The sequence below is a fragment of the Populus alba genome, chromosome 4 (genome assembly GCF_005239225.2).
Source record: "Populus alba chromosome 4, ASM523922v2, whole genome shotgun sequence".
Classification (NCBI taxonomy): Eukaryota; Viridiplantae; Streptophyta; class Magnoliopsida; order Malpighiales; family Salicaceae; genus Populus; species Populus alba.
In genome coordinates, this window is record NC_133287.1 from 20,542,391 (window position 1) to 20,681,399 (window position 139,009).

General features: G+C 34.3%; 18 protein-coding genes, 2 long non-coding RNA genes and 1 other non-coding gene across 62 annotated transcripts in view; 7 read left to right on the top strand and 14 right to left on the bottom strand.

Moving 5' to 3' along the window:
- The first annotated feature begins 2,393 nt into the window (after positions 1 to 2,393).
- On the top strand, positions 2,394 to 3,543 carry LOC118038944 (probable CCR4-associated factor 1 homolog 11). The gene has a single exon (XM_035045496.2). It carries the CDS (start codon positions 2,614 to 2,616, stop codon positions 3,445 to 3,447), a length of 834 nt encoding a protein of 277 aa, XP_034901387.1. The 5' UTR covers positions 2,394 to 2,613; the 3' UTR covers positions 3,448 to 3,543.
- An 11,324-nt stretch (positions 3,544 to 14,867) lies between these two features.
- On the top strand, positions 14,868 to 15,400 carry LOC118038942 (uncharacterized). The gene is given in 3 exon segments (XM_073408426.1): positions 14,868 to 15,118; positions 15,225 to 15,240; positions 15,243 to 15,400. Coding segments are annotated over 3 exon segments (372 nt in total). The 5' UTR covers positions 14,868 to 14,920.
- On the bottom strand, positions 14,986 to 21,812 carry LOC118038940 (transcription factor E2FB). Of its 3 annotated transcripts, none has more exons than XR_012169522.1 (15): positions 21,398 to 21,812; positions 19,615 to 19,807; positions 19,332 to 19,388; positions 19,102 to 19,187; positions 18,935 to 19,023; positions 18,755 to 18,812; positions 17,838 to 17,890; positions 17,698 to 17,748; positions 17,546 to 17,594; positions 17,361 to 17,426; positions 17,197 to 17,276; positions 16,850 to 17,075; positions 16,477 to 16,543; positions 15,564 to 16,373; positions 14,986 to 15,415 (listed from the first exon to the last, which is right to left on the bottom strand). XR_012169522.1 is itself a non-coding variant. In XM_073408425.1 (15 exons), exons 2-15 carry the CDS (start codon positions 20,283 to 20,285, stop codon positions 16,240 to 16,242), a joined length of 1,224 nt encoding a protein of 407 aa, XP_073264526.1. In that variant the 5' UTR covers positions 20,286 to 20,353; positions 21,398 to 21,527; the 3' UTR covers positions 15,997 to 16,239. The 3 variants fall into 3 exon arrangements, 2 of the variants coding, with proteins under 2 accessions (XP_073264526.1, XP_034901384.1); XM_073408425.1 differs by lacking the exon at positions 14,986 to 15,415 and adding an exon at positions 20,271 to 20,353 and having other exon boundaries at positions 15,997 to 16,373; positions 21,398 to 21,527; XM_035045493.2 differs by lacking the exon at positions 14,986 to 15,415 and having other exon boundaries at positions 15,997 to 16,373; positions 17,197 to 17,273.
- Positions 21,813 to 25,265: 3,453 nt separating this feature from the next.
- LOC118038939 (pentatricopeptide repeat-containing protein At5g62370) lies at positions 25,266 to 28,847 on the bottom strand. The gene has a single exon (XM_035045492.2). The coding sequence runs from the start codon at positions 28,603 to 28,605 to the stop codon at positions 26,611 to 26,613; it is 1,995 nt and encodes a 664-aa protein (XP_034901383.1). The 5' UTR covers positions 28,606 to 28,847; the 3' UTR covers positions 25,266 to 26,610.
- Positions 28,848 to 29,643: 796 nt separating this feature from the next.
- LOC118038938 (uncharacterized) lies at positions 29,644 to 34,034 on the bottom strand. The gene is made up of 2 exons (XR_004685855.2): positions 33,190 to 34,034; positions 29,644 to 30,247 (listed from the first exon to the last, which is right to left on the bottom strand). It is a non-coding gene; the product is annotated as an uncharacterized lncRNA (long non-coding RNA).
- Positions 34,035 to 39,352: 5,318 nt separating this feature from the next.
- Positions 39,353 to 42,767, top strand: LOC118038936 (N-carbamoylputrescine amidase). The gene is made up of 9 exons (XM_035045490.2): positions 39,353 to 39,547; positions 39,772 to 39,820; positions 40,733 to 40,824; positions 41,131 to 41,282; positions 41,376 to 41,422; positions 41,527 to 41,560; positions 41,802 to 41,968; positions 42,205 to 42,301; positions 42,395 to 42,767. Exons 1-9 carry the CDS (start codon positions 39,456 to 39,458, stop codon positions 42,568 to 42,570), a joined length of 906 nt encoding a protein of 301 aa, XP_034901381.1. The 5' UTR covers positions 39,353 to 39,455; the 3' UTR covers positions 42,571 to 42,767.
- Positions 42,768 to 44,921: 2,154 nt separating this feature from the next.
- Positions 44,922 to 46,408, bottom strand: LOC118038937 (uncharacterized). Its single transcript, XM_035045491.2, has one exon. It carries the CDS (start codon positions 46,081 to 46,083, stop codon positions 45,214 to 45,216), a length of 870 nt encoding a protein of 289 aa, XP_034901382.1. The 5' UTR covers positions 46,084 to 46,408; the 3' UTR covers positions 44,922 to 45,213.
- An 834-nt stretch (positions 46,409 to 47,242) lies between these two features.
- Positions 47,243 to 52,007, bottom strand: LOC118038935 (rho GTPase-activating protein 1). The gene is made up of 5 exons (XM_035045489.2): positions 51,354 to 52,007; positions 49,698 to 49,818; positions 49,372 to 49,491; positions 48,474 to 48,704; positions 47,243 to 48,101 (listed from the first exon to the last, which is right to left on the bottom strand). The coding sequence occupies exons 1-5, from the start codon at positions 51,740 to 51,742 to the stop codon at positions 47,523 to 47,525; spliced, it is 1,440 nt and encodes a 479-aa protein (XP_034901380.1). The 5' UTR covers positions 51,743 to 52,007; the 3' UTR covers positions 47,243 to 47,522.
- Positions 52,008 to 70,098: 18,091 nt separating this feature from the next.
- LOC118038934 (uncharacterized protein At2g27730, mitochondrial) lies at positions 70,099 to 72,322 on the bottom strand. 2 transcript variants are annotated; one of them, XM_035045485.2, is made up of 4 exons: positions 72,177 to 72,322; positions 71,946 to 72,075; positions 71,067 to 71,105; positions 70,099 to 70,586 (listed from the first exon to the last, which is right to left on the bottom strand). In XM_035045485.2, the coding sequence occupies exons 2-4, from the start codon at positions 72,054 to 72,056 to the stop codon at positions 70,362 to 70,364; spliced, it is 375 nt and encodes a 124-aa protein (XP_034901376.1). In that variant the 5' UTR covers positions 72,057 to 72,075; positions 72,177 to 72,322; the 3' UTR covers positions 70,099 to 70,361. The 2 variants fall into 2 exon arrangements, with proteins under 2 accessions (XP_034901376.1, XP_034901379.1); XM_035045488.2 differs by having other exon boundaries at positions 71,946 to 72,088; positions 72,177 to 72,307.
- A 5,329-nt stretch (positions 72,323 to 77,651) lies between these two features.
- Positions 77,652 to 84,617, top strand: LOC118038933 (protein transport protein SEC23 D). The gene is made up of 14 exons (XM_035045484.2): positions 77,652 to 78,054; positions 78,137 to 78,202; positions 78,856 to 78,909; positions 79,022 to 79,194; positions 79,463 to 79,649; positions 79,747 to 79,892; positions 79,967 to 80,121; positions 80,411 to 80,492; positions 80,582 to 80,697; positions 81,730 to 81,828; positions 81,986 to 82,109; positions 82,549 to 82,826; positions 83,442 to 83,656; positions 83,758 to 84,617. Exons 1-14 carry the CDS (start codon positions 77,727 to 77,729, stop codon positions 83,967 to 83,969), a joined length of 2,235 nt encoding a protein of 744 aa, XP_034901375.1. The 5' UTR covers positions 77,652 to 77,726; the 3' UTR covers positions 83,970 to 84,617.
- A 970-nt stretch (positions 84,618 to 85,587) lies between these two features.
- On the bottom strand, positions 85,588 to 86,388 carry LOC140955516 (uncharacterized). Its single transcript, XR_012169731.1, has 2 exons — positions 86,064 to 86,388; positions 85,588 to 85,683 (listed from the first exon to the last, which is right to left on the bottom strand). It is a non-coding gene; the product is annotated as an uncharacterized lncRNA (long non-coding RNA).
- Positions 86,389 to 86,649: 261 nt separating this feature from the next.
- Positions 86,650 to 91,772, top strand: LOC118038930 (heterogeneous nuclear ribonucleoprotein Q). Of its 3 annotated transcripts, XM_035045481.2 has the most exons (10): positions 86,658 to 86,801; positions 87,700 to 87,715; positions 88,180 to 88,636; positions 88,720 to 88,836; positions 88,936 to 89,076; positions 89,207 to 89,377; positions 89,501 to 89,708; positions 89,801 to 89,976; positions 90,725 to 90,810; positions 91,414 to 91,772. In XM_035045481.2, the coding sequence occupies exons 3-10, from the start codon at positions 88,214 to 88,216 to the stop codon at positions 91,565 to 91,567; spliced, it is 1,476 nt and encodes a 491-aa protein (XP_034901372.1). In that variant the 5' UTR covers positions 86,658 to 86,801; positions 87,700 to 87,715; positions 88,180 to 88,213; the 3' UTR covers positions 91,568 to 91,772. The 3 variants fall into 3 exon arrangements, with proteins under 3 accessions (XP_034901373.1, XP_073264883.1, XP_034901372.1); XM_035045482.2 differs by lacking the exon at positions 87,700 to 87,715 and having other exon boundaries at positions 86,650 to 86,801; XM_073408782.1 differs by having other exon boundaries at positions 86,654 to 86,801; positions 87,700 to 88,636.
- A 1,758-nt stretch (positions 91,773 to 93,530) lies between these two features.
- On the top strand, positions 93,531 to 96,071 carry LOC118038931 (probable calcium-binding protein CML48). The gene is made up of 5 exons (XM_035045483.2): positions 93,531 to 94,119; positions 94,592 to 94,638; positions 95,371 to 95,546; positions 95,648 to 95,666; positions 95,766 to 96,071. Exons 1-5 carry the CDS (start codon positions 93,735 to 93,737, stop codon positions 95,874 to 95,876), a joined length of 738 nt encoding a protein of 245 aa, XP_034901374.1. The 5' UTR covers positions 93,531 to 93,734; the 3' UTR covers positions 95,877 to 96,071.
- Positions 96,072 to 98,706: 2,635 nt separating this feature from the next.
- Positions 98,707 to 102,821, bottom strand: LOC118038929 (glucan endo-1,3-beta-glucosidase 14). 4 transcript variants are annotated; one of them, XR_012169726.1, is made up of 5 exons: positions 102,618 to 102,821; positions 100,912 to 101,948; positions 100,685 to 100,815; positions 99,314 to 99,456; positions 98,707 to 99,140 (listed from the first exon to the last, which is right to left on the bottom strand). XR_012169726.1 is itself a non-coding variant. In XM_073408778.1 (3 exons), exons 1-3 carry the CDS (start codon positions 102,670 to 102,672, stop codon positions 100,759 to 100,761), a joined length of 1,149 nt encoding a protein of 382 aa, XP_073264879.1. In that variant the 5' UTR covers positions 102,673 to 102,821; the 3' UTR covers positions 100,312 to 100,758. The 4 variants fall into 4 exon arrangements, 1 of the variants encoding a protein (XP_073264879.1); XR_012169725.1 differs by having other exon boundaries at positions 99,259 to 99,456; XR_012169724.1 differs by lacking the exon at positions 99,314 to 99,456 and having other exon boundaries at positions 102,618 to 102,820.
- Positions 102,822 to 110,196: 7,375 nt separating this feature from the next.
- Positions 110,197 to 110,392, top strand: LOC118038988 (U2 spliceosomal RNA). Its single transcript, XR_004685863.1, has one exon. It is a non-coding gene; the product is annotated as a U2 spliceosomal RNA (small nuclear RNA).
- A 325-nt stretch (positions 110,393 to 110,717) lies between these two features.
- LOC118038928 (ferredoxin, root R-B1) lies at positions 110,718 to 113,087 on the bottom strand. Of its 7 annotated transcripts, none has more exons than XM_035045474.2 (2): positions 112,867 to 113,087; positions 110,718 to 111,339 (listed from the first exon to the last, which is right to left on the bottom strand). In XM_035045474.2, exon 2 carries the CDS (start codon positions 111,337 to 111,339, stop codon positions 110,875 to 110,877), a length of 465 nt encoding a protein of 154 aa, XP_034901365.1. In that variant the 5' UTR covers positions 112,867 to 113,087; the 3' UTR covers positions 110,718 to 110,874. The 7 variants fall into 7 exon arrangements, with proteins under 7 accessions (XP_034901365.1, XP_034901366.1, XP_034901364.1 ...); XM_035045475.2 differs by having other exon boundaries at positions 112,862 to 113,087; XM_035045473.2 differs by having other exon boundaries at positions 110,718 to 111,347; positions 112,862 to 113,087.
- A 3,012-nt stretch (positions 113,088 to 116,099) lies between these two features.
- On the bottom strand, positions 116,100 to 122,806 carry LOC118038927 (uncharacterized). Of its 20 annotated transcripts, none has more exons than XM_073408664.1 (9): positions 120,361 to 122,806; positions 120,096 to 120,147; positions 119,468 to 119,942; positions 119,057 to 119,308; positions 118,683 to 118,883; positions 118,189 to 118,398; positions 117,792 to 117,919; positions 117,590 to 117,686; positions 116,100 to 116,331 (listed from the first exon to the last, which is right to left on the bottom strand). In XM_073408664.1, the coding sequence occupies exons 1-2, from the start codon at positions 122,132 to 122,134 to the stop codon at positions 120,104 to 120,106; spliced, it is 1,818 nt and encodes a 605-aa protein (XP_073264765.1). In that variant the 5' UTR covers positions 122,135 to 122,806; the 3' UTR covers positions 116,100 to 116,331; positions 117,590 to 117,686; positions 117,792 to 117,919; positions 118,189 to 118,398; positions 118,683 to 118,883; positions 119,057 to 119,308; positions 119,468 to 119,942; positions 120,096 to 120,103. The 20 variants fall into 20 exon arrangements, with proteins under 20 accessions (XP_073264765.1, XP_073264757.1, XP_073264760.1 ...); XM_073408656.1 differs by adding an exon at positions 116,984 to 117,150 and having other exon boundaries at positions 117,590 to 117,919; XM_073408663.1 differs by lacking the exon at positions 116,100 to 116,331 and adding an exon at positions 116,508 to 117,150 and having other exon boundaries at positions 117,590 to 117,919; positions 119,468 to 119,653; positions 119,832 to 119,905.
- LOC118038742 (disease resistance protein RGA2) lies at positions 122,176 to 123,967 on the bottom strand. The gene is made up of 2 exons (XM_035045154.1): positions 122,794 to 123,967; positions 122,176 to 122,711 (listed from the first exon to the last, which is right to left on the bottom strand). Exons 1-2 carry the CDS (start codon positions 123,965 to 123,967, stop codon positions 122,176 to 122,178), a joined length of 1,710 nt encoding a protein of 569 aa, XP_034901045.1.
- A 4,645-nt stretch (positions 123,968 to 128,612) lies between these two features.
- LOC118038926 (large ribosomal subunit protein uL1y) lies at positions 128,613 to 130,609 on the bottom strand. Of its 2 annotated transcripts, none has more exons than XM_035045453.2 (6): positions 130,511 to 130,609; positions 130,351 to 130,409; positions 130,029 to 130,248; positions 129,577 to 129,742; positions 129,241 to 129,446; positions 128,613 to 128,876 (listed from the first exon to the last, which is right to left on the bottom strand). In XM_035045453.2, the coding sequence occupies exons 2-6, from the start codon at positions 130,353 to 130,355 to the stop codon at positions 128,823 to 128,825; spliced, it is 651 nt and encodes a 216-aa protein (XP_034901344.1). In that variant the 5' UTR covers positions 130,356 to 130,409; positions 130,511 to 130,609; the 3' UTR covers positions 128,613 to 128,822. The 2 variants fall into 2 exon arrangements, with proteins under 2 accessions (XP_034901344.1, XP_034901345.1); XM_035045454.2 differs by having other exon boundaries at positions 130,351 to 130,434; positions 130,511 to 130,531.
- Positions 130,610 to 131,351: 742 nt separating this feature from the next.
- On the bottom strand, positions 131,352 to 132,364 carry LOC118038925 (uncharacterized). Of its 2 annotated transcripts, XM_035045452.2 has the most exons (2): positions 131,802 to 132,364; positions 131,352 to 131,591 (listed from the first exon to the last, which is right to left on the bottom strand). In XM_035045452.2, the coding sequence occupies exons 1-2, from the start codon at positions 132,238 to 132,240 to the stop codon at positions 131,587 to 131,589; spliced, it is 444 nt and encodes a 147-aa protein (XP_034901343.1). In that variant the 5' UTR covers positions 132,241 to 132,364; the 3' UTR covers positions 131,352 to 131,586. The 2 variants fall into 2 exon arrangements, with proteins under 2 accessions (XP_034901343.1, XP_034901342.1); XM_035045451.2 differs by lacking the exon at positions 131,352 to 131,591 and having other exon boundaries at positions 131,608 to 132,360.
- Positions 132,365 to 138,762: 6,398 nt separating this feature from the next.
- LOC118038923 (cell division protein FtsZ homolog 2-1, chloroplastic) overlaps positions 138,763 to 139,009 on the bottom strand; it is a 7,195-nt gene continuing 6,948 nt past the window's right edge. For all 7 annotated transcript variants that reach the window (XM_035045443.2, XM_035045442.2, XM_035045448.2 and 4 more), the window contains exon 8: positions 138,763 to 139,009. This exon is cut by the window's right edge. The gene's annotated coding sequence lies outside the window, so the exon portion shown is untranslated.

Sequence of the window (139,009 nt, forward strand, 5' to 3'; positions counted from 1 at the left end):
TGTTTTGGCAACTTGCTTAGCAGAAAATTAATTTGTTTTTTTCATCAAGATTGTTATAATTATAAAATATCCATCAACTTAATCACAAATCGCACGTGCATGATGATTCTCCATTAACTTATAGTAATTTTATTCTAAGATGCTTGCTCTTTAAGTTAAGATTGTCCAAGATTCCAAATTCACGAAACATTCTTCTTCTTCTTCTTCTTCTTCTTCTTCTTTTTCTGTGTGTGTGTGTGTGAAAATATTAGATGAAAACATTTTATTTTTGCAAATGCATTATTTAAATTAAATGGGATGAACTTTTTGGGATCTAATCAGAATTATACTTAGTTTTGAAGTGAAGCCCATCCATAAATACTCTAAAAATTAAGATAAAAAAGAAAAAGAAAAAAGAGAAGAGAATAGTGTAATTAGAGTAGATTTACAAAGAAACGGGCATTATTTTAATTATGAATAACCTAGTAAATTCGGTGCAAGTTCCATGTCAAAGCCGAGTCGAGTGTTGTTATAAAACAAAAGAGGTGATGTTGAAACCAGTAACTACTAACTAGCCACTTGCAAGAAAATGTCCGAGAAACCCGGGCAAGCAGCAAAAGCCATGGAAGAAACCACCGAGAAGAAGAGAGTGGACGCAGCTGGCTGCTTCATTGCGACCAGTATCCTCTCTGTTCCTCTCTCTCTCTCTCCTCCCGCCTGATCCTATTCGACGACAACACTGCCGACGTATTTTTCTTAATCTAAAATACCCACCTGGTACATTGAAAATGGTCCAAAATCCAAACTCTCCAGTGAAACCCACTTGGAATATTTTAAAGATGAATAAAAAACAAACAACACTTTATTCACGTTCTAAACACCATAAATACATGTTATCTCGAGGAAAGTTTCATGATGATGCTCGACTAATTAGTGATATTTTATTAATTAATTTTTAAATTTTATGACCCATGAAAAATAGTAAAAGTGTTTTCATCAGTAATCTTTCTATCCTAATTGTATCCTTTTATTTTGTTAAAGTAAATTCCAGAAAGTAACTATGATGGTTTTTTATATCCTTCCGTATTTAAATTTTGATATTAAATATATATATGTATTAGGTTATATAAATCTTGTTCGGTGTTGATTTTTCTATAATTTTTACATCACTTCAAGATTATTTAAAAAATAGATTTTATGCTTTAATTTTTCAATGAATCACTTCATGATTTTTAAATTTTTTATGTTTTATATAAAAATAAAAAAAATATATTATTTCAGTATATTTATAAATGAAAAATATCTAATAGGAAACAGGCTCTTGCTAGGCTCCGTTTGTTTGCAGGAAAGTGGTTTCCTTTTGGAAAGTGAATTCCGAGGAAAAATAAATTCCTGGAAAGTGAATTCCGGGAAAGTATTTTCCGATGTTTGGTAGTGTTATGGAAAATGAACTGGAAAACACTTTCCAGTGTTTGGTTGTGTTATGGAAAATGAACTGGAAAATAATTTATTAATGAATTAATTTTTTTTTCAAGTTTATCTAATATATATAAAATATTTAATATAAAATATTTAATCACTTACAATTGTCATAACCCAATTTTGATCTTTTTATTTTTATTATTTAAAAAAAAAGATGATGAAAAATAAAAATAAAATAAATGAAGGATGAATTAAAATTTAGGTTAAGGGCAACATGATTGGAAGTTTAAAGATTTAATTAAACTTTTGACTAGTTTAATTAATTAAATCAAGGGTTTAATTGGAGAATTAATTTAATTAAATTTTAGATTATTTTAATTAATGAAATCAAGAATTTAATTGAGTTTGAAGACTTAATTAAACTTTGATTTAATCAAAAACCCATTATTTAAATAAAATAAACAACTCTTTGCATTTTAATTCCCTGCTACAGTAGCAGCGAATTATAATTCAATGCTACAGCAGTGAATTATAAGTCGCTGCTACAGTAGCATTGCATTTTAATTCGCTGCTACTGTAGCAGTGAATTAAAATGCGATACTACTGTAGCTGTTAATTAAAATTCATTGGCAGCGTCCGCTAAGGAAAGTGTTTTCCTTTCTTTATCAGAAGGAAAACACTTTCCTACGGGGAAAGGGAAAGTTTAAGTTGACTGGAATTAGAAGGAATTGGTTTTCCTTTGACTTATTTTCCTGATAGTCATCAAACATGGAAAAGTGAGGAAAATGAATTCCGGGAATTCATTTTCCTTGAAACAAACAAAGCATAAAGCAATGTATAAAGGCAGTGGATTCACGATGGCTGGCTTTGTTTATAACTCATGGCATTTATCAAAATGAACATTCATTAATAAATAAAATAATAAAGGAAGCGGCCTCATTTGGACCAAGTCAGTCAAACTCCTGACGCGTTGAATCTTTGAACATTTATTACACTGCACACACACCGCAGCACTGAACCCTTCTCGCTTTCCAAGCAACTCCCTCCTCCTCCACCCCCCACCTTCTTCCCGTATAATATATATACCACACCCTCTCCCTCTCACTCTCTTCATACCCAGCGGAACAGCAGAGAAGAAGAAAGAAGATTTCACTTAGAGTCCCCTTCTCTCTCTTTTTCTCTCTCTTTCAAGCAATTAAAGAAAAAATAGAAATGGAAGAAAGCAAGAAGATTGTAATTCGTGAAGTGTGGTCGTGTAATTTGGAGTCGGAATTCGAGCTGATTCGTGATTTAATCGATGAGTTTCCGTTCATCTCCATGGATACGGAATTTCCTGGGGTTGTTTTCCGACCACCAGTAGACCCCACCAACAACAGGAACTATTTCCGACAGCTCAAGCCGTCGGATCATTACAGGATCCTTAAGTCCAACGTTGATGCTTTGAATCTTATCCAGGTGGGCCTCACGCTGTCCGATGCGGAGGGAAACTTGCCTGATCTGGGAACCGGAAACCGGTTCATCTGGGAGTTCAACTTCAGGGATTTTGACGTGGAGCGTGACTCGCATGCTCCTGACTCGGTTGAGCTGCTGAGGCGACAAGGGATTGACTTTGACAGGAATAGAGAGGAGGGGGTTGACTCGGCGAGGTTCGCTGAGTTGATGATGTCGTCTGGGCTTGTCTGCAACGAGTCAGTGAGTTGGGTTACTTTCCACAGCGCGTATGATTTTGGGTACTTGGTGAAGATACTCACGCGCCGGGAACTGCCGTCTGGGTTGGTGGGATTTTTGAGTTTGTTGAGGGTGTTTTTCGGAAATAATATTTACGATGTCAAACACATGATGCGGTTCTGTAAGAGTTTGTATGGTGGGTTGGACCGGGTGGCCCGGACCCTGGAAGTGAACCGGGAAGTTGGGAAATGTCACCAGGCCGGTTCGGATAGTTTGCTGACGTGGCATGCTTTTCAAAAGATGAGGGATGTGTTCTTTGTGAAAGATGGACCGGAGCAACATGCTGGTGTTTTGTATGGATTAGAGGTGTTTTGTTGACAAAAACATGCATCGATTATTTGATTTATTAAATTTGGATATTGTAAATTAAGTTGATGAAATTTGAAAAATAATTAAAGAAATTCTTTTATGGTATATTAGCATGTGTTATGGTGGTGTTTAGCTAAGACACCGTTTGGCATTGCGTTCCAAACGGTGTTTCATCAAATTTTAATTTTTTTTTTTGTTAAAATTAAGTGTGGTTTGTACTTTTTAGATCGTTTTGATGTGCTGATATCAAAAATAATTTTTAAAAAATAAAAAAATCATTGTCATGTATTTCGGCACAAAAAGCTATTTAAAAAGCAACCGCTACCACACTGTCAAACACACTAAGTCCTTGTTCTATGAATTAAAAAAAAAAACATAATTTGTAAGAAATTAAAACAACTGAAAATATTTTAAAATTGTAGTAATTTCAAGCAATTTCTAATTTGTTACATAATTTGCAGTTTTGTGACAAATTATTCCCAAAAAAGACATTTTATGAAAAAAGAGACGATAATTTATCAAATTCATTACATGACTGATCTTTTAAAATATAGTATTTCATAGTCTCATGTTGAATCTTCTTAGGACAAGAGAGTTTGTATTGCCTTTCCTACAGTGTACTATGACTGGGGAAAGTTCTTAATTAAGCCTACTGCCCATCTTTTGTTTGATTTTGCATTTTGATCCCTTAAACACTGAATTTTTCAAATGGTTGCCAAGGTCAGTTGTAGAAGTCCACACCACGCACTGTTTACATTCTCGCTCCTTTTTTTCCCCCCCTCTTATGTTTTAATTTTTCAAAATGAATACTTTAGACATGAGAGTGTGTGATTATTTTTTTAAATATTTTTTATTTATAAATATATTAAAATAATATTTTTTATTAATTTTAAAAAATTATTTTTGATATTAAGCATATCAAAATAATTTAAAAATATTAATTTAATATATATATATATATTTTTTTTTTTAAAACAAAAAAAAACCCACACAAACAAAGATGAACTTGAAAGCTACGATAATGGTTAGTGGGATTGGGATTGAGAGTGTATTTGACTAGTTAGAACAATGACCGGTGGGATTTTGATTCATCACAAGTAGTAGACTTTTACTCGAGACTTTTCTTTTCGATCCAAGTTGGGAGGATAAGGATGAAGAGAGAAAATTGAAATGATTTTACTCATTTTTATCCTCTAAAATATTATTTTCCTCTTTTTTTTTTAATCAATATTCCACACAAATAAAACTTCATCACTCACTTCTCTCGAACTAAAGGAAAAATATTTTCCTTCTTTTCCTTTCCTTTTTTTCTCATATTAGTTTCTCTTCTATTTTCAAACATTTTTTTAGTTGTCTTGCTGCCTGTTACTATCTACTAGCAGTGTTTATATATATTTACATTAAATGTGTTTTTTAAAAAATTAAAATATTTTTATCTATTTCTTTATTTTAAATTGAGCATTTTTTTTTATGTTCTGAGATAATTTTAATATGTTGATGTTAAAAAATAAATTTTAAAATGGGTGGGCTAAAGTAGTTTTCTCACCAACAATCTTTTATAGTTAATTCCAACCTATTTTTATTATAAATTATTTATGAAAAATAAATTATAAATTATAATTCAAAATTAAAATTCACTTTTTTATAAGCAATACCAAAATTTAAATATATCAACTTGTAAAAAAAGGGTTTCATTTCTGACACTCCTTGTCCATGCGGTGCTCTTTTTTGTAAAATTTAAATTTTACTATTTTAAATTAATTTTAAAAATAAAAAAATAATAATATATTTTTAAATAAAATATATTTTAATAAATAACCAATATTATAATATAAAAGATTTTTAAATCAGCTCCTTTATTATTATTCAGTCAGGTCTGTTTTGTAAATATAATGTTTGAGCATCTATGAGACCCTTAACATATTTGAGTCCATTCATTTTGAAAGCCCATATTACCTATGTATGTGCTTGTTGAGGAGAAATTATTAATTATTATTATTATTATTATTATTATGCCTACATCAATATTTAGGCATAGTTTAAATACGATCTGGTGACTAGCTCGGTTCAAGGTTCGAGTTTCAGATTTTAATCAAGTTAATTTTTTAAAATCAAAACAACGTCGTTTTAGTATTAAAAAAAAAATCAACGGGTTGCAACCGGGTTTTTAACCTGGTCGTCGGGTCACACCAGATTTTTTCTTTCCCTATTTTTACTTCAACCCGACCTGGTTCCAATCCCGGGTCGACCCGACATGTCAGACCAGGTTTTAAAACGCATTAAGGCTTACATGAAAACAAGCTTTTATTTACTTTTCAATTGGAAATGATAAATATTTTATTTAATCTCTTGGTGTTCTAAATATGATTTCAGATGTATATAACAGGATAGGTTCTCCTCATGTCTTCATATTATAAGATCCATGCACCTATAATTAATCACGTGAATGCTTGCAATAACACTGAATTAATGCAGATAATGATAAACTATCTTAAAAACGAGTGGTTGATCCACCTCCATGAATACCCTTTTTTTTTTACTTACCAAATGACATACATGATGATTATTTTAATTATTGCTATCAAACTTATTTCAGTTTCACTGATCAAACTTGAGATCTAGTTTGATTTGGATTTTATATTGAATTTAATGGGAGCTGATCTAATCACAAATAAAGAAATAATTTGATAATTAATTAAAATTTTGATTTTTTTTTAAATACTGACTTTAATAATTTGGAAGTCCAAGAAGAGAGAAAAGTGAAGATTTAGAATAAAAATTCATTTTAGTGCTTAAATGTAAATTATTATATCTTATTTGATAACATAATTAAAATGAACTTGCACACTTCACTCTACATGCATTAAATAATTAATAATAATCAAATAAAATCTAAGTTAAACATGGAACTCTACATAAATTGGTTGACTATTTGGGGTTACTAAATGAATTGATCAACAGCTATTCATCAATGATGAATACTTGAGGATTTTGTAAAAAATAATCGACTAATTGACTTAACCAATATGAAACGATTGATCATTTTAGTTGTTAAAGGAATAGTAACGACTATAAATGACTAGTGTGTGTGTGTGTAATTGCAAAATTAACAAGAAAATCCAAACATATATGATATACAAGCTATTTTAAGAGTAAAACTACTATAAAACCATCAATCCATGATCATACTTTAATTTATGCTATTAAACCTTTATATTCTAGCACAAAGAATATTCAATTATATTCTCACTAAATTTAAACACTTTCATATTCTATAAGTGATATATAGTGAAGTACAGAGATATTATAATTGTAATTATAATATTCATTCTATTGAGCTTGTTGTGAAAACGAAACATCATTGTAAGCCTTTGAGGGTTAGGAAAAAGCCCTTGGTATTGGTGAGACAATTTCATTAAGGAAAAAATCTTGAAAATAACATATATTCAAGTGGGAAAAAATCTTGAATGATGGATTTTTTTAGGTGATGTAAAATGCTTAGTGTGGATTCATCAGGTGACAATTATATTTTTAAACTTGGACTAGTGAAAGAAAACAATATTTAAGTATGATTTAGTACTTGAGATGTGGATATAAGCTTGTCAAACCATGTTAAAAATGAGTTCGCAAAGTTTCTTCCTTAACTATTTACTTTATGTACTTTAATTATATTCTTGGTCATTGTATTTACTTGAGTAATTTGTTTTAATTATAAAATTTAGTGAAAAACCTAATTCACCATCTTCTTAGGTGTTAAGTTGCACCCTTGAATAAAAACATTTAGACTGATGATTAGGTCATGTTGGGAAAAATCTTACATGGTTTAATTTTAAACCCAAACTAGTTAAAAAGTGAGGTTGAAAGGTCTTTTTATGTCACTTTCATCCTTTTCTTTTTCAATTTTCTCCTCGGACTTCTTTAACCAGTTTCCTGGTCTTTGGAATAACCAAATTGACTAGGTCATATCAAGAAAGCTCTTACATGATTTAATTTTAAATCTAAGTTAGATAAGAATTTAGGTTCAAAGGTATTTTTATATAAATTTCATCCTCATAATTTATTTACTGATCGATCGGGTTATCTTTGAATTGACTTATAAGTTGATCGGATTACCTCATACCAACTCTCACATGGTTAATTTAATTTTAAATTGGACTAGGCAATAACTTGGATCGAGAAATTTCAAAATTAACATATTAACTCGAATTTAATAAAAATATCAAATACTTCACTACAAACTCACTATTATTTGTTAAATTAAAAAAAAAAAAATTCGACTTATAACATAGTGTGATTATGAAAACTAGTTTCTCCCGGCAAAAAAAAAAAGTTAAGGTCAAATTCACCAAAAAAAAACAAAAAACAAAAAACAAAAAACAAAAAACAAAAAACAAAACCGTGTTGTTTGGGCATAAGCACATCCTTGAAAAGTAATGATTGAATAGAACCAGTGAAAAGAATGATCTTGAGTTGGTTAATAAATCAGCATCAGAAACGGACTTTTTTGGTGAATGGTTAGTGTTCAAGGACTGCCTTCAGCGTCACTCCATTGATTTATTTATTTATGGCTCTTTTCTTCAAACATTTAGAAAACATGTAATGGCGAATTCTGTCAAATAAATGAAGAAGATGCGTTGTGCAAGTGCAGTTCACATCATCTGAAGCCAAGAGAAACAATATGTATTGCAATATTCTTCATGTTTCTTAACGTTATCAATTATTTTATTAATGCCATCGTTAATTAATTTTGAGCTCAATCAATGATTAATTTAATTATATACTAATAAGTTATTTTTAATGAAATGTATATATATAATGAAGAAGGATTTATTTTCAATTTATGGTTCAAATACAAGGAACGTATACCTTCGAAAAAAGAATATTTTTTAAAAAATATAATTCGGCATTTTATCCTTGCAGAATTATATATGGAAGTCAAAATCCTTAGAATCTGTTTGACATACCTTGTAAAAAATTATTTTCAATTTTGAGCCATAGTTTAAAAACTATTTTTCATAAATAATTTGTGACAAGAAGAAGTAAAAATAACTTTAAATTATAATATATTTAGTAAAAATGACTCAAATGAGATTCTTAATATATATATATATATATATATATATATATATATATATATATATATATATATATATATATAAATCAAAGTGTAGTTTATTAGAATTCATAAGATAAAAGTTCAAATAATTTAACTTCTAATTAAATTAAAAAAATACGTTAAATTTTTTTCTAAAACAATAATTATCAAATTGAGAAATTTTGTTCCCATTATTATTTATGTAAAACTAAGGACAAACTAACGAGAAATTTTATGATATTCCGGAAATATCTAATAATTTCCTATTCGTTATTCTTTAAATTTATTTATAAAAAAATAGATACAACTATATAATAAGAAAAAAACCCTAGTAATTCATCCTAATTAATACTTAGTTATTCTTTAAGGATAATAAAGAGATTTATAGAGATTTAAGAATGATGAAGGATTTCCCACTCTATATATATATATATATATATATATATAATTAATGAAAATCTTGTGTGTGTGTGTATTTTGAGGAGGAGGTAATACGATCATATTTATAGATGTATGCTTTGACATGGGACTGATAAAAATATTAAATTGATAATTAGCTGATAACGCGCAAGTCATGCCTTTCATTTCTCTTTCAAACAAGACGTGGCACTGGGAAATTCCATTTCTATAGAATATAGAAAGGATTTAAGTTATTTTCTAAGTAAAAAAGGGATTATACACTGGTGATTCGAATTTATGAATTTCAAGAACAAAAAAAGAGAAATATAATAACCTAATTAAAGTCCATTAATATCGAGTGTGGTAACAGTTATTATGTTTGGTCATACTTAACCTTCAGATATTTAATAGCCATTGTTACAGAGCTACTGAACTGGACAATCTGACAATCACTGAGAAGAAGAAGCTTGGTTGATGTGAGGTAGCACCTTTCTGCTAAGAGTTTTTCAACGTATAAAGAACACAGCAACACAGATTGCCAACCACTGCCATTAAAACTCCACAGTTGGTTATAATTGCTAATGTATTGTTCTGTATTATAAATCAATACTGTTTTTCTATTCAGTAAGTACATTTATACACAATCACAACAGTAAAAGGAAGGAAAAATTAAGTAAAATGTTACCGTCAAGAAAATATACAACTTTTCCACAATAAAATCTCACTGCCAAAGTATTGTAAACAAATTAACATCAAAACTATCCAACATACAAGTTCCATGCACAGCTAGGATTCATGTGACACACGTCTGATCTCTTTCCAGATCTCAGTGAAAGCTTGAACGATAACATCATGTTGGCAAGGAGAATTCAGCTCCAAGAAGCAGTTAAGAAGCTCTTCAAGATGATCTTTAGAGTAGATGTTCTTCTCCAAGATCATTTGCGACATAGAATTCTTGAAATCTTGAAACGGGTCATCAGAATCCTTCACCACAGCAATGCTGTCAATGATTCTGGATGCTTTTGGATCGGTTTCGGATTCGGAGTTTTGGGTTGATGACGTGTTGTTGTCTTTTTTCAGAGTGAAAGTAGTGGAAGTGGAGCCTTCTTCTTCACTGTCCGGTAATGAGAAGCCTACACTCTTATCACATGAGGTTGTAGAGGAACAGTATTTAGGGTTCGGATTTTTTTTGGAAATTGAGGTTTTGGGTTTAGGTTTGGGTGCTGGCTCGTATACATCAGAGAGTTTTGGCCTGCCGCAGCCACTGCCTGCTTTGGGTGTGAGTATGGATTGAAGGAGATTTTTCTTCTTTGAAGACATTGAAAGAGTTTTTGTGCTTTGCAAGGTTTAATGTACCAGTTGGCCTGGATCTAGCTAGGAGGTGTTAATGGTGAGACTCCTTTTCAAGATTAAAACTCTAAAGCATTTGGGGACTAGAGAGAGGAGAGAGAAGAGAGAAGAGAGAGGGAGGGAGAGGAGTTGTTTTTGCTTTTGGATTGGAGTGTTTTTTCTATAGAGTTGTTGAGAGAGGAAGGTTTGATTAGATCATTCTTCTTGGCTAAAAGAACAAAGGGCCGAATCAATGTGAGTTTAGTAAAGGCATTTTGGCATTTTCTAAAATGCCTTCAAAGAAAATTCACAAGTAATTAATTGAATCAAATATGATATTCACTTATATTTTCTCTCTCTTTTATATATATATATATACATATATATATTCTTTGAAATAACTTAGTTAAGAAACGGAAAATCTAATTTAAACAATTCTAGATTATTATATAAGTGAATTTTATAAAGACTAAATGATCCAAAATTATCATGAATTTTTTCATATCATCACGAGGAACTCAAAATAATTTTTGATAAAAAAATTAATATATAGATCATTTCATTAATTTTAACTCTAAAACGATAGTTTAAAAACTTAGTATTTGTGTGAAAATTGTCAAAGAACCAATTCAACCTTAAAGTTTAAGCTGTTAGGTGAGGTCCCATAATATAATTTATATTATTTTTTAATACACTCCCTTAAGTGAAAGCCCTTTGGTTTTGAAACTTATACATGCCTACATTATCTTGTGCTTAATTTTTTTCAAATAAATAAGGATTGTGAAATTCGAACTCGTGACTACTAGATCATCAAAACTTTGATATCATGTCAAATAACCAATTCAATCAAAAAACTTAAGCTGTTAGGTGAGGTCATATGATATAATTTATATTATTCTCTAACAAAAACTAGATAGAAGACCATATTTTTTTTTATAAAAAGTTGCTGAAATATGAAACAAGAAAAAATTAAATTTAAAAACTAATTTCAATTTATTTCAAAATTAATTCAAGAGAATTTTGATCATACACCCTTTCATAAACATAAATAGTACTAAAAGGAAATTTGATTACTTGATTTATGTATACATAACTGTGGATATTGGGAAAGACAAAAACACTGCAGTTGGACCCTTCTTTTGGCATTCTAACAAGACATTATTGGAAGGCTAATTTCTTTTTCAATGAATAGGATCGTTAATAATTTATTGATCATGAAAATGGAAACAGATACAATTTAGAAAAAGATTAGCGAAGCCAGCAAGATGAAGCCAAGCACAAACAACATAAAGACAACTAAGACTTCAAAAAGAACTCAAAAGAAAACAGCAACTTGAACTACCCTCTCCCTGCAAGAAAACAACTGCCATGCACAACCACAGCAGCTGAGAAACTGTCCAGCAACTACCACTAAAGCAATGACAAGAAAATCAGCACATGAACTCAGTCACTAACTAGACAACATAAGTTGCTCTTCGTACCATGTCAAGGGCATCTGTAATCTTCCCAACTATGTCGCTGTTGATGAATTTGGGACAAGTATTCATTAGCTTGTTCCAAATGTGACCCCAAAAGTAAGTTCTTGGAGGCGGAGGAGGCGGAGGAGTTCTTGTTTTAGGCAAAGGTTGTAAGTATAACCATGCAGCCTTCTGGACCAGAACATTGCTTATTGCTATATCCTCAGCTGATCGAATTGTACAAAAACCACCTTGTGATAAAGGACTGTGGCTTTTGACCCAAGGAATCAAATCCTTCACAGAAGTATATGTATAGGTTAGTGAAGGAGAGCTTAAAGCATGCTTCAAACTGGCATTTGGATTTGATGTTTCTTCACAAAGGGCTGTTGGAAAGCTATTGCTCTTCGTCTTGGTTATGAAGGAAAGTTTCTTGGATTGCGTTGGAGAACATTTGGTGTTTTTGCTTGCGGCCATGGTTTGTTTTGGTTCCTGTAAGTAATTTGAAGATTTGTGAGGTTAAAAAGAGTAGCTAGGAAATGGGGCTTAAGTAAAAAGAAAATTAAGATAATTAATTTAAGTTTTTGGATAGAATATCATAAATCTATCTAAATCTGCAACCAAAAAAAAAATTAAGGTAATTCATTGCGAGCTGATAATAAATTATCCTTAAACTCAAATTTTTCATGACCCAAGATTTTCAAAATATTTAAGATTTTTCCATGCTTTAGCTTTTTGATGTACCTATTTCGAAAGGATATTTGAGAATAAGATCCAACCTGTATTTTTAAAAAAATTTAAAAAAAATTTATATTTAAAATTAATAATTTTTTAAATGTTTCCAAATTGTTTTAATATGCTAATATAAAAAATAAATTTTTTAAAAAAATAAAAAAATATTATTTTAATTTAATTTTTAATAAAAATCATTTTAAAAAATAACATTAACCCATGTTGTCAAACACACCTTAATAATAAAACAAGCATGAATGTAGTTAATAATTATAAAAAATTTTTCATGGATCTCTCTTCTTTTTTCTTTTTTTTCCTTATCATGTCAATTAATAATTGCTTTTTTTATATAATTATTTCCCCTTTTAAATATTATAAAGTGTCTCTATCAAATCCAGATTGAAAAAAAAAAACATATGCAGAGTCCGAATCATACGCAAAAAGAGAAATTCAAATTTTATAAATAAATTTAATATCAGAAAAATGAAAGAACTGAAATCTCTAAAGTTAGTTATTTTACCATTTAAATCCATACCTTTATCATATCTCTAATAATTATCTCCTTGATTTTTCATTTTCTAGATTTTTATCTTTTCCCTTTATGGCTTTAGGTGTTATAAACCATTGTTTTAAAGCTCAATCGTTTGTACCTAGTAAATCTATGATGGCTAAACTAAATTAAATTGAAAAAAAAAAAAAAAAAAAACTTGAGTTGATTCAGTTAAAATTAATCATTAATTCATTAATTTTTTTATAAAAATAATACTATTTTAATTTTTAATTTTTAATTTTTTTTAATCGAATGGGGGTTCTCCCTACCTGTGAACAGGTTCTTTTTTTTTTTTGTGAACAGGTTCTTTCTTGCTCCATATTAATTCCATGTTATGTTTTAAAACTGTATAAGGGAGACAAGAAAATTATTTTTTTTGGTTGCCCTTTAACTCGACATCATTATATATAATTAATAGAACTGGGAGCTTTACTAGAAGGTTTTTTTTTTAAAAAAACAAAGAAATGAATTTAAAAGTTGGTCCGTAAAAAAAATTATTTTTTTGAAAAATAATGTAGGATAGGAATGGAAAGGGAATTAGATAATTTCAGTTCAGGTAGAAAATGCAAAATCCTTGCCAGCCCAAAATATAGCTGTGCTTGTGCTGCTGCTACTTGGCCCTCTAAGTTTCAAAAAGCTAGAATCCACAATGACCAGATTAGCCTCCAGGTTAATGAATCAATTCTGTTGGGCGTAAAATCAGATGTTTAATTTCTTAGTATAACAAATAATTTAGCAAAATTTACTACAGCACTCTAATTTCTATACCAAGTTTTAATATAAGACCATTAAAGCTAAATAAATAGGTGTTTAATCTTAAAGTTATTAAACCTAATCTAGTATGAAAGATTAACTTGGAATCTAACATGAAACAAGCTTTTAAAAAATTATCTAGTGGGAGGTGATTTAATTATAAATTTAAATAACCTGTATTTAGTCAAAATCTAAATTAATACAAATTTTATTTTTTTTTAAATATTAAAATAAAATTTATTTTAATAAATTTAAATTCAACTCAAGGTTAATTCAATCATTTTACAACTCACTAGTATTGAGGATGATTATATATTAAACTATTTTTTGATCTTTTTAAAAATAAAAATGCTTTTTCGAGTGATTTTCATATTTGAAAAGCATAAAAATAAAAAGAAAATAAAAGATCAAAAATCTTTTTTTTTTCCAATTCCATCTCAATCTAGTCTAATTAATAACTGAAAACTGTGAGGGGGTAGTAATGTGGTAAGATTTTCACTTTCCTTTTTTTTATTTTATTTTTTCATTAATGACCTTACTTGTTTGGCACAAGACCTAGATTTTTTTTTCCTGTCAAGTTCCAAGAACTTTTCACTACTTGGAACTTTAGAGCATGCACTGTTTTTAGGATAGTTTTAATTTGCATTTGATTGGCAAATAACAGCAACTCTGCAACTGCAAACTCCCTCCTTTCTCCTTTGCTTCTTTCTTGAACAACAAAAGCTCCAAGAACTACTGCTGTTCTACTTATATTCAACCTCCCAAATTCCAGTCTTAAACGACTTAAAACTAGAGCTCAAAGAGAAAATTGAAGAAAGGAAAGCCCCATCTTCTTCCTCTGTTGAGGAAGTTACCAAGAAGTATGGTCTTGAAGCTGGTCTATGGAAGGTAGTTACTCCCTTCTCTAAGTTCTTTTCTTTGCCCTACTTTTGTCTCAGTTCTTGCCTTTCTTGATGTGAATTTTAAGTGCATAAATTGTGGTTTCTTGGTTTTCTTACCTTTTTTTTGCATAAATTGTGGATAAAGCAGGTTGGATAAGAATTATTGTTTTATAGAATCTCCACTGTTTTGTAATTTCTTTGAATTCAGTGTCTTTGCCTGAACACTGCTTGGAGAACTATGTATTTTAGTAGGTAAGAGACTAATTGGCCAAGCCTATTGTTTCCAAAAATGAAGATAATTAGCTCAAAAGAGGAGGGGGAGGAAGATGGTGAGAAAACTAAATCCAAGGGAGATCAAGCCAAGGAGCTGCTAGCAAAATATGGAGGAGCATACCTTGCTACCTCAATTACTCTGTCCTTGATTTCTTTCTCACTATGTTATGCACTCATTAGTGCTGGCATTGATGTTCAAGCCTTGCTGCAAAAGGTAAATAGCATCTATCAGTGAAAACATCAACTGGACTTCGGGTAATTTTGTTGTCCTCCACAAGGAGTAATGGATTTTGAACTCGGAACTGTGTTGGATTTTGCAGGTGGGAATTTCAACTGATGAACTGGGGAGAAAGTTGGGACATTTGCTCTGGCATCTGCTGCACACAAGGCTGCATCTCCAATAAGGTTTCCCCCCCCCACTGTGGCTCTTACTCCCATTGTTGCTGGCTGGATTGGCTCTTACTTGTTCTTGGCTCGGATTCCATGTGTCCCTTGATGTCGGTGATAATTTCTGTAATAAACCATTATAATGAAACAAACTTTTACAGTGGTTTTTTCTTTTTCAAGACTGAAGCTTTGCATGAACACAATATACAAGATGCATGCCTCTGGTATGGAACAAATGAAAACAAAATCCATGAATTCAGATCTTTACCAACCCGCTAAGCAATTTATTTTGATAGTTTTTAGGTCCTTTGGGTTGCAACTAGCGAAATCACCAGAGTTCCTTGGGTCATAAACAAGACCGAGCAATGAAAGTCCACAATCACCACTGCATTACGGGAACAACCAATCCATTCAGGAGACGGGGAAGATTCAAGGAGGTAGCCAATGCCTTGCATCCACAGGCGATAACATTGAGATGTCAATTATCAGGACATGCTTCAATCCTGCCATTTGGTGCCTTGGTTTCACAAATCAATTATAGAACAGCAAAAGAGACGCAAACACCTCAGAAAATATATCTATTTTTCAGTTTCTAAACAGGAGTGAATACTGTCATCGCATTATATATTACATAGTTTGCCACCTAAACGGATATCAAGTCAGTAAATACAACAAAGCCATGAAGCGGAGAAATATACAAGGATCGATCAAAAGTCAGTTACCTTCTTTATTTGCCACTAGAATCATACGTATCATGTATATTACTTAAGCTGTACAATGAACTAGCTACCTCCGCAATCTTTAGTTTCTTTGGAGCTATGGTAGCTTGCAGGAACCCTTGATCCAACCTCCAAAATATCACAACGGTAAAGGCAGATGGTGGTTGCCATAGGTTCTTGACCCAAAAAAAGCCATTTATCTTTGACTTGATTTGCCAACATTTCCCTTTCATCCAGCAGTCGTGTTAGTACCGGGAGGCACTTCTGTTGGATTAGATGGTGGAGTTTGGGGCTGTGGTGTGCAGACATTTGGCATGACATAATCATTATGAAGTGTGCCCAAGTCATTCCATTCAACCGCAGCTATTTTTGCAGTCAAGGAACTCAGAAGTTTTGCTGGTCTATACTTTATGAAGGATGAGAACACAAATCAGGTAAACACAATTCAATATCTTAACAAGGATACGTTCGTTATGCCACATGTCTGTAATGCTAACACCAGCATCTGATAAAAGCCAGTAATCTGCATCACTCTGTAATTAAACAACAAAATTAAATTAGAATTAGGAAACTTATTTATTTTACAAATGGTAGTTCCTTTCTTTAGTTAAAAGATAGTAAGGCACATGCCATGGAACTCAAATCCGTGTTAGGAAAAACAACAGCATGTTAAACCAATCAATTATTGACAGGTTGAATTATCTGAACATAAGGTGCTTTCCCGACCTGCTGTGCTTCATTGCTTGTGCTTGCAATTGTTGTTAACATTCCAAGCAAACATAAGCAGCTGACAGCTTGCATTTTTCTGAAAAATAGGACAGCAAACAAGGAAAACTTACATCAACATCTGAGGGAACAATCTTCATGATCCCACTCACAAAGTCATGTGCCGTGTTAAGTTCTGAGCACATTCTATGACCATCTTGTTCCTGCATTTCAACCTCCTTTCCTCTGCTCTCCTCCAAGGTCATTGTAGTAGCTGGATTTTCATTGAAGCCTGAGGTTGATGGATAGCTTGGAGGTGGCTCAACACCTTGAATATCCTCAATTTTCTCTTCAAATTGACTGAGTAAGTGAGAGGCATCAGGAAAGTCAGTTACATAAATTCTTGAGTGACCAATGAGTCTTTGCTCTGCTAGAATGAAGATTAGGCCTTGCCAGTACCATAAAATAAATGAAAAGATACCTGACAAGATAAACATCTATTGGGCCCATTGTACTCCTAAGGACTATCCTGTATCTCCTCTGAGGATAATCAACTGCCTGCTGAGGAAAGGAAAAACTATAACAACAAACAAAAATGGGCACGCACTGTAACCCTTTTCCTGAATTTACTACTTTTGGGATTACCTCATCGGGATCTGGGACTTCTAGAGTGGTACCATGTGGAGCTTTAATTGCTATCAAGGTTTCATTCTGTAACAGAAAAAAATTACGAACTCAATTGCTAGCAATATAGAAAAATTTCTTTAGGAAAGGCAGTGACACTCCAAGCACCAAGTCTATTACTTGATAATGAAACAAAGAAAACTAACCTGGAAGCCAGGTAAGCTCTTGATGTCTTCCTCAGTGACAAAAAGCCACCTAATATGGTAAATCAGCAAAATGGGCTTAGTCTCTTAATTAAAATAGGTAATTGCTGTACAAACTATCAATAATCCAAGCAAACATGAGGAGAATAATTTACTTTTGATTATTTTCATCTTCACTGAGGTCCCTCAATCTTTCTTGCATTTCTCTGCAATAATTTAGAGCCTCAGCACAATCTAAAAGTTTCAGAAAAGCAATGTGGGGATATTGCATAAGCAGAAGGAAAAAAAGCATAACCTTGTTTGTTCATCTAATCTGCGTTCCTCCATGGTCAGGTTTTCAACTTCTGCCTGCAAGAAAAAGACAATCATTGATGAAGTAAAATCCAGTACTTCCTGAGAGTTTTTGTTCATTGAAACGGTGCATGATACACTGTTTTGTATCTGAAAATGAAATCTCAACTCAACTAGCTAATTCATAGAGAATAACATTTAGTGCACCCTTAGGAATTCAAATTTAAGCATTGCATTGATGCTACAGACTTTTATAGAAGTTGTGTCCCAAAATGAAGCTCATTGGACATTTGCAAGGACAACCAACTGGTTTGCATACAAGAGACTGTTACATTTTAGCATAGCTGTTCCATTAAAGAATCAGCGTTTCTTTCCTGTGGATGGAGGACTTTCATCCAAATAGGGTCAGCAGCCAGCAATGCATCAGTCCAGGGAAAATATGAATTGGATTTACTATAATTTTATTTGTTATTTATCAATTCAGAAGTTTTAATTTGTTTAAAAAAAATTCCTATAGTAGGTTTTTCAGCATTGGTTGACATTTGATATTAATTAAGTTTTATACTATAAGGGCAAATTGAGGTTTTCGTGTGCTACTATAAGCACAATATTCTATATAATAAAGAGACCTTTTAGTGAATGAAACTTGAGCTGGTTCTTTGTTCTTGTGGATCCAAGAAGTGCCCCTTGTGCAGTTGCAGATTTGGCCAAGTGGATTCTAGATTTTTATGCTTATCAATCTATTGCTCTGTTTGTTCTAAACACGCTGCCATAGTTGGCTCTAAAACTTTCCAGGAAGGAAAACTAAAGCAACACGCTTTGCAAAGCCTAATCCAAGAAAAAAATGCCATGCCAAGAAACAAGTTGTCAGTTGACATGATCAGAAATAAAAAGAGTTGCTGGTTGTTAATAACTGCATACCTGCAAAGTAGCAACATTATTATCATCCGCCTCCCCTGGCCTTGATACATCAAGTCCCCTGATAACATTCAAACAAAAGCTACTCATCACATGCAAAAATAACTTTAATAATAATAGATAATCATGCAACAATTTTACAATTTAAAACAAGTGACATAAAAAAGGGATTTAAGTCCATACTTCCACTGAATTCTATTCTTGAGCTTCTTTTCTATAAGACCAATTCCTTCTAGAACATTTGTTATGTCATATATCCGCCTTTTTTGAACCTGAAATGAAAGAAAACCTTTAAATGACAGAATTTTACAACACAAGATAGAATAGATGGAAACTGAACTGAAGGTAACCTCTAAAGTCTCAGCAGCTTTATTGAGATCAAGGATGCCATCTTCAGCATGTTTGATCAAATTGATGAATTTTTTTGTCAAGAGACCTGAATCAGAATCACATAATATATTACCACTTTTACAGTGTAGTTTTTCTTTGTTCCATGAGTTATTTGGAACGGAGTTCATGATAATCACCAACTACTCTGTTTCAAAAGCAAATACAGAAAAGCATGAGCAGAAAAGATTACCTAGAGAGCTGTCATAGCGACATGGACCAGTTGGAGTAAGATTATTTCCAGGAGAACCTGCCAATTCAGAGAACGTTTCTCACTACATGTATTTACTTTCACTTCCTTCTTTTCACCAATGAAGTCAATTAAAATACGGTCAGAAGAGTACTTGCACAATAAAAGAAACTCACAACATATCAACTTAGTCGTTGATTTACCCTGACCTAACCAGTGACAAAAAAACACTCCAGAACCACAAATATGAGACACCGCTGTAGAAGTTTAAAACAAATACACTCACCAAGAGCAGCAGCAGCACTCTGAGATCCAGATTTACTGCTCTTTGAGAGTCTTGATGTTTTGGGTGTCTTTCCCCCTTTTCCTGATACAGGTGTCTGCAGGGGGCTGGTCACTACTTCCATATATCCATGACCAGCATTCCAGTCACTGGACTCACCTTGATGATCTGATGCATCACTCTTCCGCTTTAATGTCTGATATACAAAATTTAACTTATATTATCGCACTGTAAGTTGTTGACAATTATAAAACAAATGAGTTCATGAGATTTTGCTTTTTAAAAGGTAGTACACTGAATATATCTGGTATAACCTCTGAGCTGACACCACCAGCCAAACTTATATCAACAAATGAAAACTATAAGAAACATACATGAATTCCAAAATGTGTATCCTAAGTGTTCAGTAAAAATGAGTGTAAAGGAAAGCACAAGTGTTACAGACACTTCCCAATATACATATTTAAGGGATAATTGAATTCTGAGAATAGGAAAACATCATACGGAAAAAAATAAAGCATCAAGACTTGTGTTTATAAGTATTCTGCAAGAAGTAAACATGTCAGGATGGTTGATGCAAGCACAGGAGGATCGCGTGCTTGAAGACCACAAAGGGCAAGCTAGAAGCAACTTTATCTGAGCCATCTTCATCACTTAACTTGAAACAAGCTCATGGCATAAGCATCATGTTCCTTCCAAAATTACATCATAATGGACTCGCAGTCATGCTGCCTTCCAGAAACTTCATAGGCATCAAAAGATCCTTGGTTAGAGGGAAAATAGGCAAGGACAACTTTCAGAGCCTGGTGGGAAAAATAGTAATCAATGGCACTGCTACATTGCGAGCCATTTTTACCAGGCATATACATCACAATAAGATGTCATAGTTTCTCAGAAAGCATTTGAAGTAGAAACAACCAAAATGCAGCATTTTTTTTTTTATTTAAGCAAAGTACTCATCTCTTTTTGCAGTAGATGTTAGAGGAACCATAAATCAACTTAACTCGACAGAAGGTCTACTTCCCTCATCAAAGCCTTGGCATCATTTACCAAACAGTTAGGTGTGTAATGTCTTGACTTTAGGACCATAACTTGAAACAAGACAAATTGATAAGGAAACTTAAGTTATTGAATCCTACAATTTAAATGTTCCTCTACTAAACTCAAGCATCATTACCGTGTCCCATTTACATCTTAGACACCAATCTTTACCACATGTCCCTAATATTTCCCCGTATGCTATCACAAGCCAGACACCACACACCGAATTAGACCACTTGTACCATTCACCACCAGCTTTTTACCATCCTTTTCTACTCCCTTCCCCTCGTCTTCCTACCTCCTGAACAACGGATCCTAATACGTGGATTTTAAGATAGCAACTCACCAAGATTATGTAAGAAGCACTTAAACTCTTACAAAACCTCAAAATAGAAACCATTACTTAGGGCATCTAATCCCAATCAACACAAACAAAATAAGCTACAAAGATTAATATTTTCAAGCAGAAAGTTTAGCCCTTTACCCTAAAAAACACGTGAAATACACCAATTCAGCTCTAGAAAACCCACTGACACAACAATTTAACCAAACCCATCTCCAAAACCCACTTCAAGAACACAAAATTAGCCAAAAAAATCAAATTTCCACTAAAATTAAAATTAAAAAAAAATCCCAGAATCACAAAACCCTTGAAAAACAGTCAAACTTAAAAACAAAGCAGATCACCACAAAAGAAAAAAACCAAACCCAAACCCCAAACCCAAAAAAAAGAGTAAATACTTACAGGAGGTTTCACAACAATGCCCTCAACTTCATGATCAGAAACAGCACGTCGTTGGTCGTCACCGAACCGGTGGTAGTCACCCGGAGGCAAAAACGGTGGCTTCATTGAAGAAAACGAAAGCGGTTGCTGATGCAGGCGCTGATTCGGTGCGTGACTCTGCATACTGCTTTGCTGCGGCTGCTTCATTGATTGGTTGTTTTGTGCTTGAAAATTCGACATCGCAAGAATTTTGAAGTAAGAAAAAACTAAAAATTATATCTTTTTTGGAGGGTTTTTTGGGAATTGAAGTAAGAAAGGGATTTGAAAGGAGAGGGAAATGGAATTGAGGGAGAGATCTGGGGGTGCTTGGATGGAAAGGAAAGGAAAATAAAAAAAGCGGGAGAGAGAGAGGGGGGGGGGGGGGAGGGTGGAAAACGAGGGAAGGAAGAGGAGGAGGGAATTTGGTTCGGATATAGATGTGGAGGGAAGTGCTCCCTTTGTTTTTTATTTATTTATTTAATTCATTCATTCATAATTAAATGTAATTTGTATCTTTAAAATTAGATTTCCTTTCTTTTATTTCCCTTTTTAATTAGTATATATAAATATTAAATAAATAATAAAATATCACTAATTATTATTTATAGATACCATAAAATTCTTTTTTAATTAGGTTAATGTTTAAGGTTATTTTATATTTTTTTTTTTATAAAATCATTTTATGACTGTCATTTTTAATAAATATGGTTTTTTAAGATTGAACTTTGTATTTTTATCCTTATATTTTTTATATGCAGTATTCTAATTACTAAATCACTACTTTATTAATAAATTATTCAATGAATTAAAGTTATCTGTGTTTAAATCTAGTGTGAATGCTTTTAGTATTTTAAATAAAAATAGATAAGTGAGCATGACAATAGCATGGTATTATTTTTATTAAACTACTCCGAATATATCATATAAACACATGGTGACAGCAAAACCGGTACATCCACTGTGACTTTTAAATTATTTTATATTCTATTTCGAAGAAATGGGACTGTACAAAGTTTCAAATAAATTAATAATAGAAAAAGGAAAGTGCAATTTGTCAAAAAAAAATAAAATAAATTAATAAATAAATAAAAAGAAGAAGAGGAAGAAGGTGGAGGAGGCAAGGAAAGTTCATTTGTCATTGTCGTATTTTGATATCTCTGTATAGTAACAACACCAATGTTTTGAGAATGTGTACACTTCACAGAATCTAGAAAAGCCAGGGATTGGATCCCATCATCCAAAGGAATAAAAATAATTTGTATTTAATTTGATTTTTTATTTAGTTGACATTATAAAAAATAGTAAGAAGACATAATCATAGAATCTTATATATTTTTTTATTTATATTTTTTCCAAGCAATAATCAAAACGTTTTAAACTCATTACAACTTAGACTAATTTTATTAAAAATATTTGAAAGTATTTTTATTTTATAAAAATTATTTTAATTTTAGTATATCAAAATTATCTAAAAATATCAATAAAATATTAATTTAAAATAAAAAATATTTTTTAAAAATATTTTTAAAACGTGAAAAAAAACATGTTTTAAATAATAAAAAAATAAATGTTTTGCTTTGAAAATATTCTTATTTCTAAACTTTTTAATAAGTTTTTATTATTATTATTACTGGATTTAATATTTTTGACTGGGATGCTGACGTGCAAGATGGGATTGAGAGCATAACTTGTGTAGTGGGGCCAAGTGTCCCAGTTTGATAAATGTAAACCACAACTCAGTCCCCGTGTTTAATAGATAAACAATTTAGTCCTTTTGGTTTAAAACATAATCAATTAATCCCCATGTTTTCACATTCATTTATCATAGTTATTAAAAACCCGGGAAAATATCCAGGTTACGGGTCAGAAAAATTAACCTAAATTAACCCTAAAAACTAAAAACATAACCACAATATATATTATTAAATAACGAGCACTTGAGGTCTTGGCCCAGCGGTTGAAGGGACTTGTTCCCTTCTTCTGCATCTTGGGTTCAAACCTCATTGTGCATACCTGTCACCCCTGCGGTGCCTTACATGTTCACTGGGTTTGCAGGATGTTCAGTGAGCCATGGGATTAGTCATGGTACACGCAAGCTGGCCCGGACACCCACGTAAATAAAAAAAAAAATGACGTGTTAAAAAAATCACATAGAGTTTTATATGCTATATAATAAAAAAGCTACACAACATTATCATCTAATAATTTAAAATCCAAACACAAAATACACAAACATCCAAAAATTACCTACGAAACCATAATTAAAACAACATTACACCTAGATTTCAAATCAAAACCAAAAAACATCATAAGAAATAAATAAAAATCCAAACTTTGTAACATGCCCAGATGAAATTGTGTTCGCATTGAAGCTTAGCCCATGAACAATCCCCATTATTAGTAATCACTTCAAGACAAATCGAACATGAAGTCTACACTCCAACAGGCTTGCCATTTATGCACCACCACTTTCATCTTCATTGTCAACGATTCACATCATTTTCCTTTTCTTTCTTTACCTTTTCTTTTCAAAATTACCCCACCAAAAATCACACAAAAAAACCCAACCACAAAGCCTCTGCAACACTAATGTTTAAACCCTTAGATATGGATGATGTATTTTCATAGATATTAGTGCCATGGTTGATCTAGTAGCTTGTCCCCCTGATATGATAGAGGAAAAAGTCGAGGCAAGATTTTCCATTGCCAGTGAATTAATCGGAGGAGAAAGAGGGGTTATTTCGAGGGGTGTTGAGGAGGATGAGGCCTAAATTACGAGGAAAAAGGAAAGAGAAAGCAGAACAAGAACTGAAGCGTGGTGGCTACTGGTTTTTTAGGAAGTCAAGATTTGTACCCCAAAATCAAAATCATAAAAGGTTTATGAAAAAAGTTTTGAGAGATGTTGAGTCACCGAGTCTCGATCAACCCGTGAGACGAGACCAGGTTCTACAGCAATACCATTTATAATTTAATCACCCTGGTAATATTAATTTTGTAATATCATTAATTTTTTTTCATATTTTTTTGATCACTTACCCGAAAGTCAAATATGGTAAAAAGTTAAATTAATCATTTTTAAGACTAAAGAGATTAAATTGCCTGTTTTCTAAAAATACAAAGATTTAAATTGTCATTTCCTCTTAAGAAACCCCAAAAAACAATAAATCTGCTCAATTATCATGAAAAAAAAAAAGGGAGAGAGAGAGAAGGGGTGGTTAGGTTCGAATCGGCGATTGCTCATCTTTTCTGAAGAGAAAGTTGCGATCTTTTGGCGCGCCCTAACCCTAACCCTAAGCCTACGCCCCTCCCCACTTCGACTCCCTTTCCCACCACTTTCTTAGGGCAACTGTTTACACGGCTCTTTTCTTGTTATGTGGGTTTGGGCCTTTTTCTTGCAAATTTTATTTTGGACCCTACTTTTAACCAGTTATTGTCATTTTGGCCCAATTCTTACCAGTCTTATGAAAATTGATTTAGGACTACTTTAGACTGATTTTGTCAGCCTAATTGGTTGTCCTTAGGTGCCCAAGCTTTTGACTTTTATTAGCTTTACCAAGATAGAGGGGACCACGACAAAGAAATTAAGACGACGAACCCCAATTATTTAGTCTTAGGTTGCTCTAGTTAGTGTTCTAAGAAAGATGAACATGGTTGATTACATAGATGAAGATATATAATTGTCGTAAAAATATTTTTGAAGAGAATTTCAAAACCCTTTTTTCTTTTTATCTTAAAGATTTGTTGTAATTTTGAATTGCAAGAGATTCCGAGTGCCACACTGTATAAGATGACATAAAGCTAAAAAAGGATGAGGTGAGAGATGGAATAAATAAGGCAGGCAAAAAGGAAAGAAAGATCCAAGGAAACCATCATCATATTCAACAAAAAGGTAACTTTATAAATATTCTACCAGTCAGTGCATGACCCACAGAGAGAAGGAGGTCGAGTCTACAGGAAGAAGGAAAGATAAAAGAAAACCTGATGGTGAACTCCCGGAGAGCAGGCACTGCTGTAAGAGATTGTGATTTCATAGAAGACAGTGGGATCTCCTGCAAACAGAAACTTGAAAACTGACCAATGTGGATCAAAGCAAGCAGAGCCATAACGAGTATTTCTGCAGACTTGTGAGAGACTGGTGAAAGTCGAGTTCTACTGAGAAAGAGTGGGCTGTTCATATTTGTTCAGAACATGGTTCACAAGAAGCAGGGGGTGTTTATCAGATGTTTCAACTAGAAACCTCATTACTGACTCGTCGGGTAGAAATCCTCTCTCAAACATCACATCACTCGCCCTATAAGCTTCTTGGAGTTTCTTTTCTTCACGTAAGATATAAAGCAGCAAGTTCCATCTATACAGGCAAGGCACAAGATTGCAAGCAACCTTTTATTCAAATATCCTGAAGGCAGGAATGCTCATGTGACCAGCACAAAAATAATGGTGTGATTTTTCATAAGCCAGCCTGTTTGGAAAGAAGCCCCTCTTGCTCGTTGTATGCACAAGAGATAAAGCATCTAATTCTCTACCAGACCTGCAAAGTGATTTTAGGAAAGTGTTGTATGTACATCTGCCAGAGGTGCTGCAACCATCTGCATTCATCCTATTAAACAATCCAATAGCCCGATCAATTTCACCAGCCCTGCCATGTGCACCAATGAGAATTGTGAAAGTAACTTCATTTGGAAGTAGAGCCTCCTCTTGCATCAGTCTAAGTTGATGGTAAGCATCCTCTATCAAATTTACCCAGCAAAATCCGGAGACAGTGACATTATAGAGGTAAAGGTTGGGCATAAACCCTGTTCTTTTATTTTCTGCATGAGCTTCAATGCTAAATCTTTTATTCCCTAAAAGAACAAGCAGAAACACTAAAAACATCTTCTCCAGTCAAGGAAACTTTTTGATGGAGCAAATTAAATAGAAGTTTTCTAGCCCTTGTAGACATTCTGTTTGTCATGTACCATCTTTTCTTGGTGCCAAAGATATTTCTGCAAACGCCACTAATCCAAGCAATGTGCAAGACAAGGTCAGCTTCGATCTGACTTCTAAACATCAAATCAATTAGTCTGAAGGCATATTTAAACTCTCCCATCTTCAGAAAATGATTGATAAGAAAGGTATACAAGACAATATTTGGCACAAAACCCTCTGCCAACATTTTTTCAAGATAAACACACCCTCAATAGTCATTTTTCTCTTCACTAACCCGCTACCAGTGCAGTGTAAGAATAAGAACTTGGCTGAATGTCATTCTTTATCATCATCTCAAACAAATGGAGGGCTTTAACACCTTTTCCATTCCTAGCATAAGCATTGATCATTGTCATATAGGCAACTTCATCAGGATCCACACCATTCTCAAGCATCCTGCAGAAAAGAGTTTCGGCTTCAGAGATTCTCCTCTGTTGGCTTAGACAAGCAATAATGCAGTCATAGATAGCTACATTAGGTTTCAGACCCATTTCCTCCATCTGCTCCAAAATACCAAAAGCCAATGCCAGATCCTCTTGTTTACAGTATTCATTTACCATTATCAGATAAGTTTCCAAGTTTGGAGATATGCCCCAGTTTTGCATAATTTCAATCAGAGACTTGACATCCTCAGAAAGCCCGTCCTGGAATAGACGTTTGATCAGAGAGTTGAAAGTGAAAAGCAAAGGAACACATCCCGCATTTACCATATTTTCCAAGCAATCCAATGCAGCTTCTGTCTTTCCACCTTCACACAAGGCACTAACATAGATACCACCAGCCACATTACCTAGATTCAAGTCACTTCTTGCAATTTCTCTCAGAAGTAGCTCAATTTCTTGCTCCAAAGCCAGAGTGGAATTTATCTTATCAGAATTTGTGAGTGAAGAACAGTCCAACCCACACCCGTTCTTGGCGATTGCCTGCAACATCAACAAACAGAGTTGAAGCTGAAACCCAAGCCCCTTAGGTTTATTCTTCATGAGTACAAAAAACAAAACATGGTCCGGAACAATTCCACTTTCCAGCATTCTTTCACACCATTCATCAACTTCCAAACACCTATTCAGCTTATAAAGAGTGACCATTATAGGCGTATAACAATGCACACAAGGAGTCAAATTGCAGGGAGCCATGCTATTCAAAAGCGACATAGCGCAATCCAACTTCCCTTTCTTGCAATAATTATGAATCATTATACTATAAGTGACCTCATTAGGCTGAATCCCCAGGTCATTCATCAGGTTGTACAACACCCACGCTTTATCAAACAAACCCATCTTTGAAAATCCATAAATCAAAGTATTACAAGTACAAATATCCGGGTCATAACCATTCTTCAGCATCCTAAAATAAACCCTCAGTGCCATCTTCATCTTCTTATCCTTACCATAAGCATTCATCAGCGAAGTATACATCACCTTATCCACAAAGAAACCTTGTGCCTCCATCTCTTCAAAAATCCACTCTGCCTCGATGGACCACCCTCTCTTGCAAAGGCCATAAAACAATGTCTTGAGCATATGCAGAGTAGGCGGCAATCCAGTTATTCTGCACATTATATCTAACACTTCTATCGCTTCACCCACGTACCCTTGTTGACACAATCCATCAATCAAAACATTGTAAGTCCACATACCCAATTTCACATTAGCATCACTGATCCTAACAAAATAATCAAATGCCTCCACAAACTTATCTTGCTCGTAAAACCCTTTAAGAATCGTGCTACAAGCAGCATTACTAACCACACAATCACCACTACCAATATGTCTATCAAAAAGCTTTACGGCATCATCTAATTTCCCTAACTTGGCCAAACAAATAACGAGAGAATTAACAATATTCGAGTCCGGCTCAATACCTCTAGCAACCACAAGATCATGATAAAACTCATGCGCCGATAAAGGATGGCCCAAGTCAACCAATTTCCTAATAAGTTCACCAGAAATTCCAGGGCCAAGGTCCATGCCACTCGCGGAGGCAAACTCAACGGCGGAGATTGCATCATGGACTGTTGGAGAGCTGGCAATGAATCTCCGAACAACTTGCTGTGCAGAGGACAAAAGACCGCGGCGAAGAAGGTCATGAACTAAGGATTGGCAAAGGGACGTGTGGTCATTTGGGATTGGTTGGGGGTCTAAAGAGACAGCACAGGTTGAAGTGACTGGTCCTTTTTTGGGTTTGAAGTAGAGAGCATGACAAAAAGGTCTCCTTTTTATCATGTTCTTATCAACTAGGGGACTGAATTTTCATGTCAAGATTGAAAATTTATGGGGGGGGGGGGATTGTGGGTTTTGCACGAAATGAAGTGGGCATTGATGGTAGGGTTTTAGCCCGTTCAGATATGTATGTGCCTGCCTGGGTCTAGGGTTTTAGGAGCTGATGATGACGATGAACAACTGTTACACTTGTTTGAAGTTGAACTGGACCACATAGTAGGGAGTAAGTTATAACTTAGTCCTGTATTCTATACGTTTTTCCAAATTAGTAGTTTTAAAATCGTATGTTAATAATCCCTTCATCTGAGTTCACTGTTAATTCTTTTTTAAATGTTAAAATTACTCTTTTTAAGTACAACTTTTTTTTTTTTTATGGGCAAGATTGGAAGATTTGAGTACAGAGATAAAGGATATTTTAGAAAATGAGGGAGTTACAAACAAATATAAAAATTTAGAGATTTTATATTAAGTTTTTTAAACTAAAAACATCAACTAATTATAGAATTAATACAATTTACTATTCTCAACATCCAAGGTAATAAAGTTATTGCTCTTAACACAATTACAAGTTAAAAAGGATTAACTTAAATTAATTTAGGTTAATCCAAAACAATATAATTTTAAAATTAAAATTAAAATAAAATATTTCAAACTAGACGGACAAGATAAAATTAATTTTCATCTGATAAGAAAATATATTGGTGGGTCACTATATTGACATCTCGAGCGGGGTTTAATAATTCTAGCAAGAACAAGACTTGTTTTTAAAATTTACACTATAAGAAGATTAGGAGCCATTGGATAATGATAACAATCCAGTGGCAGCAATACCACCCATCAAGATTTTCTTCTTTTTTTTCAAAATTAATTAATCAGACATCAGAAGTATGCTAGACCTACCAATGCACAAAGCATTCCCATTTACTGTAGTAATTCTAGGGAAACATTTCCTGCTAACCTTCGTCAACTCTGGTAGAGGCAAAACATCACAAGACAGACGTTTCCTGCTAACCTTTTTCAAGTCTGTTTAGAAGCAAAATATCACAAGACACACATTTCCTGTTACTTTTGTCAACTCTGCTTTCTCACATTGGAAATGCACCAATATCTACACCAGGAAGCATAACTGATTATCTAAAGAGTTTCTTGTCCCTCTAGGGATTTCTGATATTACAAGTTATCTGAAGTTCTTGCAGCACATTTGCAGCAAAATGATGATGATGATGATTGGATAAACAGCCCACCTCTCATGTTCAACTTTCCAGCAAAGATAAGAAATTCCATTTCCCTAATTACACTTCTAGTAAGAGGATCACCACCTGCCTTGATTACATGATTATTTACTTGGAAACAAATGAGCCAGATCAGGATCATCCAAGTTCACATCCAGCCAACCATGTGATCGCATGTATTCAACATAATGATCTGGTGGTGTCACAGCACGGCAATTTCTTGGAGTAAAGCCATGAATCCTCTCAAGATCACGAGCAAGCCACCGAACATAAGCATGGTCCAATGGTGGCACGATTTTTAAGAGAAACTCTGGCCTGTTTGGTGCCGATGGAGACATAGCTTCTCTTTCTTGCTTAACAGGTTTGTTTCCCATGCTTGACCAGATTCAGAAAGGGGACAAGATAGTATGCAGCTGCAGTAAATCATAGAAGAAATGAAGAAACAGAATTGAAGGATAGATATCATGAATTTTATCTCGAGTTTGGAATGTGTAATTTTGTTGCATCCACGAAGTCTCCCATAATTTTAACAATGCAGAAAGTCGTGGTTGATCAGGATTTAGCAATTTACTTAAAATTAATTTTATGAGAAAGTTCTTGGACAACTTGTGCCTGAGAAAGTTGGAGTTAGTGTAGATATTGTGCAGAAAGATCCATCCCAATCAAAGATAAACATTGAAAGCACTGCCACTACTGCATGTCATGCTAAAATCAAAAGAAATCCTAAACCAAATACAGAGACACTCAACATCTTGATGGCTGAGCGGAAGCCACAAATTTATGTTAATATCAATCGCTATGCACTGGGAAATTTTTTGTAACCAATGATCACCAATTCAAAATTCCATGGAATAAAAGAGTTGAGGATAAGAACTAAACTTGAAATATAGTCCACAGACAGGAGGAGAAAGTAAACCGGAAGGGATTGGTGATACCCACTAGTAAAACATAACTAAGCATCTTTGGTGGTATTCAAAGCTACAAAAATGTTACTGACAATACCAGGAATAGCAAACCAGATTCGCCAACAAGCTTGAAATATGAAAAAGAGTTAATCTTATTTGACATGGTTCATGCCACAATAGTGTCCCTCAACAGTGTCACAAGGCCATGCAGCCTGCTTAAGAATGGATTTCATTTATCAGCCTGCACCGTCTAGATTCTTGGACATTTTTTATTTCTTAACAAGACATGATATCTGCCATGTCCTTGTTTACAAGCAGGAAACCATCCATTGAAAAAAGGCAATTGAGTACCTAAAGTTTCAAAATCGAGTATCAAGCCATACACAAATTGTACATGGCTCAAATTCCCCTTGCCTAAAACATGCAAAAATGAAGGGAAAAGAATTTTAAACTATAGTTAAATGGTTGTGATTTATTTGAAGCCCCCGATAGAGTTCATTAAATGACAATTTGTGAAAATGAGAACTGGGTGTTGCACAACAAAATTCCACAGCAGATACTCAGGGCTAGGAAATTTGTTAAGGCCAGTCATGTAAAAAATGACAGTTTTCTAGCAGTCAGGATCAATTTTCAATTTGGAAACATAGGAAAAGCTAATAAGAAAGAATATCTCATCTATACACCATATTCTAGTCTAATCTAAAAATTAGCTCAAATGTTGCATGGAGAAAATATTTAAGATGAAGCTCATTAAAAATGGAATTTAAATTGATGAGAGTTGATTTGAACCAAACAAAACATATTAGAGATTGACCATTGTCTTCTTGAACCAACACAATAGTCTTTGACGTTTTATAATGTGGTGAAAATTTAGGTCCTCCGTGCTCTATTCTTTTTTTCCCTCTAATTATACCTTACAGGTTCAATTCTGTTGATTTTATAAATATAGAAGCTAAAATTTATTCCCACTAAGTCTAAAACATTATGTACATACAAATATCATTAAAAAACAAACACTAGATTGGGCTCTTACCTATTTCCTTGTATATACGAAGACAACTAATAAGTTTTTAAAGCAACAATCCAACAAGATTCAAATTTATTTCAAGTTCATGCATGCAACCCAAATTTATAATTGTCCACACCTGTGCCAAATTTAAATTTCCCACATTAGGTAAGTAGATATTTTGTCTCCATTCAGGCAACCAAAAAAACTGAAAAAAATCTATATTGCTAAATTTGACACAGGTGGACAAATATAAATTGAGGTTGCATGCATGAACTTGAAATACGCTCTAGCATTGTAACATCAAATGAGTGAGAGTTTAAATAATAGAATCAAAGATGATGATGCCAATTGTGTTTCTCTAGATTTCTTGTGTTACGCTATTTAGTCTCTTCACTCCCGCTCAAGGTAGATATTTTTTCAAATCTATCAACAAAGTCTCATTTACATGTGACTAACAAAATGAAATCAAATATGATTGAGTATTGAATAATTAACATTTTACAGTTGAATTTTTATTTGCAAAAATGATGAATATGTGCCTTTCTTTCTTTCAAAATGCAGGTCAACTACGATGGTGCCCTTAGCAAGCCACATTTCCCGGAACATGTGGAAACAACGGCAGGCAGCAATGCTTAGTTGATTTTTTATCAAACTTTGGTGCAAGTAGCATGCCAAAGAATTGTGTGTGCAGAGATTCAAGATCTAGTCAACGATCATGCACATGTGATGTTGTTTGTCAGGAATGTTATGTCAAAAAACCAAACATGAATGGTGCCTAGATATGTTTTGTTTCTAAAATCTGATGGACGCTTAACATTGTATGGTCAAAGAATGTAACAGCTTTGGAAACAAGACTAATGAAACTAATAATAAGTTGGGCCCGAGTTGATTTGGCATATAATCTCTCAATACATCAACAACCAATACAGCAATGCTAAGACAACTATCAAATCCTGCTAGTACAAGGATTAGCATTTTGACATAAAATTGCAAAAGTTTTGCACACCACCATTACAAATTTTGCAAGTCCATTGACCAATAATTCTGACACAAAACACTAACTTTCCTTATTGTATTCTTCAGAAAAATTCTAAAAAATGCGACACCGAGAACTCTTAAAATTGCAAAAGGTTTCCTCATCAACACTATCAAAGACTATTTGGTGCAGACATAATTTCACCAAGTCAAGATACTAACTAAATTTTTGTTTTCATCTAACAAAACCCATGATAAATCTCACCTAAAATATGCAAGAAAGGAAACAAACACAACACAATTCCATTCAAATTGAGCTTTCCTATAAAATATAAACAAAACAGATAGAAACCAAATAATCAATTCATCACCACCGATTGAAAATCTATTACCATGGAAGATATGAGCATATAGAGAGGAAAAAAACCCAAAAATGAGAGCTTTAAAAGGCAAGGACTTGGCTTACCTTGAATTCTTGCAGTGTGTTTGGCCTTGTGGACAGGGAAATGAAGCAGGGAAAAGTGAGTTTTAACTTTCGAGTCTGTTAAGAAGGATCTGTTTGGTTTTGCTCTTCATATATATAGTCCAAAATAAACAAGCGAAGACCCAGCCCATACGGAGGGATTTTTTATTTTTATTTTTATTAAATTCCTTTTCCATTAATTCCAATGAAATCTTTTCTTTTCTTTTTTGTTTACTCATTTTTTATTTATTAAAATCATCACATGGCTGAAAAGCCTCAGAAATATAAAAAATATTTTTAGAATTTTATTTAAAAACTTGAATTTTTGAGTTAAGATAATTATTTAATATAGTATTATATATTATAGAGTGGACACCAAGAACTTGTACAGTACCTTAACGTGGTGGCCTCCGACGGTGATCCAACCGGAGACCCAAATAGTAGTAAATTGAGAAACCACTTTTATCTTCAACCTAATTTAGGGTTTTTCACAAATAGAGTGGACACCAAGGCATTGGTTTTTTCGTCAGGATCTAACTGCTCTTAATCAAGAACTAAAGAGCTGCTTTTTTTTTGTGTCATCATCGAATCTTCGAGAGAGCTAGCAGACAGTAAGAGAACTTGTGAAGACCAAGTTGGCTTTGCCAAAGATGATAGTCCACGACCAAATCCCGCGGGCTGGCGGCCGGGAAGAGAAAACGGAGCACCCGACATGGAAGTTGAGTAGTTTGGTTAGATTGTGGAGGTGGAGAGTTCCTGATAGTGCAATGCCTCCAGAAGATTATATAAGGTGGACAAGCTTAGTTGAGGTAGGGCAGGGGCGGAACAGGGGGGAAGCAGAGGCCCGGGCCCCCTGTAATTTTTATTATTTTTTATTAGATAATTAGGTAATTAAATAAGAAAGTGTTATATTTTTTATTTTATTTTAAAGAGGTGGGCTGTGACTTCACTTTTGCTATCCTTTGAATTTATTCTTGAGCTACACGGAAAAAGAAAAAAAATATAAAAACATTATTTTATGAAATAAAAAACATAACTAATCAAAAATAGAAATAAAAACAATTAATCACGAGCAAATTTTTTCTACAAAAAAAATTAAAGCAGAGCTACTAATTAATTTATCTTTCATCAAACAAAATAAGATAATTTAAATTTAAAATATATTTTTGTTTTGTTTTGAGATGTTTGTTAATAATTTGATGATGATTTTTTTTATATAATTCTACCATTTTTGCTCCTTTTTTTTCCCTTAGATTTGCTAGTTCTACCAATTGTTTTTTGAATTCTTGTTATAGTGATTGTTTTCTAAATAATTAGATATATTTTATTGGTTTGTTTTGATTATACTTGGATTTTTTGATTAGTAGAGCCACCAAAATTATCAATTTTTTCTTAAAATATATATTTTAATTTTAAGTTGAAAAATTTTTTTTTGATAACTCACAGCCTATTAAACGAGCTTTTTTCAACGATGAAGATTGTTAAAACAAAACTTCATAATAGGATGGAGGATGATTTTCTTGCAAATTATTTGATTGTCTATATAGAAAAAGAAATTATTGAAAGATTCACAACTGATATGATAATCGATGATTTCTATTCTATAAAAGAACGACAAGCATAATTAAAATAAATATGTAAGAATTATTTTTTATTATTTTTTGTTTTATTTCAAAGTTTATCAAACATAAATAATGCTTCGTTTTAGTTAATGTTTCTTATATACTTTGTATGTTTTATATTTGATAGGTATAAAAACCAACAACATTAAAGTGATGGATACATTATGAAAATAAAATTAACTTTATTGCTTTGACCTAATTTAGTATTGCTCCAAACATTTTACATTATACAAAGGTTATTATATATTCATAATAAATTATTTAAATAAAACTAAATTATATAGGTTTTGTTTTACAACTAATGTATAATAAATTAAAATAAATATTATATTTTATTATATTAATTTTAATCCTTTCTAATAAATAATCCTAGCTCCGCACTTAGAGGCAGGAGTTCGTGTTAGTTCTAACAGGACTATAGTCTTGATCATAGCGTATGTTTGTGTGGTGGATCCAAAAGCATTTAGGGTTTTTGCACCCAGGAAGCTTGGAAGATGAGGATTGTTTAGAGATAAAATTAAGGTCGAATTCTTGAGGAGGGGGAGGAGAAAGAGCAGTTCTTGCACAGGCAGTGAGAGGTGAAAGGGAACCAGACAATGTCACTGCCAGTATCCATGATGAAAGAGAGGGTTTGAGGTGGTAGGCCAAAGCTAAGAGAAATCGAGAAGCCACCACCATAGCTATGAGGTGTTTGTTGTCGGGGTAGTTTGGGGATTATCTAGGTGGAGGGCTCTTGCTGGGGAGGTTGTGACAAGGTGGCGCTTAGCTTTTGGTTTGTTTGGGAATGTCGTAATGGGATTGTTATGAAAGAAGAAGAAGAAAAGAAGTGAGGGGAAATTTTAAAGAGAGAAGAGATAGACAATAGAGCGAAGAAGAAGACACAGAAACCATGGCTGTTTAACGTGGTTGATAAGGAGACGTTACGGGACAGTGACAGGAAGGTTTGGGGGTGATAAATTCTGGGACTCTGCCTGCTTCAATGGTTCATCACATCACAGCTGTCAATGTGCATTGAGATTTACAAACAAGAATATTGTTTGAAAAGTGATTTCATCTCTAATCGTTAGAGAACTCCGGTGGGAGCAGCCAACGAAGAAGTCAACTCCGGTGGGATTTTTAGGTCCCAGCAGCAGGAATTGGATGGGTCCTTCGCCTTCTTCCGTGCCAAAAACCGTTCTTTAGCTGCAGCTAGCTAGTGCATCTTGATTTCTTTTATGATGATCGTGATTTGGTTGATCATCATCCAGGTTCTCCAGCTTCCTAAACTCAGCCTGCTTCTCTTGTTTCCCTTGCTTCTTGGCCACTAGCTATGTCTTTTGCACCAAGTTCAACATTTTTTCCAATGTTGAAATAAAAATCACTCAAGTCACTCTTCTAAATACAATCTTAGCTGGTAACTCACCAAATGGCTGAAGCATGTTTCCTATCAACAGAAACATATAAGCTTAATAATTAAAGTAATATGATCAGCGCAAAACTATATTAACATGTGTACCTAGCAATTTACAGTATGCTAACGCCTTGAAACACACCAGTACAGTAAGCTAAGGCTTAAAGAATGAAGCTGGGCATGAAGCAATGAAGATGAAACAGAAGAGCCAAGGGGGTGACTGGTACCATATTACCAGTTTTGAGGAAACCAAAAACTATCAAGTAGATATTCCAGATGCAATGCTCCCTTGTAAGAGATACCTACCATGATAACCACACCTACAGGGAGCAAGACGCCAGAAGTGCCTAACAAACTCTTTGTTAATACCAGCAAAATACCTCTCTCGTTTCGCGATCTAGGGCTTTTGGCTGAGCAATTTTCTGCTTCGTTCATCATGAACTCCATCATAATAAAACACTGATGGGTCCTCTTCCAACGCTTTCTTCTGCTGCTCTTCAATCTTGAAAACCAAAAAATTAAAAAAAAAAAAAAAAAAAAAAAACAGTGATTGAAAAGGGTTAGTGATTACATCTTTGAGATATTTGTTATTAGCAGCCTGAAGTGTAATATCCCTCTCCACGTCATCGTCTTCGTTTCCTCCAAATCCAAGCGCCGTGGGAAGTGGAGGCCTTGGTGGCCTTTTCTGCTGTGGTTGTCTTAGCTGCAACTCATACTTCTTCATTTTTGTCCTACCTAGGCATAGGTCTGGGGCCTATTTTTTTGATCGGAAATTTTTAGTCTCCGACGAATGCACCGGAAAACAGTATCGGAGAATTGGAAATCCAGTGATCTGGTAACTTTTGGAGGGAAAAAATGGAATCTTTCTTTCTGGGTTGGTTGAATTTTGTTCCCTTACTGAAGAAGGAGAATCTGACAGTTACATTTAAAAGTACGAGTTTACCCTTACAAGCGTAACAGTCTTAAGTTGGTGCGTATTTTTTCAAAGAGTGGGACCGGAGAGACCTAATCTCTGTCCGAGGAAGGAGATTATTAAACTTAATTAAATTCTTTATTTAGTAAGTGTAGTTTTTTTATTTATTCAATTCAGTCCTCTTTATTTTGAGAATTATATAATGGTACTTTGATCCTAATTGCCTGTTAACTTTTTTTCTAATGTCTTGTCTAATAATTAAAAAGGAGTTTTTTTTAACTAAATGAGAAATTATTAGGTAACTAAAACGTTAATAAAATCATTAATTTTATGAGATAAAGGGAGGGAAGTATAAATTTTCATGTATTGAATAACTTTTTATTATTTTATTATGTAAGAAATAGAACTCTTTATTTCTTCTGTTATGTAATGCTTAAAATGTCAAATAATTTTGTAAATAACCAGCTAAATCTTGACTAATATAGCTTTATTGTATTTTTTTTTTCAATCTTAAAAGTGATCTTAAATTCCAATTTTCAAAAGGAAAAATTGATGGATTAATGTATTTGATATTGAAAACTCTCGGGTTTTTTTTTTTTTAATAAATGACATAACTATAAAAACACCAAAACAAAGAAGATTAGTTATAAAAGCTCAGGAGAGATTAAGATTCATTGTATGGGAATCTAGCAAAATATTAAACTCAATTCTTTTTGGGCTCGGCTACATGTCAGGCTCAAGCTCTAATATGTTTAATAAGATATTCAACAAAAATCATGATCCATTGCAAAGGAGTTTGGCAAAATGTCAAACTCAATTCTCCTTGAGCTCAGCTATACATCGGGCTCAAGTTCTAATAGGTTTAACAAGATACTAGACCTAACCTCCTTGAGCTTGGCTAATGCTAAGACCAAGTACTTGTGGGTGTGGTGAGATGCCACACTCATCTTTCCTGGGCTCAGTTAGATGTCAGAGCCAAGCACCTATAGGTTTGACAAGATGCCAGACTCCATCCCCTTAGGATCAGTTGCACACCAAGCCTAAACTCTTGTAAGTCTGATGATATGTCACACCCAAGCCTTTCAGGCTCGCCTAGATGCCATGCCCAAACACTCATGAATCTAGTAAAATACTAGACTCGACTATGTGCCAAACCCAAATGCTTATAATTTTGGCAAGATGCTCGATCCAACTCTCTTATACTCGGCCACGTACTAGGATCAACATTCTTTTGATCAAAGGATTCCTCCGAACACAAGCACCTAGGGTGAGAATTTAGGGTTATCATCTCCCTACATCCTAATTGTGCAAAAACGTCTTCTAAAGACCATCCATTCTTCAATCAATATTAATGTCGTTCAGAGAATCTATGGTCATATCATGTGTAGATTGATGTAAAATCATTTTTTAATAGGCATGTGATACTCCCATTAACAATTAATGCCATGTAATGAGACACCTATAATCAATATTAATGTTGACTGTAAAGGTCTTCCTTCCATTTGAATGTGAAGAGGGAAAATACCAACAATTATAGCCCCTCGAGTAGGAAAAAGAAAAATTCAAGGTTATAAATATTCTTTGAATGATCCAGAAAATAAGTTTACTATTTTCACTTTCTTATAACTCATTCTCAGTATTTATTATACATAAACTAAGGACATATTTTCTTATTCTTAGAATTTAATTCTCATCTACTGCAATTCCTTATAATAAAGTCATTGACTTAATCATTTAATAGTCCTTAAAATCTCAAAAAAAAAAAAAACTGTTTTGTAAGAAATACACTCCCCATCACCAACCTCTAGAATTCTTAGTTATGAAAAATAAAAGGACATGAACACATTACCATCTATCATCCAAACATTGTAAGAAGTAATTTCTCTAATATTCTGGATTCTAAAGCATCATCTCAAATGAATGCTACTACTTTTTAAATATTTATTCTTGAATATATATTTCTTGAAAATTATTAAGAAATAATTATTTAGTTTAAATACATGTTTTCATAATTCTCTTAAAAAATCTTCTTGTATTTATCTAGAAGATGAAATATGTTATCAATGAAAGAAATGTGTAATTATTAGGATAAGTTTTTTACTTGGAAGATGGAGTACCTCATTGGACAATGGCTCTTTCTAAATAATTTACAAGGTTCAATTTGACCAAATAAGAATAGTTTAGGGACCGCAATGATTTTTATCCACTGATCTTTACTGAAGTTTTGGCGGCCGCAGACCCTTCCACCTTCGGCGTTTTCTTGACTCTGAAGTGAAAGGAAGGAAGGAAGGAAAAAACAAAAAGAAAAAACAAAGAGCAATCCATAGAAGAATAAAGAAAGGAAATGGAGAAGGGGAAAGGAAGAGAGGTGGTGGTCTCCGCTCTCCAATTTGCTTGTACCGATGATGTCGCAGCTAATCTCGCCACCGCTGAAAGGTCTTCCCACTCCTGCTTCTTTCTTCCTTACCTTTTCATTTCTTTTATGTATGATTTCAAAGTAGGTCAAGTTCTGATTTGTTTTTTAGCTTGCAAGGAATTTTTTCACCCATCAAATGGGTTTTGTTAATTCCCATCTGCAAAAATCTTCTCTGCTTTATTTTTCTAAACTTAATAACCCCATCTTGGTTTTTACTGAATCTGATTAATCCTCTTCTGTTCAGGTTGGTTAGAGCTGCTCACAAGAAGGGATCAAACATCATTCTCATTCAGGTATGGAGGTTATTGTCACAATCTGTTTGCTAAATTTGAAGCTACAACTTAGAAGAGTAAATGAAATGAAATATTCCCATCACTGCTTAAATGAAATATCAAGTATTTTAGCAGTTTTCTTGTCACTGCCGAGAGATTAGTCTCTTGTTGCGGTATGCTATAAGAAATGCAATGAAGTTGTTGCCAAGTTGTGAAATTTGGAAGTTATCAGTTGTTTTGATGAGGGAAGGAGTTTAGGTCTAAGGTTTTTGTGGTTATGAAGATAGTTTACCGTTAAACTATAAGCTGAAGTGGAACCAGCATTTGGAATTGGTTGTGCTCGTCTGCTCAGGTGATGACTTACTGTGGCTATGATCGAAAATGGGTGGAAGGGGATGGTTAGCCACACTAGGACAAAAAGACAGTCTAAGGTACCTAGTGCTTGTAATGGTGGTGTTATGGAGTTTTTTAATTGCTGCATGTCTATGTCTTTTAAGTGGTAAACTAGACTCACGAACTGCTGATGAAATTACTAAAGCTTGGTCTTTCTGGAAAAAGAAAGTGACTATGAATAGGTTGGTCCAACGTACTAAAAAAATTGAGAGAAGGGCTCATGCTAAACATATAAACATTGTCTATGTTGTTAATGTAGGATCATGATAGTTAAGTCAATATGGACTGGTCTTTGCTGGTGGTAAAAATGCGTATCATGCTATTGCATGAGCAGCGGTTACAGATTTATTGGGCAGTCTATTTTGAGGTGGGGTGATGATTAAAAGCGATGTGAATAAAGATAGGTTTCTTTACATCCTCTGGCATGTGTATATTATTAATTGAAGAGATTCCATAATTGTAGGATTTTTCAAAATCTGAGTTAAAAAATATGCATTTCCATGCTGTTTAAGCTCTGAACTTTATGACTCTCACTTCCAGGAACTATTTGAGGGATATTACTTCTGTCAAGCTCAAAGTGAAGACTTTTTCCAGCGAGCAAAGCCTTACAAGGGCCATCCTACAATTCTGAGGTAGATGGAGCAGAAAACATTTTTTCCCCTGTTTTATTTATTTGGTGGTCAACTGAGCTTTGTGCTACACAACCCTGCAAGCATTCCTCCACCCCATAACATCTTCCATTCCCATCTTGAACCTAGGACTATGAAGTGGGGTGTGTCCTTCTGGATCAAAACCAATTAGCTTCTTAAATTACTTTGCAAGCTGTATTTATTGTTGCCATCTGTTGTCCTAACTCCTACTAAAGGAACAGGAGTTAAGCTTTTACTTCCAGATGCATTTCAGTATGAATTAATTTACTTTGTGTGTGCATTCTACAGTATGCAAAAACTGGCAAAAGAGCTGGGTGTAGTCATACCAGTTAGCTTCTTTGAAGAGGCAAATAATGCCCATTACAATTCCATAGCCATGATTGATGCTGATGGGGCTGACCTTGGACTCTATAGAAAATCTCATATTCCAGATGGACCAGGTATATGAAAAGCTGAATATTTTTAATTGCTTGAATCTGTATGCTTCATATATGGTTTCTTATACAACCGTTTCTGTTTGCTTTTGACTTCAGGCTACCAGGAAAAATTCTACTTTAATCCAGGCGACACTGGCTTCAGGGTTGGTTGTTGGATGTTCTCTTTCTAAGTTTAGTATTTTTCTGGGACCTATTAAATCTGCATTCATTTTGTATTAAATAGGTTACTTATTTCACTATTAAACAGGTTTTCCAAACTAAATTTGCAAAGATTGGAATAGGTACGAGACATTCCCCTTTTTTGCACCCTTTCTTCTGGTCATATTTACTAGATATTGTGGTTTCTTTTGATTCAAATTTTTGGCCATGCTGGTGATGTTATTCAGTCAAAATGTCCAGTTAGCTGGTTATCCAAAATGTGTTGCAGAGCCATTTCTATTTGTCATTTTTCCTATAGAGGAATTACAGAACGGAAAAATTGAAGCAGCTGGTGGTGTTTTATTTTTATTTTTATAATGCCAGCAATATGCTGGGATCAGTGGTTTCCAGAGGCAGCCCGGGCTATGGTTCTGCAAGGTGCTGAGATATTATTGTACCCCACTGCCATTGGTTCTGAACCTCAAGATCAAGGACTTGATTCTCGAGATCACTGGAAACGAGTTATGCAGGGCCATGCTGGGGCAAATTTGGTGAGTTGCTGTGTTTGTAGTTTGGCAATTGTATTTCATGTTTGGTTTGTCATGTTGATTTTAACTTGGTCCTGATCCTCGTTTTGTGCATGCCTTCTCCAAGGATTTTACCTTCGAAGTTGTGTGGTCCACTTCATTTAGATACCATCTCTTTGAGAGTCCCGCAACATCTCTGTATTTCTGTTATAGAATGCTGCCATAGAAAAGATGTTTGACATATGTTCTGACAAATTCAGGTACCTCTAGTAGCTTCAAACCGCATTGGAAAGGAAATAATCCAGACAGAGCATGGAAACAGTGAGATCACATTTTACGGAAACTCTTTTATAGCAGGTATAAAAAAAATTATTTGTGGACAGTCATCCAGTCAGTATGAACATTTAACCATGGTGAAAGTAAATTTACTATAAATGACTTCACTGACAGGACCAACAGGGGAAATAGTTGCTGCAGCTGATGACAAAGAGGAAGCTGTTCTTGTTGCAAAGTTTGATCTAGAGAAAATCAAGTCCAAGAGGCATGGTTGGGGAGTATTCCGCGATCGACGTCCAGATTTATACAAGGTTCTTTTGACATTAGATGGCAGTAATCCCTCATTGTGATTTAACGCCCCTTGTTCTAGGTTCTTGTAAACTCTTTCCAAAAATTTCCCCTTCCATGAATTATATCTCTAGAATGAGCAAGAGTAAGGTGTGGGTGATGATAGATAAAACTCGCAACTCGAATAAAATATCAAAAAGCAAGTGCTTGGGCACATTGACTTGAACCCCTTTCCTGCTCTGTGGTTCACAAAACATCATTCTGTTGTTTCCTGTTCTTCTTGCTTTTATTTTCCTTTGTTGTAGAGGTTTTTTTACATGGTTCAGTCGTAATCCACTACTATCCATTACTGGATAAAAGCTAAGTCAATGCATGCCATAATTTTTATATAAAAATGCAGAATGATACGTAGTGGTCCCAAGTCCAAGTTGAATTTATTCAATAGGTGTTTAAATATTTTTATTTTCGAGACTTGAATTGACAGGGTGTTTGTATTTATGTGCTTTGTGAAACTTCATTGTTTTTGTGGGTGCTTTCTTAATTTATTTTTATTGATAAATAATCCAAAGGTTCATGTTCACTTACACGAGTGATGTTACTATTCTTGAAGCTTTTCTGATGGGACGGTTCAGCATAGCCTGAAATCATGTCCACGAGGAAGAAATCTTGCAAATGATTTTAGTTATTTAGATTTTTGTCATGTATTCCTCTAGGGAGCTAAACCACGCCAGCTGCTTGGCAATCATGCTCAAATAAACGGTAGAACTTTTCTAAAGTATCATAGCCACAGATTTGGACTTGCAGCTACTTGTACGTTTCAAATATGCTCCACGTAGCTTTATGGAAAAGAAACAAATGTCTTGTCCCTTTTGGATTTGGGGTACAAGTCTTGCCGTGTGCCTGCCAGTCAAGAAAGGATCATCTGTATCCATCCCTAGAATATTTCCATTTCAACATGTTTCTGTAAGTCTCTCTCTTTCAACATCATTCATTAGGAAAAAGCTTGCACCAAGAATCTATTCTGGATCACAATGAACGGGTCTGGGGCCAAAACTTGTATTATTTTGGATTTTAAGTTTGTTTTTTATGATATGCTTTCTCCTTTTATTTGTCTAGCCGAGCACTGAGCAATCTTTTTCAATTGGCACAGATCATTTTACACTCCAGCTGAGTGTAAGCTAAAGGACAATTGTTTACTGTCTTATGAATTAAGAATAGGTGCATTCAGCACTACAGTGAGTCAGTGACTGCCTTTCACGTAGTTACACGGGGCGGAAAAATTGGAAACTAAATAGGTGTTTATTATCACAGTTTTCTAATTAAAGGTGTAGTTTGGGTTACACGAGTCATCACATTCTTGAACCTTCATTTCTATCTAACCCATTGCCTCCATCAATGAAAAGAGATGACTTTTATATATCTGTCATTCCAACTACTGAAGAAGGTGACCAGAGTTCTTGAGGTGAAAGTCAGTTTTGATTACTTCTTCATACTGGCCCTGCCATATTCTTATGTGACCATCTGAGCATGCTGAACCAGTGTAACCAGTTCATAATTCACCCTAGAGTGCAAGCTATCTTTAAGTGGACCGTAGTACAAGCATATAACAACTACTTCGGAGTTCCCAACTCACTCTTTATCTGCTTTAACTTTGTTTTTTGTTTCCTCCATGAATCATCAGCTTTTAACACTTGTGTCTTGTTCAACTCTGCACTTGATTTTGTTGTCTTGACAGTCTGACCCTGGAATCCAGGATGGCTCATTGAGTTGTTATTAGCCAGGTGTTATTTGATTTTGGAGCCATTATATATGTAAGCAGGTTTCTGTTAGCAGACAAAGACGTACCCAAGAATATGCTGCAAGTGGGGTTTGGTTTATTTTTAGTTCGCGTTTGACAATGCTGTTCTTGTTCTCTACAAAAGGGCCCTTGGGCTGAAAAGGCATCAATTTGGTGTTTCGCTATTTTTTTGACATATTCATGATAAATTTGATGTTTTTCCAGTAAAAATGCATCTTCAGACGCACCCAAAGCAAAGGCATTAATTAGGCTAGGAGCACATAGTGTTTTCTTGCCTTCTAAAGGTGTGACCTTTTACTCAAAACCTTCTTTTCTAGATGATTCTTAGGCATTTCATATGCCTTTTCTTTTTATTTCCACTCATTTTACTCAAAACCTTCTTTTCTAGATGATTCTTAGGCATTTCATATGCCTTTTCTTTTTATTTCCACTCATTTTAAGTGATAGTGATATTCCTGGAATCCAAATGACATGTTCATAGAGCACTTCCTTATTTGGTGGAGGCAGTAGAGACTATTAGTATGATGGTGTTAAAAATATCATTTTGATATGATGGTGTTAAAAATATTTTTTTTTTTTTTAAAAAAATATTTTTTTTAATATATTTTTAAATAAAAAATATTTTAAAAATTAATATTTATTATAATATCAAAAGGGTTCCAGACAACCAAATACACAGAACAGTGAAAAGGAGGGAGATTTCCATCCTTGAAATGATCTGAAAAGGAGCAGAAAAGGGAATTTTAGTATAGATTCTCAAGTTATTGTCTCCTCTTTTCTCTACGGGTTTGTAGCTGGACCACAAAAGCAGAAGCTGAAATTTTTTTTTTTACTGGCAAGCAAAAGTGTTACTACCTTAACTGTCCTTGGCTTCATGTCTGCTTCTTTCAGCTTCTTTTTTATTTTTTCATCCATCATCATCATCGTTGCCCTTTTCCTCATCAGATTCTTCTCGCGCATCATGTTCATAGTCCTCTTCAACTTCCACCTCATCTTCTGCTTCATCAATGGTTTCATCGTTCGGATGAACAAACTGCAGCGTCAATCTCCCGTCCTCTCTACATGCATGCAAACACTTGAAGGTGGGCATCCTCACTTCTTTAAGGACAAACCTACCGTCATGCCTATAAGACTTAAAGATAGCCCGAGGCTTTCCACTCCTTCCAATACAGGAAATCGGCGGAGGAAATGTCAGTCTACCTGATCTTGGTCTGCTGTGATCATCTGATGCTGCATGCCTTGTGATTCTTACTTTCTCCTCCCGGTATCGCCAGTCTTCATTTATATCATTCTTCAAGTATTCAACATCATCAGAACTTTCAAAACCAAGCCCCTCGGTGCATAGTTGCAAGCTCTCATAATTCATTCTAGAAAAGTTATGACCATTCTGGTGACAACCTGTGTACTGATGATTCTTCGGGGTGGTTCTTGAGACACAGTCCAATATTGATTCGCTCCTTTTGCCCTCCAAGCTGTCATTCTTGTTGAGTCTACTTGCTCCGGCTTCCGGGTTCAAATCTAGGAAGGATGAAGGAGAGGAGAAGGGTGATAGAGTAAAGGAAGATGAAGAAGTTGACAATAAGGAAGAAGAAGCAGAAGATGACGACGACTGCGAATTCTCTTTGAAATGAAGCTCACCGAATATTTCAGTGAAGGAGGATTGCTCTATCGGTTTTACAGGCTTGATTTGGTTCCGTGATGAGAGGGATTCAAGCAGTGTAGGGTTTTCTGGTAATGGTTTTTCAAAGATGTGTTGGAGACTTCCACAGGCAGCCATAGCTAGGTTTTGGCTCACTCTATCTACTCTAGTATAAAGGAATATAAGCCTTTTCTTTTCTTGTTTTTAGGGTTCTCGGTGGGAGGTAGAGAGAAACAGGGAGATAAAGAAGCACGAGATAGCGTGGAGGTTGAAAAAAAATACAAGAAATGATGCTTCTTGTTGCTTTGGCTAGGGCCTAGGACGTCTCTTCCATTGAAGAGGAGCAAGGACGGGTGGTTTTGAAGCTAGGTCGAAATTTGACATCTCTAGTACAAAGGAATATAAGCCTTTTTATAAATTCTCAACGAGCTGGGTATCAATCGACTCGATGACATCTCAAGTAAAACACGGTTTGAATTTTCTTAAAACATTATCTTACGTCATTCTAGATTTTAAATTAGCCTGAATTGCCATGTTTAATTTATGATATGGGATCTGAGTCAAAAAAAGACCACAAGCTTTGAAATTAAACCCCAACAGGAACCACAACATTCTAGTGTTGGTTTTAAAAGGCCATTTTAATGCAAATTTCAATTATAATTTAGTATTTGATAGTGATATGCTGCTGTATTACTGGAGAGACTATCCTGATGATGATTTGATAGATCAGTTTATATCTTCAATCACCGCCCATCTTAACAAGTCCATTATCTCAGCATAATGTATCTTTTTCTCATCATCTATCTTGCTATTGTGATTTTCATCATAAAGGGCACAAAAAGTATAGGCAGCTCTTGGAATATTCTCCCCTGTTCTCTGAACATGTTCAATCCTGTTCCCGGAAATGATTGGCTGCTGCTACCCTTCACTTTCGAGTAGCCTATCTTCATCTTGAGATAGTCCATCTTGATATATAATGGCAGGGCATGATAGGGCCAATCAATAGGCAGGTAGGTCCTGTTCTAACCATTGAGTGCCATATTCGTGTCATGATAGGGCCACAACATTTTACTGGTTCACTGGCTTTGACAAGCAGTGCCACCTCTAAACTGTGTGTTCAGATTCTAATTCGAGTAGATGCTACATCTACCGCCACGAGGACTAAATCCAACATAAATGTGGACAAAATTGAAGTTCTCAACGACTAAAAGACGGTATTAAAGACAACGTTGGATAATGGTGTAGCTTTCACATTTAAAAGAAAGCAGATCTTCCATTCTGAAGAGAGAAGAAGGCGAAGGGGAAAAACCAAGATGATAATTGTACAAGATTAACAAGCTAACATCAGATATTACATCATTAAACATCCATGTTACTCTAGCGTTAAAGAAATGCAGCTGAAATTTTAAGAAGAAGATGTTAGTTTCACACTGTTGTCATTTATCAAATTGGAAAACCACCCAGCACACAGAAACCATAGGTGAACAATTCACAAACATACTCAACTGTTTTGAAATCAAACATACATAGCTTCCTTTCGAAGAATCAGTTGGGACCAAACCGCTTTTGGACATACTTCATCGCCAAGCTTCAATACGCTCTGACCTTGAGTCTATACAGCTACCAATTCCTCGAGTCTTGTCAGAAGGTGGTGTTAAATGAAGTACAGGTGACTGCCTGCTAAATTTTCCAGGACTCTTTCTGAGACTTGAATTACTTGATTGGCCAATGCTGTTCTTTCCGATACCTGCTTGATTGCCAGCATTAACTCTATGATTATATGTGTCATTGACTAAGTTATCCTCGGAAGCAGTCTCGCAGGAACGATCTCCTTTGGCAATTAGCTTATCAACTGAAGTTGTATAACTGAGGCCTGCTTCATCAGCTATGGCATTATATTGACTGAAGTGATACGAACTTTCTACAACAGGTTCTTCAGCCACAAAGGCTTGCTCAGTTGTTTCATTTTCATCTTCACTATCTTTGGCACAGGACAGTGAAGGGCTCTCGTGACCGTTCTTGTCAAATGGCTCTATCCGTGAAGGAGTCGGCTCCACCAAGGAATCTTCTCTCTCTCGCAGTGTCCGTAGGATAAGTGTCTTGAGAAAGTTCATTACCTGGACTGCATACATCAATGCAGTCAAAGGATCCGCCATCTGCAATAAAATTAAGACAGACAACCATCAGCATTCAGCACACCAACTGCCCAGATCTGCAGCTTTTTGTGGGAATTTCACTTATTCAATCACTTATTTTATACTGTAATAGGAAAACCATTACTAATTAACTATGTCTCTAGCCGATCCATTTGCTCTCTGACATGGCAGAGTACTAGCAGTATCTAGAGACATAATCAAAGAAAAAAAGTGAAAAGGAAAGTGGGAGAACTTTAGATTAGCTTCTCTAAAGCCTAAAGAAAAGCAAGGTGGATCCTTTGAATACAACAAATAGCATGTACAAATCAGATCTTAGGTAAACAAGAAAACTCATTGAAGTTCAGGAATGTCCAAACAATAATAGACACCTACTTGAGTCATATTTGGCGCAAAAACTGTGGCTACATTGTGTGCATTCATCTTGTTCAGGTGTTCTTGTTGGACAACATCAGCCATCAGATTGATCGCCCAATCTAATAGAGCAGCTTCTGTTGGAGGTAGATTCCTTGCAAGATAAGCACAATCGTCTTCTGTTCGACATTCTATTACTTGTTCAGGAGATAAAGAATCCAGAACCCCTGTTGGAAGCTCTCTAAACCAAGCCTAGATAAACAGTTGTACTTCAAGTCAAAATAGAGCTATGTATTGAATGAAAAATAAACAAAAGAAGTATATACTGAGACAAAAAACAGCGACACTTTCTACTGACAGCACCACACCCTAAACTTAGAAGACAGAATATACTTAAACCATGACTAAAGATGATATAATTAATACAACTGGATTGCAGATAGAATGATGTTAGTGAAAAGGGGCAGTCACAGTGCAGCATTTGGTGACAGCAATGATGTGGAATTGAAGCTAGAGAACGGGATGGTAATGGTGGCAAGAAAAAAATGCAGGATCCATGTCACAAGTTTACGGGTTCATGAACTTCTAGGATAAAGGTTAATTTGATTTTGTAGTGTCTTAAACAATGTCTTCTACTTTTGCACTCCACCAATAGAAAAAATAGATTGTTGCTTACAATTTTATTTTATCCACTTAATTGTAACAAAGAAATAGCTCACAAGGATTTTATATGTGTGATCTACATATCAGTATTTCTTCCTTTTTTTTTTGTTACACTATCTTCAATGTAGCATTAACCAGTTCAATTAGTCTTCAATGAATATGCAACTCTTCTTCACTATTAAATGTGTGGTAACTCATAACTCATAAGCAGATGCATAATTTGAAAATGATCCAAGAGTAATTTGTGTTGCTATGCCTTGATAAGTCCTGCCAGACAATGTACATCAACCCCTTCTGGCACCACCCCGCCATTCAGTTGCTCCCTAACATACTCCTCCTGACTGTTTTCTGCAGCAATTCTGAAAACCCCTTCAGCCTGAATGCAATGATTAATGATTTGATTATGACCAGTTGACCACCATATTCAAAATAAAATGAAATCCACTAAATTACATGTAAAGCAAGCCCCAATTTACCTAAATCGGACAATTTTACCTAGAAGTTTTCCATTTTATCCCCAATGGCCCCATCTTCGGAGTCAGCATAGCAATGCTAATATAGAAAAATGATAAGGTGACGTACCTGCAAGCCTCCTTGAGCATACAAGCGTCTTTGCATTAGCAAGAGAATTGTTGGCACACTGTTCCCTCTTGAGTCATATGACAACTGCATAGATTCAGTGGAAACTCCGAAAACAGTTGCGCTGCATAATGATAAAATTCAAATCAATAGGCAAAGAGCAAGGCAGCAATCATATGAAATAGTTCACTGCTTTTAATTGGCATGATGTAAAGCTAGAAAAAAACAGGAACTTAACAAAGACAGCTTCCAGGGATAAAAGGATTATCAAGTGACTTGTTGTTGGAAAAGTTACTTGAAGGTGCCATTGGTGTTTCTTTAGACTAGCAGTGAAAGTTGAAACAGAACAACCAACATGTTAAATCCTAGAATGCATCTAGCTCACAACTGATCAAGTGGGTTGCTTGTGAATACACACACACAACTTCAACCATAATCAAGGAACCAGTGCAAGTGATCCAGGGGGAGAGGGCATCAGCTCATCTGTATTTAGTTGAGTTGTGAATAATCTTGGTCTTTTTAGTTATATTACTAACATGAAACAAAAAGGAATTTAAGTCTATAATCAAGGGGGAGACAAGACTTCCCATAAGAAATAGTGAATGTTGTACTGGTATCAAAGTTTAACCATATACTCCCGTAAACAAATGAAACTTGGCTCCAGAAATCAAGCATTTGTACAATGGTCCACGAAGCTACTTCTATGCATCAATCCATGCATAACAAGGTTGAAACTCAAAAGTAGCGGACTTTATATGGAAAAGTCCATGTTTTGTGGATTCAAATGGCAGGCCAGCAACCACACCTCATTCCAGAATACAATGCATCAATAAGACAGAAAGGAGGAGTGGTCTGCCACGTCTCTCCAAATATGGGGAGTTGACAAAAATGAAATAAAACGCTCGAATATTTTACAATATAACCCTGGGAGAATGCTATCAATTTGTGATAAAGCTGATGCTTGCTTATGTGCCCAGATCCATGATTCCGGATAACAAACAACATAAACGATGGGATAAGAACAAAATTGCATAGGTCAATTTCTCTTATTGCTAAACTTTTCAGTTGAATCTCTTTAATTCGATTATTGGTTCCAGAAATTATTTCTGCAGCAGAACTTTACAGTTGATTTTCCCCCCTTTTTTCCCCATAAAATGGAACTTCAGAAAAACATCAAACTCCAATGGACAAAAAAGGAATGAAGAACCAGAAATCAATTATAATAAAATCCACAAAATTCAAGACCGGATGGGGCAATAGAACCTCAAAAATAAATCCATCGCTCGGATACAGCAACCTTAAATTTCAAGAACAGGGAAAACATTACAGCGTGCAAAGAGAGGAAAAAACCTCAACTTTAACACAGACAATCATGCACAAAAATTAAGTTAAACTGAATAGCCAAAACCCAACCTCAGAAAAAGAAAATCAAATCGACCAATGAAAAACAGAAACTTTCACCAATTAACCATCGAAAAATCTCATTTATGAGACTTGCATTTGCAGAAACCAAAGAAAAGATCAAAGAAACAATAACTCACTAACAAAACAAAGAAACTTAACAGTGCCAAGAATTGAAATGACCATATAAAACACCAGAAAGATAAAAATAGAGAAAACCCACGGTTTCCTTTCGATCGAAAAACACAATGTACCTACCTAGCACTGGGAGGCCTCCTGGGGACTTCAGGCTCAAACTCCACGGGCAAACCCAAGAACCCATTAAACCTATCGAAGGTAACGTGAGCCACATGGCGCACATTGGTTGGACAACCAATCTCCATACTAGCACAAAATTCCCTTCTGTCACTCTTACAAGCTACTAAAGACTTCCTAAGCAGAGCCACAAGAAGAGCCAATAAAGAAAGCTGATCCCTTTGATTCTTTTCTTTTTGTTTCACCAACTCCTCATCATCATCATCAATGCCATCTTGTGTTGAAGGAGATTGTGGTGGTATACAGGTCACAGAAGAGGAAGAAGAAGACAAAGACGAAGTTGTTGGAGGGGAAGAAGGGAAATGTGAAGGAGAATGAAGAACTTCAGTCATGGCTGGCAATGAAAAGGTCCAATCTTTTTTCTTTTTCTTTTTTTTTCTTAAAATAATAATAATAATAATAATAACAACAACAATAATAATATAGCAATAAAAGAGAGTAGTTTTCTTGATTTTTCAAGTCTGTCTCTAAACAAAATAAGATTTGTTGTTGAAAGAAGTTTTCACAGAAAGAGATTTGTGGAGTTGGATTGAAGGAATGGACTTTCTTTCTTTCTTTGTGGGACGTGAGAATCATTAACTCTCTCAAAGAAAGTCTCTTTTATATATATATATATATATATATATATATATATATATATAGCTCTCTCTCTCTCTCTTAAGAGTTGAAGAAGCAAAGTAGAGAGGGAGATGATTTGGTGGGAAATAAATTGACTGTATTAAGAAAATAAAAAGGTAATTAAAGGGTGATTAATTAGTATCTTGAACTTGAAGTAGAAGGATTTGATACTTTGATTATGTTGGGTTAATAAGTTCTTGTGGTCAAGTGGCCTCTTCTTGTCTTTGACAACCAAATTCACATTCTTTAACATGGAGAGGTCGTAGGTGAGCTTCCTCCATGGGAATTGGAGCGGCTTTGTTGGTTTCCCGCCGGGGGCAAGGGAGGGCTGGCACACTACCAATGGTATGTTTCCATGGTAAAAAAAAAAAAAAAAAAAAAAAAAAAAAAAAAAAAGGACAAATTACTGTCTGGTTTTTACTTCCTTTGTTAGTCTTAAGAGTGAAAACTCTACATGTTACTTCCACACACACTATATATATATAACCATGAAATGGCATATGAAAAACACTCTAAAATCAAAATATTTTGTTTCAATTAAAAAAACAAAAATATTAACTGAAATAAAATTAATAACCTTGATTTGAAGTTTGGTTAGGCAGAACTGTCTATTGTGACAAGAACTTATGCTAAAAAATTAATTTTTAAAATATGATGATCCATCACATATTCATTTACTTTAACTTCTATTATTAATTAGATTTTAAGCATGTGAATAATTTTTTCATAATTATATTCAATAAAAATCATCAAGTATTTAAGAATTTGATATAACAAAACACATGTTATATTTAATATTTTTTTATTTGATTGGCATCTATTTTAAATTTGCTTTTTATCCAAACAATTTTTTCCTTATAAATTTGTTTGAAATCCATGGTTTTTTAAATCCAATAGTAGATATAATGCTAATAATTCTCATGTTCTCTATTCTATTAGCCTTTGTTCGGCAAGATTCTATGAGTTTTTTTTATGGAATTTCCAATACTAGTCCGAAACAATTTATGATTTATTAAAATATATATATAATAACTGATAATATATTATAAGTGGGTTTGGTTGTTATTATTATTTAAAGTTTAAATATTTATTAAACAATGTTCAATGATTTGAATTTAATTTATTTTTTCCATACCCTAATAGAATAAAAGTAATGTGTCACATTGCTACAATATTTTTTTATAAAAACAATTAAGCTTCAAATTGATTTTAGAATATCCAATCGTTCAATAATAAATAATCCTTGAAAATAACTTTTATTTTTTTATCAACCAAGAACCATGTCATCATAAATTGCTGAATATAATATAGACAAAAGTGAGAAAATAAAGCATCCGGGTGAAAATACATGTGTGTGGATATCATGGCGTGCTTGGCACCTACATCATTTTTTTCTTAACGCGTGAGACAAACAAAAAATCCTTCCTAATATTATATATGATGATGATTATTAGATCTTAATTCGTGGATAATCATACTGTTTTTTATGTTGCTTTGCTTTAATGCCATAATCTATCCTTTAATATTTACCCATCTAAATCCAAGTTGATCCCTTGCTACGTACCACTCAAGACTACAAAATTATATTCAAGTTTGAGTAATCTAGTTACTAATATAATAATCAATAAAAAATTATATAATTATTAACTTTGAAATTTATAAAATTAATTAAGATGATTACAAACTGATCTAGATATCTATATTAATAAAAAAAAATTTACATACCACAAGCAGGAAAATAATAAAACAATAATAGGTATATTCAACTCCAACTAGTTCTGTTTATACACATATACTACTACTCTTGTTTTTCATATATATATATATATATATATATATATATATATATATATATGTATGAGTCAACATTAAATTAGGTAGACAACTTCGTAGTTATTTGGAATTGTGTTTTAAATAATATTTTTAAAAAAATTAATTTTTTTAATTAAAATTATTTTTTATATTTTTGGATCTTTTTGATGTACCGATATAAAAATAATAATTTTTTTAAATAAAAAATTTTATTTTGATCAAGCAGAAATTATTTAAGAAAAAAAACCGTACTCGAACTCCTTTATTAGTTTTCAATGTTTTTTTTTCTTTTTCAGCATTCACAGTGAAATACCAAATTTATTGAAAGAAATTAGGAACCGTTTGAAAATTGACAACTAAAAGCTTCGGAGGAAACTTAAAGAAACGGGATACTACAAGGATACTCCTTCCTCTCAAATCTATATAAAGCAAAACAAAAATAAAAAAATTGAGATATTTCCAAATGTAGCCAGGGAAAGCCAAAATCTTCTTCTTCAAATATATATATATATATATATATATATATATATATATATATATATATATATATATAGGCTGTTTGTATTTGTAGGGGTTGCTACTTGCTAGTTCTTGCTGGGAAATCCAACTACGACACCGTTTGGCATTGCGTTCCAAACAGTGTTTTATCAAATTTCATTTTTTTTTTTTGTTAAAATTGAGTGCGGTTTGTTTTTTTTAGATCGTTTTGATGTGCTGATGTCAAAAATAATTTTTAAAAAATAAAAAAACATTATTGGAGTATTTCGGCACGAAAAGCTATTTGAAAAACAACCGCTATCACACTGTCAAACACGCTTTACGTACCTTTGTTTTAAGCTACAGATACCAAAATTTGCAAAAGAGGTGAAAAGGTGGAATTGAAGGTTTTAATAAAAAAATACTAAAAAAGAAGGAGAGTTTTATTTAATATCAAAGCCTGATCAACCTCAGTGAAAATGACTTAGGCATAATTTACCAAAAGTTTTTCAAGTCTTGCTGTAAGCAATATTTACACAACAAAAATCCTTATTCATATGTTTTTTAAAATCCTTCCAACATTGTTTTCTTATTTAATCATTTTCCAGATCTAATTATAATACGCTACCCTGTTTTCACTGACTCATTCTTGGCATATTTGATATTTTCTAATTTAATTATTTTATATGTTCATTTACTTTGATATTAACAATACATGCTCGATTTATTTTCTTTAAGCTTTCTCAGCATCAATTCTACAACTTTAACCCCATTCATACGGTCGACTAAGTAACGACAAATCCATAATTTTAGTCCCATTTTATGGCAGAATAAGTAAATAATTCTATAACTTTAGTCTCGTGTCTACAATTTACTAAGTAATCACATTTTATTTCCATCTTCAATCATTCCTTATAGTAAAATAATACATCGCACTTGAATATCAATTATCAAAAGGTTTCCTAGTTAATAATGTCACACCCCTACAAAAAATTTATAAAGGCACGACATCGGCTGGCGATTTTCGTTGTGTTCTAAGGATTTGGTTCTTTTGGAGTCGCCACCTAGTATTTGGTCACTAGGAACCCTAACTGGTCTTTCAGAGATTCTAAGGCACGGGACTGGTTGCGTAAAGGGAAGGTACTAGCACCCCTAATACGCCCTACCTGAGGTAAGCTGCTTGGTGTTTGGTTTGCTCTATAGTCTATGGTGTTGGTGTTTTCTAATCCCGTCAACTCGTAAATCGCAAGGATAAGAGAATAAAAGAATGAAGAAAATTTTCACGATTCTTAAAAAAAAAAAAACTACTTTTTCACGACTCGTAAACCGTGGAGAAAAAATTAAAATTAAAAATTTTGAAATGTTTCTCGATCGCAACCAAAACTTCTTTCAAACATGTGCGTTGATTTATTACTCCCGATAATATTTTGGATGTTCGTCCTTTTAAGGATTTCTTCATCCAAACATTAGCGGTGAACATAACCACAACTTCTCCTCCCAAAATAAGATTTTTATAGTTTTTGGAATATTGGCCAATACCCTTTGGAGTTTTACAAACAGGTTGTAAAATCCACAAATGCAAGAAAATGATTTTTGTGTTTAAGAAATCTATGCGAAAAACACATTTTCAAAACTTCCAATATTTTTTTTATATCTAAAAAAAAAACATTCAAAACATGTTAGAGTATTGGCCGTATGCATGAAAACAAAACATTTTTTTTTTTTAGTAAACATTTTTTTTTTGACGAAAAACCGGGTATTTTAATACCGAATTTGTATCTTGACAAATATAAAAATACAAAACGGTATTGACCCAAAATACAATAATAAAATTACACAAAAATCACAAATTTTTTTTGAAGATATTTTTTTTAAACGGGCCAGACTCGGCCTAAAAGGAAATTGGGCCAAAAATCAACCCAAAATAAATTAGGGCCCAATTTCTACAGGGCTGGACTCAGCCCAGCCCACACATGGTGTGGGCTGATGTTACAACCCGAAATGAACATGGACTGGTTACTGTGCACCTGCACAGTAACCAGCTAATTAATTTCTTACTTGCAGAACGTGCACAGTGCACGTTCTGCATGCAAGAAGACGAATACGGGATAAAGGGGAAGAGTTACCTGCGACGATGAGCTTGGGTAGAGGAGCTGACAGTGGTGCAGGTGGTGGTTTTGCTGGCGGTTGCTGACCGGAGAATGGCTGGGATGGTGGCTGGCCTTTCTTCCTTTTTCTCTGTGTTTTTGTTCTACTCTGTTCTCCTCTGCTTCTCCTTTCTTCTTCTGCTTCTCACACTGCTCTTCCCTCTCACGGTGATTCTGCTATTTTTTGGCAGCGTTGATGGTGTGGTGGTGGTGATGGAGAGGAAGCCGGTGATTGCCTCAAGGTGGTTATGACGGTGACAGTGGCTGGGAAGCCTAAGGACAACGATTGTTTCCTTCTTCTTCTTCCCGTGCAGAGGAGCAGGTGCTGCCTTTTCTTCAATGGTGCTCTCCTCGTTTGAAACTTCACTCTCCTTTTTAGTTTAAAAAATATAACTCTCTCCCCTCTGTTCGGTCTCTCCTCTCTCTCCCTCCCTTCGGGTTCTTTGTTTTTTTCTTTGGGTTTCTTTTTTTCTCTCCTCTTTTTTCTCTCTCTCATCTCCCGATCCTCTCTTTCTCCTCTCTCTCCGATCCTCTCTCCCGTTTTTTCTCTTCGGTTTTCTTCTATATTTATAGGGGGGCAGAACGGGTGGGAGACCATGGTTAGTGCCGCCTTCAATCACGCAACGGCTGGTCGGCTCTTTCGGCGGTGGTGGGGGCGAGGAGAGAGACGCGGGAGAATTTTCGAAAATTTTTGCCTTCGGTTCTGCTAAAAACGAGGGGAAAGGAAGAAGATGAACAGTGTCGTTCAAAACGACACCGTTCTGGTCTTTTTTTTTTTTTTTTTAATGAAACGGCGTCGTTTTGGGTAAAACGCGCCGTTTCATTTAAATGGCTAAACTTCAAATCAGTCCCTCAAATTCGGTCCCCGCCCCTCTTGTTGGCCGCCTTTTTCATTTTGGTCCTTGGCCTCTGATTTATGCAATTGAGCCCCTAATTGATCAATAAACTTCCAAATTTCTTCAATTAAGCCCTTGAAACAATTCCAAACAGACCCCTCTATCTTTGCGCCTTCTCCAAATTGATCCCTGGTTTCGGATTTTCACAATTAAGTCCCTAATTGGCCCTTAAACTTCAATATTTATGCAAATTGAGCCCCCTGATTTGACCCAATAAATTCCTAAAAAATATATTTTTGGCCCCAGAACTTAAATTTCTTTCAAATTAAAGCCCAAATTGACTTAAAATCAATTTTTCTTGCAATCAAATCTTCTATAAATTCAAATAAAAATCCAATTAAGTCCATAACATCCAAATTTGGGGGCTTTTCTCCTCAAAATTCAAATTTTCCTTCTCAAAAAGGGCTGTCAAAAATTCAATCCTTGTATTTTTAAATTCCTTGACCAATTTTTCTGACTGTTTTCCGAGCGCTTCTGCCCCTTGTCATTTTTCTAACCTCTTTTGGCCTATTTATTTTATTTTCATGGGGACCCACTAAAAATGGGTTACAACAGATGCCCCCTCTTTATAATACTCACGGAGCATGGACTTTGCGCAGTAAGTTGTTATAAAGATAAACCCGAAACGGAACTCCCGAAAACTGATCCGGTCAAAGCTTGATTGATCTGAAAACTTTTGTCCTTTTATAACAATCCTCCTTAGCCCAAAAAACTATGATCAAAAACTTTAGTCATCTCGAGATCCTTATCCAGCGATCCTCTGAATTCTTACATGGAAAATCCATCCGAGATCCCATCTGGTGATCTCCTTTAACCTGGAATCCCAACCGGCGATTCCTTTACAAAAAAAATGTGTGTATGGTCTCATTATGATGGGTGACCTGCCCGAGTGGAAAGGGAAAGAGTGGTCTCATTCTTTGGGTGACCTACCCAGGGGAAGAATGGCCTCATTCTTATGGGTGACCTACCCATAAAAAAAAAAAATGGAGAAGGGTCTCATTGTATGGGTGACCTACCCAAGAAAAAAACGATGGTCTCATTGTATGGGTGACCTACCCAAGAAAAATGATGGTCTCATTGTATGGGTGACCTTCCCAAGAAAAATGATGGTCTCATTGTATTGGGTGACCTTCCCAAGAAAAATGATGGTCTCATTGTATGGGTGACCTACCCAGAAAAATGATGGTCTCATTGTATGGGTGACGAACCCAAGAAAAGTGATGGTCTCATTGTATGGGTGACCTACCCGAGAAAAATGATGGTCTCATTGTATGGGTGACGAACCCGAGAAAAAATGATGTCTCATTGTAATGGGTGACGAACCCGAGAAAAAATGATGGTCTCATTGTATGGGTGAACCTACCCGAGAAAAATAATGGTCTCATTGTATGGGTGACCTACCCAGGGGGAAGAATTTCTTAGTAAACTCCATGCTTTTTCTAAGAAATGGTTTCAATATGAAGGTCCCTTCTGGCGACCTTCCTTGATGAATGTCGAAGTACGAGATCCCTTCTGGCGATCTCAAATAACTTGGAAATCCCATCTTGGCGATTCCTTTTATTCAAAGCTGAAATATGAGGTCCCTTCTGGCGACCTCCATCGAAATACGAGATCCCTTCTGGCGATCTCCTTTTAGCCAAACAACTTGGAATCCTATCTGGCGATTCCTTTTATACCAAAGCTGAAATTTGAGGTCCCTTTCTGGCGACCTCCATTTGAATGAATATCGAAAACGAGACCCCTTCTGGCGATCTCGAAAACAACTTGGGAATCCATCTGGCGATTCCTTTTATTCAAAGCTTGAAATATGAGGTCCCTTCTGGTGACCTTCATCGAAAATATGAGATCCCTTCTGGCGATCTCCTTTAGCCAAACAACTTGGAATCCCATCTGGCGATTCCTTTTATACCAAAGCTGAAAATTTGAGGTCCCTTCTGGCGACCTCCATTGATGAATATCGAAAACGAGACCCTTCTGGCGATCTCAAACAACTTGGAATCCCATCTGACGATTCCTTTTATTCAAAGCTGAAATATGAGGTCCCTTCTGGCGACCTCCATCGAAATACGAGATCCCTTCTGTCGATCTCAACAACTTTGGAATCCCATTTGGTGATTCCTTTTTACCGAATGCTATCGATGTCGTTCTTCCTGCTGGCAGGGTTTGAAAACCATTATCTTCTCTTCTTGTTGTTCTAGAATCATCTCAATGATTCTTTTCTTCGTCCATAATCTTGTTGGAATGCGCTAAGATCTCCTCCTGTAACGATCCAAAAAAATATATATGCAATGATTTATGATTAGATGCAATGCATGCATTTTATACCTGGTTTTGAAACATAGGTCCCAGCCTCTTCTTCTAATTCATGAGACTCCCTCTTAACATGAACTTGCTTTTGAAGTCGTATGCTGGATTTATTCTCTCGTGTTGCTTATCATATTCTTGGAGAAGAAGTCTTTGACTTTCTTCAAGTAGTCCTTTTCTCAAAATGTATGACTTGTTATTTGCCTCTCTGTCATGCTTTTGTCAAATGCTTTAGCTTGGTTTTTCGTAAAACTTTTCATAAAACATCTCGTCTTGCCCCCAGTGTAGGGGTGCGATCCTAGTCTAGGTTTTTTATATAGAGAAGAAATTCATTTCGACTCAAAACAAAACCACCAACAAAAAAACTCATTAGAGAGTGAAAGGACAATAAATTGTGTGTTTTTTTCAAAAATGCACATTGTTTAGGATTGATAAACTCTATTTTTGTCTTGAAAGAAAATTTACAGGTGATGTATCAATTCATTATGTTATCCAGAGGTGAGGCTGTATTTCAAGGGTAGCTTTTCTTAAGTTTCATATTAAACCATTTTATGATACTTTATTTGTAACCACTAAAACCTTGTTTAAAAAGTGCATAATCTCATCATTTATTTTAAAGAAAAGGTAGGCTTAAAGACAAACACAAAATCTGGCTGACAATATGAGCTCTGAATGCTCACTAGAGAAAATAAAAGCAAAGACAAAAGCAAAATGACAAAAACATGCTAAGGCAAATAAAGTTGTTTTACATTTTGAAAACTACGAGAAGCTCCTGGGTCCACCCGTTCTGAAACTTCTTCTAGTGTGTGGAAAGTCAACCGAGGCAATGCTTCATCTTCCTTCCCCATTTGCGTTTCCTTGTCTTCTCCTTTGATCTCGCCTTCTTCATTATTGACGATTCCTGACCAAGGTTTTCCAACCCTTTATCCCCTATCACTTTTGTCATGTGGCGATGGATTTGAACTGATATTGGGTGTATCTTCAAATGACACCCATCCTATCTTGATGAGCTTCAACAACTTGTTCTTGAAACCATAGCACGTTTCAAGGCAATGCCCGGGAATACCAGCATGGTACTCGCAAGTCAACTCGGGCTTATACCAGATGGGGAATGGTGGCTGTAGTGGTAATGTAGGGATAGGAGCTATTTGTCCAATGCTCAGTAGTTTGGCATATATGTCCTTCAGAGGCATGGGTAATGGCGGTAGTTGTTCTGAAACGTATCTTGGGTTTGGTCTTGGTGGTTGTTTTGGGTGTTTGACTGGCCATTTGCTCGATTAGGGGAAAAAGGTTTGTTAAAGTTTATGTGGGCCACATGAGAGGTAGGTATTTGTGGGTTATATGAATCCGTTATCTTGTCATTGGACCCACCTTCGAAGTTGTTAACGGGACCCTTCAATTTTCTTCCGAAAAAAACCTTTTGTCTCCAATGGCTCAATTATGCGTCCAGCTTTAATCCCTTGCTCTATTCTTTCCGTTATGCGTACAACAATCATAGAAATGTTGAGAAGAGCTACCCATTAAATGCTCATAGTAGGTGCCTTGAATGTATTGGCGAACAAAGCCACCATCTCCGTTTCTATCAAAGGGGGTTGCACATGCATGGCCTCGTCCCTCCATCTTTGCGCATAAGCCCTTACTGATTCTTGGCTTCTCTTTTCCATTGACATAAGGCTCGTTCGATCTGGAGCAATTTCCAAATTGAACTTGTATTGCTTAAGGAAAGCCTCAACTAAATCCTTCCATTTCTTGATCTTGGCATTATCCAGCCTCATGTACCAACTTAGCGCCGACCCCGATAGACTGTCTTGGAAAAAGTAGATCAGTAACTTATCGTCATGAATCACCTCAGCCATCTTATTGCAATAAGATCGAAGGTGAGTGTTTTGGGCATTCCAACCCAGTGTACTTTATAAACTCCGGTATCCTGAAAATCTTTTGGTACCGTGATGTTTGGTACCAAAGCATATTTCAGACGCTCGCATGGGGGTCAAACCAGTCATTTCCCTCGACTGCTCTTAACCTTTTTTCCAAGGCTGATATCTTATCATCGTTCATAAATCCGGTGGACCTATTATCGGAAGGCCCATCTGCTGTGACGTGAGCTTGAGGGGGCTGAATGGGAATGACAGGTGCAAAGTGCTGCTCCATCATTGAATCTGCCCCCAAGTTCTGAGATACCCCCGGGACATGAACTGACTGTGCTCCTATAGGTGGTTGGGTAGACATCCCTCCCCGTTCTTGGCTCTTAAAAGTTGCTCAAGCAGATTGGTCAATCGAGAAACTTCATTTTTCACAGATTCCAACTCGGTCTGGTAGTGCGACTCTAAGTGAGCTCTTTCTTCGTTTTCCATTCTTGATCTGGATCGGGTTTGGTGGACTCTGGATGTGGGACCTATGTTTCACGATCTGGCGATGCATGCATAGATGTATGAGAAAAAAATGCATGATTGTGATAAAAATGCTTTATTCATTGGGTATGAATGTATGACTTGCAAAAGATATTATGGAACATACATCCTAAGGATAGGTTCTAGTTCTTCTACGTGAGACATAGGGTAGGTTTTACTACTAGGTCTCTAAAAGAGGGTCTCTTGCTGTTCCAGTGATCACCCTCGTAAAGGCGATATGGAGGTCCAGCAGATAGTGGGATGGCACGTGTGTACCAATCACTATCAGTCTAAACACTCAGCAAAGAGTTGGGGTTTACACAAACTTAAGCCTTGACTCAAGTCATAAGGCAAGCTGCTAGTCCCCCACTTAAACTTAGAGTTACATGTGTTGCCCTCCAAAAACATAATAATAATAATAAAGTGATGCATGACTATGGCATGTATGATAGAATGTAAAGATATATGCTAAAGCTTTTAAACAAAACATTATAAGAAAACAAAAACCAATAACATAACATAAACAAACAAACAAATCAAGCTTAGTCCTAACATCCCCAGTGGAGTCGCCATACTGTCACACCCCCCCACAAAAATTTTTATAAAGGCACGACATCGGCTGGCGATTTTCGTTGTGTTCTAAGGATTTGGTTCTTTTGGAGTCGCCACCTAGTATTTGGTCACTAGGAACCCTAACTGGTCTTTCAGAGATTCTAAGGCACGGGACTGGTTGCGTAAAGGGAAGGTACTAGCACCCCTAATACGCCCTACCTGAGGTAAGCTGCTTGGTGTTTGGTTTGCTCTATAGTCTATGGTGTTGGTGTTTTCTAATCCCGTCAACTCGTAAATCGCAAGGATAAGAGAATAAAAGAATGAAGAAAATTTTCACGATTCTTAAAAAAAAAAAACTACTTTTCACGACTCGTAAACCGTGGAGAAAAAATTAAAATTAAAATTTTGAAATATTCTCGATCGCAACCAAAACTTCTTTCAAACATGTGCGTTGATTTATTACTCCCGATAATATTTTGGATGTTCGTCCTTTTAAGGATTTCTTCATCCAAACATTAGCGGTGAACAATAACCACAACTTCTCCTCCCAAAATAAGATTTTTATAGTTTTTGGAATATTGGCCAATACCCTTTGGAGTTTTACAAACAGGTTGTAAAATCCACAAATGCAAGAAAATGATTTTTGTGTTTAAGAAATCTATGCGAAAACACATTTTCAAAACTTCCAATATTTTTTTTATATCTAAAAAAAAAACATTCAAAACATGTTAGAGTATTGGCCGTATGCATGAAAACAAAACATTTTTTTTTTTAGTAAACATTTTTTTTGACGAAAACCGGGTATTTTAATACCGAATTTGTATCTTGACAATATAAAAATACAAACCGGTATTGACCCAAAATACAATAATAAAATTACACAAAAATCACAAATTTTTTTGAAGATATTTTTTTAAACGGGCCAGACTCGGCCTAAAAGGAAATTGGGCCAAAAATCAACCCAAAATAAATTAGGGCCCAATTTCTACAGGGCTGGACTCAGCCCAGCCCACACATGGTGTGGGCTGATGTTACAACCCGAAATGAACATGGACTGGTTACTGTGCACCTGCACAGTAACCAGCTAATTAATTTCTTACTTGCAGAACGTGCACAGTGCACGTTCTGCATGCAAGAAGACGAATACGGGATAAAGGGGAAGAGTTACCTGCGACGATGAGCTTGGGTAGAGGAGCTGACAGTGGTGCAGGTGGTGGTTTTGCTGGCGGTTGCTGACCGGAGAATGGCTGGGATGGTGGCTGGCCTTTCTTCCTTTTTCTCTGTGTTTTTGTTCTACTCTGTTCTCCTCTGCTTCTCCTTTCTTCTTCTGCTTCTCACACTGCTCTTCCCTCTCACGGTGATTCTGCTATTTTTTGGCAGCGTTGATGGTGGTGGTGGTGATGGAGAGGAAGCCGGTGATGCCTCAAGTGGTTATGACGGTGACAGTGGCTGGGAAGCCTAAGGACAACGATTGTTTCCTTCTTCTTCTTCCCCGTGCAGAGGAGCAGGTGCTGCCTTTTCTTCAATGGTGCTCTCCTCGTTTGAAACTTCACTCTCCTTTTAGTTTAAAAAATATAACTCTCTCCCCTCTGTTCGGTCTCTCCTCTCTCTCCTCCCTTCGGGTTCTTTGTTTTTTCTTTGGGTTCTTTTTTTCTCTCCTCTTTTTCTCCTCTCTCTCCCGATCCTCTCTTTCTCCTCTCTCTCCCGATCCTCTCTCCCGTTTTTTCTCTTCGGTTTTCTTCTATATTTATAGGGGCAGAACGGGTGGGAGACCATGGTTAGTGCGCCTTCAATCACGCAACGGCTGGTCGGCTCTTTCGGCGGTGGTGGGGGCGAGGAGAGAGACGCGGGAGAATTTTCGAAATTTTTGCCTTCGGTTCTGCTAAAACGGGGGAAAGGAAGAAGATGAACAGTGTCGTTCAAAACGACACCGTTCTGGTCTTTTTTTTTTTTTTTAATGAAACGGCGTCGTTTTGGGTAAAACGCGCCGTTTCATTTAAATGGCTAAACTTCAAATCAGTCCCTCAAATTCGGTCCCCGCCCCTCTTGTTGGCCGCCTTTTTCATTTTGGTCCTTGGCCTCTGATTTATGCAATTGAGCCCCTAATTGATCAATAAACTTCCAATTTCTTCAATTAAGCCCTTGAAACAATTCCAAACAGACCCCTCTATCTTTGCGCCTTCTCCAAATTGATCCCTGGTTTCGGATTTTCACAATTAAGTCCCTAATTGGCCCTTAAACTTCAATATTTATGCAATTGAGCCCCTGATTTGACCCAATAAATTCCTAAAAAATATATTTTGGCCCCAGAACTTAAATTTCTTCAAATTAAAGCCCAAATTGACTTAAAAATCAATTTTTCTTGCAATCAAATCTTCTATAAATTCAAATAAAAATCCAATTAAGTCCATAACATCCAAATTTGGGGCTTTTCTCCTCAAAATTCAAATTTTCCTTCTCAAAAGGGCTGTCAAAAATTCAATCCTTGTATTTTTAAATTCCTTGACCAATTTTCTGACTGTTTTCCGAGCGCTTCTGCCCCCTTGTCATTTTTCTAACCTCTTTTGGCTATTTATTTTATTTTTCATGGGGACCCAAAAATGGGTTACAACAAATAAGGTGAAGATTTATCCATTATTAATGGGATTTTGGCAAAGTTTTCTCTAAAAAAAAAGAAAAAGAAAAAAGCCCATCCAGCATATAGTGGCCTATACAACAGTGTTCATAGGTGGCCTCAGGCACACCATCCATCCATAATCTTTCATCATAACATTATTCTCTAATCATATATATAATTTATAAGTTGCATGCATTTTATATGAATATGCCAAGTGACCTATAAATCCCAAGATATTAAGACTTTACCGTACTTAATCTACATTATACGGGTTTTGACATATTATATTACTTACAATTTAATTTTTTTTAAAGATAACCTACAATTCAATTTAGAATTATACATTCGACATAGCTACTTACTTATATTCCAAAAACATAAACTTAGCCTACATATTTTTAATTACATGATATAAATAGAAATTCAAAAATTCTATCTAAACACAAAAACTACAAAATAATATCAACATGTCACTATTGTGGCGAAGGGTAGAAGAACCTAAAATGCATATTTAAATAACATTTACCTCCATTAATAATTGTATTTTACACTTGTACAATTTCATAAGTTGGAAACAATAAATAGAATAACTTATTCTTTCAGGAATCTCATACAATAAAATTCTTTGTTATTCAAATTAAATGATTCTTTATATCATTTCATCATTATGATATACTAAGTAACCAAAATGGCCTATCATTGCCTTAGATCAATAATCTCAACCAAGGGACTAATTTTTTCATATACATCCAAACCATTGGTCCTAAAATAGGTTTAATGCTTTAAGAACTTAGCCCTTGTTCATATGATCGACTAAATCAAGTTAGCATAATGATGACCCCTGCTCATAGAGTTATATAATATAATAGCTCCCGCTCATACGGCTTGCTTGTCTAATTCTATATTATTATCATCTACGCTTCTACGGTTGATCGATTTATTATAAATATATAACAATAACCCCTGTTCTCGTGACTGACTTATCATAAATATATAACAATAGCCCTCGCTCCTGCGGCAAGCTTAATATCTTTACCATGCTATTTATTTACTTATTTTTCTTTTTCTCTTTTGAAATCTAATTGATAATTAAATATGGTTTTAAAACAATAATTAACTTTAAAATAAAAAGATGAAGTGATGAGCATCTATGTAGAGCTTGCTGACGACCTACACCCCTAACTGTTGCACAGCTTTTATAGCCTAAATTGCATCATCAGAGTCAAAATCATCATAAACTTATAAACTTAACATGAAAATCTCCTCCTAGTTCTCGATCAATTCATATTTACCAATTATTAAACATTTCACATGATTTAATGTACATTCTGACAAAATCCAAATCTTCAATATATTTAAATCATGCTTGTATTGTTTAGCATTATCCATATCCATGTATTTTTTGGTCCAAACTCACATTTTTATCCCATAATATTTTAATTCATTCTTTTAAATCCAAAAATCATGCTACTAAGTTTCATTGTTCACTCCTAAAACAATTTAAGACATTATGCTACAAAGAAAATTCACTTCATATTATTTTCTTGTATTTTTATTCCATAGAAGGTTCCTTACATTTTCTTTATTCAAAAATTCATTCTACATCGTCATAAGGTCATTTTTAACCATTGTTTTACACAAGCTTTTACCTAGCAATCAATCATTCCTAATTGTGTTTCATTGGTCAAATCTACCCTTAAAGAATCATGGATTTCTTTTTCAAAAATTTCACAAACCCAAGCTATTCCCTGCATAACTCACATACACAACACATAATTAATTTATCTTAAAGAAGAATTTAAACAAAAATCAAACCTTCTCTTAGTTTATAATTGGTTAAAACATCCCAAAAAGAAAATTAGAGTTTTCATAGGATTTTCACCTACCCTATTCTTAAAACTCCCTACATAACACAAATTGACATAACCATCACACAAATTTGACACAAATTCTCTTACTTTTAGTTCTCGGCCAAAATGGCTCTTTTAAGACAACCATGGAAAATCATCAAAATAAAGCTTTAGTATAAATTCTCATGTACTACCAATCAACTTAGCAAGCATATTACACTTATTTATTTTGGCCGAATTATATGGATATACATTCATAGGTTAATTTCATTTCTTTGCTTAAAAAATTTATGTATCATCTTTATTCATATGATAAATAGCCATAAGAACAAGCAATTATATACAATTAAATCGAATATCTTAAGTAAATTCTTTTCTTACTTTCTAAGCTCATTAATCTACTCATTTTATTCTATCTTTTTAGCATAATTTCAAGCAAATGATTAGAAATGATAAATCCTGGTTGGTTTGGTCAAACTAAACCAGAACATTGTTCGATGTTTTAATCATAATTGGAGCCTTAAAACTCGATTTTGAATGTGATTTGTCTTGATAAAAAGTTAAAACATAAAATTACAACTTTAATGAGAAAGAAACACCCACTTCTATCATTTTCGAGCTCAAAATCAATAATCACAATAGCATCCGAAATTTACTCAGAAGTTATGTTAGTTTAGATCTTTTTGTGTTTAACTTATATCTGGAGTTATATAATTCAAAATTAATAAATACTAGTTTTATTTAAAAGCTAACATCTATATGTACAACTTTTCTAAAGAAACTGACTTCAAATTCCATTGTTTTCAAGTTTTAGATTCAGCTAAAGGTTGGATGATCAAAGACATACATGGCTAAACTACATCCAACACCACCTGTAGATTTTTTCTAAAATTCCTTCCATGATTCAACATTAAATAGCCTAAATTCAACATAAAACACCTTCTCATTAAGGATTATTATATAAGCCTAAATTCCATTTACATAAATCCATACCCATCAACAACTTCTCAATACAAATAAAGTAATCACATATAGAAACACTTGCCCATCATGTTTAAAGGAAGTTTGAAGAAGCTGTTTGGTTTGTTTTCTCTAAATTATCCACTTCTATCTTTATCTGAATTCTTTCTCTTATTTCTTTTTTTTTTCCTTTCTGATTCTTGTTTGATTTAGATTTTTACTTTTTTTTCCACACAAATCACCCAAAACCCATAGAATTTTAGAGGATCTCTCACCAATTTTTAAATGAACAAGCTAGAACTCTCTAGCTTTCTCTCACGGTTGCTACTGGTAGCTTCATTTAGGTTGTGTTTGGGAACGTGATTTTCATGGCTACTACTGGCAACTTCATTTAGGTTGTGTTCACTGTGTTCTCAAAAATTTTAAATTTGTTTTTTGCTTAAAATAATTTTTTTCCATGTTTTCAGATCGTTTTGATGTCAAAGATAATTTTTAAAAAATAAAAAAACTTTAATTTGAGGCATTTATAAGCGGAAAACATTTTGAACCGTCATCATTACCATAATCTCAAATAGGCCCTTAAAAGAAGAGGGTTGTAGCTTTTCGGTTTGATTACAAAAATGCCCTTATACATATCCCTTTAGATTTTTTTTACACATAAACTACCATGTTTATGTCTAAATCAAGAGTCTTTCTTGAATTTTGATTGACTTAAAATTTTAATCCATATAGAAAAATATGTCAAGAAATTCTTTGTTAAACTGCAACCCAATCCAATGGTCAGGATTGAGAATTATGTGTGATAGCATAAAACTCTTCAATTTATGATTTTTCTTCAGAAATCCGAATTTTCTTATTCAATCATTGCATAAATCATATCAATTATTTTACTAAATCCTTGAGACCATTTTTTTATCCCAAATATATTTATTTTTCATTTCTACTATTTATTTCAATTACATACTTGTTGTTGTTTCGCGATAACATTACTAATTTTTAAGCTATGCTTGCACCTTCGTTCTTTACTTTTCTTTTGCACTATCCTTCCATATAATTGAGACCATTTTCTTATCCCAAATATATTTATTTTTTCTTTCTACTATTTATTTCAATTACATATTTGTTGTCGTTTTGCAATAACATTACTAATTTTTAAGCGATGCTTGCATCTTCGTTCTTTTCTTTTCTTTTGCACTGTCCTTCCATATAGTTTATTTTTTATTACCATACTAATTAATTGGGATCTTTTTCTCATTTTTCTTATCTTTTTATCCATTGAAAATCTTATTGGTTTAACTAACATTATGGATTTTGAACTCAAATTCATAATTCTCTTTTTAACTTTATCAATACCTTTAAATTTATCTATGAAAATCATCCTTTCCATTACACAATATTTATCATTATTCTCATTTATTAATTTCTTTTCATCCTGAGTTTTTATTTTCTGTCAATATCTCACTATTTTCGGTCTTAGGTTTGTGCAGGGTTTTACAGATGCTTTATGCCTTTTCTTTTTAAAAGAAGGAAGGGAAGCATATTACGGGTTCCAATTTCAAATCCCTAAATTAGTATGAATTCCCAATCCTTTGAGGGGCAATAGAAGGATAAAATTATAAACAGAAAGGCTAGCTAGTGATGTTTGCGATAAAAGACTGTAAACAGAAAGGCTAAAATGATACCAACACATTAAAAACAAAGCTCCTAACAGACCAATCATATAGCCTTAGAATCCGTTTCTCAAGGCAAGGCAAAGGATGCTGTTGAAATAGCAAGTTCATATATCCAGCAGATCATCAATGATCTTGCTCTGCTTTGATTTCCAGGAACAAAAAAAATCTACAAAATGAATCATCTGTGATGCATCCCGTAACTTGATTGTACTTCATAATACATTATTTTTTCGTGAGCAAGACAGGACTTCAGAAAATTGCAATCAGTGCAAAAATCCATGCATTTCTTGTAATTTCAAAAAAAGTGCCAAGCAAATTCCCATCTCCTGCTTGCTAACCTTAAAGATGCCATGCAATTGCAATCCATAAAATTACAACATTGCAAGTAAGAATTCCTCAAATAATTCTTGTCATTTCTAGGAAAGTTTATTGACAAGTGGTCTCAGGAAAGGTTAAACAAAGCTGATCTTTAAAGCCATTGTCAAATGCAGAAAAGAATTAGCAAACCATACACGGTTGCTCTTATGATTAAAAGAAAAGTCCAGGCACATCGTATGCAAAATCATGCATATTGCTAGCTACTACTATGACTCCAAGAGCAGTAGTAGCAATTAAAAAGTGATGCCTCCTTCATTCTTCACAAAACACAATGGCATCAATCCCGGACTTCCTCTTGCTTCTTCCCACCTGATTTGAGATACCATCCCAGAGCACCAAAAACTGTAACTGTACCAGCTACAACTGCATAATTCCGGTATTTATCAGTTGATACCTTTTCAGCGGATACTCCAGCTGGTGTTGGGGAAGCAGCAGTACTTGCTTTGATATCAGTTGATGCCCCGCCTGAGCCTGAGGCAGTTGTCTCCTCTGGTTTAGGACCCTGAATAAAATAAACAAGTTTGAGCTTCATGGAATTAATACAGTTCCATCCAAGAAAACCTAACTAAACACAGTGCAGATACAGTGTCTTTCTTGAGAAAGCTGATAGGGGTAATTTTTGCCCCCCCCAAGCCTAAGTGGCGCATATATCAAGACGGAATTACTTATACAGCTGATCAAGTACTCAGTTAGTTTGCTTGTTTGAAATCTGATTGCTCAACTTGACAAACCTTCAATAAATTTCTACTTCTACTTTGAAGGAAAAAAGAAGAACAAAAGACACACAATGAACTCTTCTCACTGCAAGGGACTTTTGGAGCTAGAGTTATATTGACTTGATGACTAAAATCACAAAGTAATTCATGACATACGAAAAAAGCTACATTGCCAGATCAAGGTTTTTTTTAAAAAAAAAAAAAAACCAAAAAGCACATAAGATGGCAATAACAAAGATTCAATAGAAAATGTGCTGTAATCATACCTTGCGTGCGAGTTTCTCCAGTTTTTCTTTCTCAGCTTTCTGCAAAAGTCAAAACAATGCATTGCAGTATTATAAACCATAAGAAGTCGTATTAAATCAGCCTTCCTTTCATTGAAATGCTGTGCAGCAACTAGATAATGTAGTATATGCATGCAAATATTAAATAAATTTTGCCAAGCCACCACTCAGACATATATCGTTTAATTTTTTCAGGGTTCTTTAACTCTTTGGGTGTAACACAATTTAATACCAAACTTCAACAATCAAGTAATTTGTGTGGGCAGATCACAACAAATGAAGGGACTTCATCACTCTTTTCCCCTTTGAAATGATGGCTATTAGCATGCCAAAGCCATCCCAAATCCCATCTCTCTCTCTCATTTAGTTAAATAATAAGGCCGCACAGCTTTTGACAGAAAATAGCTAAAAATAACCCTTTTAACTTTCAACTGCAAGATTGGTGCCTACAAGAATGAGTTGAAATAATGTCCGATTACTATAAAACTGTAACACCAAACCATTTCTATTTCAAGAGATCATAACATAATTAATCCCTAATCACCTTACTAATTACAACAAGTCCAATTTGGCTACTACATTGCACACCTTTTTTAGGACTAAATAGCAGCAGCAGCGATAATAATAATTAATTAGTTTTCCTCGTTTTCGCTGAAAAATGACTTTATTCAGGACAATATTCTAAAAAGAAATTCCAAGTCAGAGAGAAAATATAATAATAATAATAATAATAATAATAATAATAATTACGATGACGATAGATTTTCTTCGTTTTAGCTAAAAAATGACTTTATTCATGAAAAAAATTCTGGAAAAAATCCATGTAAAAAGAAGAAAATCTCGAGATTTATTGTTTATTACCTTGATGTAAACATTTTCTGCAGCTTTTTCCTCTTCGCTGAGAACTTTGCCGCCGCTCGAGAATCTTCGAAATGCTAGTCGTCTGGCAGCAGAACCAATCCGTGTCGCCATTGTTGACAGGGAGTAACACCTGTAATCAGGGGCTGATTACTAATTTTAACAGATGAGAGAGAGACGAAATCTTGGATTTAATAGTGATTAAATTAGGGATTAAGAGAGGAATTAGCTTACTAATTTAAAAAATGCAGCACAGATGCAGAGGCGGTGAGAGGGGGAGAGAGAGAGAGAGAGAGGTGGTGGCGGTGTGTTTTGCTGGCTTTGCTTGGAGATGCAGCAAGTGATGGGGGATCAGGTGGAGTTATTGAAGGAGTGTAGATCCTGGCCGTTGATTTTGATTTTAACGAATTGATGGTGATGATGGTTTTAGGAGTGGGACCGGGTGTGTGAAAATTGCTAATGGGCCGGATTAATCCTTCTTTCCTAACTAGAGTCTAGACTAGATAAGAGTAGAAAACGAGAGATGCAAGAAAAAATATTATTTTGATAGGGCCCTGAAGTTTCAGATATTTTCGATTGAATCTCCTTTTTGTATTTATTTGTGGATTCAAACAAATTCTACATTTTTTTTTTAATAATGATGTTGTTTCGTAGGAAAAAAGGTGACGGTTTGGATAGTAATCGTGATTAAGAGAGTTTATGAATGGTATGAGGATTCCATAAAAAGAAAGAAATTTCTTTAGGGACTTAGTTGAGAAAAGATATATTTTTTGAGTACTTTTTTTCTTTTATTTCTTTGGCTTATAAGTTCATATCCACAACTTAAATTTTTATTAATACTTAAAAAAAAAAAGACAAAATTTGGATTGTAGTATTTTTATCAAGCCAACTACCCATGCTATTTTTCTAAAACTTTTTCAACCATTGCAGAAATAAAATCCACATGTGCTATTTAAAAATAAAAACTACATATTTCATTATTTACACAAACACAAGTGTTAAAAATATATATATTTTTTGATAAAAAAAAAAAGAGCAAGCATTTTTAAAAATAATGACGTTAACCAAATCAGTCATGTCTTCATAGAAGTTAAAGCAAAAACTAAGATTATGTTTGTTTTTCACCTATTTTTATGTTTGCGGTAAACCAAACGCAGTAAACTATTTGGTAACAAACTAAATTGCGTTTTGTAGTGTGAGACCTACTAAAAAATTGAATTTGAAACGCAGTTTTTATGCAATATTTTTTACATGTTTTTTTAACTGAGTTTTGTAAAACCCTATTTGTTTTTGCATTTCAAAAACACTTTTGAAAAAAATTAAATTTTTTTTTTATTTTTTTTCTTTGCTTCAAATTGATATATTTTATATGTTTTCAAATCATTTTGATGTGTTGATATCAAAAATAATTTTTTAAAAATAAAAAAAATATTATTTTGATGCATTTTCAAGTAAAAAGCACTTTAAAAAACAACCGCAACTACACTTCCACCAAACATTTTATACATGTTTTTTTGTTACACATAAACTTCAACTACAATTTTTACCAAACACATATCTAAATCTAACAAACCACAGCTAACCAATTTTTTTAAACTTATTTTTTTAAAACCACAACCATAAAAGTTACCTAAAAAACAAACACACTCTAAGAGAAAGTGACATTGAATTTGTTCAAGAATATTTCCTTTGAGAGGTTATAATAACAAAAGGTATATAATAAAGGGTCATGATAAGTTGTTTTTTTTATTATTACAAATGAGAGACTCGAACACAATACCTCTTGGAGGGGGAGACTTTAATGCCAGTTGAGCTACATGATTATTGGCAATCATGATAAGTTGTAATTGTTTAGTATGACAACAAAAATACATAATACATAAGTTGCTAACTCTTTGTCAAGATTTTTCAAATTTGACGGATAACTTTTATCAACATGCAATGCCTTTTCATTTACTAACTTTTTAACTTGTTGCTAAAAAAACTCTTTGATTTACTAGTATAAATAGATTATGCTAACGGTAAAGCTTTCAATGCTACAACATATTCCTTTCTTTTCCAAATATTTTTATGAAGTATGTTTTTTAAGAACCACAACAATTGTCAATCAAAGAACAAAGAAGTTACAAGTTATGCACGTTCATATATATATGGACTAACAGAGACATCCATAAACATTGCTCGCACAAATCTAAAAAAATTATACACAGATTTTTTCATCTATAAAAACTTGTCATTAATACAATAATATTGTAACATGATAGCAAAAGGTAAGCTCACAAACATAATCCTATGTCACATATCCCTCCCTCTTTGCATTAAAAAACAAATTGATTGTCATGGGCAAGCAATGAACATGCAAATATAAAAACAAACATGAGTAAATCTTTTAATACAAAGCTAAGTTTGATGCCTAAAAACATTGTTATCTGTATATTTTTATGTGTTAACTAAGGGATTGTACCTAAAATGCCTCCATGATGCAATGAGATGTCAACTATAGAGATATCAATATGGATAGTAAAACCAGAATAAGAACTTGTCCCGAGCTCATTGACCTCAAAACTATTTTTGATCACAATATCAAGACCACTTAATGTTATTGCGTATATTTTGTGTGTTAAAACACCAAAGTTGAGTTAATGTATGCTATAAAAACATAAATGATGCTTCCAACCAATACTTTTGACTAATGATAGGGAAAAGGTACACTTTTATAGTTATTAGTGAAAAAATTTAAGGTTTAAACATTGCCTGATTATCCACTATCATTACCTTTACCAACCTTGTATTGTAAAAAATTATAAAAGGTAACTAGTTCAAGGATAGCCCATGAAAATCCATAGAGGCATCACAATCAACATTAGTAACTATATTTCTTAGGTCATCCATATGACATATTTCATACTTTGAAGCACCTTATCATGTTGTTAGAATTAAAATGTGCTAGCATATTTGAATTTGAAAAGAGCATTCAAGCATCTTGATTATCTATAAATTAGCCAAACTAATATAACCACTAAAACTAAACCCATTTTGTTGTAAAAGTAGTGCTTTCAAGTCTTGCATGTTAAAACACATCCATTTGCTGTATCACCATATTCATCCTATAAAAGGTCATGATTTGAAAAAACAAAAAAAGATTATAATGTGAAAAATATCTATGTTCAAATGCAAATATGATAAAAGCTAAAGCAAAAAACATTCACCCCTAAAATAAGCCTAATAGCACAAAAATTCATATTTGTATGAACTATTTAAGCAAAATGTAAACTTTAATAGCAATGATTTTCCATATAGGCTCTTCAATGTATATGTCATCATAATATGGAAAGCTCTTTATATCTCTAATATCTTGTTCTTTCTTTTTTCTCTTTTTTCCCTTATCTTCGTACATCATCTCATATATTAATATAGTCATTTGATTGTTTTTGTTTCTTTCATGGACATTAAATTGTTGTTAAATGCTTGAAATGGATTTTGTTTGCAAGGGGATGCATGCATATACAATATAAAATCTTCTTATGAACAAGTCATGGAGGTTATACTTGTTGATAATATCCTAAAAAATCTAAGTAACTTGGGGGCAAAGCTTATGTCTTGGACAATCGGTTAATTTCTTAGTTTTAACAATCTGATCCATTTTCCCTAGCCAAAGTATCTGATACCTGCAAAAGATCCTTTTTGGTGAATTTAGGGACTCTTCGATGATTAAGTCAATGACTTTTTGAGAGAAAATACAATAATATTATAAAAAACACTTTGGAAATAAATATACAATAGAGAATGAAGATTTTGAACCTTTTGTTTAAATGATTCTAGTTTATTTATAGACCATGACTCTTTTTTATATAGATGAGGGGTTAAAGTGTAATATTGTATTGAAAAGGAAAAATATTATTAACATGTATATTAATGTTAAAGGGAAACATCTCTGACATATGTATTAATGAGGGAAAATATTCACAACAAATGTATTAATATGGATGAGAATATACGGTGGGCTCTATAAATATTTTTTACATATTATCTCTACACAAATTAATATCAATAGAATTATGGTGGGTTTTTGGAGGATTTTTATACACCCAATAGGTGTAAAAAAAGTAAGATTTAAAATGTAGTTATGCGTAAAGGAAGTGGGTCCTTTCCTTGGTTAAGACCAGGGGAGGTTAGGTTTTATAAGTGGGTTTTGGCCTTTTAAATTTGGGTTTATCAATATTCTCCCAAGTCTTTGTGATATTTATACGCAAGACTTGTAAAAGTACCCAGTATGATGAGTTTGTCAAAAAACTTTTGTATGAGATTTAGGGTGAAAACTTCGGTTAATATAATAGAGAGCCCGTACGTAGAGACATGCCTTATATTTGAATTATAGAGGAACCCATATTTAGAAAAAATTTTAGGAGAGTGAGGTGAAACCATAGAGAAATCCATACTTAGAAAAGTTTTCTAATAGGTGGAGAAACCTAAGGAGGGTAAACCATATTTAGAAAAAAATTTAAGAGGTTAAAAGGAACCCATAGAGGGTGAAGCCTGTGCTTAAAAAATTTCTAAATAGCCGAGGGGAACCCAAGAAGGGTGAACCTAGATTTAGAAAAATTTCTAAGAGGTTGAGGGGAATGAATCCTTATCAAAATCCATACTTAAAAAAATTCTCAAGGGACGAAAAGGATGGACCCATGTCGACACTCATACTTATAAAATTTTTTAAATGATAAAGAGGAATCCAAAGAGGGTGCGCCTATACTTAGAATTGAAAAGAGAGTGTACTACTTCCTTGATAGAATTGAAAAGGGAAAATATCCCTGGCACATGTATTAATGTTGATAGAAAATATTCCTAACATACGTATTAATGAGAGAAAATATCCCTAACATATGTATTAACGCGAATGAAAATATGATGGGCTCTTAAGAGACTTTTACACATTATCTCTTACATAACATTAATATTAATGAAAACATGATGGTTTTTTTGGGATTTTTATACACCTAATAGGTATAGAGAGAATAAAATCCAAAATATAGTTGTGTTCAAAGAAGATAAGAACTCCCTTAGCTGAGCTGAAAAGGGGTTGGGTCCTTTCATTGGCTGAGCTCAAAAGAGATGGATCCTTTCATTTATTGAGCCTGAGAGAGATTGGGTTTTATGAGGTATTTTTGGGTTCTTAAATTTAAGTTTATCACCCACGCGTTTAGATAGATTGTGTAGGTAAAACCTTGACATCTCAAGTTTTATTTTAGTTGGAGAATTATTGTTTCAATTATGTCATTTTATAACTATTTTTTCTATTGTGTTAATTTAGAAAAAAATACTAAAAAAAAGAGAGTAAAAAATAAAAAAACAAAACTTAATTTTGTTATTGACATGTCACTCAATCATAAATTTCAACATAAAACCACATCAAAATGATCAAACTAATCCTTCCAATTCAATATAAACATAAATAAAAGGATTTAATTGAAAAGTATGTAAAGTATCAAGAACACAATTAATTAGTTTTTTTTTTATTTTAAAATTCTAAAATCGAGAATTCAATAATATGTTAGCTAGGAAGAGTAATTAATTTGATATTTCCTAAAAGAATATTCCCTAAGAGAAAAAAAAAAAAAAAGCCAGCAAGACCACTAGTGCCACGTCAACCAGCCATTAATCCCACGTGGCATAACAGCACTGGTAAATTTCACGTAAATCCCCTCCTCTCTTTCCACCCCCTCTTACTTCCCCAAATCCCCCGGTTTCCCGAGAAACCCAGAGAAATCAAAAGCCTCCACCTCCACAATGGCGGTTCGAGCTACAATGTCGCGATTTCCAATGGAAGAAGATGTGCAGGAATCATCAGGAATACCGTGGGGAATAACAGTTAAGCCATTTGCTTCCAAAGACGAGAACGGACTGTCTCCTGTGTACGGATCGAACGGCGATTTGCTACCTCGCTGCGAGAACTGTTACGCTTACTTTAACACTTACTGTGAGCTTGATCAGTGGGCCTGGAATTGTAGTCTATGTGGAACCCTCAACGGACTCGAGTCTCAAGCCATCGCGCGTTACTCGCATCCTCAGTCTTGCGCTGAGATGATGTCTTCTTTTATCGATCTCGAGTTGCCTAGTGAGTAGTTTGAATGATATTCTGTTTAATTTTTGAAGTTTTTAATCTGGTTTGGTTAGTGATTAGTGTTTGGTTTGTGCAGTGGAGGGATCGGATGAAGAAATGATGCAAGCCTGTCCGGTTTATGTTGCGGCGGTTGACTTGTCGTGTAAGAATTATTGATTTTCTCTAGTGGTATTTAGTTTTCAGTTTTTTTAGTTAATTTTGTTAAATGATTATATAATTGAAATTGAATTGAGCTGAAGAATTTTCAGTTGCAGTAGTAATTTAGCAAACTCTTAAGAAGTTCACAATAATAATTAGAGGCCGAATCAGAAAATTCACTTATAAAACTGTGCAAATGTTCTCAATTTTAGTCGTACTTGTGCAATGTATGAGCATTTATTTATATATCCAAAAGGGTGGAAGATGGAAATGATAATCGAAATTGCTGTTTGCTGTGCAAAATTAATCACATTGGAGATGTTTGAATTGAAACCAGTGACTGTCGTGCATGTGAATTTGCAAAGTGAAATTGAAAACACAGCAATGCAGTATAGTGAATCGTTTGAATTTGATATCGTTTTGTTGCTGAATTGATTGGCATTCTATTGTGTTTTTTCTACTCAAGTATTCATCTTTACTCTTTTTTTTCCTTTCTTTTTGCTTAGTTGTGATTTGAGCGTGTAGAGAATGATAGCGCACATAGAGGGTAAAAGTGATAGATGGTTCATACTATTCTGTAGGCTAAGATCTTTCTAATCTATGTTTTGATTTTTTCTAAGAGGTGACAGCCTTTGAATTTGTTGAGTTTGTCTGCAGCTTCAGAAGAATTTTTGGAGCTTACTAAAAGTGCATTGCAAGCAGCTTTGGAAGGTTGACCCTTTTCTTTTGTTATACGATATTTTTAGTTCAAAATAATATATTATTTCTTAACTGCATGGGTTATGTCCTTTAAGGGTGACTTATTGTTTTTATTTTGCTGCAGCTCTTGCTCCTGGTTCTCTATTTGGGCTTGCTACCTTTAGCCACAAAATGGGGTTGTATGATGTTCAAGGGCCCATTCCAGTTGTAAAGAATGTTTTTATTCCTCCTGATATGGAAGGAACCCTTCCAACTGAGCTCGAAGATGTCATGCCTTTGTCACAATTCTTGGCCCCTGTATGCTAGGCACACTGTTTTATGTTTTGGCATTTTTTATTTCATTTATTCATTTGTTGCTCTTGATAAAGCTAAATGGGAAATAAGAAATCACTCATGTAACCAAACTGATGTTTAATAGAATGCATAGTTGAGTTAACTTTATATTTTTCATCCTTTTATTTTCATTGAGTGGTTGTAATGTTCTCAAACGGGGTTTGGCAGTTTAATTGCCAGGTTTTGCCTTACTTAATGTTGGCACCATCCTAAGTTCAGTGTTGTGCTGCAGGTGGAAACCTGTAAAGACCGTATTACTGCTGCACTTGACACTCTCAGACCAACAACCTCATGGGAGAGAACCACAGGTGCAGGACAAGGACTAGATGGAGTTCTAATGGGCGGGCGAGGTTTTGGTGTGGCAATGGAAGCCCTGTTCAAATACCTTGGGTCAGAATATGGAAATACATTTGCTTTAGGTACATGATGCATGGAGTTCGTCTTATAAAGGCATCCTTTGTCTTTTGTATATTGAAGATGTGCACAAATGCTTGTCGTTTTTGTTATTGATTGCAGCTAGAGTTTTTGCTTTCATATCCGGTCCTCCTGATTATGGTGCTGGGCAATTAGATACAAGAAGGTATGGTGAACAATATGCTAGTAAAGGAGAGGATGCAGACAGGGCTTTGCTTCCAGAGCAGACTCCATTTTACAAAGATCTGGTAATCTCGTTGCCTTCAATTATATTCAACATTGCAAGTTTTAGGAAATGTGAGCATTGACAAATATTTTTCAGGCAGCTGTGGCTGTCCAAGCAGGTGTTTGTGTGGACATATTTGCTGTAACAAATGAATATACGGATCTGGCATCCCTCAAGTTTCTTAGTATTGAAAGTGGAGGCACATTGTTTCTCTATTCAAACACTGACGACTCAACACTTCCTCAGGATATGTGAGTACAGGGTACAATAGTAATTAGTATAAGATACATGAATTCCTAGCTCCTTTCTTGTTATGTAACATCAATGAACTGGTAGCATAATTTTAATTGCAAAATGAGTGCAATGAACATCTGGTGTTTGTTCTAAGATGTACAATTTTACATGTTTAACTAGTAAGACGAATAAATAATTTTTATGTAATAGATACTGGTCTGCTGTTTTACTTGAAGATGTAAGTTTATAATCCTTTTGTAGTGGTTCTATTATCCACATGTGATTTTATGTGCTATCCTTTTGAAGGTATCGGATGCTCAGTCGACCATATGCTTTTGGTTGCATACTGCGATTGAGGACATCTTCTGAATTCAAACCTGGTCATTCTGTAAGTGATATTCATTTTAATTTGAGTTTGTTGAGCACAGGGTACTATGTCTTTTTTTTATGTGCTCGAAATATTTCCTGCACCTGCAGTATGGACATTTCTTCCCAGATCCACAGTATGAGAATGTTCAACACATTATTTGCTGCGATTCTTTTGCCACATATGCTTATGACTTTGATTTTACAAGTGCTACTGGATTTTCCAGGTATCCATCTATTTCTGAGAGCCAATATACTATGATCTTTTGTTGGCTAAATGTCATTGGAACTTGACTACTGTATCAATCTGTATAGAAATATCTAGCAAAGTTCATTTAGATCCCATGAAATGATTTCTTCACAGTTTGTTGGGTTGAGTATGTTCAACTTCAAGCAAATACTATTGTAATCTGAATGGTATTGCCCTAACTGAATCTGGTGGACCTGCTTGGTGTAAACATCTCTTCATTTATTTATTTAGATAAGAGACATGACCAACTTACAATGTAAAGATGGATACAAGCTAAAAGCAACTGTCCTGTTCAAAAAAGGAAAAAAAAGCGAAAATAACTGCTGTCAGAAGACATCTTGGAGTTCAACTATTAATCGGCAGTGATGTGGTGATATTAGATTTCTGTTTGGCCACTTATATTCAAAACTTATGAGTGCATCTTGTCATATCCATTGCAATATTATTTAATCTTATGCTGATAAGTCACAAATTAACTGTTGAATGCCACCTGCTCCTTCTGTGGTCAACCATAAAGTCTATCAAGGAACAGTTCAGTCACTTTTCAGCTAGTTAAGGAGTAGAGAATTGCCCACTATAGTTCATTGGTTTATCCAGTGTCTTAGATCTTTCACTTGAGTTGATGTTATCTCTCACAAAACTGCATGTACTCAGTGTGCAAACAAATATTTGGATTTGGTGGACGAGGATGGAGGATCGATATGTTCCTTATCTCCTGTAACTTGATATGGGAACTTTCCACTTGTTATTGCTCTTAAGATGGGACACTTTCATAAGATTCATGTGTTGCCTTCTCAAACTATCATTCTGACCGACAATTCCCTGGTTGGCTGGACTTGGTTTTTAGGCCTCCTGTTTTTATTTATTCCACCTCACTCTTGCTCGCTTGCTCACTTCCTTTTGTATGCTTTTGTAACTCATCAAATGTTATTGAGTTTGTTTGAGTTTCTTTTCAGTAATTAAATTATAAATTGCACTTTGAAAGGCAATGGCTTCATTATTTTTGCAGATATGCATCAGAACAACCAGTACTACAGATAGCATTTCAATACACAGTTATTGTGCCTCCTGAGGAGCTCTCATCTCCAAGATTGGTTTCTGCTACTAGGTATGACAAAGCTGATGTAGCTATTGAATATTTTGTTTTGGTATGAATGGCCGGTCTTGCATAATATATTGTTGATGCACCATAAGGTTCTTGCAAGCATTTTATTGCATTTTCATCACTTTTTGGGCTAATCTTGGTTTGTTGTATGTTTATGCAGAGGCAAGCATTTGCTTAAACGTCGATTAAGAATCAGAACTTTGCAATTTGGTACTGCTAGGAATATGAATGAACTTTATGACAATGTTGATTCTGAAGTTGTTCTATCAATACTTGTCCACAAGGTATCCCCCCATTTCTTGCATAATAACAATCTGTTGGAAGAAAAAAAACAAAGGTATTTGATTCTGTTAGTGAACCTAGGGGTATTTAGTATCTTGGTCATAATCATAGCAGGCAATAAAATAAAGAAAACAGTGATCAACGTGAATCAAAATAATCAAACAATAAACAGGGCGTATGCAAGAGAGAAATGCTAATTTCTTATATAATTCACCCCATCCTAAGGCCTGGTTGTAGTTTTGCTGTGTATGGCTTACTTCCTGAAAGAACTCCTAGCCAGTAATTTGCGCAACATGGGCAATCCTCCTCCCTTATTCTCCCCCATTCCTGGCACGAGTATGATTTGCTCTGTTCTCTCTCAATAACAATGACTTTTCTCCTTAGGCTAATTGATTGTACATTTATTCATCATCGGTTAATTATGCAACTTGTTGACTCTAGGTTATATTAGCCTCTTTGGAGCAAGGAGTCCGGGAGGGCAGGATGTTGCTTCATGATTGGCTCGTAATCCTCACTGCTCAGTATAATGATGCCTATAAAATTGTCCAGTTTAAGAATGGTGGTTCATTAACTGCTCAGGTAGATGCTGCATTTTCACAGTGCCCACAACTGCAGCCCTTGCCTCGCCTAGTTTTTGCTTTGCTTCGAAATCCTCTTCTTCGCTTCCATGAAGAAGGTGTTCATCCTGACTACCGGATATACCTCCAATGCCTTTTTAGGTACGCCATGTTTACATTTGACTTGCTATATTTAATATGCCTGGGGATTGGGTTAGTGTTTTAGAAAACCCACAAGGAGGGAGGAGGTGGGGGTTTCTATTCAGCTGTTGAATTATTATTATGGCAATGTCAGAACTGAATTGAAAACAGTGAACTATTGATGAGTTTAGAAGCACATGGAGGCTGTGTTTATTAGATAAACATAATGTCACAGAAAATGTCCAGTGGTCTTCTTCAACAGGACACCTTCCCCACCCCTGTTTTGGGGTGGGGAAGAATGTTGCAGTTAAAACCTAATTTGCATTTTGTATTTTATCATCCTTGGTGTCTATAACTGTTTTTATTTTTCGTGCATAAGGTCAAACTTTGGACTTCTATACTTTTTATTGCAATTAACTTTTCTTGTGGACATCACCGTCCATTACCTTTCTCTTTGTTGATCATTCAATGGCTTTGAGGGAGTGGGTGAACTTGTAACTTCTCTTTAGAGGAGAGGTTGGCCGTCAATGAGGCCATGCTTTGGCAACTTTAAATGTGTTACTTGAGAATTAACCCTACTTTTCTTTTGTATGAGAAATTAGTAGCCTCACTTCTCTTAAACTTTTCTTGCTGCAGTGCACTGGAACCAAGTTCCCTTCATCGTGCTATATATCCAGTATTGACATCATATTCTACACCAGATAAACAAGCTTATCCTCGCCACTCTTTGAGTCGTGCTGCACTGATTACCAGTGATAGTCCAATATTTTTCCTTGACGCATTTACAACTTTAATTGTGTTCTATTCTTCTACAGCAGACCCAGCACTTCCTTTTCCTCCACCCCAAGACTGTAAGTTGTTTTTATCATTTAGGTCTGGTTTTATGCAGAAGAAATTATTCTTCAAAGAATATCCTTGATTCTGTTTTTAAGACACAATGCACTCTTACCAGGTTTATTGAGGAGCACGATTAACAAACTGAAGCAAGAAAGGAGTATCACTCCGAAATTGATTTTTATCCGGGGAGGGCAGGATGATGCCTCTGCTTTTGAGAACTACCTCATTGAGGAACAGCATGTTGATGGTAGTGGCTTTGCTAGTGTCGTGGGTTTTGTGTCTTTCCTTGAAGACGTAATCCAGAGCGTGTTGGAATACATGAAATAGAAGATGAGATTGGAACCTGCTCATGATTTACCAGGCACAGGAAAAGGCACGTCGTCATTCATGGAAGAAATGTGCATTTGTACACAATCCACTTGCAGGTCAGAACTCTGATTCGCCTATCGAGATTTGAAAGTGCTGTATCATCCTGGATTCAAAGTGGTGGATTGTTGATCATCAATTGCCTACTTTAACCCGTTGGAAATTCCTTTCAATCGCAAATTATATCAAGTCAAACTCTGGAATATACTCATCATCTTTATAATTCAAAATTGCAGTCATGGGAGATCTGTCCTACTTCTTGATTAGATTATGAATACACAGGTTAATCAAATTGTACTGTGAGTTGCTTTCTTCAAGGTTTTTCTTTTCTTTTTCCCCATCGTGTAGTAATCGGATCAGTCTGTTAGATTGAGAAAACGGTAGATAGATTTCCGGGAGTAATCATTTCAATTTGTTGGCTCGGTTGCTCAAGATCATAGGAAGAGGAAGTAACTGTTATGTTCAGAGTCAGAGGTGGTTTTGTGGGTAAGTGCACCTGTGTTATTCCAGGTCAACATTTAAAGCCATTTCTTGATGGAGAAACTATGGTTTATCAGAATTTAATGCTTGGTTTTATAAATTAATGCTACCAATTGTTATTTTTTTTTAGTTGATTTAGTAATTAGAGAATTTGAAATCTCTCTATTTTATTTTAAACATGAATGAGTTCTTACAAAATCTCTTATCTTTGATGCAGGGTTTATAATTTCATAATACTTTTGAAGATTATTCTAATATAAAATAGAAGTCAGCATGGTAATTTAAATAACTATGACATAAAAAATTGTTTTGATATTTAAATATCGGGTGTTGGTAATCCCACTTCATATTTATTACAAGTTTTATTCATAGACTATATTATCTCCCATCTTTAAAACAATTAAAAATTATCTTATTTTGACATCATCAAATTTTGAAAAAATTATTATTTTCTAATTATTGAGCTTCAAAATCAATTCAAATAAAAAACAATAAGCATATAACTAAAGCCTTCAGAATCTTAATTACTACACAATATTTTTTAAAATAAATATTTTATAGGTACATCATTTCATTTACATAACTCACTTGAACACTTCCTATTACAAGCTTCAGCCCAAACTATGGCAATCTGGAGCAGTCAGAATGAAAGCACTGCACTTGCTCAACCCCAGGTGTCTCCCACCAATCAGATTGCCACGTATGAAACAAAACAAAAATCACAGTCACACTCCATGGATGATTATACAAATTAAGTATAGTTTGGAGCCCTAGTCAGTCTAAAATCCGAATTTTGAATTTTGATCGCCTCATTAGATTAGTCAGGTTAATTTTGTTTTTTTATTTTTTTTTAAATAAAAAAACACTGTTTTAGTAAATAAATAAATAAAAAAATCGACGGATTTACGGTTGAGTTTTGAGTTTTAATTGAATTTTTATAAATTAACCCGCTGGATCACACTAGGTTTTTTTTATTATTATTTTTTCTTTAATCTGATCTCATTTTAACCCTGGATTCCAGATCAACTCACCGAGCCGAGCCAGATCGGATTTAAAACTATAAAATTAAGGGTGTGATCAAATCAAACTTGAATGCAGATTTCCTAATCCTGACCTTGATAAAGCTAAAACAGCAGCCAACAGGAAACGGTGAGCTAGCCAAGGAACAAAATACAAGGGCGCAGGGAACCTATTCCTGAGAGCACAACGAACAAAAAGCAAGCTTGCAGATTCAATGAGAGCAGACCAAAAAAGCATGAGCAAAAACCCGTAAATCGAACAAAGAAAAGCCAATCCAAGCCAAACAAAAAGAAGAACAGAAGCAAGGGAAGAAGCAGGTCCAGGAGAAACAGTGGAAGACAACAGAAGCAGAAAAAAGCCAAGATAAAGTGAGCCTGAAACAACCCACACCCCAGAACTAAAAGAAAAGAAGTGAAAGCATGTGGAGCACTGGAGGAACTGTATAATGCCAGTCTAAGAAATTCAATAAAACAGAGCATGAAGCGACAACAAAGCAAGCAGAGGTCCATAAAAATAGTTAAGATGAAGGAAACCAAACCAGAATGGTAGGGATACCAGCTAATTAGAGGTTCATTGAAGGGCAAGAGGAACTAAAATCCTCGAACCAATCCGAAAATCAGCCGCTCTCCCAATGCCGCAAGTGGGCTTTGCATGTAATGCATCATCATGATTAAAGGCCATCTCTCCCAAGAACACCCACAACGAATCACAGTCGAGTGCAGCCAGATGAAGTCAATAGCCTCCTGGAAACCCAGGCCGCCGTCAATGGAGCCCCAGCAGACGCAAAGAAACGAAGGACAAAGACGACCCACCTCTCCCACGAAGCAGGAGGAAAGCGAGCGAATGAGGTACACACGACCCAGCTGGACCTAAGCACTAGTAGAGGTCGAAGAACAAAGAGAAGCCCAGAGAAGACACAGGCATCCCAAACCGAAAGCCCCAGGCCCGAAAACTAACTTCTATATTTTTTATATTTTAAAAGCACACCCTTTAAACAGTATAATGTATTTATAAGAATAAAATCTTTCGATTAATATAAAAAGTTCAATAAATAAAAGGAACCTCTTAATGATTAATCCACCGCACCAATTTTTTTTTTTTTTAAATAAAGAACCAAAGCCAAAAGAATCCATTAATCATTATCGAGCTTCGCTCTCATTTGCTTAGGGTTTGTTTTCCTTTTAAATCCTGAAAAAAAGAATCGAAAACTCTCACTCTCGCTCTTAGCTTGAAGTTGTTCAGCAGCAATCATAGCAGACAGAAATCCTCTCCTCGCCTCTTCTCTCCTCTCCGGTACGTTCTTGAAGCTAATTACGTTTCTCTTCTTCGTGTCTTTTGGGTTTTTTTTTGTTTTTGAGCTACTGTTAGTTTTCCTTAACAAGTTTAAATATCTGGTCATGAGCTGTTAATTTTGAACTGAAACCTTAAAAAACAACACATAAAAATCAATTAATGATGCAATAATTCTTTTTTAGCTAAATGCATCAATGTAGATTTGTTAGTGAGGAGCCGAAGAACGTAAATGCAAAAAGGTTAAGAGCAGAGCCAAAGCTTTGACTAAGGTTTGGCTAACCTGGAAAAAAGCTGGGATTTGGCAACTCACCCAATCAAGCTTCGTTGGGGTCTGGTTCTCGTGGGTTGCTTGATTAACTTGATATTACCCTTCTGATTGTCCGTGTCACAGCTGTATTTGATAGTTTTAGATTTCTAATTAGGTAGGTCATGTATGGAAGAATCTGATGCTTGGGGTGGTATTTGAACTGCGAGTTTGTGGTCTATGAAATTCTTTTGATTCCGACTTGATAAATGCCTAGCCCGGATGTTCTCTATTTGTGTTATATGTGTTTTAATTGAGCGTAGCCTGATTTGATGTTCTTAGAGGAAAATGAGAGGAGAAACTAGAATGGTAAAACGAGGTAATATATTTGTTTAAGAAGCTTGGTTGTTGAGAAAGCTGAATTTTTTATAGGTAAGTTTTAAAGCAATGTTAATGGCATACTAAAACGTGTAGATCTTGTCTGCATCAAATGTGTATATGGTCTGTATCTTATAAGGATCTTCCATCTTTTTAAAGTTTGGTATGAAGGGTTCTTTTTAGTTTGGAAAGTGTGTACTGGTTATTAAAAACTTATGTATAATGTCCATCTCAATTGGAATGTTTAGTTTGATGTGTCACCTTGAATTGTTGCAGGAAGGTGGACAGACTGGTATGTTAGTTTGGAACTCATATTTTTTTGTGAGATTGGATCATGTTGTGGCTTGATCACCTTTTTGTTAAATCTGACCCTTTCCACTTTTCTCTGAATAACTTGATAAAGGAATCTACAAGCTAAAATCTTAATTCTTATATTTCTTAAATGCGACCTCTGGAATGAAGCCCCTTCATGCTTAAACTAATGCTTCCTATTCCAGGACATAGGTTGCATCACCTTCCTAAGCTACATTGTTTTCATTCAGAAATCTCTTTTGCCTATCTCTGTTACCATGGCAGCTAATTTTATCTTAAATCCTTTATTAGAAGTCTTTCACGTTGCAACCACCTTCAAACTTATGACACGATTTCTATTCAGATTCATGACCTGGAACTCCTTTTAGCCTTTCATTTTGTTTCCTCCTTTCAATATGTGTATATATCCCATGAATTCTTGTGGCCTCTGTACCCTCTTCACAGTTGCCTTGCAAGCTTGTGTACTTAGATATATAAGATGCCAAGTACAAAAGGAAATGCATCTGCAGCTGCTGAGGAAGCAGAATCTGAAAAGCCAGTTGAGTCCGATGAGAAAGTTGATTTTGATGAAGACTATGATCCTGAGGAAATGATGGATGAGGAGGTTGAGTATGAAGTAGAGGAAATAGTGGAAGAAGTGGAAGAAGAGGAAATAATAGAAGAGGAAGTGGAGGTGGAGGAAGAAGAGGAGGAAAATGCTAGTAATGCTGATGGGGTTGATATCCAAAGTAGCCATCAAGGTGATGGGGCAAAGGTTGAAGATGAGGATGAGAAGAAAAAACATGCTGAGCTTCTTGCCCGTCCTCCTCATGGTTCTGAAGTATATATTGGTGGTGTTCCTAATGATGCTTCTGAGGAGGACTTGAAGGATTTTTGCGAGTCTGTTGGAGAAGTTACGGAGGTAAGCTCTACTTCAATTTATGAAGTATCTGTCTATATGATCGTCGTAAAGGTGAAGACCCTGAACAAATTTTATGACCGCAGGTACGTATGATGAAAGGAAAAGATTCAAGTGACAACAAGGGCTTTGCATTTGTGACTTTTAGAAGTGTTGATTTGGCTACTAAAGCAATTGGTGAGCTGAATAATACTGAATTCAAGGTGAATGTCCTCACTCTTCTTTGTTTGTGGGAATTGTGTTCGTGCTTGTTTAAAGTATGCTGCTTCAATTGCATGTGTTGATATTTCTCTTGCACTCAGGGTAAAAGAATCAAATGCTCAACATCTCAAGCAAAGCACCGGTTGTTCCTTAGCAACATTCCTAGAAGTTGGGGGGAGGAAGATCTTAGCAAGTTTGTGGCTGAGGTTGGGCCTGGTATAACCAATGTGCAATTGGTGAAGGTCAGTGAAGTTAATATTCTACCTGATTGTTGATTTTTTAAGGTGTTTTTATTTCTTCTCTTATTTATTTATTTATTATAATCTGGTTAGCAGATGCAATTTACTCATTGGTTATAACAATTGGTCACAGGAAAAGAGCTCAAGCAATAACAGGGGCTATGCTTTTGTTGAGTACTACAATAATGCTTGCGCTGAATATTCGAGGCAGAAGATGATAGATCCAAAATTTAAGCTGGGTGATAATGCCCCAAGTGTGAGCTGGGCTGACCCTAAAAATGCTGACTCTTCCACTTCTTCACAGGTCTTGTAATAAATTTGAATTGATTAACCATCTTCATGATCAGGTTTCTTTAGATCTGGTTGTCTTTGGTTATGCTATGAGATTTCTTGTGCTCTGAAATTCAATCCAGCCTACATTTTACAGGTTAAGGCAATATATGTGAAGAATTTACCAAAGACTGTTACCCAAGATCAGTTGAAGAAGCTATTTGAACGACATGGAAAAATCACAAAAGTGGTTTTGCCTCCAGCAAAATCTGGACAGGAGAAAAATAGAATTGGTTTTGTGCATTTTGCTGAGAGGTCTAGTGCTATGAAAGCTCTGAAAGATACTGAAAAATATGAACTAAATGGTGATCACTGATTTATCCATCTTATATGCATTTGTTATCTGAATTTAAGTGAACAAGTTATTCATGCTGGTTTGTTTTGTTGTGATTTTTAGGCCAATGTGTCGAGTGTGCACTTGCAAAACCTCAGTCAGAGCAGAAGCCTGCTGGAGTGTCAAACTTGCAGAGGACTGGTTTGTTACCAGGTTACCCACCTGGTGTTGGTTATGGTATGATGGGGAGTGCCTATGGTGCTCTTGGTGCAGGATATGTTGCAACAGGCTATACACAGGTCAGAAGATACGACTGTGTGTTTCTCTTTGCTATTGTACACTTTGTAATCTTATTTTGAACTGCCTGGTTTGGATGGTTATCATCATTGTATATTTTGCATATTAACCATTTTGGATTTAGCTTAATGTGCAAGGGGATTACCTAATAGCTATTCTAGTAATTTTGAGCTTTGACTTTATGATATATACGCATGAGGATTAACTGATCTCTCTTTTTTGTTTCTTTGTACATGCTATGATTCGAAAGAATTGTAATATTTTAAGCTTTATCTACTCTTGCTTTAAATTTAAGGGTTTTTTTTTCCCCATGTACACGCATGTGATTGAATTTCAATGACTTGGCCATGAAATTCAGTTTACAAGCTATTCTAATGGGATGGCTTACAATTGTAGATTAAAATCTTCCAAGTATCCAACTTTAGGAGGGAGAGACCATAGACCAATGCCAATTCTTATTGGTGCAGTGTAATTCAGGCACTTGATTTTTTCACCTTCCGTTACCTCCTTCTCCATTCTAGTTTGTTTTATTCATATTTGAGTTTCAAACTTTTGGTCAAGGAGCTAACTCAAGAAGATGAAATGAAATTTATGCTGTTTTCTCCTTATTAGAAGCTATAGAATGCTGGGATGACAGATTTTCTTAGTAAAATTCATTTATTTGTTTCTTTGTTAGAACTTGAACTCTGCAGTTTCTAACTTTCAGCCAATATTAAATTCATCCTTCTCTCTTTTTCCCCCATTTTGCAGCCATTGATCTATGGAAGTGGACCGGCCCCTGCTGGCATGGCAATGATGCCAATGCTTCTACCTGATGGGCAGTTTGGATATGTCCTGTAAGTCAACTGTAGATCCTTTTAACCTTTTTTATTTATTTATTTTAGCTCCAAATGGAGGGTTGGGGATCCTATCAATCCTGTCCTTTATGTGGTATTCAAGGAAGGGAAAACAGGGAAAAAAAAAAAAAGAAAAAAAAAAAAAGGTTCAACTTACTACCTCGTACCCCCTTCCCTCAGGCATTCGTGTATTAAAGGAGAAAATGAAAGGGAGAAAAAAGCTGCAGTTAGCGTAGTCAACAGTGAGGATATAGTTGGTGTATTGATTTCCTCATTCTTTCAGCATTCCCCGTGCATAGTCCAAATTAAGGATAACTCCTGATCTTTATTTCTTACCCCATTGTTTCCTAGCAAGATGAATCTTTTCTATTCCATTATATCATAATGTTGGTGGAGCCCCTCCCCAGATCCATTTTTTTTACTGACACTGTAGGCTCGAGTACTTTACATGGCTCAAACTAATGCTTACAAGTCCAACTGATCCTTGAGCTTGCCACATAAATGTTAGATATACCTGCAATAGTAAATATTGGTTCACAAAGTAAATTAGCTTACTACTTAATTGTAAATGCCAGAGGACCAAGCCTATCTGTTTCTTTGCAGGCAACAGCCAGGAGTACAGCTACACTCCCCAACTTCATATCAAAGAAATGATAGTAGGAGTGGAAGTGGGCGTGGCAACAAAATGGTTGGCAGTTCAAGTAGGGGTAGACAGCGCAGTGATGCCAGCCATGGTCGCAGATTTCGTCCGTACTAATTGCTTTGGCCGCATACTTGTTGATTTCACCGATGAAGAAAGTACTATTCAACAGTGTCAAACTCTTAGCATTTATTTATTTGCCGTCTTATTATTGTAGTGTAATTGAGCTGATTTTTGTGAGTTTTTACACGTACATCTATATTGAACACTTGTGTACATTTGTTCTTTGCGAGGTTGATAGCACGCAGTCAGGTTTGCATTACATTTGCTTTTTGTTAATGTTGTGTACATCCTTGCGCTTGCAACTTGTCATAATCACTTCCACCGTTTCTTCTGAGAAAAGCATGGATCTGTGTTTTTCATGCGAGAAAATGGCCAATGAAACTTCCACCTAGCAAAACGTTCCTCCACCATCCACACGCCAAACACCTCGAAGGAAGAGCTACGCTTTGAGCCCTACCTTGATAGACCTCGCCCACCCGCTTGCTTACGGTGGTTGACTTTCACCGGGAGAATACCAATTTCATTTCTAGGAGAAGGCCACTCCGGGATTTCATTCTTATTGATCCAGTTTTCGCTGATCCGAGACTGATGGGATATGAATAGCAGATGCTGGGACGCTGTCAGTTTCATCCCAGAGGTAGGATAGATTAGGGTTCCGAGCAGCAGGTAAGAATTATGTTGCTCGAGCATTATCATGGAGCATCATTTTTTTTCTTCTCTTGCACCTCTGTGGTCTGCGGTGATCCTATCTTCTTTCCACCGCTTAAATTATACAACAGCACAGAAAACATGTGAATTCTTTGTCAGAAAGTTTTTCCGACATCCTTCTGGCAATTCTATAAAACTCCATCAGTTATCTCGCACTATAGATATCTCTAAATTCAGACGAGCTCCTTCGCCATCATCTAATTGATCACACCAGACCTGTATATGCCATGAAGCTGCAAAGTGAAGCATGGTTTTGCAGCCCTAATCACAAAGTAATTAACAAAACCCATTTTCACAATCCAAGATCCGTTCAAAAACAGCATAAGAAAATTTACATACAAATAGCAGAATGAGCTCAAAAAATCCCAAATAATTCGATAAACCCTAAACCTCAAAATTATTATTACAAACTGAGACCTAATTAAGCACGTAAAATGAGAATATTAGACCCTAAAAAACCCTCATTTTCGCAATTCCAAAAATACAGCCCTAAAATTGGGAAGATGAAAGGGATTAAATTTGTGGGGGTTATTTTAGGGCTTACATGGCGGAAAGATAGTGGATGAAAATGCGGGCTCTCAGACTTGTCAGGGTAGCAGCGGGAAAGAGCATCCTTCTCCATCCGGCACACAATAGCCTTCGGCAGCTCCTCTGCTTCTGCCATTACTTTCTCCATCTCCATCTCCCCTTCCCCCTCTCTCCGGGTCTTCTTGTTTTCCCGCCATTGGAGATGAATAAAGTTGTCTGGGTGACAGCTGGGCTCACCTTCGATTTTGGCTGGATTTGTATGGGGGGTTTTTACTTACCGGAAAGGCCCTGGCCATGAGCTCACCATATGACTACCGTCGCATGCCATGGGCAGGTATGTGATGATACGATTGTTACGTGGAACAGGTCAACACGTTGAATTGGCCTCCTCATAAAGGTTTCCCTTTTTGCCTACCTCTGAATATTCAAATTTCAAGAACATGGTTTTATCCACGAAATCGAATCCGTCTACTGAATTGATGTAGAATTTAACTCGGATTAAGTTTTATAATTAATTGGAAAGGGGTAAAATCCAATTTAACCAAGTTAAAAATTAATAAAAAATCATTATTTTTTTTTTAAAATAAAATAATATTATTTTAATTTATTTTTAAAAAAATATTAGGTTAGTCATTCCCGCCCGGCTGAGGGCGGGTTTATCTGACTTTGAAGACCCCAACACGACAAAAAATGCCGACTTTAGGAACTTGCTAGCTTGATCGCCTTCTCCAACGCGCTTACGTTGAAGTTTGAACAATATATATATTACAATTTTAAACCTAAACTGTAACTTAGGCAAGCAAGCAAGCTGTAACCAAAGCCAATAAGCAAAAGCAAAAGCAAAAGCAAAGCTAAGCAAAGCCAACAAACATCTTTACCTATAAAAATTCTTCTTTGCAATTATCACTCTCAAATCCATAATTTCTTGAATACAAATATACTTGCTTTCTGGTTTCCTTTTCGAGCGTTTCTTGAATCAAGAACTATGTCTTTTTTCTCTAAAATATTTCACCCATCATCTTATGCACCTTCTGCTCCATCTTTACCTTACTCCTATGATCAGCAAGGCCAAACGTACAGCACTACTTCTTATCCAGGTAACTACAGCCATCAACAACAGCAGCAGTCTTATTATGGGCAGGGCACTAGTGGTGGTGGTGGTGGTTATTCATATGGGCACTCAGGGTTTCCTCCAGGAACTTCTCCGGATGTTATTAGGAGCTTTGAGATGGTTGATAGAGACAGGAGTGGATTTATTGATGAAAATGAGTTGCAACAAGCTCTTTCTTCTGGTTATCAAAGGTTTCATATTAAGACTGTTAGGTTGCTCATGTTTCTATTCAAGAATCCTCATGATTCTCGACGGCTTGGTTAGTCTTTTTTCCTCTTTCTTTGTTGGGGCTTTGTTTTCATTGATGTTCTTGAATTTTCTTGATTTTGTAGAACAATTTGTGAGCTAATAGCTACATGGGCCCATTGGACGTTATCATGTTAATTTCTTATTATAGCTTCAAGGTTTCCTTGCATTGCATTTATGGCTTAATTCATGACCCATGACTGCATTTGATGAGATATTTTACTAGAAAAATTGGTTCTTGAATTGTTGTTTGCTTCAATTTTGAAGAATTATTTAGGCCTAATTCTGCATGTGAATGGTTGGGTTTTGACTTCAGAACAAGATTGGATTTTGGCTTTCCATTTGATTGTTTTTTTTTTAGCAGTTCAAATTTGGCAGCGAGAAAATGCTTTGATTCTTTTCCCTTGCAATGATGTCTTTTACTTTTACTTTTACTTTGTTGGCATCATTCTATGTACTGATTTAGCTGTACTTCTCTGAAACAGGGCCCAAAGAGTTTGCTGCTTTATGGAGTTGTCTTGGTCAATGGAGGGTGAGCAGTCTCTTCTTGTTTCTCTTGAAACATATTTCTTTCATCTACATTGCCTTTGAGAATACAAGGCATTTTGAAACATTTCATGCCCTTCATTTTTTATAAGTTATAACAACGAGGAAAGGTTAAACATGGAGGAAGAAAGCTAATTTGGGTTTTGTAGGAAAATTGACAGTGAAACTTGGTTGAATTAGCTTGGTGGATTATTTGATGGTAGCCTACGTTCACACAGTTCTTCTGATTCTCACTTATCTCATAAGCATATGCACTTCTTAACTACTATTATCAATTGCTGCAGAAGTAAATCACAAAGTTTGAAACTCTTCTAGCAACATCTACTATTAAAGCTTTTCGCTACTGATATGGCAAATCTACTAAATGTTAGCTTTCCGTAGAATCCACCATTAATGCAGGATGAGGGGAGAAAGAGGGAAAAGTAAAGATAAAAGTTTGCTTTAGAATTCTAAATAAATAAATTTGGAATGATGTAGTCCTTTTCGTTTAGCTGATGAACCACTGGCTTAAAGTTATTAAGGCCTGTCCTCTACTTCTAGGAGAGGAGTATATTTTATATCGCTGGAGGATCACATTAGTTTATCAATGCAACCTAATTGAAGGTTCTTGCTTACGCTGTTGGCACTATTTTCTTATGCTATCATATGACATGCTTAATGGCCTATTTTCATGGCCTTTCAGCCATTAAAAGGGATAATTTAATTTTCTTTCTTGCAGGGCATATATGAGAGATATGACAGAGACAGGAGTGGTAAAATTGATTTGCTTGAAATGAGGGATGCTCTTTATGGCATTGGGCTTGCCACACCGTCTTCAGTTCTTCAAGTTCTAATTTCCAAGTACGATGATGGAAGTGGCAGAAAGATTGAGCTCAATTTCGACAGTTTCGTCGAGTGAGTTTCTCATGTCGATGCTCTTGTATGCGTTTTTTTTTCTTTGTTCCTGGGACTTCTGCGTTGACTAAACTTGTTGCATTGTTGTATTTGACTTGCAGGTGCGGGGTGATTTTGAAGGTGAGACCATAATCCTACAAGCTTAAACTTGTTGCCTTCCTCCATTTATTCTGTTTTGGTTTTTACTGATATGAGCTTGTGAATCTGCTGTGATTTCAGGGATTGACTGAAAAATTCAAGGAGAAGGATAAGGGTTATACCGGCACGGCGTCGTTTGATTACGACGAATTCATGTCCATGGTCATTCCATTTCTTGTATCATATGACTGATCATCAAGATTTTCATTGTACACTATTAGATTGTGATAGTTCTTGCATTCATTCATCCATTCATTTGTTTTTTTGTGGCATTTCACTTGCAAAAATTCTTGTACATTGAGAAGTGCCAAGTGTGTAATGATTTTTATGTAAATTGAGCTAGGTTTGAGAAACGAAAGCAAAAATCTGATTTTTTTTCTCTTCCCATTCTATATTCCGAGCACTGCCTGTTGTAAATATGGTTCTTGACCAGGCTGTGTCACTATCAGCATCGGCATTAATTCAAATCTGAACAGTGATGAGAAACCTCAGAATAATGATTCAAGCGTTTTTCTCAGAATGGAAAACTTGAAGTCACTGGAATTGACACACCACTTCATCTGGCAGGCTGCAGATGAGCTAAATCTGTCCTGTAAAGACATCCACTTTTCAGCCATATGGTGCCCTTATCCGATTCAATCTTAAATAGAACTGAACCTGGTAAATGTTGGGAAAACTAGGAACAAATAACCGGAAATTAATCTACTTGGATGAATTCACAAGTTACAATTCTTTTCCCTCTTTGTACAATTAAAATTAGAATCTAACAATCAACAAATATAATGCAACAATCACATAAATTAACATCAAGATTTTTATGTGAAAAAACCCGATGTGGGAAAATTCCACGGGATCGTAAGCTACCTAAAAATTTTCACTATTAATAAATAATGGGTTCACAACTGTTTTTCCTCAGATTTAACTAAGAAATGAAATAAACTGCTCTCTGTTTCTTTTTTTTTCTTTTTTTTTTTTTTTTTTGTTTAGAAACACAATTGCTGTCATTTATAGTATTATACATATTCTAAATTAAAAAGACAACCAATTGTCTTTCTTTTTAATTAATATGGTGGTTCTATTATCACATGGTGCAGGACCATGTATAACATTAAGAAAAACTAAAAAATTGGTTTGAAGACGGTTGAATTTTGAAATCTTTTCCTTTGAGAAGCTTGGATTCTGAAATCTTACAACCATTAGTAAATAGAGGGATTTCAATAGTAGTTTTTTTTTTTTTCTAGTCACCCTGTCAGCAATTCGTACACTTGGAGAATCATCTCTACTGGTTAATCATTACATCAGCAATAGTCCTCTCTATCATCCGCCTGCTTTTGAAGATGCTGTTCTCTCCCCTATTTTAAGGTTCAACAATCTTCTTCAGAATTCACACATTACGATGAAGAACAGGAAGTTCAGAAATATCTGGCTGTTACAGAAAAAAGTGCAATCTTTCTTACACAAACTGAGATCCTTGATAGTTTCAGGCTTTAGTAAGTACTTAGGGCTTGCTTGCAAGCAATGCATGTTTAAATGAAGTAGGGATCTGACAACCAAATAGTATAAAACTCCAACTGGGTCATGCGGTAATGCCATCAAAATTCAATTCTACAGACTTGAATGGTAAGTGATTTACATATATAAAGAATCAAAAGAACCCCACAAAATAATTAATTTGGTTTAGTAATTTTTTTTCTTTCAATAATCATGTAATACCTAAATTTTTGGTTCAAATCCAAGTTCAAGTCAACCCAAACACAACCTAAGTTAATCCAGCATATAAAAAAAGTTACAATAAAATTGTTTTTTTCTTTTCTAATTCTTGTGACCATGGTAACCCTTCTATCATTAAAGGATTTCAATTTTTCATCTTTAAGTTTTTTCAGTTCAAGAAAAGTAAAAATAACAAATAAATGATTCTTTCTCGTGATACTTTCGATTATGATTTGTTTATAAAAAAAATTAAAAAAGAGATTAGGGTTTTTAAGGATTTGAAGTTTATGTTTTTAAGATTGATTCATGATTATTAGGGGTTTAAGGTTAAATAATTGATTTTAGGTTGTTAGAAATAAGGATTTGTGAGTTAATTTGTTTAAATTGATTTTTATAGGTTAAGAAATTCATTTCAACTTTGCTAAAAAATCTGGACAGGATGTTCTTGAGGTTGAAGATGACAAATTTTTATTTGGTTCTTGATTTATAAAAATTACAGTTTAGTCCCTTGAAAAAATTATAATTTGACCTCTAAATGTATTTTAGGATTCTGGGAAGTGTTATTATGAGGTTGAGGATGATGAAACTCAGTTTGATAATTGATTTGAAATATTTTTAGTTTGATCCCTCAATATTAGGAATTTACATTTTAGTCCATGAACTTTAAAAAAATTGCAGTTCGATCCCTGGTTTGTTCTGGACAGGATTGAGGATGGTTTATGGGTGAAATTTCAGCATGGTTATGTATCTACAGTTTGGTCCTCAAATTTTTGGTAAAATTACGTGTTGGTCCCTGTTTTGAAAAATTATCGCTTTATTTCCTAAATTTAAAAAACTAAACCTGGTTTTCTTTTATGTATTGGAATCTTTTATTTATGTTGTTTTAGGTTGTTTTTTTAGTATATTTTGTATGTTTGTTGTAAGATTTTCTAATAATCCTCAATAGGGTTTTTGAATTTTTCGTTTGATATTCTTTTTAATTCTATTTTTTTTTAATGAATAGGATGATCTTTAATATGTATGTAATATAAATAACTATGCATGTTGCTGGTCATGGATCCAAGATTCGGGTCGTGACAAATCAATAATTAATTTGGTAAAAAAATTCTTCTTGCCATCTGAAGATTGAAATGCAAGAGATTTCAAGGTAGATGTGAGATAAATTCGATAAAAATAGGATAAATTTCTGTTGTAAAATATGTAAATTAATGTCTTCTGTAATTTTTACACACAAAAAAAAGTACATTTTTAAACAGGTTAAGATAATTCATTTTCAACAAATTAAGGTGAGAAACCAATAAAGCATGTGATGTATACACAAGAATATTACTAATAATTAATTCTAAAATTCTATAAAACAAAACTAGTCGAATCCTAAACATCTCCACCAAGTTCTTTCTTTTCATTAGACATTTGAGCAAGAACTTGAATTTAAGAACCCTACTTGATTTTTTATTTATTTTTTTTGTATTTTTTCTGAGAAAGAAGAAGACCTATCTTAATCTCCACCTTATTGCCTCAGAATCTTCTATAATTAATATCTATAGATGAACTATCAATCCAGGGTATATACAACATCCAGGTATGTAAGTGAGTAATGCCATTCCTTCAATATTAGTACACACGAAACTTGTATAGATGCTTTGCTAGACCATTGAGGTAAAGATATTGAGAAACAACATCTCTCGTCACATGGCTGTGATAGAAACAAGACCACCCTTGCTGCTACTCTCTCTCTCTCTCTCCCTGCATAAAGATGTTGTAGCAGTATATTAGCCGTGTGTTTGAGCAATAGATTAGATAACACCAGAAGTTAGTAATTAAAAGCTGTGAGCATCATAATTAATTACTGTTGCCAGCCCACCAAATGCTCGTGGGGTGACGTGTTATGGATGTGACTGCCATTAAAAGCCAATTACTTGCATCACTTGCTCTGTGTTTCCTCAACATGACATGGTCTCTGAGTAGCAAACAAGATCAAACCAATCGGTATCATCTATAACCACTTGGATTTCTTGGTCTCTTGGCATTTGGGACCATCGAGAGAGAGCTCTGGTACGTTCTGCAATGGCAGCTCATTAAATATTTGCTGGGAATCAAAGCTAGCTAGTTTACTCTATCGAATGGTCAAGTGGAATCGCCTAAGATCTGCCAATCTTATCCTTGCTGGGGCCATTGCTGATGCAAGAAGGTATCCAATGTGAAGGCAGGTTGTCCATGACGTGGAAAGCCACCAGCCCACTTTATGCTCAAGTATCGGTTGATGTACATCGCATGTTGAATATGAAACAAAACTTGCACTCACCAGAAGGACAGGTCTTAGGGTTAATCTTTTGTTTGAAGCCAGAAGACAGGCTTAGGAACAAAACTACTTCAAAAAACCTTTAAAAACGTAAAGAGTCGTTTGCTCTCAGCTTTCTGAGATAAAAATATCAAGCATAGAAAGTAACTTGGACTCGAATTCTTGAAGACCTAGAGGTGATGAGGACATGTTGGAAGGAAGCTATCGTGATGCTAGAATAACTTGAACAGAGTTTTAATTTGATCAAAGACCAGACCACCCTTTGCTATTCATGGAGTCTGAAAAGGCTCTCACCAGACAGCCGTGTTTGGCCTCCTGATGTGAACTTGAAATAGGCCTGGGATTACTCCAACTATTGCTGATGCAATAAATTCTCTTTTGAGAAGAAGATAATAAAGGTGTGGACAGAAAGGTACCCGTCTTCGAGGATAGAACAAAAATGGTGAGGTGTCCATTTTGGAGCATTCAGAAGAAAATAAACAATAAAAAGATTGTGAAAAAACAGATGCTGAAATCCGGACTCTAGCAGGTTCTTTTCCTGATAGAAGCAGGTTTGGACTTTTGTCTAGTTGAAGATAACAAGAATTTTGCTGAGAAAAAGATTCACATGCATGATTGCAAGTGGAGGCAAGGAGGATGATGGCCCATTGCCATTTTTTATTTCTTCAAAAGCAGAATTAGATTTCAATGAAGCAGGGAAAATATGTCAAAGCATCCACTTGATGCATGCTCGATGTAGGAAACATCAGATGCAGGTGGATTCTACCTTGTAGACCCTAAATGTTCATTACATGATTCCAAAATTCAACCATATGATTTCTAGATTATTCTATCCAACACTATATCCATGAATATCAAACAGTACCGAAAGTCATCCGATTCTAAGGGAGGTAATATGCAGGCCAGGTACAGTCGAGTTCGAAAATTTGGATGAACATTTCAGAATTTAACGGTCACCCCTTCAATCAAAATGAACTCAGTATCTCACCTAGAAAAATTTCGTGGCCGTGCGATTTGTTGGGTGATGCTTTTGTTGTTTATCTCTCCCTCCTTGCACAAAGTTCAGGTGATCTTAAGCACGGACATAACGAGGATCACCAAGCTGAAGGTAGACCATGCCTGCAGAATCATTTAAAATGCATTCTATGAGATTAAATTCATTGTTGATTGTATTTAAGGCATGCGTCAGTAATGATAAGAGAGAATATGACTTACATTTATAGTGGATGCTGAAGAATAATAAACTATTCCAGGAAGATAGCCCTGCAATCCACTGTTGTAAACTGGAGTACCATCAGGATAGAAGAGTCCATAGTTCTTTTCAGATGTTGGACCGGGCTTTAAATTCTCGTTAAAAAGCGCAAAAACATATATGTCTATAGGCACAGATGGTTTTGCTGGTGTACCTTGCCTCGCCTGAATTCTATTTAACAGATTACTGTGATATAGAGCTGCATTTTCTGGAGTCGATCCGACCTCATCAGGATCCCCCTTAGATGGCCACCCTGTCTCCGAAATCATAACTTCAATATCTGTATGCCCCATTGCTTTAATCGCTGAATACACAGCATCTACTTGAGCATACAACATATTATCATAATGCAAGTTTGTGTTTGGATCTATCATCCCTGGGTTAGGCTGGAAAAGGACATAGTCTAGAGATATTTGGTTTGGATTATCCTTGTATGCAAAAAAAGGATATGCATTGATAAGGAATGGTGAATTGATTTGAGAATGAAAATTCAAGATTGCCTGGATGTATTCGGCAAGATCTTGCCGGAAAGTCCCTGATGAAGGAGGGTAGGAATTTCCTATGATATTAAAAGAATGTGCACTGGTGACAATCACTTGTTTATCTAATCCAAGATCAACCAGAGTGTTATGCACCATTTTCATCGCCGGGAGGAGATTTGACCATAACTGAGTATCATTGCTCATGAACACCTCGTTTCCGACAGTGATGCAGGTGATTTTGGTTTGAGCTATATGAGGTTGAAGATGTTGTTGAACCCAGTTTTGAGCTTTGATGGGATCAGTCATGTCTTGAAGGTACTCATTCCCGAGCCCAATAACGAACTCAACATTTGAATTGGAAAACGCAAGTAGGACATTCGGATCAGCATCATAGAGTTTTAACCTGCTGACATTGAGGGATTGAAGCATAACAGCAACGCGAGAGGGAGATGGAAGGTTGTTGGCAATCTGACCATAGTTAATTCCAAGCCCAGCACCGAGGACCCTGACAGCTGAATCTGAGAAACAGAGTGAAAAACAAGAGTAAGAAACAGAATTTAAAGTTGAATAAACTAAACCATGAAAGATAAAGCAAGGAATTAAGAAACACGAGCAAGAATCATCAAATATCATAACACAAAATTGAAGAATGCAGGAAAATCTGAGGATTAAAAACTATTTAGGATTAAAAATTAAAATCTATTGAAGAACATATGCCCACAAATTAAATAATTCTAAGTGACATGAAAAGGAAAGCCTTTCCAGTCTAAAAATCGAATAAGAATAAATTTTACTACCTTTAAATGCCACTATGAATGTTCAACAAGTAATAGAATCTTTGCTTTTCCAATTCATAATTATTCCCATTAAGCTTCAGTTAGATTAAGATTTCAGTTCCAAATTCATCAAAGGGAATCAAGAAAAAGAAAAACAAAATCAAGCAAAATCCCTCTAAATTCATCATAGACTTGCCAGAAGGGAAAGAAACAAGTTTTCTGAATAATGGTAGCAATTGCACAGAGTCAATAAACTTTGTTTTCATGCTTGAACATGCAGTATATGTAAAGCAACAACCCAATAGAGAAGTCAAGACAACAGCTTAAGCTTGTGTTTTCGTTTCTTGAATTTTCCAGGGAAACAAACAGAACAATGCATGCAGAGGGTAGTTTGAACAAGAAAGAACTAACCTGAAAGAGTGAGAAGCAAGAAAAGAAGACGAGAAAGAACAAAGCAGGTGGCCATAAGTGATCTTATCTTGGTTAAACCAAGGCCACCCAAGAGACACCAACACCCTTAACAAAGCAGTGGCGCAAACTATATAGTTGCTTATATTTATATATTTATAGAGTTTTTTGAATTGGGGGACAGAGATAGCGGTGGCTCTGTCTTGTTTTCTTTCACCCTTGTATGAGAAGGTGAACTCAATTTTTATGAGCTCCACTAGATTTCTCATATTTTGTAATAATTTTTTCTTAAGGCCCACTTGTTGCCTGACACGTGTAAAAAAAGTCTCCATGTAATCAAATTTTAACCGCATGGTCATTGCAAATTTACCATGTGATTTTTTATTTTCTTGGATGGAGCAAGAGAATCATAACCTGTGGATTTATGAACTGGTTTATGGGTTTTTGCTGTTTGTTTTTCAAGTTTTAACCATCCGGATCAAAAGGAGTAATTGTATCATCCTAGATATTATGAAGATAAACTTTAGGAAGAGTCAAATCAAAGAAAAGTTTTTTAAAAAATAAATAAATATATATATATATATATATATAATTTTTATAGTTATTAAACCTAACTTGATACGATAAATTAAACCTGATTTAAATATTAACTCAATCAAATCTAAATAAAACAAAATCAGGTCAATTTTAAAAGGTGTTTTTTGATGATTTTATCTTAAAATAATATTTTTATAATTTCTTTAACTCTCATCTAAAACAATGTTATCTTATTAAAAGAAAATATTGGAACAGTGTTGTACTAAGGTTGGTTGGTTGAATAATATGATAATTAATTATAACTATAATAGACGCGAGATTTAGCTGTAACAGTGATGGACGGTGCGATAACACATGGGCGATGGATAATTGAAGGCGTTGCGAACATTTCCAGCATAATATATGATAGCTTGGAGGCTGAGTTGTACATGCCAGCCTGTGATATATATTGGTCTCGATTTCCATGGCCGGAAAGTTTAAGGTCGTCGGGATTTGAGATTGTCTTGCCATCTGACCGGACGTGTATCATCGGTGTTACATGTGTACATGTCATTGTAGAAAGAGTCGAGCTTTGACCTCAAACTTCACATGCACCTTCACGAGCTACAAGGATATGTACATGGTGGTGGGTGGTGGCCACCGAAACACGATCGGCAGCAGCTATACCTTTCTCAAGTTTAATAAAGATAAGTTATTTTATTAATTAAAAGATACGTAAAAGAGCCTGCTATTGACCACCGGAAGAAGAAGAAGACGACGAAAACCTCTCGATCATCATACATGGTGACAAGATAATCGACTTGTACTAGCAAGAAATTAAGCACAACTAAGTTTGGGAATTTCAACTGGTGAAGGCTTGAATTTGTTTTTTTAATAATCATCAATTCGAGTTCTTTAAGGTTATTAAAGATTTACATAGTCATTAATTTTAAAATTTATAAGATTAGTTGAGATGCACGCGAGGTCGTTTGACATCCTTATATTAATAAAAAAAAATTAAGTATAATTGCTGATAAATAATATTCGCTAAAAATATTAATTTTTTATGTTTTTAAATTATTTTAATGTATTGATATTAAAAATAAAATATTATTTTATATATTTTTAAATATAAAAAATAGCCATAATTATGCTCGTGATCACAACTTAAGCTTAGCTATAACGTGTCATTTACAATTAAGTGTGTGAAAGAGAGAAAAAGAATTAAAAAAAAAGGATATGGAGAAAAAATAGAGAGAAGATTCTCTGAGAGAAAAGAAATCAATGGAGTTGAACACATGGTTAGAAAAAAGCTCGGAATACAACTACCAATTTGACGAATATTTAAGCAAAAATTATACGTTTTCATCTCTTTTACAAGCCATTATACTTGGAGATCTCGAAAAGTCAATGAGTGTTTAAGAAAATAAACAAAAAGACATGCTTTACAGCACACCTCTAGTTTTTATTTCTAATTAATACATTAAATAACCAAGAATTTCATTAATCTAGCCATATATATTTTTCTCTTATTTATGGCAATATTTATGATATCAATATAATAGTTTAAAAGTATAAAAAAATAAATTTAAAAACATTAAAAATACATGCAAAACTCCGTTTAAAGCACGGAAGGGACACCTCCTTTGACAAACAGCACCACCACAAGTGTCGGTCAGAGAATCTCGTTATTTATGTAATGGTGAAAGCAAGGGAGAAAAAAAAACATGGGATTATTCTCACCAAAAGTTGATTCAATCGGGTCCTTGTCCTTAACTGTTATCTTATCTGCCAGCAGGAGATAACGTGGCTTTTTCTCCAAGGGCCCACCACCCAGAAGGGGAGACAAGAAACCTGATAACGAAATTAATGAGATTAGGAGACAGATAAACTTCGTTTTCGTCCTTATAGTTTTTTAAAAGTTATAATGTTAGCCCTTTTATCAAATAAGCACTTTAAACTGGGAGTGCTGAAAAATTAAAAAAAAAATACATTTAATATGAAATCGATGGAGTATTATGCTATATAATGAATTTGAAAAGAAAAGGAGAAAAGGTAATAGAAATAACAGATGAAATAAATTATATATTTGTTTGTTATTTAGTGATCAAGGGCAGAGTTGGAATTTACTTGAGATACCAAGGGTGGCATCAGAAACCTTTAAGCTACGAGGATATAAGTGAAACATTGTTGAATCTATAAGGGTAAAGATATAGTTTATCATTACTTATTAAATAATTTAAGTGCTGACGCGGATCTTAGTACAGTGCACGTGTTAAGCACCGTCCATCATGCGGCTTCCTTGCTCTCGAAGGTCGGCTGACCCTCAGCACTTGCACGTGTCATGATATTATTTTTTTTCATTTAATAAAATCACAAGTTATTGAATGATCTGAAAATGATTTTTTTTTTCTATTCAACACCAAAAAGCAAAAACGAATTGTTTTTTTTTAATGGGAAAGAAATTAAAGCTTTTTATTTAAGAAAAAACCTAACTTTTTCCTCGGGTGCTAAGAATTTTGAACAGGCACAAATTTCATTTTTTCTCTTAATGATATTTCATCGATTTTTTTGTTAATCAAGATGAAATAATTTTTATAAATTTAAGTTGCTAAGAAAATTGAATGTATATGAACAAATAACTCCTTGGCTCAAAAAAAAAAATAATAATAAACTCTCTTCCGCAACATAATTTAAAATTGGTAAGAAAAAAGGGCAAAGTCGACCTAAAAACTGCATTTATACATGCACACGGTAAAGCTGGGAGTGGGAGCCACGCTCCTCCATCTTTGGAGCCCATTATACGTGCCTTGTCAACTCAGATTTGCCCCCGCCAAGGTGTTTCAACTCTGATGGGATAGTTTCAACAACTTACATGAAGGGTTTCATGTTTTTAAAAAAAAATTTAAAAAATTATTTTTTTATTTTAAATTAATTTTATTTTAGTATTTTTAAATCACTTTAATATGATGATTTTAAAAATATATTTTTTTAAAAATAAAATATATTATTTTTAATAAAATATATTTTAAAAAACAATTAATTTCTACATTCAAACACCCTGCAAATTATCTAGCTGGCTGGTGTCTTGAAACCATAATGTTTGGCAGACATCACACGCCTCATAACTGGATCCCATCAGCCGCCCATCACACGGTGCTGCCATTGTGCTGCCATGGGAGACTAGCTTTATTGGCGTGAACAATTATGAGAGGGTTTTGACTTTGGATAAGACAAAGTTAATGGAACCAAACTCGGGTCGGGTCAGATTGAATTATTACTTGGGTCAGGTCGGGTCGGGTCGGGTCGGGTCAGATCATGTTTTAACACTTAATTAATGAAATTACGCTCATAGATTAAGTCATAAGCTTGCATCATTACCACTTTAATAATGATTCTTTATCTTAAAAATGGAGTAACAATAACAACTACACTCGCAAGAGTACCGACAATCCAGAGCCTTAAGACATTATCATCCGACGTGTAATGGTGTCCATCAACAACATACTGTTGTAAGAAAAGAAAAAAAACTTTTTTTTTACTCTCCATTTTGTATTGTACCGGAAAAAAAAATCTGAGAGCCTTTTCCATTGTACTAAGAGACTATTTTATTTATGCTCATCTAAACTCAATCTTGAATAAAATTTAAATCATGAATAGAGAGAGTTAACCATTTTATTTTTTAAAAAAATAAAATGATATTATTATAATTTTTTTTAAAAAAAAAATGAATGAATTTTTTGAATTTAACCAAGTCAAATCAAATTGTGGGTCAATTCAAGTCATACTAGGTCAATTTACTACTCTATTTTATATGAAACCTAGGCCAGTTTACTTATTGGCAAGTGAGTTAAGAGTTTTATATCCATGCTTTTTTAAAATGTTCACAAAAAGCTAAATCTTTAAAAGCTATGAATAATGACCGGATTTATATATATTTATATGTAGAAAAAAGAGGAGGGAAAGTTAAAAAATAACTATTAGATCTCTCGATGGTCCTTGTAAGGCAATTCGTTTTCTATTTATTTTTTTATTAGAAAATTATGAAATTAGGTGACACAAACTTGGAAATGCTCACTCACAACAAGTAATGGTGGAAGCCTACAATGATTTAGTAAGGAAAATGTGGGAAAATGGCGAGGCATCCAGTCACCACAAAAAGGGTTCTTGTCCATTCGAAATAGAGATCACTACGTACCTTCAAAAGTTGATGGAAAGTGAGGAATATAAAAGAAGATCGCTGAGTCGATTTCTCCTTTCTATGACGCTCAATTGCGAGGTCAAGCATTAATCAGATGATCCATCGACCAAAACTTGTTTCTTGAAAAAAAAGTGACGAGTTATTTTTGCTTCACTAGCAAGCGTTACATCAAAGACCTAATCATCGTCTACCAACAAAACATTACAAATTGGAGATGCTTACAATAATCAAATCTCTCCCAGACGTGTGAGGCTATGTTGTTTTTTGTTTTAAAAGCATTTTAGAAAAAAAATTAAATTTTTTATTTTATTTTTTATTTTAAATTAATATTTTTTTTAGTATTTTTAGATCATTTTAATGCTCTAGTATCAAAAATAATTTTTAAAAAAAAAAAAATTATTTTCATGTATTTTCAAGTGAAAAATATTTTGAAAAGCAACCGCAACCATACTTACGACTATACCCTTTGATGCATTAGTTTTTATATAAAAACTAAATTTGGCTCGGTATAAACCTGGTCGACTCATCTTCTATCCTGAGTGGTTTATAAAAAAATAACTAGAAGTTGATTCAATCGATTTCATAAGATTCACCCATTGACTCGGTTCGGTCTAATTAAAATTTTGTTTTGAGTTTTTTAATTTTTTTTTCTTAAAATGACAGGGATTTAGTTTTTTTTTTTTTTTTAAAAAAAAAAAAAAACCTAGTTAAACCATTAAATCTATAAGAGAGTGGCAGAGTGGCAACCTTTTTGAGACGTGCACCAATGTCATGACATGGAATATAAGATTTAGATAAAGTTTATTTTGCTGCTTGCAAAAAGAAGGATAGATTCATTTACATAATTCTTCCAAGGAAAATCAAACGTCAAGACGCATATCTGCAATTTTCTTTATTTAGAATTAGATGACAACAGAAATACCCAGAAATCATGAGAAACAAAAAGGTCTTGGTGCCTCCTTCGCCTATTGCATGTATCTGGCCCAATCTCTGAAAATGTTTGGGAAAAGTAAAAGACTTTAGTGACCAAAATGCAAAGGGTCGGTGTCCAAGACTCCAAATCTGGTAGCCGGAAGACGTGCTTTTGGTCCTTTTCAAGCCCATAAAGGTAAACTTTCCTTTTTTCAGAAAAAAAATAAAAAATGCACCAACTTTGATGCACCTGCAGCCTCATCCGATGTCTTGTGCCAGAGGGAAGAGCTGGTCGAGGCTTCTTCCAACGTCTTCTCGACGTGTCTTCTTGTCAAAAGTTTGGTGAAGATTCTTGCTTATCTTAGTCTCTTCAGCCATGCTCCACGAAATTGATGATGTTTTTTAAATATCTAAATAGTTTAGTAGTAATATTGGATGGTTATATAAATATTTGATACCTAATATTTTTTAAGTTAAAGTAGTTAATGGTTGATACCTAAAAAATACTTATTTAATAGATTTGAGAATCTTAAATAAATATTTTTTTAGAGAAGAGAAAGAGATTGTAAAGATATTTAAATAAAGATTATGAATATTTTATTTATATGATTTAAGGAATATTTATAATCTTTAAACCTTGTTTTTTTTAGATGAAGGGACTAAGAAATCATTTCTTTGTAATAATATTAAATAAGAGATAAAAATAATTTTAATAGCATATTTGTTGCATGGATTTTTTCATATAAAAAACAATAATTAACCTATAAATATGCATATAAGATTAAAATTTAAGAGGTTAAGAGAATAATTACGAATTTATTGTTAAGAATTTACTTTGGGAATGGGTTTTGAAAACGAAATACTCGAAGATTGTTGGGAAAAAAACTATAATAATAATAATAAGTAGAACATAGATAATTTAAATTTCTTGGTTAATTTATTTTCAAGAACACAAATGTTCATTCTCAAAAACATAACTCAAACGTTCAATAAACACGAGTAATTAAGGAAATTAATTAAAACTACAGGATGGGGAAATTATTGGGCAACGATGAGGAACACGCTAAATACTTGAGAAGTAAAAGCAAGGTGAGTAACATCAACTTCACAAGGCAAAAGACGTGATCAGTCCAGAGGTTAATTGTCTATTTCTCTTGCATCAAGCCATGAGGTGGCTAGCCTAATATTCTCGTAAATAATTCACTCTCATCACATAACCTTTATTAATCTTTAATTAGTTCCAGAAAACAATGAGAAGGTGCTTTATTCTTCATCATGTGTTGTTTTCTTATGAAAAGTTCAATGGATACCTGCGCTTTCCTCCTTTACAGTAGCTTTTGTAATTGTAATCCACTAATTCTCTGTGTACAAATGGTATTGCTTCTTACTTTTGGTCAACGGAAGAAGGATACAGAGGACAAAATCCACAGCTTACGGAAAGAGACGAGCAGCAGACGCAAGCACACCATCCATGCAGGAATGCAAGTCTTCATGGTAGTAAAACCACAACTCCACCGACACTCGAAACTCGTTGAGCACCATTATGCTTAAAGATGGCGAAAAGTAGCAGAATCTTAACATCAATGAGCTATTAAACATCCCAAGAGACAAAAGTTCAGACCCATAGCACCATTTGGATTGGAACTAGACTTCCACAAGTTTCTCCAAATCTGTTTCATCACCCTAGGAGTGACAGCGTTCGATTCCCAGAGGTTGATGTTATTGTCTAACATCGAGTTCTATCAGGAGATGTGAGCCACGGAATCTGAGCAAACCTTCTTGCTTTTGATCTGAGAAAATCGTGCGTGCTCTCTCTCGCATCAGCTGGCAGGTGACTGCTGCTGTCTAGTGCTCTTGTTGTGTTTCCAGGCTTTTAATATCCCACATCGGAAGAAGTGAAAATAGGCGTGTGGACGGAGGTTATAAAAAGAGAAGCGCGACACGTTAACAAGCATACCTTTCTCGGCCTTTTGGCTAAGATCAAGTGTAGTATCTGTTCTTATCAGTTTAATATCTGATACGTGGGCCAATGGCCCACACGATATTAAATTAATTTTTTAAGGGGGAGGGCCCACCACAGTAGCTTGCTATTGGGGCTCTCGAGCGTCGCCTTTGCGTTGCACTATAGCATTGGCCTGGCGCACCCCTCCAATCCTAGTTGAATTGTTTTCTTATTCGTTAATTAATATATTTACACCAAATTGTAAATTTAGCTTGAATAAACTGTTAAGCAGATATTCATTGGTCTGTTCTTATATAAAGGGTTATGGAAAGGCTTTGTTCTTGTTGAAAAAGGTACCAACAAGGGTTTCGTGGCATGATCGACTGTGTTCTTATGCGGTCAATACAGTGCAGTCAGAACGAGGCACAAACCTGGTGTCGGCGAATTTAGTAATTTCTTTTAACTACAACTTAAGAAACATGGATTTTTTACCCTCCACCCTCACACCATGGTGTATGACAAAGAAATAATGGGAGCAGGGAACATTTCAACATCTATTTATTTATTGCAATACTGTGTAAAACTACAACAAACATGAAGTCACTACAGAGAGGAAGGTTCCCGGCGGTCTAATACCATCATTAGATTCAAAATTATTCATAACAATCACAGAAATCCTACGTCCCTATTCAATTCTGACTGCTCAGCAGGTCATCTTCCTTGTGAGTGTGAATCACACAATCTGAAGTTGGGTAGGAAACGCAAGTCAGAAGATAGCCGTCCTTCATTTGATTCTCATCAAGGAAAGAACCATCAGACTGGTCGACAGAACCTGATGCCACCTTCCCAGCACAGGTACAACAAGCCCCAGCCCTGCAAGAATAAGGCAGCTCAACTCCTGCATTCTCGGCTGCATCTAGGATGTATGTGTCATCTGGAGCTTCAAATTCATGCTCTTCGCCTTCCGGTGTAATCACTTTAACCTTGTATACTGCCATTGATGCTTTGTAGTTGGCGGAGCAATTCAAGCCAAATGACTTAGAGACACTCTTTACTGATCCCAGTGAGGATGTTCTCTTGACAGTGGTGCTCGTAAACCGATTTTGGGGTGCAGCTTTGAGCAGGCTTTGGGAAGAAACGGTAACTGTTGTCATCTGTACTCCTTCCTATATGCAAAATAGCAGAAATTGTCAGCTGGTTAATGAGGTGTTTCAATATTAGTAATAATTGAATGGCTTCATTCATTTTGCATGGAATTTAAAAGCACTATTTTTCATCAAGCTACTTAAAGAAAAAAAGTGCAGGAAGGGGAGCAACGTCCATGTTTTATGAAAATACCACTGTTGAATCTTCATTGGAAGTGTTTAACAACAGCCATTTCATACAGGGTTTTATATATTTTTATAGCACCACAAAAATAAAGCACAAAACATGCAATGAATCTAACATGCAAAAGAAGCTGCATCATTCTGCATGGACAAAGCAACAAAGATCAGAATTCAAAAGGTAGCGAGCAAGGGAATCCTAAGAATGAGCGAAAAAAAAAAAAAAAACACTTTCCTGCTCGTAGCCCATGGATTCTTAAACACAAAAGTATAAGATTAGATCATGTTTAAATCCAACATTGTATGCCTCACTTATATCCGCAACAAAATGGAACCAAATCATCCATTCCTACAACAAGAAGGCAATTGATGTTTGAAGCACTATGAGAAGAGCAAGCTAATGGCTCTCTGCTCTTCACTCGAGGCTCCACCATTTAAAAAGAAAACATAAAGTAAGTAAAAATCAAGATTTCTCATTTTTGAAAAAATGAACGAAGAAAGAGAATTAACAGAGATTTTTTTTTTCAAAATCTATGTTCACAAAGCTAGTTAGCATGCCAAAAATCACTATTCCAGAATAAGGCCAGAGTTATACCATACAGCGTTCCTATAGACCACGAAAGCAGTAATCCATAGCTCATTGCTAAAAAAAAATTAGCAGCAATAACAAGAAAAACTGGAAAGGTCTTAATATCGCAAGCAACCCAGAAATCAAAATATAGTTATCAGCTCAATATGCGTACAGAAGTAATTAGTAAACAGAGTAGGTTAACACATAAATTAGTTCACAACGCCAGCAAGATGTCTCCTTTTGTTCTAAGATAAAAAATAAAAAAACTTCAGACTAGCTCTTTCAAAGCTGGAAAAAACCCCTAATTTACAGAGGTTACACAGCAAGAGATAAACACTCTAATTGTCCCTGATTAATTATAACCTCAAACTACTGATGCTACATTTCGAATCCCCAGTTTCTCAGTTTTCCCTTTCTTAGCAAAATGACAGGAATTTTCAAGACTAACCCAACATCCTAGACCTAGCTAGTTAAGAAACCATCCGGAATTTTTAATGAAACAGGTAACAGTAATGTTGTTTTCAATAACTTTTCTTTTGTTAAAGAAAGTTTAGAAAGCAAAAGCGAAAAACATAAACCACACGTTGATCAAAGATACAAACTTGTTTTGTTCCTGTCGACCAAAACAAGATGAGAGAGAGAGACAAGTCCCCACTTCCTGGAAGATACATATGTTTCATGTTTTACCTACCCCTCAAGATAAAAGAACGAATCAAGAACTACATCACATCAAAGAAAAAGAACCAAACAAAACAACAAAAACTATAAGAGAAAAGAGACCTTACTTTGGCGGGATGGTGGTGACACGAGAGGGAGGATACAATGTTAGAGGTAGAGAGCAGGCACGGGGTGGGTGGCGGAGGAAAAGGGGTTGTGGTGGTATTTATATTAGTAGAAGACGTGCTGATGGTGGCTTTTGGGATCTCTGAAAGGAAGAACGACTCCAAAGACAAGAAACAGATTCCCCAAGCGCTTCCACCACGGGCCAAATACTAGTAACCTAGGCAAGTTTAATCCCTGATGTAATGTGTTAAGGAGTAAGTGGTAATTATATTTTAAAGTATTTATTTTAAAATAATTTTTTTTTATTTTAAAAATTTATTTTTAATATAAATACTGAAAACATTAAAAAATATTAATTTAAAATAATTTTTTTTTATTTTTTAAAAACCATTTTCAAAACTCAAAAATAAACAGATTTTTAGTTTGGTTGGAGCAAGATAATCAATAATTAATTAATGTATTTTAATTAATTTTATAGAAACGTTTGAAAGGGTTGTAATGATTATTTTTAAACAAATAAATTTTAAATTATTTTTAATATTAGTATATTAAAATTATTAAAAATTATCTAAAAATATTAATTTTAAATAAAAATAAATAAAATTTGTTCAACTTCCTTTATGGCCACAATCTCAAAATCCCATGTTCAATACAACCTTTTACCTTTCTTTAATGATTTTTTTTTTTTTAATGTTTTTGAATGATAAACACTGTCATTGAATCAAATCCAACATTCTATAATTAAAAAAATTTCTTTTTTTAGTATTAGTTGACTCTGATATCCTTTTAAATTATAGAATTTAAATAAAACATCAAATTTGTGTAATCATTTTTTAGTAATAATTTAAAATAAATGACTACTTTTTATAATTTGTTTTTTGGTTGGCAAAATTATGAAATGATAAGTAATGAAAAGTCATAACACTTAAATCTTTAAGAACTTGATTCGGATTGATATTTGATAATTTATAAGGCAACTTAAAATAATATTTTATTGGTGATTGTTTATTTATGGGCTGAATTATCACTAGAAGATATATAATAATATTGGACACGTTTATAAAATACCTAACGGGCAGGTTGAGTATAATATTATAAATGCCCAAATAGTGACTGGTTGTCTTGCATTCATAGTGTTTATTTGAATTTGAGACAAAATTATTAAACTAGAATTGACTCATATTAAAATTAAAATATATATTACGGGTTAGATGAATAATTTAAATTAATTTAAAACAATATTATTAAAAAAAAATCAAATCAGATTTTGTCTAAATTATTTAAATAAAAAATTGGTATGTTAAATCGATTAGATTCAACCAGATCAACTCATATTTAATTATTATTATTTTATAATCAAGTTAAAGACCACATCTACAAGTTACCAAGTTGACCCATTAATTTAAATCGAGTTTAATAACACGGGGCAACTCTCTCGAGTAACTTCCTTGTCTTATATTGATATATTTTTTAATATTTAAGTATCATGAAAAATCTACACATAACAATAAATCTGTATCGGTTGATTACTAGGAGAGGTAAAGATAATGAAGAAACATCAACCACACTCAAGTGACACAAAATATTTTACATGGTTGACACATACATTATATGCAAATAATTACTAAAATTAAGCTCTCATCCAAGGACCAAATACATCTAAAAAACCTCACTAGGAGTTTTCACATAAATCACAAGGTAGAAAGAGTGATTTACACTCACTATATTCAATACATAACTAAGCCTCTCTAACTCTTACTCAGTTATGGGATCTCATTGCATCTCTATGAGTGAGTGCAAATGTAACTATTATCAATTCAAAAAAACAAGGTCATTTTCAATGGGCAAGCTTTTTATGCACGTAGTTTAGGTCAAGTTATTTTTTCTTCACACAAATGTTTTAACTCTTTTTAAGATCCAAAGTCTTCAACACATATGAAACACAAAAAAATTTTTTTTTAAGGGCTAGAATTGCGCACCCACCAACTTTTTTAAAAACCCTTTTTAAAGATTGTCATATTTACCATACGCTGTTGGATTGCAGTCTTTCAATTAACTACATGAGCTAATTTATTTATCAGGTAACTATTAAGAAATATAAAGTTATTTTGTTTTATTGTTTATTAAAGGTAAAATAATTTTTACATTTTCTTTTTAGTTTTCTTTGTTTAACCTATATATAGTCTTTTTATATTTAGGTTAAACTTATTCCTTTTAATTATTTTAATTGTATTATACATTATCAATGAAACCCTAATTTTTTTCTTTCTTCTTTTTATATTTCTTTTTATTTTTTTAACATTGTATCAGAGTCAGGTTTTATGGGACGGGGCTTAACCTCAAACACATGTTTTTTTTATGTGGAGTGACTGAAAAATTTCAAGAGGATATTCATTCAGTTTCTGCAATCTGATATTTTATTTTTCTTTGTTTCTACAATTTGATATTTCATTTACCTTTTTTTTTTTTTTTATAGTTTTCTTTGTTATGGCTACTAAAAAAAACAATTCGCATTAACCTGTGAATATGAGGTTGGATAAAAAAAAATTATTCGTATTGAAGTTATGTGATAAAAAATTCTCGTAAAGGTAAAAGAATGTGAAGATATATTAGTGGAATTTCCATGAAACTTAGAAATACTGATAAGGGTTATGTTGCCTTAATAGGTGTCTAGGAAGTAAACAATGCAAACATTATTATTTAGATTAACAATTCTGTTAAGCATTTCATATGTACACAGTTGACAAAGTACAAGACAACAAAAAAGATTTTGAATCATTTGCAAAGGCTATTCACTCAATCAAATTTTGTAAAACAATATCAATTGGAGAATGACATACGAGCTCTTCACTAGAGAAATATTAGTACTTAGGAGTTTTATTATGCTATACTAGATCTTTAAGATTAATTGGCTCTTACATAATCGGTAGAATTAAAGGCATGTGATACCTATATTGCTAGTAAAGAGCAACAACGATTGATATAATTTTTAATAATACTTTGTAGTTCTTTTGAAGGATTTAGAAGTTCAATTTTACAGTGTTATTCATTTTCTTATGTTGACTCAAATATTAGTGAGTTATTGGTTGAAAAAACACATCTTTAGTTTTATTCTGAAAAGAAAATTATTTCTACTTCTACTCTTTGTAAAACAATATCAACTTGAAGGCATTGCACGAATGTCCATCTGCAAAACCCCATGCTGGATTAATGAGCAGAGCTTTGCACTGATAAGAAGAAATATTATATCATTGTCGAACAAACTCAAGAAGACCTTTTACCCTTAACCTTTTCTAACTCACATTTGTTAAAATGGCCCTGATTTTGAGGCTTCTTTGACATCCAGTTCTCGCCTGTCTTTCAGCTAACCCTAAAAAAAACTGATCTCTCATCATCTAGCCCGAGTCCCCTTCATCAGACTTTTCCCCTTGTCGATGCTGGCCTCGAAATGCTTTCACTTGGTTGGGCTAGTAATCCATTTGAATAATTAAAAACCTCTTGGATTCAGAATTACAAGCAGTAAAATGAAGTAGAAGTATAGAAGTGCAGGAAAGTAGAACATGTGAAAGGCTAATTCTATGTATAATCTGTATATGAGCTTATGCTTAGCAAAGCAAGCCTTAATAATGAATTGAAACAAAAGTTAATAGAAATCCTCGGGATATAGAAGACAACTAGTATATTAGCTCGTACTTTGTAACGGATCAATATTATTTTTTTAAAATATAAAAAAATATAAAAAATGTTTTAAACCCTTTGGGGTCTGGCGGCCACGCAAGACCCAAGAGCCTTGGGTTTTGGTGGTCATGACAGACCTAAAAGCCTTAGGTCTTGCTACCTTGCCAAATCCGCAACTTTAACTGCTATGCCAAACCCTTGCTTGAGTCTAGCACCAAACATAATTGCCAGCCCGCGTCTTGGTTTAGTACCAAACATTGTTGTCAGACCCAAGAACCTTAGGCCTGGTGTGGTACTCAGATCCAAGTAGCTTGGGTCTGATGTGTTTGCCAAACTCAAGCAAGCAACAAACAAACAAATGACAATTGTACACTTTAGTTGTCATGAGAGAGAAGAAAGAAAAAAAAAATACAAACAATCAATCACCGACAACAATCCTACTATAATATGTCTACACGCGCTGCACCAAATGGAAGATGGCATGTCGGCGTATATAGCTAGAAAATGGATGGCCAGATTTGGCCACTAGAAAGTGTTTCACTCGCCTCCTTAATGTCGCGAGTGGCACCTACTTGTTGGGACGTGTAGAATACGCACCAGCAGCTTTTCTAAATAAAAATAAAATAAAAAATACAACGTAAAAATACTAAAACGTCTTCTATAGTCCTTTTATTTACACAACAAACCCATGTAAATTTTACTATCACAATCCACAATAATTTGTGTTTAGAGCTACAACATGCCATTTAATTTTCTTTATAATTAGTTTAAACCCAACATGTTTATAAATCACTTTGTGTTTCCTAAAAAAAAAAAAAAATCAAATCCATCTTTGATGTGGGACTTCAAAATTGCAATCACCACATCAAATTCAAAATCCTGCAACCAAGAATCTCCTTAAGTTTCCACCAATCTTGAGAAGCACAAACTTTTTGCCTGACCTTTTTTTTCCAAAACCTCATTAATATTTTGAAAATGACAAACGAAAAAAACATACATATACCCTTCAAAACTGCTACTTGAAATATGTTCTGGTTGCATGTTTACCTCATAAAGTATCACCATAAAAGATCATCTTCCACCATTTGCTCTACCAGCAGCTTCCAAACTATTCTTCAGAATCTTATTGGAAGAAAAGACAATCCTACATCACAATGCTCTTAGGCCTGTTAGGCGGATCATGCAGTTTATGCAGCAATGTTGAATAATTGCCAGCATGGATCCATATCTTCAAATGATTGATACTTACCAAACACCTCCAAATGATTAAACCCTTCTGCAGGCAGAGACATTTCCTTGGAATGTCGGAGAGATGCACATATTGACGGTGTCTTGATCGATTGCTGCTCCTTCCAGGACTTCAAATCAGGTGAAGGACTGTATATAAAAACACTGATGTTTTGAGAAAAAAATCTGCTGTGCTTATGGGATTGCAATGAAACATCACAATCTTTGCATGAAACTGAACACGAAAGTATGTTTCTTCTTAAAATATGGTTGTGACCATCATAATTACATAAAACTTCACTATAATTCCCGTGATGGCTTGTCTTTTCCAGATTGCTTTCATCATGGGATAGTTGGCCGTGATTTTAGTTCCAAGACTAAACTTGGTAATAGGTTTTAGGAGATATACAGAATCATACCTGGAATAGATTTAACTTGAATTCCAAGCTGTTGGCGAAAATCCTTTAGAGCAAAATGATATATGTCAGCAAACCTCAACTAGAAAGTGCATGACATTGCATTTATTAGCTAACAAATATCTGCTTCGAGAAAACTCGCCAGTAGAGTGCCTCCTTCAAGTCTCACTACTCTGCTTCAGGAAAAAATTTGAGCTGTTCATGTATCTTCCCCTGCAAAATCCCCATGCCAGATCAATGATCAGAGCTTGTACTGATAAACATAAACTCTATATCATTGTTGAATACAAACATGCATGTATCAAATGGATAACTCCTGAACTCATAAATCCAGCCACATACTAACAATTTTACATAAAAAGAACCGCCATATTCATAGAACATAAAATCTTCAGCCTCAAAGAAATCTGTGATGTGATTCTACAAGTGAACGAAATAAAAACTGGTGTTTGATTTCTGTTTCAAATTTCCTGCAAGTTGATTATCGTCATACTTACAATGTGCTGCTGCGGTGCAGTCCTTCAGTCAACTCCAGGGGCTGGTTTGTTTGCTGGGAGACCATGTTGCATCAACTTCAACACAAGGGATTGGATGGTTAATAATCTCATAGAGAAACCTGACACTATCTGCTATGCCAAATACCTCAGTGAGTTAATGGAGTCCCCGTCTCCGCTCCAAACCCTAAATAAGAGTAATTCCTGCACAGGAACGAGCAGAAGAATTGTTAACTATACCATGATTCCATTTCACAGCTCTTCACCCCCTCCCAAACTTTAGAACACAAAGATGAAATTCACCAAAGCTCAACTAGAAAACACATTCCATTGCATTCACTAGCTACCTTAAGTAACATTTTGAATAAGAGAATTACCAGTGAATCACCAACTTTAAGTCTCACAACGGTAACCAAATGCATTTCATGCATCTCTTTGCACTGATGAACAGTAATGTTGAATAATTGTCTAACAAACTCAAGAAGACTTTTCCCCCTTAACCTTTTCCCAAGCTCACATATTCAGAAGCATTTCATGTTCTAGCCTGCTTCTTTATCCGGTCCTCTATATTTCACCATTTGTCCTTGCTGTTCTCGAAATGCTTTCACTTGGTTGGGCTAGTAAACCATCTGAATGAGAAAACACCTTTTTGTTTCAGAATTGCAGGTAGTAAAATGAGATAAAAGAGTGAAGGAAAGTAGAACATGTGAAAGGCAGACTAATTGTTTTTAAATCATTGAAGTTTTTCCTTGAGAAATTAGTTAAAGAATTAAGAAAAAGATACGTACGACAGAAAAAATAGAGCGGTGCATCTTCTCTAGTACTTTTCCATAATCTACTCAACCAAATCCACTGTATAGTTCATCTAAATTGCCAAAACACTCACAAATGATTAAACCTTTGTGGAGGAGGAGATGTTTCCTTAAAATGTCAGAGAGATGCACAATTGAGTCTTTCTTGATCCACTGCTGCTCCTGCCAGGACTCCAAATCGGGAGAAACATCAACCCCGAGAAAAAAATCTACTATGCTTATGGGATTGCATTGAATCATAATATTCTTTGCATAAAACCACTCATTCTTGGTTGACTGAACAAGAAAGTATGTTCACCTGAAAATATAATTACATAAAAAGATGAAAACAACCAAATACCTGTCAGAAGTCAAAGCGAGGGGCTGGCTATGCAGCACGGAGGCCTTGTCTCTTTTGTACCGGATCGCCGTCTCCTGGTTATGCTAAAGATTAAGCCAGCGAGAAATCCAGCTGAGTTGAAGCATAAAAGTATACAATTAATTTATAAAAACAGGAATCAGTTATCATCAGCTTTGTACAGGATAAGGATCTTATACAAAAACATAAGAAAAAAAATCAGATAAACAGAAAAAATGAAAAGAAAAAATAGAAAAGAAAAAAAACCTGATGGGTTAAGTCCATGTAAACCCAAAAAGTTCGAAAGTGAAGAGCCGACCTGATACAACTGATATTAACATTGTGCTCCCTCACTTGCTATTTATTTAATATTGGAGGAGTTGCGCTCTAGTCCTAGAAAGAGGATTTGTCGTGGAAGCAATTAAATTAAACAATGCAATGGAAAAGAAAGAAAGAAATTATTAAAGCAATTAAATTTAATATAAATAAATATAATTCAAAGCAGACAGATTTTATAGAAATTCAAACTTACCTATACTGATACTTGGGATATGAGAAATCTTGGACCACTCAGACCCGCTGCCCTTCAAGCAATTTCCACCAAGATGCGGACAACTCCTAATGTCCAGAAGTGTCAATTTGGAGAGGCGTTGCATGGAAGCTGAACTTGGAAGATACTTGAGATTCTGACATTCCGAAATTGTGAGCTCTTGAAGAGAAGAAAGGTTGGCTAACCAATGTGGCAAAGCTTCCGCAAATTCCTCTCCGTTGAAACCATAGATCTTTAATTTCGTAAGGGAGATGAGGTGTTGAAGTTTATCTGGTAGACTCTTCAGTTTCTTCCATCCAATTATCTTTAGCTCTTTGAGGGAACCCCTCAGGTGGTGGATTGAATTCATTCCAGGAAACGCCTCCAATTCCTCCGAGAAACCACCAATGTGCAGTACCTCCAAGTGGTTGAGGCCGCGAAAGAAATCTTCCGGGATATAACTTAAATTCGGACACCCACTGATATCTAACCGAACAAGAGAATGCAGTCTTCTTTCTAAACCATCAGGAACAGACTTCAAGTATTCACAACGCATAATGACTAGTGATTGAAGACAGGAAGAAGGCAACAGTTCTCCTCCATGTAAATCATCATCAGCTTCATCATCAAAGATAAGCTCCCTGCAGTGCTCTATTTTCAAATCCTCCAGATTTGCGCAGGATAGTGGCCACCTAATTCGAACACATGCTTCTTCACACGAACGGATGGATACACTTCTAAGAGAATGCAATTCTAGAATAATAGGCACCACCTTAGAGCACTTATAAATAGACAATACCTTCAGAGCTGTGCAGTTTTGAAGGCTTGGAATGGATGCCAGATTGGAACAACACTCTATGGTTAAATGTTTAAAAGATGTCATAGAGGCTTGAAATTCGCCAGATATATCACTCAATGCATCACAGCCTCTGATTGTCAATCTGAAAAGTTTTGATGAGAGATGGGTCATTGATGGAATGCTTTTCAACTCCCTGCAACGTTCAACGCACAACTCTTCGAGAAGAGGAAATAGTACTTCTACTCCACCAGATATATGACTCAATGCATCACAGTCTCTGATTGTCAATCTTACAAGTTTTGATGAAAAATGCCTCATAGATGGAATGCTTTTCAGCTTCGGACACTTATTAAATTCCAAATCTTCAAGGCAAGGAAATGCTACTTCCATTCCACCGTCTGCTGCTTCAGGTACTTTCCATTCCACTAGATTATTCATGTGCTTTAGAGACACTCTTTTTAAAGCTGGACACAAAGCTGCAGCCATTGTTCTACATCCACTGACGATATAACTTAAACTATTCAATTCTTTTAGCTCAAGAGTTTCAAGATGAGGAAAATGTTCATTCAATTTCAGCACCACCAAATTATTAAGTTCTAAAAGCCATGGTGGGAATTCATCACCCTTATAGTTCTCAATCTCTAAGCTTCGTATGTTTGGGTGAGGCTGGAGGCCTTCCAACACATCCTTCTCATTGATCCTGGAGCCGCTGCTTGGATTCCATACCAATACCAAGGAGTTAATCTTTGATTTTCCAGACAGGTTTGCTCCCTTGGCTTCTTCTCCGTCTCTTACATGCTCCAGATTGACTATTCTCAACCTCCCTCCTAGTTCCTTCAAGCATCCCAGCTCTTCAATTTTGTGGCCCTTATCCTGACCCACTTCAAACAATGGCAGTGATCGAAGACCAGTTAAGCATCCAACATGAGCTGGCGTCTGACTAAAGTCAATATGTCTCAAGCACACCAAATATTCCATTTTGTTGGGAAGCTTTCTGAGTGACCAGCAATCGCTGAATCTTAAGGTTTGCAAATGATAGAGCTTCGTGATGGATTTTCGGGAAGTGCTTTGATATCTGTTTGTGAAACGTCGAGATACCTCAAATGTTTCAGCTTGCAAATTGAATCTGGCAACTCTGTCATACGAGCATCCTTCAAGGTCAGACTTCGCAAACTTCTGAATTCCCAAGACTTGTTAAGGAATCCTGAGAATAATGTACGCAATTTTCTAGCACCATCCTTTAGAAATTTTGGTTCATTTATCTCATCAGAAGAAATGAGATTTAGACGTCTGATACAAACTGTATCGTGACTATCGTCTATAACTGAACCAGCCTTCCAAATCACTGTCTCTGATTTTGTCACCGACAAAGCAAGATCATTCATCTTGTAACAAATTACGTTTCCAAGATCATCCTTTTGGAATTGGAAAACTGACCGTGCAAGCAAGTCTTTAAAATTTCTATCACCTCTATCTTCCATCTCTCTATCAAATGGCCCAAGCAACCCTTCAGCCATCCAAAGCTGAATCAGTTTCTCCTTTTCAAACTCAAAATCTTTAGGAAAAATAGAACAATAAGCAAAACAGCGTTGCAGAGATGAAGAAGGCAAATGATCAAAGCTTAATTTCAGTATCACTGCATTGTTTTTCCTTTTCCTTTTCAGAAAGCAACATCCCCCCTAAAACTGTAGCAGTTAATGGCACTCCCCCACACTTGTTTTCAATATCTATTCTGATAGCCTCCGGTTCTGAAGGAATTGACTCTCCTCCATTTCTAGATACTATTTCCCTAACAATTAACCAACATTGATCCTCTGACAGTCGTTCCAGTTTATAGCTACATTCAGGAGGACTCTCCGTTTTGGATGCTACCACTGAATGACGAGTGGTAACAACAACAGCATTCCTATTACTCCCACTAATTTTCAACAAACGATCCTTTAAACTCCCCCACTTCTCACATCCTTCATTCCACACATCATCAAGTACAAGAAGAAAGCTCTTATTCTTCAACTCTCTTTCAAGATGTGTCATTATTGCATTTATTTCACTTATCCCACCAGTGTTTTCATTAATAGTTTGCAGCATTCCTCCTAAAATCCTTTCATCATCAAAACTACCAGAAACACAGATCCAAAATGTTACATCAAAAAGTTTTATACCTTTAACTTCTTGGTGCACCATTTTGGCTACGGTGGTCTTTCCGAGCCCAGCTGTTTCTCCCACTATAGGAATAACAGAAAGAACTTGTTTGCTGCAAGAGCTAACCAGCAAGTTGATGATGTTAGAGACATCAGCATCCCTTCCTATGACAACTTCTGAGCTGCCAAGGAAAGAATCTGTCTTTGGGTTCGGGCTAGGTTGAGAAGCTGTATCTACAGATAGAACTGGTCCACACCAAGTTGCTCTATTTCGAAGCTCATCTAAGGACTCGTTGATCTTTCGAACTTTTAGGGCCGTGCTCAGACGAAATGCTACCGGGTTGGAGGGAGAGAAGAAACGGCGTGCCTTCCCTTTCAGACTGTTCTGAATCTTTACATTCCAACGAAGAATCTCATAATCAAACTCATCCAGCACATCTTCAGCATCGTAAGCTACGCCTCGAAGGTGCTCCAACCAAAGCCTCAAGGATTCACCTGTAACTCTCTTTTTTTCAGCATCTTGTAACACTGCCTGAATCATGGTCAATGACGCCTCCAGCCTTTTCATATCTCCCTTAAATCCCCATGCAAGATTGATCCCTTGATCAACAAGTGAACCAACCCTTTTCAAGATCTCCTCGGTTGCGTATGCAAGGGCAAAGTCAGCCATATTTTCTCTTTGGTAACTATTGATGATAAGAGGGAGATGCTTTGAAAGATCGGAAACAGTAGTGGTGAAATGGATAAGGAGTTATTTCAATGCAAAGTGGATAGCTTTTGACCCACCAGGGATGAACTTTCTTCCATTCCGCGAGAGAAAACAAATGTTTTACAACCTCCTTGGATACAGTTGAATTCAATTTCACGTGATTTGAACTTAATTAATAATTTATTATATTTATATTAAATCAAATTCAATTATACCATTTCAATTTCACATAATTTTATCTTAGAATTAATTTTTTTCGTAACTAAAAATCTTTTTTTTTTACAAGAACCCTTATATTTATTTATTTTTTAACCACTATCCTTTTAATATTTTTATTATTTAATTTTAATTTTTCAGTCCAGTTCTAGTTTCCGAGCATTGGATTGCCTTGAATTTTACTGGGAGGATGGATTCAAGAGTAAGACTTAACTGAGGATCGACCTTATTATAATAAAAATAATAAATATTATAATAAAAATAACAATATCTTATTAAAAGTGAATCTTTTGGTAAATATCATAAACATCCAAATTATCAGAGTAAGAAAAATGACCTCGCAATAATCATAATATAACAGTCCATGGCAGATTAATTCAAATAAATAACATGGAGTTTAAAAAAAAAATACTGAAAGCAACCATTAATATCTTTTGTATTAATAGTTCAAAAGAATCGCCTCATGTTTTTTTAGAGTAGAAAATAAAAATACTTCCATTTATATCTTTTGGGTTTGATTTTTCATTATTTATACCAATTTCTGCTCTCTCTCTCTCTCTCTCTCTCTCACACACACACACACCGAAGAAAGAGGATTACCATTACTTTCTCGCCTGTGTTTTTTTCCTTGTATGCTCTGGTGGCGTGCTTGCTTTTACACGACGTGGGACCGATGCTAACAGCAACTAACACTGTTAGAACCTGACCATTCTACGATCATCACATGCAATCTGTGCACATGTTGTCTGATCTAAGGGATGGTGGGGTCTTTTTTTTTTAAAAAAAAATAGGATTTATGTTGCTAAGTATATTTTTAGAATATTGTTTTTAATATCAATTTTAAGAGAATTACTGTATCAAAATAGAAGGTAACATTTTGTTTTGTTATTTTTTAGTAATTGAATTCTATTTAAAACTAAAATAAATACTATTAAAATGATTTTAAATTTAAAAATTAATTTAATCATTGAAATTAAATTACATTATAAGAATTCCAAGCCCCCCGTGTGAAGGAAAATTGTTGGATAGCACTTTGCTGCTTTGTAAAAAAAAATATATATATATAATTGCTTTTTTTATTATTATTTATATGCGCGCACCACGACTAATCTCACGGCTCACTGAATATCTTGCAAACTCAGTTGGGTGACAGGCGTGGACGGTGAGATTTGAATCCAGGATGTAAAGAAAGGAAACAAGTTCCTTCAATCACTGGGTCAAGACCTCAGGGACGAAGTATGATTGCTTTCTTCAAAAGGGAAGTCGTGTCACGAAAAGTGCCTTCCAGCATTACCTCACTTTCTCTGAAGAAAAACTTTCATGACAGTGCCTCCTCGACAAATCAAAAGGTTTTGATTCCTTGTCCATAAGTGGTCTGGCTTTCCTTTCAAATTGATTACCTGTACAGTTACTTTATATAAATAACCCTTCGTTTTATCTGACATATACTTGGAGATGAATAATTTTTTTAAAAAAATAAATATATTAATTTTTTAAATATGTTTTTAGATATAAAATCTTTTTTATCATAAATAAAAAAGTCTACATGTATATCTTATTCAATAAATTGGTATTTAATAAAAACAATTAACTAAAATTAAAATATTTAATCTTGTAACACTAACCAAGTACTCTATTATGTTTAATAAATTTATTTATTAAAATAATTTTTTTTTGTTTAATAAAGGATTTTTTTGAGTCAATAAAACCTAAAAACAATCATTATTAAAAAAAAATTGAATTAAACATTAATTTTAATTATCAAATAATTTAATATTGAGTGAAAAAATAAAATATATATATATATAATATAATTTAAAAAAAATAATTCAAGTTAATTTATTAACCTCGTAAACATGAATATAAACTTGAAATAACCTTATAAATAAATAAAAGACACAAATAAATTTCTAATAAATTAAATATGAAAGTATAAAATTAAAAAATAAATAAATAAAAGAAAATAACCTTCTTTAATCATGATGTGCGCGAGTGAGATAGGGTGTTGAAAAAGAAAAGAAAAAGAAAAACCTTGGAGCTCAGATAAACAAGAAAATAAATATGTTATCGTGTGAGAAGATAACTTCGAATGTAGAGTTTTCATTTAAGAAAAAAAAAAAAAAAAAACCTATATCAGTTGATGATGAATGCTCGAAGACATTCGAGCCGAGAAATATAACATGATGCTAATTACGTCAAAACTGCTAAGCATTCAAGAAAAATGCAAGGAAAGATCCAACGACATAGATTTCATATTTCCAAAAACAATCACAAGCTCTGTTCAGAAAGGATTCCAGAACTATAACGCTGTAGAGTAGAGCTCGCTTAGTAGAGGCGGACTGGTGTCCCCATGGTACTCTTTAGGTGCAGGGACTTCACCTGGTTTTTTGCAACAAAAGACATCAAATTCGTCAGCAGAAAGCTTTCTGATAATACAGGCACTGATAATAACCTGTTCAACGGGTTTTGCATGGTAACATTTTGAAAACCAATAATCAAACATTAAATCAGCCATATAAACTTGCCTGCCTTGTTGAGGCCAGGGCCTAAGAGACGGGGAATCTGCTTGATTACGGACTCTGATGCCAAAAAGGTATGGTACTGTTTTGAAAGCTTCTTCACCAATTTCTTGTTTTTGTTCAGCTTCTTCAGTGCTTCAACGTCCATCCATTGCAAGCCTATTGACTCTGCCTGCCAATATAATCGAACAGTTAACCCTATTAAAGTTACATGACAAGACGGGAAAAAAAAAAAAGCAGACAAAAAGTTCATAGAGTGTGTTTAATCTTATGTATTTCGATAGAATGCAGGACTTCCAAAACCACTGCAAAAAATGATACAAATGGAGCAAGCAAAACAATAAAAGCAGCAAAACAGAGCATTATATAGTCATCAAACAAAACTCAAAACTGATCAAACAATTCTTTTAATCCATGTATATGAAAGCAGCATGCAAATGCAGAGAGCTGTAGCTCAATAGGTCACCCGCAAGGAAAACATAAAACATTCGAATCATGTAACATTCACCCACTAGAACCTAAGTTGCTTCATCTTAAAAACTCAAAATGACGATTTCAAAATCGAGTAAAAGGACAATAAAAAATAAAACAAATTAAAAATTCAAAAAATAAAAATCACATTAAAAAATATAATATTGATAAATTAAAAATGGTGTAAAAATTAGAGATAAAGTTGAAATACCAACAACTAAAAGAATCAAGTGATAATTTTAAAAAGATAAGAAAAAGAAAGATAAAAGAAAAGCACATTGATGTCGAACTAGATTATGATGGCACACGTTGCACCAACAAGAAAAATACAAAATGATACTTTCAATAACACGATAAAAATTCATTTTTTGATGTTAAGAAGCACCTCCAAGTGTGCCACACATATATATATTATTTTTTTTTAACAAAATATAGAATTGTTTCTAATGCTGATTTTATAACTATAAAAAATATCATTATAAAAAACTAAAATTTCCCGTAATTCAAGGTTTCATTTTTTATTCTAAATTTTTTATTAGTTTACCTTAAAAAGACTTCAATGCAATAATTATGATGTGCTATAACAATGATTAAAAAAAAATATGATCATGGTAAGAATAATAATGACAATGATAAAAATAATAATGGTTGAGATGGTTATGAATGTGTTGATAATATGATGGATAGTTGTGGTTAAAATTATAAGATTGTATGGTGGTTAAATTATTTTAAAAATATTAATTGGTGATCAGCTTTCTAATAAAATATTTTATAAAAAAAAATAAACATAGTAGAAATGTTTTGAAGGATTCCATAACAGCAATAAACATCGCTTGGGTTAAACATTTAGATTTATTCTTAATGAAAGAGCACAAGATTCAGGAGCGGAAGAAAACAGCCAACCGAGATGGTTATAAACAGGAATGCTATGCCAAATAGTGTTGTTCTCATGAAGGAAGACAATCCTCTAAATTCGAGGAAGGCGCAGGGTAGAAACTCATCCTTCCAACCCTCAATGATCCATAGTTTCCAAATTTCCTATCTCCCTTCAGGCATGGCAAGGGAGTCCTTTCTTTTACTTTTGATTTGGCGACTTCAAAGAAAGAAAAAACTTCACACGCATAGACTAGCAAAAGACAACTAGCACAGCCAGAAACATGTTCAATCACCTAGGTCTCTACTAGTTCATGCCCCTTTTCCAACTACTATGAAATAGATGTTGGTTTCTTTTCCTAGGAGAACAGCAAACATCCACAGTCGAAATCTAGCAAGCGGGTCAACAATGCGTAGAGTAATTTCGAGTGAAAGAAACTCAAGTAAGAACATACAATAGTGGCCAACTGGCTGTGTAATCAAACCAAACGTTTAATTCTGTGTATGCCATGGACACCTCCAAGATATGTCAGGCAAAACATGAATCATTCAAACAAAAACCAAGTTCACATCTATTCAGCAAAAACTTCATACAATTCTGGTAATCATAAAAATAAGAAGCATTCAAAAAAAAAAAATCCGGAAACATAAAATCCTAATGTTCAAAGATAAAATTTCTCAGTTCAGCTCATGGTAGACTCTTCCCTTCTTACAAAACTATGGTTGCTTAGAACTCCTTAGTAAAGGCGGACAGGAGTTCCCATGGTACTCTTAAGGTGCAGGGACTTGACCTGATTTCCAACAAAAAACTTTCATGAGTACAAAACCAATCAAGGATAATCAAAGAAAAATCAATCCCAACAAACAACCCTGTAATTACTAAAGGCAAGATTTGAGTTGACAGACATCCTACTCCCTCCCAACCAGTTAATCAGTTGCCGGTTACAGCCACTAGACATGAGGATAATAGGTAATGAGATGACTATTTGTAAACAAAGCTACATGAAGCAAGCTATAACTAAATCAAAACATTGATCAGGTGCCAAAGAGAATGATCATAACCGTTCTAGAGGAGCTCAAAATAAAAATATAACAAGCATGACAAACCAAAAGGAAGACTAATTTGCAAAAAGATTGATTAGGTTTATAACTCACATTTTGCCAATTCTTCTTCAAAAGTGAGACAAGGAAATTGACACTCATCTGGACGTTCTGGAAGATCTGCTTGTCCTCCATATCGCAGTTACCAACAGCAACACCCATGCACAACACTTTCTTCAACTGAAACTTCACAGTTGCCTTGATTTCATTAACCTTTGACTCTAGCGACTCTTGGTGAGTCACAAGGGTTGGGAACTTTCCTGCATTCAAGCATCAAGCAGCATAAAAAAGAGAAACTACTACATCCACAAGCCAATCAACACTTCAACACTATCACAGTTCGAGATGCAATAAACAAACATGGAGTATACTCAAAAAAAACTTGCTTGCCTGCCTTGTTGAGGCCAGGACCCAAGAGACGGGGAATCTGCTTGATGACAGACTCTGAGGCCAAAAAGGCATGATACTGCTTTGAAAGCTTCTTGACCAATTTCTTGTTTTTGTTCAGCTTCTTCAGTGCTTCAACATCCATCCATTGCAAGCCTATTGACACTGCCTGCCGACAGAAATCAATTGACACAACAACATCATCAAAAAAACTCACACAAGAAACAACTCCATAAATCTCACAGCCATCATCAAAAAATGCTACCACAAAGGAACACAAGCAAGCATTTCCCTTTCTCTAAAACTTGCAACATTGCAATCGAACCATCATCGAACATGTTCTATCACCAATTCCAAGATTTTGAGTTCAAAAGGGTACCATAAAAAAATCCCCACAAATGAATCAAATACTTCTTTTACTCGATCTATTTTGACAGAATGGAATAAACATTTACCTCCTCCACATGCTGAGCATCTCCAAGCATGCAAACCTTCATTTTGGGACGAGGAATGTGGGGCAACTTAACAGAGCCACTAAACCGCTTATCCTTTTGTGGGTCATAATTTTTCAAGCCAATCTGAAGCTCAATGGTCTGGGTGAACTTGCGTGGCTTCTCATTCACACCATTCTTTATGGTTGTCACAGCTTCTCTGATGGTATCCCCCGCAAGCTTACTGCATCCAAAACCCCCCAAAAAAATCAGTTCTGGGTTTGAAAGATCAACGACCTCAAATACAAGAACAGAAAAAAAAACCGGTGATCTTTGCAACCCATACCTCATGTTCCGAGATTTCAACAAGGGCTCTCAGGATTTCTTTCTTTATTCCTTTCTTTCCTGTAAGAGAAACGAGGGGATGAATCAGAAATCAGACAGTTTAAGTCAAAGCAAGGAAAATAGTGAAAAGTACGCAAAAGAGAGAATATGTCCGCGCTCACCGAAAGACGAAGAAACCCTAGCCAGAGAGCAGGTGGCTGAAGGGAGGTGTATAAATATGTCAGTGCCTGAGAGAGAGCGCTCAAGGTAAACCCTAGTCGAAACATTGTATGTTTGGTGGGCTGGGCTTGGTGTAATGTATGTTGTTTGGGCTAGGTTTTATATTTGAACACTCTCTGTGGGCCAATTCCAGCCCACGACTATGTTTGCATAGATTAATCAATTCGTGGAAAAAAACATGTTAAAGACACTAGTTGAATTTATAAAAAGATTGGATTAGAGAGATGGATTGCTGCAAATGCTCGTGTATTTAACATCTCTCTTCCTCTTCCTCATCTTCAAATTAACCAGAGGTGTTTTTATAAATAAAAAAAATGGTGTTCAATAACATTTCTTGTCTAGGGTTTTTTATTATTTGCTTGGCCTTCATCACCGCTTCTGTTTAGGGTTCTCATCAGAATGATCAAGTGATTCTTCTTGATGATGCAGGAAAATCAGTCCAAGTTTCCCTCGATGAAAGTTCAGTTTCTGGTTTCGTATCTGAAGACATGTATCTCTCATCGTATTTTAGTGCTTAATTCCATGGAATTCCCTGGAGATTACAGCACTGCTGGAGTTGTAGTCTCATTTTATACATCAAACGGAGACGAGTACAAAAACAATCATGATCGAAGAAATTGATTTTGAGTTCTTGGAAAATATTAGAGGCAAACCTTGGTTTTGTTCCAACCAGTAGTTATGGCAATGGAAGTATAACCAGGGGATATTTACAAGTGTAAGCATTATGATTTTGTGCTATATATAGGGATGCTCGATGGATCCAACCCAAGAACAATTAGCTAGTAAGAAAATTAACGTGCTAATTCTACATAATTGAATCAATACAACAATTAGCTGGTAAAAAATGCTGATTCTGCAGTTTTGAATGCTCTCAAGGGCTTGACAATTACTGGGAAAAGGAGATAAATGAAGAAATAAAGGATAGAACATCTAGTTTATTCTTATTGCTATGATCGTTATCGATATCCAACTTCATTGCTTGAGAGTCAAGTGGAAGGGAAACTGTAGCTGATATTTGTCATCCTGTACATGTATATAATTGATGTAAACGAAGATTATTTTTCTTGTTAAATAACTACACAAATTCGGTGAAATACGTGGATATATACTGCTTAATGCATGACTGATTAAAAACTAATAATTGATAAATCCAACTTGCTCATCATTCCAGTAAATAATTAAAGAAAGATAATTAATTATTTGAAGATATCATCATGGATCATCAACACCTACTTGCTATGCTCAATCTTGGAGACCTTTTTCTGCGTTCCTCGGCAACAAGTGCTTCACGAGCTGATGAGATTTCCTTTGCGGCTAACAGCTCATCGAAGGTGGAACAATCAATCAAATCCTTGAGCAAATTCTCTTGTCCCCATGTATCTGGTATCATAACCCTACCAGCCACCTCTTCCCTATGCCTCTTTAATCTTTCACGTCCACAATCTTTATCCAACACCTCACGATCACCGTCACCGCCACCTCCGTCACGATGTACTACTTCTCGAGGAGGCACCGAGCTGGCTGCTTGATCAGTGCCGGAAAATGCAAGGGTTTGGCTAGTGGATCCACCAGAAATAATATCTGTGTGGCTATCAATATTAACTATGTCAATGGTGGGTTCTTCTTCTTTCTTGGATATTGAGAAATGGGAACCTTCCATCTTGCTAGCCATGCTTCAAAATTGGGGGCGAGACAAAGGAAGATTGGCAAAGATTACTATTATAATCTAAAATGGGGTTTAATTATGGGAGAAAAATAATAATAAAAGCGAAGACAGAAGAGAGCCCTACAGAAGAATGAGTGGGGGAGCAAGATTACACGTCACTAAGGCTTGCTTGCTTCGTATGGTGCATGACATCTCTACGTCTCGGACTTTATGCTGGAGAGAAATTTGTGTGGTTTTAGTTGTCATAGAGAGACATATCTTGAAAAGTATTTGATTTTTTTTTTTTTTTTTTTTTTTTTTTTTTATAGTTTGGGTGGGGTTGATGGCGAGCTTGAGGTGGACAAGGTGAGGAGAAAGGGAGTTGTTCAATGGAAACAAGGATGTAGAATATGTGAAACAAAATGTTAGATATTTTTTTGTCATGTTAGTGACAAATTAATGAGAGCAAGCTATCGTAAATTCCTGAAAATAATAATAAGGTTTTTTAAATAATTTATTTTGAGGAAGCTGAGAAAATAAATATATTGGTTATTTTTTATGTGCTGAATGAGTGACTGAACTAGCAAAGTTCATGTTAAATTTAAATTTATTTCATTTTAAGACTGGTGATATATTTAATTAAAGTTATTAAACTTGATTTTGGTTATAGGTTGAATAAGTTGATCGTGTTAATTAATTTTTTAAAAAAAGTAAAATATTTTAAAATTTTTAAAAAAACAAAGACTGGATCACATAAATTATTATATTAAATGAGAGGTAACATGGAGCATGCATCGAGAATAAGTAATTCTATGCACCTCTCCTAACAAATGACTATGCATTTGAATACTATTTTGCTTTCTTTTTTTTTAATTTATTCTTCCAATTAATTTTTTTAATTCATCATTTAATATTAATTTCTTTTTACTGAGTTACGACTCTTATTATATAGATCATGGATTTGGCGAGTTAACCTGATTAACTTAATTTTTTTTTAATTAAGTTTTTTCCCTTCAATTTCATCATTTAATATTGTATTTAATTAAGAATTATGTTTCATGATTTATTTTGGTTTGCTTTTTATTATGTTATATCAACTTCATGACATAGAATAGTGCTTAACGGGTTAACCCAAGTTGACTTAGCTCGTTGTTGTGTCATTTTTTAATTATCATTTTTATAGTTTTTATTGTTCAACATTGGATTTGACATGGCCGATTGAGAATTGAACTTTTATGATTTGTTTGATTTACTATTTATGGGGTTATCTTAGTCTAAAGACCAAAATCACAAATTTGAGAGTCAATCTAGTTTAAATAAGGTTATATTTTTTTAAAAAAATTATATGAGATTATCTTAGTTTGATGATCTGAGTAATGGTTTGATAAATTAACTCGAGTTATTTTTTTTATATTTTTTTCTTCTAATCTTATCATTCAACATTGAACTGATTAAGGATTGTTATTTATAATTTGTTTTGATTTGCTTTTCATGAGATTATCTCGATCTTATAACCTGAGTCGTGGGTTTGACAGATTAACTCAAGTTATTTTCTTAGGTCCTTTTTAAATTGATTATTTTTTCAATTTCAACATTCAAAGTAGGTTTATTGAGAACTAGACTTCATGATTTATTTTGATTTGTTTTTCATAGAATTGTCATGGTCTCATAACTTGGGTCGTAAATTTAACATGTTAACCCGAGTTAACCTAGTCAATCTAATATATTATCTTAATATTAAAAAATAATATCATCCTTAATAAATTTGAAGTTAAACTATGTTTTTTACAAGTTACATGTGTTTCTTTTAAACTTGTAAGTCAATTGAGTTACATCAAGCCAATCCTTAAATAATTTAAATTGCCTTAATCTATGGACATTTAAACTATCTAGCCAAATGTATTTATTTGAGAAACTTTCACGAGTTTTTAAATAAATTAATAAAAAAAAAACCCTAGGAAGAACAGTTTTTTTATTTATCTAATGATTTTAAAGCTAAATCCATTAAAGAAGGCAACCAAAAGATTAGAAAAAATGGCACATTAACAAAATATTTATTTAATTTTATAAAGCTTTTTATCACTTAGTTTCACTCGATCGTACTGTAAAATTCGTATTATGTGAAACGAACATGGAGAAGGAAAAAAAAGGAATAATAGCAAGTGGAAGAGTTTCTTCCATCTCTGGAGAGATAAAACAGAAACATAGCTTGTCAGCCATGTGAAGCTGCTGGACTAAGAACAATTAAGGTTGCAGACAAATTGCGGGCATCAAGGACTACCTTAACCTCATTTCCTTCATGACGTTCTTCAAATTGGAAATTCCAACCAACACTCAGATCTTTATATATTAGAATTGTGATATCTCATATATTACATTGATGGGCAATAAAAATAAATAAATAAAATATAAATAATAGTCTATGAACCTAGTAGATTTAACTATGATATAATTGACCATATCAAATTTAGTTCAAAATCTAATCCAGTTAAAATTAAAATATTTTTGTTAATGAAACAATATTATTTTAATAAAAAAAATAATTAAAATTCATCCACTAACCTGTAAATTGACTTGATGACCCAGTAACTATGCCTTTTATCAAGTCAAACTTTGGGTCGAGTCTGATAATTATGGTCACATATTTGATTTTTTTAAAATTAGCATAATAAAATAAATTTTTTGGTAAAATAGCATAATTTGAGCTTGTTGTGCTTCTGATGCATGATATTTAATAACTATCATTTTTTTCAAACGCGACAATACAATGTTGTGCTTTAGAATATCAACAACTTACATGTCACATATTTAAAGCACAACATATTGTGAAATTTAACTCCTTATCCAAATCAAAGAACACAAACATAACAACCCTTTCTTTTAAAAATGACACCAATAGCCTCTCTCTCCCAAAAAAAAACCCATGAATTACTTGTTTTTTCCCCTTAAAACACCAAAAACTCAAACTCATCTTATTCTCTAAATCTCTTAGGATGCTTTGCTCTTCAAAAACCATCGCCCACTGCCACCATCGCCCCAACACTTTCTAGTCCTACAAGCAAGATAAATATATTACATTGTTGTCAATTATGTGGGTTTTATATATTTAATTTGTGTTTGGTTTAATTGAAATTAAATTATTGTTCAGGTTGAATTTAGAATTTGTTGAATTAATAATAAATTAGTTATGAATGCCATCAATTAAAATTGATTTGATGTGGTTGAACATGAAAATAACATAAATTAGGTTGAATTTCAATTAATTATTTCTTGCATTGAATTTGGATAAGTTATCAACTCATTTACTCTTTTTTTTTGTAATTTGAATTTATATCAAGTTCATACACCACATTTCACCTTGCATTTTTGTATAAAAAAAATCCACAAAACTTTTCCATAATAACATGGGGATGGTGATGAACACATATCTCATTTACAAGTACAGTACAAAATTTACATCATTTATAAAATAATATACATAATTCCATAATGTTCATCATCTTACAATATATATTTCACATTTCCATAATATACATCATTTACAATTGTAGCCCCGTCCTTGTGGTCAACTTAATTATACATCACATATAAATGTTTGGGATATACTCTATTTAAACAATAAATAATTATACAAAAATTTTTCTTAAAAAAAAAAAAAAGATAATCAACACCTACCTGACACTCTAGAAGTATGTATATCTTCCAATGTTAGTCTAAACTGAATATTTCTCTTGATTTTTCAAGGAAACATCTCTTATCTATAAACCAACTCAATATAATCTATTTGTAACAATTACACATTCACGTCATCATATGTATTTGAAATAAACATTTTTGGATATACTTTTGTTTATTCTTTTCAAATATTCATTTTGTTAATTTCAACCTACTAATTTTGTTATTTTATTTTCACACCCATTATAACTTTCGTGGCTTATCAATATCACTCTTCAACTCTTCACATGCATTATGCTCATTTTAGCCTATTAAATTCATTTATCAATCTCAATAGATTTTATGTAATTTTAGCTCATTATTGACATTAATTAATTCAAAATAATTATTATGACATCTTTTTAGCTCATTCATACAATTTGCCAATTCAAAACAATTATCACACGTAATTATTTTACCAAGCATTAAGCTAATTTTTTACTCACCAAGACCTCATATTCAAATCTAACATTTATTTAGTCATTTTCTTACACGTAATGTTAGTTATCCACATTGACAAATACATGATGTAGACATTCATTCAACCCTTCTTGCATAGAATTCCATATTCCCTGAACCTCTCCAAACTCATTTATATTAATTCAACACTATATCATATATAGAGTATAATTCTTAATACCATTTATCCAATCTTTCACATCTCCAACATTATACCAAAGACACAACTTGCTTAATATCCTTAGAACATAGATGTCAACACAATTTATATAAATTAAAAGTTATACTTGATATCATAAAACTAGACATTAAATAATTTTCAAGTCAAAATATAATTTTACGTATTGTTTTATTACTTAATTCATTGAAATTTTAAAGCAATTCATTAGAAACTCTCATCCATAATTATAATAAAAACTTTCCTGAGAATGTTTAACCACTTCTAGTAAAAATAGCGCTGAGTTTATATCGTCAGTAAGTATTTTTCAAAAATAAAATCATGTTACTTTATTTAAATGTTCCACTCTATTATTATTATTATTATTATTATTATTATTATGTTCTAAATATTTTCAACTCGATTTATAAAAAATAATTATTATTATATTACCTGATTAGGGAATTCGCATGATTCTTTTTTTGGATTGACATTTCACACACTGATTTATTACTTTGGTTGTGTTTGGCATTGTATTAATGGTTATTTTTCAAAGTGCTTCTCGTTTGAAAATATATCAAAATAATATTTTTATTTTTTATTTTTTACACCAAACATCAAAATGATCCAAAAATATAAAAAAACTAATTTAAAGCAAAAAAAATATATATTTTTTTAAAGCATAACCACATCACTAAAAACAAACAGGCTCTTTCTATTATCCGAAATTTATGCTAATTTTATTAAGGATTTCCATCCCTAATAATAAAAATTTATCTCATAATTTATTGTTTTCTAATTTGAGATTTGTCTATTTAATTGGTTTACAAATTTAAACTGGGGGTTCACAAGAACCCTTCAAAATATATAGGATGCAAGGGGATTTAGCTACTAGAATTTTGTTGGATGGTTGTGGGGATGGCTACTGGAACTCTTAAGCATTTAGATTGCGTTTGTTTTTTACTAGCTTTCATATTAGCGGTGAAACAAATGTAATTAGTGGTGAAACAAATGCACCAACATGTTTAGTAACAAAGGAAATTGTATTTTATGCTGCAGGACTCACTAAAAATTTGAGTTTGAAACACAGATTTTGTGCAACAGTTTTTACTTGCTTTTCACTAGAAAATACATCAAAATAATATTTTTTTTTATTTTATAAAAATTATTTTTGATATTAACATATCAAAATAATATGAAAATATCAAAAAATATTATTTTAAAGTAAAGAAAAAAAATTATTTTTTTCAAAAATGTTTTTTTAAACACAAAAACTAATAGGGTAAACATTTTATCCAAATATTTTATACATGTTTTTTGCTGCACATAAACTTCAACAATAGTTTTTACCAAACACATATATATCCAACTAACTACAATTAAAAATACTTTTTCTAAATTTATTTTTTTCAAATCACAACCACAAAAACTATTTAAAAAATAAAATACCTTAATTAATATTTTGCTTTTAAAACACAACATTTAACTGATATCATGTTTTTTAATCACGACTTTTATATATCACATTTCAAAACTGAATTAAATATTTCATTTTAAAACTGGGACAGCTCTAAACTATGCTACTTTGCCAAAAATAAATAAATAAATAAATTTGCAAGTGTATTATTTCACTAAAACTCCGCGTAGGTGTTTTATTTCGCCAAAACATTCGACTTTCAATGCTAATTATCACCCATACAAATTATTTTCATGGCTTGGTGGACTAATATTATCTCTATGCCCCCAAACTTCTATTTAAAAATCCCCCCATCAGAAAAGGATCAAAGCCTAAACTTTCCAATTCCACCTTCTTTCCATCCTCATTTTCCTCCCCAGCCTTTTTTTTTTTCTCGAGAAGTCCTCTCCCCAGTCCCCTGCCACCACAAACCAGTAGCAAAAACCTTGGCTACAGCAGGAGGTTTCTGCTTCTATTTTTATATACTTGTGTCACGATCGGGACTCATAATTTGTGTCTACGCTCTACATCGGTCTACTTTATTTACTCTCCTTGTCTTTAGCTTCTTGTATCATTTATTTTTGGACAACTAGATAGACTTGTAATCCCACAGTTGCATGCATGCATTTGGGAAGAGATGTAAGATCCATGATCTCAGCAAATCCCTTTATGTTAAAAGAAAGAAAATTAAGAGCAATTAAAGTGGTGTATAGTTAATTAGAGAATCACATGCTTCCAGTTCTACAATCTACAAAATCAACCATGGCCATCAAAGAAAGCAATCAAGGATTTCATGGCATCATGTATATAACGAGGCTCTCCTGCAGATCAAATCTGGAAAATTAAGCAAGGAGAAAGATAATTAAAGAGATTCATCGTTTAATCAATTAACAGCTACTTTCTACTCCCAATCGTTGATGAGAAGTTCTGGCTCTACGTCCCTCAGCGACAAGTGCTTCACGAGCTGATGTGATTCCTTTTGGGGCTAAGAGCTTGTCAAATGAAGAATA

Excerpts from the sequence above, each read along its gene's own strand:
- LOC118038944 (XM_035045496.2), top strand. The coding sequence starts at position 2,614 with ATGGAAGAAAGCAAGAAGATTGTAATTCGTGAAGTGTGGTCGTGTAAT.
- LOC118038940 (XM_035045493.2), bottom strand. The coding sequence starts at position 21,616 with ATGTCGAATTTTCAAGCACAAAACAACCAATCAATGAAGCAGCCGCAG. Across the intron at positions 17,749-17,837 it reads AGATTAGATGAACAAACAAG|AGAAATGCAAGAAAGATTGA; the intron begins GTTATGCTTTTT and ends AAATTATTGCAG. Across the intron at positions 16,544-16,849 it reads TTGTTCCCTCAGATGTTGAT|AGTGATGCAGATTACTGGCT; the intron begins GTAAGTTTTCCT and ends GTTTAATTACAG.
- LOC118038939 (XM_035045492.2), bottom strand. The coding sequence starts at position 28,605 with ATGATAAAAAGGAGACCTTTTTGTCATGCTCTCTACTTCAAACCCAAA.
- LOC118038936 (XM_035045490.2), top strand. The coding sequence starts at position 39,456 with ATGGAGAAGGGGAAAGGAAGAGAGGTGGTGGTCTCCGCTCTCCAATTT. Across the intron at positions 39,821-40,732 it reads CAAACATCATTCTCATTCAG|GAACTATTTGAGGGATATTA; the intron begins GTATGGAGGTTA and ends TCTCACTTCCAG. Across the intron at positions 41,969-42,204 it reads GCCATGCTGGGGCAAATTTG|GTACCTCTAGTAGCTTCAAA; the intron begins GTGAGTTGCTGT and ends TGACAAATTCAG.
- LOC118038937 (XM_035045491.2), bottom strand. The coding sequence starts at position 46,083 with ATGGCTGCCTGTGGAAGTCTCCAACACATCTTTGAAAAACCATTACCA.
- LOC118038935 (XM_035045489.2), bottom strand. The coding sequence starts at position 51,742 with ATGACTGAAGTTCTTCATTCTCCTTCACATTTCCCTTCTTCCCCTCCA. Across the intron at positions 48,705-49,371 it reads GTCTGGCAGGACTTATCAAG|GCTTGGTTTAGAGAGCTTCC; the intron begins GCATAGCAACAC and ends CTGTTTATCTAG. Across the intron at positions 48,102-48,473 it reads TTGCGCCAAATATGACTCAA|ATGGCGGATCCTTTGACTGC; the intron begins GTAGGTGTCTAT and ends ATTTTATTGCAG.
- LOC118038934 (XM_035045485.2), bottom strand. The coding sequence starts at position 72,056 with ATGGCGACACGGATTGGTTCTGCTGCCAGACGACTAGCATTTCGAAGA. Across the intron at positions 71,106-71,945 it reads CAGAAAATGTTTACATCAAG|AAAGCTGAGAAAGAAAAACT; the intron begins GTAATAAACAAT and ends TGACTTTTGCAG. Across the intron at positions 70,587-71,066 it reads TGGAGAAACTCGCACGCAAG|GGTCCTAAACCAGAGGAGAC; the intron begins GTATGATTACAG and ends TATTTTATTCAG.
- LOC118038933 (XM_035045484.2), top strand. The coding sequence starts at position 77,727 with ATGGCGGTTCGAGCTACAATGTCGCGATTTCCAATGGAAGAAGATGTG. Across the intron at positions 78,055-78,136 it reads TATCGATCTCGAGTTGCCTA|TGGAGGGATCGGATGAAGAA; the intron begins GTGAGTAGTTTG and ends TGGTTTGTGCAG. Across the intron at positions 79,893-79,966 it reads CTCCATTTTACAAAGATCTG|GCAGCTGTGGCTGTCCAAGC; the intron begins GTAATCTCGTTG and ends AATATTTTTCAG.
- LOC118038930 (XM_035045482.2), top strand. The coding sequence starts at position 88,214 with ATGCCAAGTACAAAAGGAAATGCATCTGCAGCTGCTGAGGAAGCAGAA. Across the intron at positions 88,637-88,719 it reads CTGTTGGAGAAGTTACGGAG|GTACGTATGATGAAAGGAAA; the intron begins GTAAGCTCTACT and ends TTATGACCGCAG. Across the intron at positions 89,709-89,800 it reads TGAAAAATATGAACTAAATG|GCCAATGTGTCGAGTGTGCA; the intron begins GTGATCACTGAT and ends TGTGATTTTTAG.
- LOC118038931 (XM_035045483.2), top strand. The coding sequence starts at position 93,735 with ATGTCTTTTTTCTCTAAAATATTTCACCCATCATCTTATGCACCTTCT. Across the intron at positions 94,120-94,591 it reads TCATGATTCTCGACGGCTTG|GGCCCAAAGAGTTTGCTGCT; the intron begins GTTAGTCTTTTT and ends TCTCTGAAACAG. Across the intron at positions 94,639-95,370 it reads GTTGTCTTGGTCAATGGAGG|GGCATATATGAGAGATATGA; the intron begins GTGAGCAGTCTC and ends TCTTTCTTGCAG.
- LOC118038929 (XM_073408778.1), bottom strand. The coding sequence starts at position 102,672 with ATGGCCACCTGCTTTGTTCTTTCTCGTCTTCTTTTCTTGCTTCTCACT. Across the intron at positions 101,949-102,617 it reads CTTGCTTCTCACTCTTTCAG|ATTCAGCTGTCAGGGTCCTC; the intron begins GTTAGTTCTTTC and ends TCTGTTTCTCAG. Across the intron at positions 100,816-100,911 it reads CTTCAGCATCCACTATAAAT|GCATGGTCTACCTTCAGCTT; the intron begins GTAAGTCATATT and ends ATGATTCTGCAG.
- LOC118038928 (XM_035045474.2), bottom strand. The coding sequence starts at position 111,339 with ATGACAACAGTTACCGTTTCTTCCCAAAGCCTGCTCAAAGCTGCACCC.
- LOC118038927 (XM_073408664.1), bottom strand. The coding sequence starts at position 122,134 with ATGGAATATTTGGTGTGCTTGAGACATATTGACTTTAGTCAGACGCCA. Across the intron at positions 120,148-120,360 it reads TATCCCAAGTATCAGTATAG|GTCGGCTCTTCACTTTCGAA; the intron begins GTAAGTTTGAAT and ends CAGTTGTATCAG.
- LOC118038742 (XM_035045154.1), bottom strand. The coding sequence starts at position 123,967 with ATGGCTGACTTTGCCCTTGCATACGCAACCGAGGAGATCTTGAAAAGG. Across the intron at positions 122,712-122,793 it reads GGAAAAGGAAAAACAATGCA|ATTTTGAGTTTGAAAAGGAG; the intron begins GTGATACTGAAA and ends TTTTTCCTAAAG.
- LOC118038926 (XM_035045453.2), bottom strand. Across the intron at positions 129,743-130,028 it reads ATGCTCAGCATGTGGAGGAG|GCAGTGTCAATAGGCTTGCA; the intron begins GTAAATGTTTAT and ends TTCTGTCGGCAG. Across the intron at positions 128,877-129,240 it reads TGAAGAAGAATTGGCAAAAT|GTCAAGTCCCTGCACCTTAA; the intron begins GTGAGTTATAAA and ends GTTGGAAATCAG.
- LOC118038925 (XM_035045451.2), bottom strand. The coding sequence starts at position 132,240 with ATGGCTAGCAAGATGGAAGGTTCCCATTTCTCAATATCCAAGAAAGAA.